The 144,179-nt window shown below is 36.1% G+C and overlaps 3 protein-coding genes across 4 annotated transcripts in view; 1 reads left to right on the top strand and 2 right to left on the bottom strand.

The window, feature by feature from the left end:
• Window positions 1–35,296: 35,296 nt before the first annotated feature.
• LOC132095585 (anosmin-1) lies at window positions 35,297–94,212 on the bottom strand. Of its 2 annotated transcripts, none has more exons than XM_059500716.1 (14): window positions 93,994–94,212; window positions 83,244–83,291; window positions 61,667–61,729; window positions 61,373–61,595; window positions 55,567–55,751; window positions 54,753–54,882; window positions 50,389–50,594; window positions 48,550–48,694; window positions 47,844–47,984; window positions 42,460–42,548; window positions 41,563–41,734; window positions 40,222–40,436; window positions 38,351–38,477; window positions 35,297–36,963 (listed from the first exon to the last, which is right to left on the bottom strand). In XM_059500716.1, the coding sequence occupies exons 1-14, from the start codon at window positions 94,159–94,161 to the stop codon at window positions 36,902–36,904; spliced, it is 1,974 nt and encodes a 657-aa protein (XP_059356699.1). In that variant the 5' UTR covers window positions 94,162–94,212; the 3' UTR covers window positions 35,297–36,901. The 2 variants fall into 2 exon arrangements, with proteins under 2 accessions (XP_059356699.1, XP_059356698.1); XM_059500715.1 differs by having other exon boundaries at window positions 35,297–36,966; window positions 93,994–94,210.
• A 19,450-nt stretch (window positions 94,213–113,662) lies between these two features.
• tbl1x (transducin beta like 1 X-linked) lies at window positions 113,663–131,909 on the top strand. Its single transcript, XM_059500713.1, has 15 exons — window positions 113,663–113,975; window positions 121,782–121,888; window positions 121,970–122,115; window positions 123,578–123,791; window positions 123,900–124,023; window positions 126,249–126,390; window positions 126,745–126,808; window positions 126,900–126,997; window positions 127,903–127,963; window positions 128,404–128,525; window positions 128,605–128,679; window positions 128,819–128,946; window positions 129,671–129,836; window positions 129,915–130,016; window positions 131,301–131,909. The coding sequence occupies exons 2-15, from the start codon at window positions 121,831–121,833 to the stop codon at window positions 131,325–131,327; spliced, it is 1,527 nt and encodes a 508-aa protein (XP_059356696.1). The 5' UTR covers window positions 113,663–113,975; window positions 121,782–121,830; the 3' UTR covers window positions 131,328–131,909.
• Window positions 131,910–134,289: 2,380 nt separating this feature from the next.
• The window catches only part of gpr143 (G protein-coupled receptor 143), a 12,779-nt gene continuing 2,889 nt past the window's right edge, over window positions 134,290–144,179 (bottom strand). The window contains exons 5-9 of the mRNA XM_059499443.1: window positions 143,607–143,716; window positions 142,750–142,858; window positions 142,506–142,623; window positions 136,980–137,232; window positions 134,290–134,677 (exon numbers count right to left, since the gene is read on the bottom strand). Coding sequence (XP_059355426.1) covers window positions 134,577–134,677; window positions 136,980–137,232; window positions 142,506–142,623; window positions 142,750–142,858; window positions 143,607–143,716 — 691 coding nt within the window. The 3' untranslated portion in view covers window positions 134,290–134,576. The remainder of the gene's footprint in view (window positions 134,678–136,979; window positions 137,233–142,505; window positions 142,624–142,749; window positions 142,859–143,606; window positions 143,717–144,179) is intronic.

Raw genomic sequence — 144,179 nt, 5'->3', positions numbered from 1 at the left:
GCACAAAATAAAAAAACACAATTACTAAAACTTAAATGAAAATGTAAACTATTAATTAGAACTTTTTGTAAAAGCATGAAAAATACATAGAAATAAAAAAATTATGTAAAACACAATACAATTATTAAAACTGTACCCCTAAAATTATTCCAAATTTGATAAAAATTAACTAAATTTATAGCAAAAATAAAAACGAATTTAAACTATTAATTAAAATGTTAATAAAAATCATGAAATATATAGAGAAATAGAAAAAATATAGAAAATATAGAAATAAAAATGGCAAAAAACACAACAAAATCACTAATAGTTGACCTAAAGTTAAAATGAATATTGTAAAGAATAAAACCTAATTCAAACTGTTATTAAAAACTCAAATGAAAATTCATAAGATCTGTATAGAAAATATAAGAACAAATGCCCACCCCTCAAAAAAAAAAACATTACCTAAAATTAAAATACAAAATGATCAATTAGTTCAAAATATTAATAAAAACTTAAATAAAGAATTAAATATGAAATAGCAAAAATAAAAAATGAAAAAAATGATGAAAAAATATATGAAAATTTTCAAATAATTAAAACTATTAATAGAAAAAAATATGACACTATATTTAGAAATTATAAAAGTAATGGCAAAAAAAACTGAGAAATTGCTTCAAATTTACTTATAATTATGAACATTATAAAAATGAATTCAAACTAATAAAAAAGTAAATTACAAAGTCATTAGAAACACTGAATTTAGAAATTGTGAATAAAATGTAAAAAAAAAAAAAAAAAAAAACACAATTTCACGATAAAATCACATGTAACTAGACTCCATCCTGTGAAAGCCTGTTTCCTCCAGAGGATAAAAAATATACTCTGCGTGTCTCAGAGTGCAAGGTGAGTCATGAATATTTGCTGCATATTTGTGAAAGTGATTTAAAGGGTAGAGATGCGAAACTTTGCTCTCATTTCATGGCATCTTTAACTCATAACTGACCTGCACCAGTCACGCTTTCTCTGATTTAATCCTGAATTAATATATTTCCTCCATATAAACCAGAAACCGAAGCACTGAACTCTCATATAAACATTTCCCATGAGGCCTTGCGGCTGGCAGACCGCTCCACGGGACCTGTTCGGTGTTTTGTGAAGTTCAGTGGATCTTACAGATGTTAAAATCATTACAGCGTCCACAGCTGTTGTAAATGTCAAAGCGTGACGTGTGATCGGGACAGAAATCCACATAAACATGAGCGTCTAGTCCCTGAGCTTCATCTGAGTCAACACTTGAGGGTGATTTAATCACTCCTGATTGGGACGTTTCATTGTGCTCTCAGTAATTAGTGAGTGATTATCTGTCTCACTAGTGCTCATGATGGTGATTCGAACAGACCCAAATCCTAAGAGTTATGATTCATACATCAATGATTCTTCAATGGAGTAAAACTCCAGAAGAACCAGGTTAGGATTATTACAATTAACTAAAACCATAAGTAAAATAATAATTAAAAAAAGAATAATTAATAAAAATAATATTGTTACTGTGGCAGGGGGTGCGTGGTCTAGCGAAGTCTGCAGCGGGAGAGAGAATCAGGAGACGAGCGGTGAATGGTTTGGGCAAAAATTATCATCACCTGTTTCTTGTTCTAGTAATTTGCGTGGAGAGAGTATAAAACGCCAGGAGAGTCGGAAGCAAGCGAGAGAGAGACGGACTGCTGACTCAAGCCGGAAGCCGAAACCGGAAGGAGTGAAACGAAACTAAATGAAACGAAACTAGTGTTGATGTGTCAGAATAAGAGTCACCGTTTGGGTGTTTGTAACTTTTTAGTTCTTTTTGTTTATATTAAACCTGTCAGCAGTCCAGCCGACCCCTTTGTCCTCTTCCTTCCATCCCACGAACTTTGCTTCACCGGTGCCGAAACCCAGGAGGATGTAGGACCGTCGCCGCCGCCATGCAAAGTCCGGCCGCCACGCCGCTTGCGGAAATCATCGCCTCCCTCGCAGTCCTTCACCGCGAACAACACCAGGCCCTGCTGGACCTAAGGACGGATCAGGAGAGGCGTTTCCAGGCCATTGTCCAGGCCCAGCAGGAGGACCGCGAGAGGTTCCGGAGCTGGATCGATCGGGAGGTTCGTGCCGAGGCCACCGGGCCGCCCGCCGCACCCATGCACCTACCGCTGCACAAGATGGGGCCCCAGGACGATCCGGAGGCCTACCTGGAGCTTTTTGAAAAGTCAGCGGAGGCCTGCGGGTGGCCCCGAGAGCAGTGGCCGGTGTGCCTCATTCCCCTGCTCTCTGGAGAGGCCCAGGTGGCCGCCCAACAACTTCCGGTGGCGAACTTCCTGGTCTTCGACGACCTAAAGAGGGCCGTCATCCAGCGGGTCGGCCGGTCGCCCGAACAACACCGCCAGCGGTTCCGGTCCCTGGACTTGGGCGAAGCCGGTCGACCCTTAGGGATGGCCCAACAGCTCCGGGACTCCTGCCGCAAGTGGCTACTAGCCGAGGGAAGCGACGTGGAGCATGTCGTCGACCTGGTGGTGCTTGAGCAGTTCATCGCTCGGCTTCCCAAAAAAACGGCTGAGTGGGTCCAGTGTCACCGCCCCACGTTGCTGGACTCGGCCATCCACCTGGCGGAGGACCACATCGTGGCGTGCCCAGGGGTCGGCGCACCCCCACCTACTAACTCTCTCTCTTCTTCTCTCTCTCCCCCCTCTGTCTCTCGCCCTGTCCCTCTCCCTAGGTCCCGTCCACCCGGCCCTCCTCGTGTCCCGCCCCAGGCTTGTGGCTGCCGGAGGGGACAGTGCTTCCGTTTCTCCGCTCTCTCTGCGCCAATTCTCCAATCCACTCCCTGCCACTGGGGCGGCGGGTAGGTCTGGGCTGGCCTGTTGGCGTTGCGGGGACCCGGAGCATTTCGTGGACAGGTGTCCAGTGATGGAGGTGGGGGCGATGATCCGGGTCCCGGACGTCCCACAGGTCACCCCCGGTCAGGCTGGTGAGTACCAAATACCAGTGAGTATCAAGGGGGGTACATATCCGGCCTTGGTGGATTCAGGATGTAACCAAACCTCAATACATCAAAGCCTGATTCAACCGGGGGCATTGGATACAAGCCGCGTGGTTAAGGTGCGGTGCGTACACGGTGATGTGGTGGATTATCCGGTTGTCCCAATTATAATTCAATTCAGGGGACAAAAACATAGTGTGGAGGTGGCAGTTAGTCCCCACCTCCGGCATCCGATAATCTTGGGAACGAATTGGCCCGCGTTTATGGTTTTATTGGGGTCGTTATGTGCGGATGCCTCTTGGGGAAATAAGGCGCGGAAGGAGACCGCGCGGGTACAGGTGGGGGAAACTGAGCCAGGACCGCTGGGTTCTGCTTCAGGGGAACCGAACGAAATCGGGAGACTGATTCTCTCGGAGTGTGATGACTTTCCTCTGGAGCAGTCTCAGGATGAGACCCTAAAACATGCGTTTCAACAGGTCCGCGCCATCGATGGCCAGTCTCTCCAACCTGCCCTCCCGCTGTCCTATCCGTATTTTGCCATTTTAAAAGACCGGTTGTATCGAGTGACCCAAGACGCTCGGACAAAATTGAATACAACCCAATTGTTAATTCCAAAGGGCTGCAGGGAAATGCTTTTCCATGCGGCTCATTCTAATCCTATGGCGGGCCATTTGGGACAGGCAGCAACACTAAATCGCCTCATGGCCCGTTTCTTTTGGCCGGGCATTCATGACAACGTGCGCAGGTGGTGCGCGTCTTGTCCGGAATGTCAGTTGGTAAACCCACCGGCCGCCCCAAAAGCGCCTTTGCGCCCCCTTCCCTTAATGCAGGTCCCCTTCGAGAGAATTGGTATGGACCTCATCGGGCCATTAGAGCGATCGGCACGAGGACATCGCTTTGCATTAGTCATAGTTGATTATGCAACACGATATCCTGAAGCGGTGGCCCTCCGCAACATTTCCGCTAAAAGTGTTGCGGATGCCCTGTTTCGTCTTATCTCCCGGGTGGGGGTTCCAAAAGAAATCCTCACCAATCAGGGCACGGCGTTTATGTTTTATGTACGGATTGTTGGGCATTAAGTCGATTCGAACTAGCGTCTATCACCCACAAACCGACGGCCTGGTCGAACGATTTAATCGCACACTTAAATCCATGATCCGTAAGTTCGTTCACGAAGACGCCAAAAATTGGGATAGGTGGCTAGAGCCCTTGTTATTCACTGTGCGAGAGGTCCCGCAAGCCTCCACGGGGTTTTCCCCCTTCAGGCTTCTCTATGGATGCCAGCCCCGGGGGGTGCTCGACGTACTGAGAGAAACTTGGGAGGAGGGACCTTCTCAGGGCAAAAACGAAATTCAGTATGTGCTGGACTTGAGAACAAAACTCCACACATTGGGGCGGCTATCAAGGGAAAATTTGTTACAAGCCCAGGACCGCCAGAGCCAGCTGTATAACAGGGGAACTAGGTTACGCAAATTTTCACTGGGAGAGAAAGTACTTGTATTACTCCCAATGTCGAGCTCCAAATTAATGTCTAAGTGGCAGGGACCGTTTGAGGTCGCACGACAGGTCGGAGATCTCGATTATGAGGTAATACGGTCCGATAGGAACGGGTCCCGTCAGATCTACCACCTCAATCTCCTTAAAAAAAGGAATGAGGCAGAATCAGTGATGTTGGCAACGGTGATTGGCGGAGAGGATGATCTCGGGCCAGAGGCGAATATCAAACCACAATCCCTCGCCCTGGCTCCAGGTGGAGATCACCTCTTGCCGTCCCAACTCACTGATTTAACGAAATTGCAGGCAGAGTTTGCCGACTTCTTCTCGCCCCTACCGAGCCGTACTAACCTGATTCAGCACCATATCGAGACTGAGCCGGGCGTGGTAGTTCGCAGCCGGCCGTATCGTTTACCTGAGCACAAGAAAAAAGTAGTTCAGGCTGAATTAGGTGCTATGCTTGACATGGGGGTAATAGAAGAATCTAATAGTAACTGGGCGAGCCCGATAGTTTTAGTTCCGAAAACGGACGGCTCAGTCCGGTTCTGTGTAGATTACCGCAAGGTGAATGCTGTGTCGAAATTCGACGCGTATCCAATGCCGCGGGTTGACGAGTTGCTTGATCGGCTAGGCGCGGCTCGCTTTTATTCAACATTGGACTTAACAAAGGGCTATTGGCAGATCCCCTTGTCTCCATTGTCCAGAGAAAAGACAGCTTTCACAATGCCGTTTGGATTACACCAATTTGCTACCCTTCCGTTTGGCCTGTTCGGGGCCCCAGCTACCTTTCAGCGCCTCATGGATAGGATTCTGCGGCCCCATGCTGCGTATGTGGCTGCCTACCTGGATGATATCATTATATTTAGTAATGATTGGCAGCGGCATATGCAGCATCTGAGGGCTGTCCTGAGGTCGCTGAGGGGAGCGGGGCTCACGGCCAACCCAAAGAAGTGTGCAATTGGGCGTGTGGAAGTAAGGTATCTGGGCTTCCACTTGAGGCATGGGCAGGTGCGTCCCCAAATTGATAAGACAGCCGCTATTGCGACCTGCCCACATCCCAAGACCAAAAAGGAGGTACGGCAGTTCTTGGGGCTGGCGGGATATTATAGAAGGTTTATTCCTAATTATTCTGACCTCACCAGCCCTTTGACTGACCTTACTAAAAAGGAGGTGCCATATACGGTCCAGTGGACGGAGCCGTGTCAGCAGGCCTTTACTCAGGTCAAGGCTGCTCTGTGTGGCGGGCCGTTGTTACACTCTCCTGATTTTTCTCTCCCTTTTCTGTTGCAGACAGACGCGTCGGACAGGGGGCTGGGGGCAGTCCTGTCCCAGGAGATAGAGGGGGAGGAACGGCCGGTGCTGTACATTAGCCGGAAGCTCTCGAAGAGAGAGGCTAAGTACAGCACCATCGAGAAAGAGTGCCTTGCCATCAGATGGGCCGTCCTCACCCTCCGCTATTATCTCCTGGGACGGGAGTTCACCCTCTGTTCGGACCACGCTCCGCTGCAGTGGCTCCACCGCATGAAGGATACCAATGCGCGGATCACTCGTTGGTATCTAGCTCTTCAGCCTTTTTTCCTCAGCCGACCCCTTTGTCCTCTTCCTTCCATCCCACGAACTTTGCTACAGTTACATTTCCATTTAGTTTAACTTGATAAGTTAAGCTAATGTGTATAAAATTAAAAGTATATGTATAAAAAAGATAATTATTAAATTAAAAATAATAAAAAATTTAGATAAAAACAAAATAACTTTATACAGTATATAAAAATAGCAATACAAACACAAAAAATACTAAATTTCAATGAAAATTTAATTCTAAAAATAAATGCAAACTAGTAATAAAAAAAACTGGAAATAAAAATCCTAAGCACAGAAAAAAAGTATTGAAAATAAAAAATGGCAAAATTACTAATTCTTTATCGAAATTTAAACTAAAAAATTTTGCAAGTAAAAAGAAAATCAAACTATTAATAAAAACTCATATGAAGTACACATAAAAATAATAATGTTAAAAAAAACAACAACAAAAGAAGACAAACTAATTCAAACTACTAATAAAAACTAAAATAAAAATATTTAAAACTCCATATATATATATATATATAAATATACAATCAAAATAACTATATATAAATAATACAAATAGCAATAAATACAATTACTAAATTACTAAAACTTCACCTAAAATTAAAATTAATTCAAACTACTAATAAAGATAATGTTTTTTTATCAATATATTAAACTATATAAAAAATAATAATAAACCTACTTTTTATATATGAAATGAAAGTCATAAGAACTACATCTGAAGAACAATATATAAAAAAAGTTTGTATTAATAGTTTGATTTTTTTTTACCTGCATAATTTTTTAGTTTAAATTTCGATAATGAATTAGTAATTTTTTTCTGTGCTTAGGATTTTTATTTCAAGTTTTTTTTTTATTAATAGTTTGCATTTATTTGTAGAATTATTATTTTTTTTACTTTTCATTGAAATTTAGTATTTTTTTGTGTTTTACAAATAATTCATTAATAAAGAAACTATAATAATACCTCAATGATATAAAAAGAGCACTGAACTAGACTCAGCTGTTCTTCCACATTAACAATAAATGTGTTAGAAAGACAATATAAAAGAAGTAAAATCATGAATTTAGTTGTAAAGCTGATTAACTTGAGTTGATTAAAGTCTATCATAAGCAGCAGGAGCTGTGGAGCAACAGCTTGTTTTTAATCATAAAGTTCCCATAAATGAAGAAAATAACAATGTGTTAAGAAAATGGCCAAATCTCTAAATGTTCACAAAAATAATTTCGTTTTACGAGCACTTCCGAGTCTGGTTCCAGGAAAACTTTTTATTAGATTTTTCCCCCAGTCAGTTTTCCTCCTGAAACTCATTTAATATTTCATAAAGCGTAGTGATATCAGCAGTCACTGGCAGCAGCAGAAACCCGTTTGTCTCTTAAAGCTCTTGGAGCAGATCATCTGGACTGAGGGATCCGTTCCAGGACTCTTTACAAGTTCAGCGGGAAACATAAAAACCTACGCTTTACTGCACAATCTCCATCAGCGAGATTATGATTAACATTCGGACGATAATAACCAACCTCCTTCTGTCCAGATAAGACAATAATCGATCACCTGGAGCACAAATCTGTCCAGAAAACACAGAAAAGCAGAGCAAAGCTGGAAAGAGTTGCTGTGACTCAGTTCCCTGTGGATCTGCTTTGAATGACAACATTAAATACTCTCTAAAGTTCAGATCCTGGACATCTGACTGCGTCTCACACTTATAATTAAACAAATCAATCCGGTTTATCAAATTACAGTCTTTATTTTTCACTCTTTGACTTGTAAACCACTTATGATTGCATGCAGTCATTCATTTGACTGATTTGATCGTTTGAAGTGTTTCATAATGTGATGCTGTTGTTACACTGGCTTCATTTATTTAATATTAGTTTTCTTCAAATTGCCATTTGACATTTTATTTATTTACTTTAATATTTTTTTTTAGCATTTAATAATCAATTTGTAATTTAAATGCAAATGAAAAATAATTTCACAATAATTAATAAAATAATTTTGCTTAATATGACACTTGATACGAAAGTTACACAATGAAATGGCATTATAACATAATTATACAAATAAATTACAATATAAAAAGATTACATAAAATATGGAGTCAATAATTTGACCATTTTAAGTCTTTTTAAACTTATGTGAAGCTGTATTTATACTAATTTCATTCAATGTTAGAATTCATTCAGTGTTAGAATGTTTTATACATTTATATCCATATAAAATGTAAATAATATTTCTTTTAATGTTTAAATATTTATTTAATATTAAATTTTTAGCATTTAATATTTCATTTATATTTAAAAGCACATACATTAATAATGTCCCTTTTTTCATTCAATAAGAAAATGACATAAAAAATGGCATTATAAAATTACTTTTATATAATAAAAATAAAATTAGTCCAAAGCATATAATCATTAGTTTGACTGTATTGAGTCTTTAAAGTTATATATATATATATATATACAGTATCTTAAATTATGAAACCTTATGTAAGAAAAAAAAAGGTGTCCTGCATTTTTCATGTCACTACCAAAACAGTTGGCTGAGAGACTGATTTGAACTAAACCCATAATGTATAATGTATGTTTTAATAGTGACAAATCTAGGGAGAGGACAAATATTCCAAAACCTTCTGAAAATACAATATGAGAATTTACTATAAATGTGAGCCTTAGATATAATACAATTTGCATACATACAGATCTTTTGGAAAAACGCTTTTTTTTCCAAGACTTTTCCATCTCTTCTGTAGAATGACCCATATACACTCAAACCCTATATAGAAAACTCTAAGTGTAAAACTAATGATGAATGAAAGCCCATGTTAGCTCTTTTGAGCTCTGCGTTGTGTTTAGATATGAGACTGAGCGTCTGTCATGAATGCTGCGGTGAGGGACTGATTACAGAGGTGAGTGTGAGTGTTTCCATCCATTCCTCTGCTTTATGTGTGTCTCTATTACACTAGGAAGGGCATTTATCATGTTTAGAGGAGCTGTGTATCAGATCTCAGACAAACGTGCAGTGCTCAATACATCATACAGCAAACGGCCACAGCAGCTCTGGACAATATCAGCATCATTCACACAATCCTGCAGAGCAAGAGAGAGGAACACTAGAGGAGAACATCAGTGCACTGACCGTCTCTGAGCAGAAACCCATCCTGCTTTAAACCCTCAGAATCAGTGCTGACCTCTTCTGATTGGTTCACACGCTCCTGTCAATCAAACCAGCAGCCAGTGATTGAAGCTTCTGAATCCAAGACACGCCCACAGCGGTCAACTGTCCTGTGGGACATTCATTAAAATCATGAATAATTTAAATGATTTAAGTAGTTTTATTAACTTTAAGTATTTTATTCTTTCTTTTTAAATTTTAAATAAAATTAATGATAAAAATACTAAGTTCTATATAATTAAATGTATTTTTGCTGTGCAAAATGTTTACTGAAAATAAGAGAACTAAATATTTTATTAATTACTTTTCTGATGTTTACAATTACATTAATAATTAAAATAAAACTAAATTATTTTTTAGTTTTTAGTATTTTTTCTACACAAAACATTTACAGAAAATGACATTAAAATATTGTTTTACTCCCTTTTTCAACATTTTAAATGATTAGAATTAATAAATAAATGTTTTTTAACATTTACAGAAAATAAGAGAATATTTCATAAAATATTATCATATTTCTTGTTTAATTTTCTCATATTGGAGTTAAAGGTTTTTCCAGAAGGAATTTTGATTTCTCTTTTTATCACTTTAAATTACAAAACACTGTCACCACACATGTATGCATTTAGCAGACACTTTTATCCAAAGTGACTTACAGTGCATTTAGGCTATACATTTTTTATTAACCTAACATGTGTTTCTTGGGAATCGAACCCACAATCTTTTGCACTGCTAACACAATGTCCTACAGGAACTGGATCTGGGGTGAGGACCACACAGAGAACAAACACATTTTCAACATGTGTTTAGGAGTTAAATATTCCTCAAGTGAATGATATATGAACAAATCTTAAAGGGGTCCTATTATGCTCTTTATCAAAGTCTTGGTTTTGTTTTGGGGGTGTACTAGGACAGGCTCTCATAGTAGTATGTATAATTAAAAAAAAAAAAGTGTGTTCAGGCACATTGTTGGTGAGTTGTTATTTTGAGGAACTGAAATAGACTGGGCCTTTCCCGTCGTTAAACTAGCGAAAGTGGATTTGGACACACCCTGAGTTCACCTGGACTGTGCGCTTTAGACTATGAACTTATATCGTTAAAATATGCCCTCAGTGTAAAATCAAATCAGTTTGAGCACAGACATTAAGTTTGTCTCAGTTCATCTGCCTTGGGAAGTGTCTCTGACATAGTGATAACAGTTCTCTAGTGCAGCTCAACCAGGTCTCGTCCCATTCGTTGGGATTTGTGATATCACAAATCCCAGAAAATATTTTTTGTAGTCCAAATGAGACATTCGTTGTAGTTCTTGAAAAGAGATTTCAGTTAAATAAAATACCTCCTTTTGAATTGGATTTTGAGCTTTGTAACTTGTATCTTTTTATGCTCAAACAACAACATTACAGACTTACTAAAGTTGAAAAAGTGAAAAAGCATAATAGAACCCCTTTAAAAACCTTCAGAATATAGATATAAATAAAACTGTAAGGTTTAGTGTATGTAAGAGAAAACCCTCTTTAAAGATATGGATTTTATTCATGTACAGATGCAAATAGATCAAATAAACTCTTAAATGCATGTTTTGCATGCTTTTTTTCACCATTTTGTCATTACATTCACATAAGATAAGTTATGGGAGCAAAACAATTCAAAATTGTTCAGTGCACAAAAAAAACGTAGAACTCAAAACTCACATGAACTCTGAGCAGCAGCTATTTGTGGATCTGGATATGAACACTTCGTATTCTTCCTGACTGTAATGACAACAGTAATGTGAGCAGTGACTTCAGTGGTTTCTGATGCTGAACAGAGTTTCTCTCTTACATAAGACGTGTTTACATGAGTCTGAAATTACTCTGCAGTACAGCAATGAATCAGCATGAAATATTAAACCTCAGCATCAGTCAGTGAGGGGAACATGGTTAAAATGACACGCCATTTGTAAAACAGGCCATTCATTTTCTATTTATACCTACAAATGTTTGGAGTAATTGCAGTTTTTGAGAAAGATGGCTCTTCTGCTAAGCAAGGCTGCTTTTACTTTTTTAAAAATTGTGAAACATTATTACAGTTTATAATACCTTTTCTATGTGAATCTCTGTTAAAGTGTCATTTATTTCTGTGATGTGCAGCTGTATTTTCAGCATCATTCCTCCAGTCTTCAGTGTCACATGATCTTCAGAAATCATGATAATATACTGATTTACTGCTCAAGAAACATTTCTGATTATTATCAATGTTGAACACAGTCGTGCTGCACAATATTTTTGTGGAAACTGTGATGTATTTTATTTTTCAGGATTCACAGATAAATTAATCATCACGTCTATCACCTGTTTGACGTACCTTATCGCCTTGTTTCTATGTTTGAAACACATTGGCATGTTATTTTCTCAGACTGCCTGAAATTACGTTACAATCCCAAATCACTTCATTCACAAATGTCATAGGATTATGAATTTTACTCGTTATGTACATAAATATCTTAAGCAGCTGGTGATTTTTTTGGCTCGCTGATAGAAATAATTTTTCTTTTCTAACCATATGTAAACATACTAACAGTCATATTATTTTCTCTAATAACCCTTGCAAAGGCAGTGTTTACAGCAGTGTTTGAAAATAAAAAGGTTTCACGCATTGCATTGACACAACATCTCCCACAAAACCACTGATTCTCATTTCGCTGACGTTTCATTTGGTTAAATAAATCATGCAACCTAAAACAATATACATAAATAAATAAAATAATGAATAAATAAATAAAAGTATGAGTGGATGAATCATGTAGAAGTAAAGTGAGTGAGTGAGTGAGTGAGTGAGTGAGTGAGTGAGTGAGTGAGTGAGTGAGAGTGAGTGAGTGAGTGAGTGAGTGAGAGTGAGTGAGTGAGTGAGTGAGAGTGAGAGTGAGTGAGTGAGTGAGTGAGTGAGTGAGTGAGTGAGAGTGTGAGTGAGTGAGTGAGTGTGAGAGTGAGAGTGAGTGAGTGAGTGAGTGAGTGAGTGAGTGAGTGAGTGAGTGAGTGAGAGTGAGTGAGTGAGTGAGTGAGTGAGTGAGTGAGTGAGTGAGTGAGTGTGAGTGAGTGAGTGAGTGAGTGAGTGAGAGAGTGAGTGAGTGAGTGAGAGAGTGAGTGAGTGAGTGAGAGTGAGTGAGTGAGTGAGTGAGTGAGTGAGTGAGTGAGAGTGAGTGAGTGAGTGAGTGAGTGAGTGAGTGAGAGTGTGAGTGAGTGAGTGAGTGAGTGAGTGAGAGTGAGAGTGAGTGAGTGAGTGAGTGAGTGAGTGAGTGTGAGTGAGTGTGAGTGTGAGTGAGTGAGTGAGTGAGTGAGTGAGAGTGAGAGTGAGTGAGTGAGTGAGTGAGTGAGTGAGTGAGAGAGTGAGTGAGTGAGTGAGTGAGTGAGTGAGTGAGAGTGAGTGAGTGAGTGAGTGAGTGAGAGTGAGTGAGTGAGTGAGTGAGAGTGAGAGTGAGTGAGTGAGTGAGGGAGTGAGTGAGAATGAGAGTGAGTGAGTGAGTGAGTGAGTGAGTGAGAGTGAGTGAGTGAGTGAGTGAGTGAGTGAGTGAGTGTGAGTGAGTGAGTGAGTGAGTGAGTGAGTGAGAGTGAGTGAGTGAGAGAGTGAGTGAGTGAGTGAGTGAGAGTGAGAGTGAGAGTGAGTGAGTGAGTGAGTGAGTGAGTGAGTGAGTGAGAGTGAGTGTGAGTGAGTGAGTGAGTGAGAGTGAGTGAGTGAGTGAGTGAGTGAGTGAGTGAGTGAGTGTGAGTGAGTGAGTGAGTGAGTGAGTGAGTGAGAGTGAGTGAGTGAGAGAGTGAGTGAGTGAGTGAGTGAGTGAGTGAGTGAGTGAGTGAGTGAGAGTGAGAGTGAGAGTGAGTGAGTGAGTGAGTGAGTGAGTGTGAGTGAGTGAGTGAGTGTGTGAGTGAGTGAGTGAGTGAGTGAGTGAGTGAGTGAGAGTGAGTGAGTGAGAGAGTGAGTGAGTGAGTGAGTGAGTGAGTGAGAGTGAGTGAGTGAGAGAGTGAGTGAGTGAGTGAGTGAGTGAGTGAGTGAGTGAGAGTGAGAGTGAGAGTGAGAGTGAGTGAGTGAGTGAGAGTGAGTGAGTGAGTGAGTGAGTGAGTGAGTGAGTGAGAGTGAGAGTGAGAGTGAGAGTGAGTGTGAGTGAGTGAGTGAGTGAGTGAGTGAGTTAATAAATGAGTTTATGAACGAGTGAGTGAATGATTGATTGAATAATATATAAATTAAAGAATTAATAAATAAAATGAATAAATGAACAGAAAGAAAAAGAGAGCTCTTTCTAAAATAACCATGCAAATCCAGTGTTTGTATCAGTGTTTGGAAATAAAGTTGTGAATCATGAGTGTTTCTGGGAGGATTGTGATTGGCTGCAGTTTCTCCAGCTACAATAACTGATGTGAGTTTCTGAAAGAGCTTAAAACAACAAACTCCATCCGTTCTCAAAGTCTCTGAGAACAAACGCTGTCTGTTTTATTTGAGTTTGTTTCTCTGTCACATGTTAAGACTCTCGCAGGTGATAAATTATCATCCTTTTATTTTATAATCTGTGTTATTTTATAATCAGTAGAGTTTCTAAATTGCACAACACCAGATCTTTTGTGCTTTTCCACTAAAAACAGAGAAGGAGTGATGAGGGTCTGGAGCGAAGAGCAAAGCTGACATATGTGTGGATTCTAAGAGCTGCCAAACATCTAACGCTGGCAATGAAGAAACATCAGAAACAACAGATCTTCCTTTCCAACACAAGATGAGGAGAAGGGAGAAACAGACCGAGATACCTGAACATGACAATATGTTGTTCTGACAAAAAGACTTTCACTGTTGTGTCAAGTCAAAAAGCTCACTTAAAAACCACACAAATCCCAGAGGCAGAGAGTTTAGTCTCAGCTAAACACACCTGATTCTGAGCAAGTCCAGGTCTTTAGGATCACCAGAATCCAGATCAGACCCACTGAAATCAGCTTGAGACGCTGCTGAGTCCATCAGATCTCTGACAGCAACAGAAAAATAAATACAGGAATAAATAAAACTGGAAAACATTCATGGATAAAGGAATAATAAATAATGTAATTAATAAATGTATAAATGAAGACATAAATACAGAAATATATAGAAAGGAGAGAAAGCAAATCATATAAAGTAATACTGTCACGATCGCATAAAGGACAGGAAGCAAGTTGCAAGTAAACAATCCTTTATTTGAGAAGTATGGTCAGGCTGGGTTGATGGTGGGTGATGCAGGGACCTTGATGGCAGCACAGACTTGTGAGAAGGTGATTGAGTGCGCAGGTGGGTGATGATGAGGGATCCGTGAGATGAATGGTATATCCACAACGACCGAACATGAACAAGACACAAGGAGTAGCTGAGCAGATGGGACACAGACAAAAATCACGGAGGACCTCAAACAACGATCTGACAAACGAGAGACGAAAGACAGGGCATTAAATAGGCTGATTAATTGAAGAATGAAATACAGGCTTTATTTTAGATACATGAAAGGCGGGATGAATTCTTCTGTACGCTGGAGGAAGTTTGAGGCGGACTGCCACCGGACTAATGATCTTGGTGACAGTGAACGGACCAATAAATTTGGGAGCAAGCTTATTAGAGACGGAACGGAGAGGAATGTTCTTGGTAGAAAGCCACACTTTTTGACCCACGACGTATACGGGAGGCCTAGACTGGTGGCGGTCAGCTTTAGCCCCCACTTGGAGTAGAGTCTCGCGGGCTCTAGTCCAAGTGTGGTGACACCTCTGGACAAAAGCGTGAATGGAGGGGACCATGACTTCGGATTCCAGACTGGGAAAAATGGGTGGCTGATATCCTACACTACACTCAAACGGAGATAGGCCCGTAGCTTATATAGGTAATGTATTGTGGGCGTACTCCACCATCGACAATTGTTGGCTCCAGGAGGAACAATTCTTGGAGACCAAACATCGCAACACCCTTTCCAAATCTTTTTTGGCTCTCTCGGTTTGACCATTGCTCTGGGGATGAAACCCTGAGGACAGACTTACAGTCGCTCCCAGTAATCTACAGAATTCAAGCCAAGATTTTGACACAAATTGGGGTCCCCTGTCGGAAACCACATCTGTCGAGAGGCCATGTAAACGAAAGACGTGATCTACGACGGTCAACGTTGTCTCCTTGGCTGAGGGTAATTTGGGCAAGGGAATAAAGTGGGCCGCCTTCGAGAACCGGTCCACCACGGTCAAAACTACCGTGTTGCCCAGGGAGGGCGGTAATAAAATCAAGTGCGATATGGGACCAGGGTCTCGAAGGGACCGGCAGCGGTTGAAGTAACCCATCAGGGGGTCGATTGGAAGTCTTACCAGTGGCACAAACCGAGCAAGCCAAAACAAAACTGTGAATGTCGCGAGCCATAAGTGGCCACCAGAATCGTTGCTTGACCAAAAATTTAGTACGGTTAACTCTGTTAAAATTTAAAATTTAGTACGGATGACAAGCCACATTAGAACAATGCCCCCACTGAATGACGTTGGACCGTAAACCCTCCGGCACAAATAATCGATTCGGTGGGCACCCGGGCGGAGGCGATACCCCTTCTAAGACCGTCTTGACCTTCGATTTGACCTCCCATGTGAGTGTGGAGACCACTAATGTCTCAGGTAAAATACACTCAGGAGTAGACGGGCATTCGGAACGGTCGAAAATGCACAACAAAGAATCGGGTTTGATGTTCTTGGAACCCGGGCGGTACGAGAGAGTAAAATCAAAACGCCCACCGAGCCTGCCTGGAGTTCAACCTTTTGGCAGTACTAATGTATTCTAAATTCTTGTGGTCGGTCCATACTGTAAAAGGAACCCCCGAGCCTTCTAACCAGTGGCGCCATTCTTCCAATGCCATCTTGACTGCCAACCATTCTCGGTTACCAATATCATAATTACGTTCGGCAGGGGATAATCGATATGAAGAAAACGCGCACAGGTGCATCTTGTCGTCTGAGGGAGAATGTTGGGATAACACAGCACCTGCCCCCACCTCCGACGCATCGACCTCCACCACAAACTGACGTGATGGATCAGGGGTGATTAAGATAGGGGCCGAAACGAAGCAGCCCTTCAGTTTGGCAAACACAGCCTCGGCTGTGTCTGACCACCTGAACGTATTTCTGGGGGAGGTCAAGGCAGTCAGAGGTGCGGCTAGTTGACTGAAGTTGCGAATAAAACGCCGGTAGAAGTTGGCGAACCCCAGAAACCTCTGTAGGGCCTTACGGGAATCTGGACTTGGCCACTCTACCACAGCCATAACTTTCTCGGGATCCATGCGTATTCCCTCAGTCGACAGGAATTATCCAAGAAACGGAACAGACTGTGCATGAAAAGCGCATTTCTCCGCCTTGACAAAAAGCCCATTCTCTAGCAACCTCTGAAGCACTCATCGAATGTGCTGCACGTGTTCCTGGAGAGAAGAGGAAAAAATCAATATGTCGTCCAGGTAGACATATATATGTATTAATCAATCATATCTCGCAGCACATCGTTGACGAATGCCTGGAAGAACGCTGGGGAGTTGGACAGCCCGAAGGGCATGACCAAGTATTCAAAGTGCCCCCTGGGGGTGTTAAAAGCAGTCTTCCATTCATCCCCCTCCCTTATACGGACCAAATGATAAGCATTACGTAAGTCCAATTTCGTGAAGATCGACGCTCCCTGCAACCTCTCGAAGGCTGAAGACATCAACGGCAAAGGCTATGTATTCTTTATCGTGATGTTGTTCAGTCCCTGGTAATTAATACAAGGTCGCAGCGACCCGTCTTTCTTCCCCACAGAAAAACCCCGCTCCCGCTGGAGAAGAGGAAGGGCGAATGAACCCCGAAGCTAGAGAATCAGAAATATATTTCTCCATAGCCTCCCTTTCTGGGACAGAAAGTGAATATAATTTGCCTTTAGGCAGAGACTTACCTGACAGTAAATCTATGGCACAGTCATAAGGACGATGCAGAGGGAGAGAAGCAGCACAAGACTTACTGAACACTTCCTTCAGGTGGAGGTACTCCGCGGGCATGTTAGACAAATCCACTGCTTCCTCCTGAAACATAGACATAGAAACAGACGGACAAGCAGACACTAGACATGACTCATGACATTTGTTACCTCAGGCCAGGCTGGAATGCAGTTGCCAGTCCACTTTGGGGTTGTGACGGAGGAGCCAGGGGTGACCAAGAACTATGGGTGCAAGGGGAGAGTCTAGTATGTAGAATGAGATGATTTCCGAGTGGTTGCCTGATGTGATGAGGGTAATGTTTTCAGTGGTGAGTGAGATGACCGGCAGTCTTTGTCCATTGAGGGCGTGGACCGTGATCTGGTGAGTGAGGGGTCTGAGGGGAATTTGAAGTCTGCGTGCAAGTGCATGGTCAATGAAATTACCTTCAGCCCCAGAGTCCAGAAGTGCTTGACAGTCGTGAAATCGTGCTGACCATCTTAGTCTTACCGGGAGGAGCGTAGATGATGATGAGGTCTTCTCGGCAGAGATCCCACCTGATAGTAGCAGTAGAGGCACAGGCCCAGGGATCTCTGCCTCTCCTTCTCCACCCAGGAAAGCCGATCTCGCCCTACCTGCATGGGCTTGTGATCGTAGGAGGGGCTGGCCGCGTCCCTGCCGCTGACCCGGGCATCGGTAGGAGCTCTCGGTATGGGATTGGGTAGGTTACGTCGTTCCACTCGTGCATCTACCCTTAGTGCCAGCTCAATGAGTCCATTGAGTGAGGTCTGAAGGTCCAGGGCGTAGATCTCTCACTGGACGTGTGTCTGGAACAAGGCGCAGCATGGATCTTGATTCTCCCACACCGCCGTTCCCCATAATGCCGCCCTCCCAGTGAGCAGCGTCAACACGAACGCCACCTAGCTTGTTTGTTGGAGAAGGTCCTGGGTTGAAGAGAGAAGTGCATAGAGCATCGTGTTAGGAAAGCTCTACAGATATTTGGCTCACCAGAGTAGGTTTCCGGAACTGGAAGGCGTGGTTCCGGCTGGGAGGGGGTCTCCGAGGGTGTGGGAGGAACGGACGGTGTGAGTGGCACAGTGGGAGCTAGCAGAAGCTGTAATTGCTGGGTGAGCTCGGACACCTGCGCCACCAAAGCCTGGACAGCGCGACCAGTGTCGTACCAATGCCGAAGATGGGTTACTCGCTGCTTCCATGAGTGGTCAGATCGTTCTGTCACGATCGCATACATTTTATGCATTTAGCAGACGCTTTTATCCAAAGCAACTTACAGTGCATTCAGGCTATCAAATTTTACCTATCATGTGTTCCCGGGGAATCGAACCCCCAACCTTGCGCTTGATAGCGCAACACTCTACCAGTTGAGCTACAGGAACATAAAGGACAGGAAGCAAGTTGCAAGTAAATAATCCTTTATTTGAGAAGTATGGTCAGGCTGGGTTGATGGTGGGTGACGCAGGGACCTCGATGGCAGCACAGACTGGTGAGAAGGTGATTGAGTGCGCAGGTGGGTGATGATGAGGGATCCGTGAGATGAATGGTATATCCACAACGACCGAACAGGAACAAGACACAAGGAGTAGCTGAGCAGATGGGACACAGACAAGAATCACGGAGGACCTCAAACAACGATCTGACAAACGAGAGACAAAAGACAGGGCATTAAATAGGCTGGTGGAATGAGCTGTAGCAATCAGCGGTAACACCCACATGAAACAATCAACATGACGTAACATGAGGCGAGCAGGAAACAGTGCATTCATGAACCGTGACAAATACAAATTAAGCAATAAAAAAAATTTGTATTTAAATACAAGAAAATATAAAAATAAATAAAGGATTAAGCGAATATATAAATAAATGGATAAATGCATAAGTACATAAAAAGGTATTTATTAATATATAAAGGAATAAAAGCAAACCAATAGAAAAAGTAAAGAAATAAACTAATACACACAAAAAAGAAATAAGTACTTAATAATTAAATATACAATTAATAGAATACATGAGTAAATAAATAAAAACAATATACACATGCACATATTGTAAACATGTATATAAACAAATAAGCAAATTAATAATTTAATAAATTAATTAATATATTAATAAATCAGGAAGGAAGGAATGAATACACAAATATTTAAATGAACAAATATATAAAAATTCATTCAAATAATTAAATAAATATATAAATAAAGGAGTAAATGAATGGATGGATAGGCAAATTAATGAATGAACGAATGTAACATTTATTAATAAACGAATGGATGGATGGATGGATGAATAAATATTATAAAAATAAATGAATGAATGAATGAATGGATAAAACCAAATAAATAAATATATTAATAATGGAATATACATATATATAGCTACATTAAAAATAAATGAATATAAATACAGAAAAAACAAAATCACTAAAATTATTAAAAGAATAGAATATATACATAAATTAATAAAAGAATGAATGAATGATGAAATAAATATATAAATACAGAAAATATTTTAATGAATAAATTAAATATATAAATAGAGGGATAAATAAAAGAATGGATAAGAAATAAACAGGCCTTGTATTTTCTGCTGACTAGTGGTGAACTGTAAGAGATTGATTTCTCTGCCGTGTCTCGTTTTATTAAGCTTTACTCAGTTCAGTTAGTTTTACACGGCTCAGCAGATTTGTGTTTATATGGTCGATTCATGTCAAGAAAACTCATTTCTAACCTGTGAAACCGTCCACATCTTAATGAAGATCTATTAAATGAGTTCAGATCCGGATGCTTTTGACCATGATTCATCTAGAGCCGGATCAAACTCTGGAAATAATGGATGTGAAGAAAATGAACTCATGAACAGTCCTAATAGAGAACATGGACATGTTATTAATATGAAATCATCCTCAGAAAGAAAGACTGAATCTGTGTGTGTCTGACAGGACTTGGCTCTTATGGGATTCTACTGCAGGCACTTACATGCATGAATATTTCAGATAGGAAGAGGAACTTCCTTTAAACATCAATTAAGCTGCCGTCTCCTCAATTACCGGATTCAGATCCGAGATGTCTGATGTACAGCCATGTTTCGCCCTGGGCATGTGAAATTAATATTCCAGCCATGTGCACTCATGAGGGAAACGTTGTTAATAACATTAGACACGGATATGAAACTCAGTAGCATGAGAGTAAAGGTCATGCACCGCGGCTCGCACATTTACAGACATAAACTACTGCAAACTCACCCATATTCACATTAGAGCAACAGGAAACAGTAATCAGAGAAACTGAAACTAAAAGAAATTGCTAGTCAAATTCATTAAAAAACAATTACAAATAAACAGCAAGTAACATTTAATTAAACTATTTTTGAAGGAGAGAGACTGAAATAATTTTAAAACAAAATCTTTAGGTTTTAATTTTGAATCATTTTTTATAGTGTACTACTATCTTGATTGTTTTATTCTTTCAAAGTAATTGTAATTCAGTGTTTTTTGTGTGTGTGTGTTTTTTGCATTAATTAATTATTTTGTATTTTCTAGTGTAGTAACTTCATTTGAAATTATTTTTTTTAAAGTGTACTAACTCAGTTTTATTTTTATTTTAGTTTACTAACTTAATTTTCATTTAATTGTTTATTTTAACTTAATTTTGTTTCTACAGTCTAGTAACCTAATTTTAATATAATGTTTTTTTTTGTTTGTTTTTTTACAGTGCTCTGTAAAAGTGTGTATAGTGTGTTTTGTTTTATTTTCATTTTTACAGTGTACTAACTTAATTTTGAATGTACGAACTTAATTTAACTAGTGTATTAACCAATCTACATTTGTCTGTTGGAAAAATACTTTTGTTTTTCTAGTAACAAACAACAAATAATGGTATAATTTGACAGAAACTCTCTTTCTCAAAAAGCCATCTTAGATTTATCACTGTTATCTTTAGCAGCATATTGATCGACTGTTTAATTGCACTTCATAAATTAAAAAAAGAGGAGAGAAATTGTGAAAAGTCATTTTAGGAAATAAGTGGTTCAAAAAACCTCAAACTCCCCGAGCAGCTTTTCATTAATAAATGTATCTTTTTATTTATTTTATTTTATACATATATATATTTTTTTTTTTGCAGCAAAATGAATGTACTTCAGACATGTTTGTATAATTGACTGGTATAGGCTGTTGTTAACACAACACACTGGTGACCAGCTGCTGGTTTCTGCTGAATCTGATGGAAAGCGTGTGTTTTTTCTCTGCTTCTGACCCTGATGGATGTCGTTTGTTAAAGCATGTGTCACATTATCCTGCAGTTACAGTTAAACTCAGCGGAGGCTGATAAATGACGCTAACGATCACTTCAGTCACTTTCAAAACACAAGCTGCCTCCGCTGAGGACTAGTAATCACATGGAATAAAATTATAAGAAAGAATGGAGTCGTGCTTTCATTTGCACCCGTGACCTTTCACATTACACACCCTGAGCTGTCTATACTGACAGGATTTTCAGGCCTTATATAAATAAATAAAATAAATTTATGCATTTAGCAGACGCTTTTATTCAAAGTGACTTACAGTGCATTCAGGCTAACAGTTTTTACCTAACATGTGTTCCCTGGGAATCGAACCAACAACCTTGTGCTGCTCATGCAATGCTCTAAACTTGAGCCGCAGGAACATATAATGGATACTATGCAATGCATTTTTCATGTGTTTTCATGTGCTAGATAAATAATCCTAAATGAATGAATAAATACATTTAAACAGTAGTGATAATACTGATAAATGAATAATAAAATATATATAAACAAATAAAATAATACTTAAATGAATATTGAAATAAAATAATGAAAAAAATAATAGAATAAATGCATAAATATATCAAACAAACAAATTAATCAATAATAGAATGGAATTAAAATAAATATATGAATCCAAAAAAGTATAAAAAAAATTATCAAATTAATAAATAAGTTTAAAAATCAGACACAAAGATGAGAACTTTACAGTAGTTGTAAAATTAATTTCTGTTCACATTTAACATGTGCACATCCCCCTAAAAGAAAGAAATAATTTCACACACACTCACTCACACAAAGATTATTCTGTCATCATTCACTCAAGCTCAGGTCGTTCCAAATGTATTTCTTTGGTAAATAAAAACACAAAGTTAGGCATGTTAGGCAGGCTTCTTCTGTTTTCATCATTGTATAAATCAACATCTGTTTTCACTGAATGGAAAAGAACACAAAGCATAATCATGTTAATTATCATAAGTACACTGCAGTTTTGTAATCTGCTGCTTTAAATGTGTGAGCTCTTTAAACAAATGCTTTCTGATTGACTGCTAGTGTTTTCATCATTCATTCATCAACTGGAAAAAAAATTATAATTTTAGTTGCAGGATAAAATCTGGTATTCTGAGAAATGAAATTGATCTGGAATATGTTCAGAGGAAAACAACTCTGAATTGCAATACACTGTATGAATTCAGAATTGTGTTATATTAACCTAGATTTACAAAATGTTAACTCAGAATTTCGCAATGTGAACTAATTTGTGAGAAAAAAAGTCAGAGCTGCCAGATATAAACTCGGAATTACAAGAGAAAAACTCAAAATTGATAAAAATTAAGAATTAAGAACTGAGAATTTAAAAGAAAAGAACTTAGACTTGCGAGAAAGAAGTCGGAATTGAGAGATAAAAACAGAATTGCATGGGGAAAAAACTCTGAGCTGAGAGTTGTGAGAGAAACATCAGATTTCTGAAATGTAAATTGCATTTTCAATTGCAAGATATAAAATTTCAATTATGAGGAAAACTGGCAGAAATGTTAAAAAAAAGTGACAATTACCTTTTATTTTTTATTTCATGGCAGAAACAGACATCTAGTAAATGATGAAGAATGTTACTTTTTGGGTGTACTGTCCCTTTAAGACGAGTATGTTGCTGTGGCTAAGACTCACTGAAGGATCTGACATGTTCTCCAGCTCTGGTGCTGTTTCTCTCTCAGTGCGGGGGGTCCTCCACCAGTCTGAGACCATCCAGCATCTGTGAGGCGTTAGCACAGAGTCATTCAGAAATGACATTATCATGTTCAGCTGTGAAAGAAAGCATCCCGTCTCATCATATCTGTGTGAACGCAGCACATCTGAAATCTTATCTTCAGAGTGAAGAGCGACTGGAGGTCAAACCACACGATCACTTCAGCATCAGGTCCCCAACACAAACAGAGCACAGCGAGAACATCAGCAGCGTTCATGACAGAGTCTTATGGTTAGTAAAACTTCACCTGGTTGGAATATGACTCGTTTGATCAGGATTCGAACCTAGACTGTCATGGTCCAATTTTCATTTTGTTCAGCGTTTTCAATGTCATGCATTAAATGCATTGTAAAAAACATGATGCTTAATTCTATATTCTCAGCGATAGTTTCCATCTCATAAATCAACTCATTATCAAACTTGTCAAACCCTAAAATAAAATAGATAAAATAAGTGTGAAAATAATAAAATAAGAGTAGAATAATAAAATGAAAATAATACAAAATAACTACACACACACACACACACACAAAGAGTTTGGAACGGCGTGAGGATGAGGAAATGATGACAGAACATAGTTTTCTGGGTGACCTGTCTCTTCCTCAGCCTCTCTGAGTCTCTTCACACTGACTTCTGGATCAACGAGCCGCTGCGTTATTTGACGTTTAATTGTTTGTGCATCACAGAGCAGAGAGAGAGCTGGAGAACTTCACCATTCTTCAGTCATTCCTGTAAGAACCTTAACATCTGAACTCAGAAACATCCAGCTGTGTGTGTTCTATAATAAAGAATATTACTATAAAAGACTTCAACAGACATTTAGAAGTACACAGACATTTCAACTTTAGGTTTTAAGCATCTTTTTGTAATATCACTGATATATTACCAAACATTTGAATGGTTTTAAAAGACTTAGACCAAGCACCTAACAGCACAAAACATTCATAAAGTCATCAAATCCACTGATACTTACTGATGTGTGAGCTCCAATCATGATGTCACTTCCTGTGTTATCATGTTAGTGTTCCTGTGGCTCAGTGGTAGAGCATTGTGTTAGCAGCGCAAGGTTGTGGGTTTGATTCCCAGGAACACATGTTAGGTAAAAACTGTTAGCCTGAATGCACTGTAAGTCACTTTGGATAAAAGCGTCTGCTAAATGCATCATGTTTATGTTCTTTTTAAGATAAAAAATATAAAAATGAAAATTGCTAAAAATTTATAAAATGAAACCGAATAATAAAAAAAGTAAAAAAATAATTGTAGTCAAAAATAAAATAAATGAATCAAAGGGAAATAAGAAAAACAAATAAAAAAATAGAAAAGCACCCATTCATTTTTAGTTGTTGTTGATGTAGTAACCCTGGGAAACAAAACTTTTGACCTCAAATTGTATATATTATATAAATATATATATAAATATTGTTTCCGCTTATTTTGCTATAGATTAGATTAGATTAGATTAGATTGTCATTGCACATGTAAGGTACATGTAAGGTGTCAGAGGTCAGAGTTCAGCAAGGAGACAGCTGTAGGGAAAAAGCTGTTCCTAGATCTGCTGGTCCTTCTCCAGAGGCTCCTGAAGTGCCTCCCGGAGGGCAGGAGGTTAAACAGTCCATGGTCAGGGTGATATATACTACGATATTTCCCATTTGAATGTAGTTAAAAGAAGAAAATTCACTCAACTCGTTAAAATAAAGATAAAAGCAGTGTTATTTTAAAGGGGTCTTATGATGCTTCTTTAAAGATCATTCTTTTGTGTATTTGGTGTAATAGAATATGTTGACATGCTTTAATGTTCAAAAAACACATTATTTTTCAAATACTGTACATTTTTGTAGGTCCTCTATGCCCCGCCTCTCAAGCCCGTCATTTTCTACAAAGTCCCTCCTTCCGACAAGCACAGTCTACTCTGATTGGTCAGCTGACCCAGTGCACTGTGATTGGTCCAACACCGCAAGCACTAGTCGGAATTGTAACACCCCTTTCCATAATCTCGAGCTTCATCTTTCAAAATAAATGTAAAGACAGTTATAAATAATGTCCTTAGTTTTACCACTAAATATGGACGGTTAAGACAGCTGACTCCACTGTGTGGATTTATTTATTTTGTATCTCTCTCTCTCTCTTGCTCTGACACACACACACACACACACACACAGGCACACATACACACGCGACGCACAAATCTCCACATTTGAACATTCAATAGCAAATACTTAAACTAATAACAAAACATACTTACAGAAGCTAATTCAGAAGCACCAGATTGTCGTAACAAAGTCAGAATGATCTCCTCTCCAAGGTTCACGAAACAGTCGTCCATAAAATGCGTTGCTGTTCTGTTGTAAGTAATCTTAAAGATTCCTAAATGCATCTACATTCAGAAGGCCAAATAATGTGCTTTTTCTTTCTGCTCGATACAGACACATCTCACTGACATGACTGCTTCAACACTAACTGAGGTTACTGAAGCCATGCCTTCTGTCTTTGTGTGAACATTTGGGTGGCATTTCACAAATATATTTCCACATTGTGACGTAGAGATGTGGCGGGGGTGTTTAAACAAGGTGTTAGTTAGTCTTAAATTTGATAAAGAACATCTCTTTGGGTTTGAGACTTTAGTCTTTGCATCTTTACAGATCTTCTTTATTCACCAAGCGCTTGTAACACTCCAAAGAGAAAGAAAAGAAAAATTTCATATCGCATCATATGACTTCTTTAATATTGTTGAGATGCTATTATTTTTTACTAATTTTTACTAATATTTTGAATTAGATTTAATCTGTATATTTTCTTTCATGTTAATTTAGTTAAAGTTTTGTGTTTGACATTTTTATTAGTAACGTCTGTGTAGTTTTTATTATTTTAATTTCAGTTTTCTTTTTACTTATTTTGATACATAAAGTAAAAGTAAAGTAAAATGATTAATAAAATAAAAAAACATTACATTTTACTTCAAGTTAGGAAAATGCTTTTACATGGTTTCAGTATTAGTTAACTATAACAACCCTGGATAAAAGGACTCTTAACAAATATGATTTCCGTGTATTTAAGACTCATGATGGAGGTGATCATGTAGAGTATAACAGGAACATCTCAGCTCATGTGAACAGTGAAGACTCTGCTCTCGTACATTATAACACATGCTGATAAACACACTGTTGTTTTCTCTTCTGCAGTCCGCTGTAAACCAGCTTTGACAAATGCTGTCAATTATGGTCTGCACATGTCCAAACATTCAGCAGGCCATGAGCCATGCACTCGTCTGCTAATCATTAAACTATGACTGGCATTTTTATATGAGAGAGCGGCTGGGATCTGCGGTTCATCTTGGCCTGAATATGACGGAGCGGAGCGAATGGGAAAACAGAGCTGCTCTTGATGTTGCGTCATCTTTGTTCTGAGATGTCAAGCGTTTCACTGAAACATTCACAGGGAAGTATTAGTTCATAAACCAACATGCACTGCCTGGAAATAATCTGACCTGCTAATTAAAACATCTGAAACCCACATCTCCAGCCCTACATTCTTCTGATTAAATAGTTCACAGTTGATGTGAAACACGCACCTGTGATTAGACTTACCAGACAAACTCTCGACTCAAACTCAGAAATTATTATAAAATGGCAAAACTAATTATTTCCAAATGGATCCAAGCACTTCAAACGGTTCCAGATTCTCAGATCTTGATGCAAAATTAATAACTGCTACTTAAATTAACCTCTATATTATATTGCAAAATAAATAATAATTACTATTTTCCATATCAAACACTAGCTAAAATAACAATTATATATCTAAATTATTAATATAATTACATATCAAAATCTAATCACACATACAAATATATATATATATATATATATATATAGTTTAAATTACACTACATTATATTATTATGTATATACATATACATGTTTTATTATATATAAAATGTTAGCCTAAATGCACTGTAAGTCACTTTGGATAAAAGCGTCTGCTAAATGCATAAATGTAATAGAAATTAATTTAAAATTGATATTATTATTTTTTTTTATTAATTTATATACACAATTATTGTGGCCAAAAAAAATCACGATAATGATATAGCACGATATATATAAAAATCTTGAAAAAAGAGAAAATAAATAATCAGTCATAACCAAAATCGTGTGATTTCAGTAAACTAGGCTTTGTTAAATCACAACTAAATATCTGTGGATTTTACCTAATCCTGGATCAGTTTTATAAAGTTGTAGACATGTTTAATTAGACATTTGTGTAACCTAATCCTAAAAGGAAGAGTAATAATTAATATTCTTTCATTTGTTTCTTATAACAGAATGAGGCAGAAATTAATTGACAGTATTCTATACAGTGATTCAGGCAACATTGATTAGAGTTGCATTAAAACATACATTATCCTCATGAAAAATACCTGAGATGGCTTAAAATAGACAGATACCATACACCAATAAATTCAGTTTAGACTAAAAGAGCAGCGTTTTCTTTCACAACAGGTGTGTAGAGAGTAGTTAGCTGGCAGATATTTATACTTCAGCACTGTAGAACATTATAAAACAGTATGCAATTACATATTATAGATGTTATAACGTGCAGTTCATTCAGAAGACTTCACATGCTGAAACATTCAGAGATTTCAAAGAGGCGCAGGTCAGGAGCATTTCTCCAGCTTGTCTTATTTAAGCAGTTCTCCGTCTAATTCAAGGAACGGATGGAGAAAAGCCTCCATGACAGAGTTGATTAGATCTGAGCGGCTCCTGGTAGCAGAAGCAGGACTCGGGCTCCCCTCGGAGGGAAGACGACCTTTGACCCGCGCTGAAGAGCGTCCAGATCCGTGATTGCAACTCGATACGCACCATTGTTCCTAACATCTCTACTTCCATTCGGACGTAACGCACCTGAAGATCATAACACAGAAATCACGCAATACGCTGCAAGACAATCATGTTCTTCCGCAGCGTTTTTATCTTGTTTTCCAGAACAAATATTTCAACATTGTTAAATTAAGATACGTTCATTAAAATCACATGAGTTATTAAGTCTTATTAAGTTAAGTTATCTTAAAAAAAGAATCCAAATGAGGTCTATTTTTGCAAGAAACAATATACAGTATGCCAAAACTTTTATTATATGCCAAAAACATTTTTTTTTTTTTGACACCATTTGTCTGGTTTTAAGCAAATCTCACTTACTCTTGATATGAACAAATAAGTGATAAATGGATCTGGATTTAAATAATTTTTAGATATTTGTACTGGAAAACAATACAAAAATTCAGTTTAATGTATATATATATATATAATTTTATTTATTAATTTATTTTGCAGTGTTCATTAGATGTTTTTTTTTTAAGAATTTACATGGTTTGTTATGGAATTACAATTACTTAACCACAAATTTGACCCTGGAGCACAAAACCAGTCTTAAGTGTAAATTTTTTCAAAATTGAGAAATATACTGTACATTATCTGAAATTTGAATAACTGATGTGTGGTTTGTTCGGAGGACAATATTTGTCTGAGATACAACTATTTGAAAATCAGGAATCTGAGGGAGCACAAAAAATCGAAATATTGAGAAAATCATCTTTAAAGTTGTTCAGATGAATTCTTAGCAATGCATATTACTAATCAAAAATTAAGTTTTGATATATGTACAGTAGTAAATTTACTAAATTTGTAAAATGATCTTTGCTTAATATCCTAATGAGTTTCGGCAAAGAAATATAAGAATTACTGCTGAGGGGAATATTATAAGTGAATCATGCCTTTAATCAAGATTAATTTCCTTGAGAAGCTAAATAAGTTAAGATAATGTCTCATTTGTAAGTCACTTTGGATAAAAGCGTCTGCTAAATGATTAAATGTCTTGTTTTCTGAAAAACGTATCAAAATAAAGTGTTTACTCCAGGTACATAGGCTAAAATAATGTAGCCCCCTGTAGCGTCTTGCCTTAAAACAAGAAAAATATTACATTTGCAGAAAACAAGACATTTCAAAACATTTCAAGTAAATGCATCTTAATTAAAGGATCTTTCAATATTTCTACTGGAAAACAAGACAAAAACACTGAGGAAGAACATCATTTTTGCAGTCTGTTTCTCACACAAATATGACTTCAGAAGACTTCAAAACAGTGCATTATGATACGTTATTATGTTTTGTTTTGTTTTTTTTTGCAGTAAGTGGAGCCTTAGCCCTTACTTTTATTGTATGGACAACAGAAACGTGGATATTCTGCCAAAGACAATAATACAAAAAAATAATTCTTGATACAACATGAAAGTAAATAAATCGTGAATAATTTGTAACTTTTCTTTAAAATACAACCCTTATTAACATTTTAAATTTCCCCAAAATACCTCTAATAAGCGTGTAAAGTTTACATACCCGCACAATTTCTAAATAAATACGGGAGGATGTTTTTCCTCGGCAGTAGAGATTCAGATACTGGAGTCTCAGGGGACGCTCTTCAAACACTAGCAGGCCTTCTTGACCTCTGACCTTTGCCCTGGAGGGTTCATCAAATATAAGCTGTTTTGATTTGCCACAAATGACCCCAAGAAGCCGAAGTCACCATCTACAAGAGCCTTTCTAGGAATGTGTAGAATGACAGAGTAAAAAAACACATCACGCAGAAAGAACAAAGTGCTTATTAAAGCAATAAACCACTCGAGGCTGTGATTTATCCACGTTATGAGTGTGAAACTATCTTAACCGCGGTAAAATCACTGTAACCGGAGGCCTCGAGGTGCACATTGTTTTAAAACCGTATAGAACACCAATGTTCAATACAATTACATTAGGTTATGGAAGATTGTTTCTGTCATAGAATAAAAAAGATAAAAAGATAATTGATAATAACTTTTTATCTCACAATTCAGGCTATTTTTCCCCATCACAACTGTGAGTACATATTTCAATTGTTTGTTTGTTTTTCTGCCGCAGAATAAAAAAATGAAAACAGTAATTGTGACATTTTAACTCACAATTCTGACCTTTTTTATCACAATTGTTTTGTTTCTCTCACAGGTTACATCTCACAATTTTGCCTTTTTATCTTTTTCTCAGAAGTTTAAATATTGAAATATTTTTGTTTGTTTGTTTGTTTTGTTGCTGTTTCTGCCACATTTAAAAAAAAATAACTGCAACTTTTTATCTCACAATTTTTTTTTTTTTTTTTTCTCATCAAAATTCTGAAATTGCATATAATGTTTGATATAAACTAAGTTGAGTTGTGAAGAAAATTTGTAAGAATTTTTTATATTACGTGGTGGAAATAAGCCAGATATTCACTTAAAATTGAAAGATATAAACTAACATTTCCAAGAATAAAAGTCAGAATTGTGAAATAGATTTAATTACCTTTTTTATTGAAAAGAAAGAAAGAAAAAGGTCAGTGTAAACATAATTATGAGGAAAATAAGTGAGAATTGTGGGATAATTATTATTTTAGTTTATTTTTTTAATTATGTGGCAGAAATAAGCTTCCATATTTAGTAATATTAATAATAATAATAAAGTTTCTGGACACTGGATACTTCACAGCTACAGGTCACTACATTAAATCCCAGAATATGATGAAATATGTCAGTGAGCAGATTACAAAATAAAATAAAAAATGAACGCCTTTAAATGCATTTCTGAAATATGTGTGGTTTTCTGCGGAGAGTCCTGGTTAATCTCTGAGCGACTCTCACTGTCAGCGAGGCTGATTTGTTTCACAAACCCTTCATGCTCTGACTAACAGCTCAGTGGAGTCTGTCTCCGGCTTGTGTGCTGCCAGGAAGGTATTTTTCAGGAGTAAATAATTAGGGATCATTCATAACTTGATGGGGACGCATCAGGGAGAAGTGTCAGTGACAGATGTGTGGATGACATTATGAGTGATGCTGCTAAAGTCATTAGGAGACTTTCAGCACTGACTCAGAGACTGTATATCTTTCATAGTTCTCAAACCATACTTCAGGGAATATGGCCTTTCTGGACGAGGCCTTAAACACACACACACAGTGCTGAGAGGTACTCAGTGTATGTGTGTGTGTGTGTGTGTGTGTGTGGCTTTACTCCAACACCTGCAGTCCCACAGCAGTTCAAGATGAATGCACAACATGTCACTGACAAAATGAACAAGAAAAACTGAGTCATTCATGTTGGGATGATCTTTCTTGTCATATGTTTTCATAGAGTCAGTTGCTGATATTCTTATTTATTTTCACACTGCTGATTTTGTTTTAAGGCAAAATATATATTTCTTTCTTTCTTTATGTTGCACCATGCACTGGTTAAGTTTGAGGGTTTGGCCTGTTTGGCTTTTCGTAGCATGTTGTTTCAGACTAGCGGATAGAAAATATCTAAAAAGCATTAAGTGTTCATTTACACGTTTGTAGATTTTAATTACACTTCTTAATTGAAATATATTTAAAGGCTGTTTTTTTTTTCCTCCACTTTGGTAAAACTCGCACAACCCAAATGTTAGTTTTATTCCTCTCTATATCGTGAAGATATTTACTGTGGGGTTTGTTCATATAACATTCACCTGGTTTTATACAACATTTCATTCCTTAAAAAAACATATATAGAAAATATATATTTTTTCTCCAATTCAGCAGCATTTACATGTAAGAAAATGTACAGATTTGTTCTCGTCCACCTCCTGAAGTTTTTTACTGATGGGTTTGTTCATATTTAATTTGCCTGGTTTTATTGTTGCACTTTATTTGCGTCTGTAGATTTCACTTGCAATGCATTTTTTAAGGCTGTTTTCTCAAAATCAGTTTGTTTGTCCACTTCAGCAGAACTTAGATACAATAGATTTTACAGTTTTATACTTATCATTATTCTGAAGGTTTTTTACTGAGGGTTTTATTCATATATCATTCACACTTATTTATATAAGATATTACACTCTTAAACAAATGGTGCAAATGTATTAATTTCTGGCAATATTTTCTGATTTATGCAGTGATAAAAAGAGTAATACAATATCCCCTCAGTAAAACCTTTAACTCTAATAAATTATGCATCACCAAACACTAATTTGCATATTTAAACAGAAAACTTATACCGAAAAAAAATACTGCAATTTTAAATGTAATCAGCTGGGAAAGTCTGATGATATCTATGACATGTTTTACTCGAATCACTTGTCTTGTCTTGTGTTAATTGGTGTTTCCACATGAGTGCTGGAGCTCAGAAACGCAGTGGGTTTCTTGCATGGCACATGTGTTCTCTGTTCTTCATTACACAGAGACGAAACATCCTAGCGGCTTGGCAGAATCAGTCTTTCATGTGCGTTAGTCGAGTTTCCCTCTGTAGAGTCTAACCAGAAACACCCCAGAGCCCTGAGCAAGGTCACGGGGTCTCCTGCCAGAACGAGATATCTAATAAAAGAGAAAAGGGACAAGATGGAAAACGGTCCGATTTGGCAACAGACTTCTACACATGCCACAGAAGAGTCATTCTTGGTTTCCAAAAGAACCTTTCGGTGAACAGTTAAAAAAAAGAGAAAACGTTTTAGTTAGTGTGACGAACATTTTAATAGTCAGAAGAAACCTTTTTTCCAATATAAAGAACCTTTTGTTCAATGAGGAGTTTTGATGGATGATAAGATCATTGTTCCGCCTGACGAACGTCAACCGATCATTTACTATTTGACTTTTGAAGAAGTTCCAATATAGAAAATGAAAACATTTAAAGTTGGTTTAGATGGTTTAAAATTATTAAAAAGCGATGCAGAAGTACTGGAATGATTGGTTCATAGACCAAAGAAAACTAAATTCAAAACACTAAATATTTAAATATTCCCAAATAAATAAAGCAGAACAAAACATGCAACAAAACCTTTAATTTTAAGATTGTAGGCACATCACCAGTCATTTAACTGATTGATTTTAAAGCTTAAACTTGATTTAGATGGTTTAAAATGATTAAAAAGGAGCATTGTAGAATCCAGAAGTTTTGAGACGATGGGATCAAAAACAAGAGACAAAAATTCAAATTAGCCAATTTAAAGTGCACGTGTGAAAATTCAAATTGTAAATATTGGTTTGAAAATATCAGAAAGTGACACTGTGGGATGCAGAAGTATTGGAAGGATAGAATCAAAAACACAACAACATGAAAGCACAAACAAAACAAAACAAAAACTCAGAAATAAATCAAATAGAACAAAATATCAAAACAAAAACTCAGAAATAAATCAAATAGAACAAAATATCAAAACAAAAACTCAGAAATAAATCAAATAGAACAAAATATCAAAACAAAAACTCAGAAATAAATCAAATAGAACAAAATATCAAAACAAAAACTCAGAAATAAATCAAACAGAACAAAATATCAAAACAAAACCACCATCAAAGTGCAAAACACTACAAATGTAAATAAACAAACTAAAACCAAACTGAAACACAAATTAATAATCTTTATGTAAGCAAGAATTAACCAGCACAGCAAAGAATATAAATAAACATGTGTCGAGATGAAAAGAGCAGTGAAGGTCGCATGAGAGCAGCTGAGTACTGCGTTAATCTCCAGAACCGCTTCGGAGGAGAAAACGAGACACGTGAGACGCTGTCAGTCCTCAAAACCTCCAAGATCAAAAAACACAAGGGGAATCTCAACCAGTGCATCACAACATGCTTGCATCTCTTTAGAGCATTTAAATTAGAATCCACAAAACACTGTTGATTGTCACTGTCCTTTGTTGCTTTTTAGACATTTCGAAGGTTTCAGACGAGCAGCATGGCATTTGTTGGAAAGCAGCACTGAATAGAAGGTTCTGGTTTAGACCCTGAGAGAAAGAAACCAGAGCTGAGCTCAAGAGGATTAACACACATAGACAGTCAGGAACTAATCAATTGTGACATAATAGACCTGTACATAAACATAGTGAAAGAACATCACTGATGGATGAAGAGAGCAGGGACAGAGGGTCACTGGATAATGGACTGAAATAACTGGACTTCAGGCTTGTTTCTAATGTAAAAAGAGCTGCCAACATTTACAGAAAGGAAAAACACAACACTGGTGTTCAAGACTCCCACAGCCTTCAGACTATCACACTGAAAACACTGCCTTGGAAAGCTTTGAAACCTTTGTGAATCATTTATTTTCAAACTAGTGATGGGGCTTTAGAAGCACTGCTTCGTGTAGCATTTAATATATTATACTTAAGTTTGTAAAAGCAGTTTTTATGCACGCTTTGGCCTGAGTCTTAGTTTGCATTTACACAGTGTCCGACAAGCAATGGAGCTCTCACGTAGTGAAAAATACATCTGAACTGATCATCTCTTCCTCTACTAGTTATAGCATGAAATAAAAATAAATGAACACCAGAAGTATGTTGTTTCAACTATGGAAATAAGTCAATACAAACCATTTTTCAAGTTTAAGTCCACCCTCCAGTCTGGTTTCAGTGGTTTGTCGACAAAATGTCAGATTCAGCAATGATTGGTCAGATCGCCTGTCAATCAAACCCTGTGAAAGATCAATTGATTCAAAGCTTTGAAAACGTTAGTTGCTCATGTCACTTTTCCGAACTAGTAATATGGAGTACATCAGACAAGATTTCATGTTTATTTTTATGTTATGTTATGTCATAACAGTTTTGAAATTTCTGTTTTGAACATTTGTAAACATATTTATTGTCATTTGTATAATAAGGTTTGGGCTTATTATTACCAGTTATCACCAGCGGACACTTATCAACAATGAATCATTATGTCAAGCATTTGGTTCAAATGATTCAAAGCTTCGAGAAGATTTGTTTCTCTAATCACTACTTGAATCTTGACAAGCAAGTTAAATCAAACTTACCTGAATAATAACATCCAATGTAGTGTCTCACTCAGAGAAGTTAATATTTCAATAATTTCACATGTTCGTGTTTTATAATGGGTTAACAGTCAAACTACATGCAAGTATTTCATATACTTTTGAAATGATGTTGATTGCTTTTATACTGTTCAACAGAACAATTTTCTTTCTTTCTCACAGATGTGAGGTTCATCACTGCAGATGTTTTCCATAAACACAGGACTACAGATGAAGGAGTAGAGGGATTACTTTATTATTTAAAAGTATGTACAGGTTCTATCCAGGAAATAATGGAACATATGACTATATGTACAATTCACTTTTTTACATTATGTCTTTACAAGAAGTTGTCTTTAAAAAAACAATGCCTTTCTAAAACATGGGGAAACACGCACACACACACACACACATACAAATGAAGCGTTGCAATACACACATAAATAAATATCAACATCAACATTCACTGACTGCCACAAACAAATATCTCTACAGCCAAGAACATAAACAGTTTACAGTTCACTTCATCATAAAACACGCGTATGTAGTCATTAATAAACAAAACACTCTGTTAATCTTTAATGTAATATTGCTAACATATTAATAAGATGCAACAATTGGATGGATCGTTTATGACCAATCAAAGGAAGAGTTCAACCAAAAATGAAATTATTTAATCATGTTGTTTTGAGTTCTTTTCCATTTAGCATTTCCCAAAAGCATCATAAGACTTAGTAGATCGTCAAAAAACATTGGCACAAATGATCTCTGCAATCTCGTTTGGCTTATGATGCTTTTGGGAAATGCTAAATGGAAAAGAGCCGCATTAAGATTCTTCACAAATAAACAGCACATGATTTTGCAATGACATGAAAGCGAGCAAATAATGACTGAATAAGTGAAGGTTTGACATGCATCATCGGATCACCTTTGCTCTGTTAATGCTGAATGTTCTTTGATTTCAAACTGATCCACTGTAGTTTCTCCACAATCTCCCATTCTTCCATTAAAATGTAACTAGATTTCATATACGGTTGAGGTCAACAGTTTACACCCCCTTTCAGAATCTGCAAAATGTTAGATATTTTACCAAAATAAGAGGGATCATACAAAATGCATGTTATTGTTTATTTAGTACTGCCTTGAATACGATAGCTCACATAAAAGATGTTTACATATAGTCCACTAAAGAGAAAAAAAAGACCCGTTCAAAAGTTTTCATCCCCTTAATACTGTGTTGTTAGCTGAATGATCCACAGCTGTGTGTTTGTGGTTTAGTGATAGTTGTTCATGAGTCCCTTGTTTAATCTGAACCGTTAAACTGCCTGCTGTTCTTTAGAAAAATCCTATGAACCCTTTCCATCAATGACTGTATAATTTTAAGAGGAAAAACCATGCATTAAGAGCTGGGGGGGTGAAAACTTTTTGAATTTAAAGGTCGAGTTCAACTATTATTTTCTCTGGAGGACTACATGTAAACATCTTTTATGTGAAATATCTTATTCAGGGCAGTAATAAAAAAACAATAACATGCATTTTGTATGATCCCTCTTATTTTGGTAAAGCAATTAACATTTTGCAGATTCTGAAAGTGGGGTGTAAACTTTTGACTGTAGTATGACTAAATTGCCAAGATTTACCTCAGCCGTAGACATTAACTTTCTGAAATGGTGTAAATTCACACATAAAACACTGCTGTTGCTCGAGAGTTCCAGGTTGTTGCAATGAAACTCGGAGAGTGTGAGTAGAGAACGAGGGTGAGGCGTTGAATATCTGTGGTTTCGTGTCTGACGAAAGCTGCGATTAGCTGCACGCTGTGTTGTGTCTTCTGATCATTTCAGTGTTTCTCAGCTGAAGACTTCTGATGCTGCTGCTGATGATGATGAGGATGAAGATGAGCTTCTGTTAAGAGCAAAAACTAATGTAAACATCACTGTGGAGAATCCATACGAAACGTGTTATTTTATTGAGAAATAAAGCAGCATAGAGCGCCCTCTCTCGGCTGTAGACGGTAATGTTTTCTCTTGGTTCATTTCTCTTGGTTCATGTCAAATTAATTTTGATAAATAAGTCGCAACTGACTATAAGTCACAGGACCAGCCAAACTATGAAAAAAAGTGTGACTTATAGTCTGGAAAATACAGTAATTAAAATAGGTGGTTTGGTTTAAAATGTTGAAAATTTTATAAAGACACAATTATAAAAAAAAATTATAACAATGGAACAGAAAAAACATTTTGCCAAAGCAATTTTTTTAATTATTTTCTTAGTGTGAAGGAAATTGTAATGGTTAGAATGGGTTTTAAAGGTTCTTCATAGAACCAAACACCAATAAAGAAGCTTTATTTTTAAGAGCATAAGACGATAAAACGATAAAACGACTGGTCTTTTCTGATTTTCTGGTCAAAAATAACCAGTTCAACAGGAGAAAAACTATGTTCCACTCATGGTTTCACGTCATCACTTTAAAGGGATACTCGACCCCAAAATGCCAATGTTGTCATTAATCACTTACCCCCATGTGGTTTCAAACCCATAAAAACTTTGTTCGTCTTCGGAACACAATTTGAGATATTTTGGATGAAAACCGGGAGGCTTGTGACTGTCCCATTAACTGCCAAGTAAAATACAGTGTCAAAGTCCAGAAAAGTATGAAAAGCATCATCAGAATAGTCCATCTGTCATCAGTGGTTCAACCGTAACGTTATGAAGAGACAACAATACTTTTTGTACACGGATAAAACAAAAATAATGACTTTATTCAACAATTAATCTCCTCTTTGTCTCTCCACATCACTGTAGCACCAATTTGGAGAATATCCACTGAACGCAAACTGCGTACGCTATACTGTTTCAGCTGCGACACAATACATGTGTTAACGCTTTGATTTAAATGAAAACAGCGTATCCTTGTGGCACGGCTAACACAGAAGAGACAAAATGGCACTACGGTGATGCAGAGAGATGCAGAGGAGACAAATGGTTGAATAAAGTCTTTATTTTTGTTTTCTTCGTGTACAAAAAGTATTGTCATCGCTTCATAATGTTATGGGTGAATCACTGATGGCAGATGGATATTCTGACAATGCTTTCCTGGACCTTGACAGTGTTAATTACTATGGGACAGTCTCAAGCCTCCTGGCTTTCATCCAAAATATCTTTAATAATGTTCAGAAGACGAACAAAGCTTTCACGCGTTTGGAAGACATGGGGGTAAATGATTAATGACAACATTTTCATTTTGGGATGGAGTATCCCTTTAATCTCCAGAATCGTGTTTGCTTACTTTGCTGGAGCGGCGTCTGGAAGATCTTCTTTGTCACAGGTCCTTCTCCCGCCGAGGTTATCACCTGAACCTCTAATCTGTAGAAAGTGGCCGGCCGGAGGTTGTGCACCACCAGAAGGTTACGATCCTGGAAAACAAAGCACAATACACACAGCTTTTAGACCGAATCGTCATCAGATCCTTCATAATACAGCCACTTTTCATGCAACTGAAATGATTTATATATGAAATGACTATGTTGTAATTTCTGTATAATCCACTGGATTTTCTCCTTTGAGATCATTCAGATCAGATTATTCCTGATTATGCTTTTCCAAGATGTTTTGGCATGAAGCATCGTCCAGCGCCTTGGTGTTTGTCATGAGCTCATTGGAAATCCTTCAGATTTACTCGTTATGAAGAATGAAATCATCCATAAACATCACATATTCCACATCATTCACACACGAGTCCAATCTGATAATGATGGCGTGCCTCGAACCGGCCTTCAGAAAAGATCTGAGGAATCATGCGGATGAGAACTGGATGCGATTGGATTTGATGTATTTCAATCTGATTGAGTCGATTAAAGCTGAACTGTTTGTTCTTGCAGGAGAGCAGCCAGTGTTATTGATGGAGACGGCGCTGATGTCAGATGAAGAACGAGCTCAAAACGCCTCTCAATCACTCAGAACATACTAATAACTACCATATGAACACTAATAAATCATTTACTTCAACATAAACCTTCCCATTAGGATCGGCTGATGTAGCTGGAAATGATATCTCAATATTTTTCAGCTATATATCTACTGTAATATTTAAAGCTTAAATATGAAATGCTTTTAAATTATATTAACTGTATTATATATTAAATGTTATGTTCTTATTGTTTCATATATAATATAATTTATATACATATTCATTCCATTTAAATATTAATAATTGTAACAATATAAATAATTATTATTACATATTAACGTCAATTATATTAGAAATTAATGTATAATATAATATATTAATTAATAAATATATAAATAATATGAATTATATAAAATTATATATGTATTAAGTGATAATAAAATGTATTGTTTTTAATTTATTTAATATACTATATATATTCAGATTATCGAGAAATTCCATTTAAATATTGTATTGATATCACTGTAATACCATGTAAATTACTGTATATATATAAATAAACAAATATTATACTATATTAATGAATACATATTTATAAATAATTCTATATAAATTATATGTTTCTATGTCGTATTTTAATTTATGTAGTATATAGATTTTTATTGTAATTTTATATATGAATTAATATAAATAATTACATATAATATTTATATGTATACTTATTTATTATATAGTAGTTACATATATATATATACATAAATAAAATATTATTTTATATTTCTGTATATATATATATATATATATATATATATATATATTTATATATATATATATATATATATATATACAGAAATAAAAAAAATATATTTTATTTATGCATTTTATCATAACTTAATATCATATTAAGTTATATTTTTATTGGCAACCAAACCATACTAATACATTGTGAAGATTTGATATCTCACTCAGCATGACTTCATCCAGAAAGCATGCAGATGCAGTCTGAGGTCTGCTCAGCACAAGTGACTGAAGGAGCAGCCTCTGTGCCTCATGCAGCGCTCCATTCATCAGCCAGCGCTGGCGTTATGCACACAAGATGATTGTGTATCATATTTTACACTCTTGGACTCGAATATGAAACCGATTTTCCATGAGAGGTGCTCCGGTGAGAAAGCGTGGCCAAGAGCACGTAATGTAAGTGTAATTTATGCAGCTTTCATGAGAGAACAGCGTGTGTGGAGACGACTCACAGGTGGCAGGATCTGAGACTGGGAGATGATGCTGTTGGGAAGGCTGTTGGGGCGGCTCGCGCTGGAAACCTCCGCCCATGTGACCTGGAAGCCCGTGACGGGGCGAAGCGGCTGCGCTCGCGACACGCTCCAGAGGAAACGAGCCGTCACGTTACCGTCACCGAAGCTGAAGGACGCCGTCAGATTCTCAGGCTTCACTAAAACCTTCGGCGGCGCTGAGAGAAAAACATCAGATATATATCAGCAGAGCACACAAACCACACACTAAACACTTCAGGATCCCATCAGACTGAAGGAATGAGGTGTCAGACTCACAATGTAGTAATTTTAATAAATATACTGCATAATGACAAAAATATATAAATATTATGAAAAATACGGGAACTAATCACTGAATTCAATTTACTGAGGCTTTCATTTTAAGCGCTTAGTACCAGGATTGTTACTGTTAACTGAGACTAAACACATTTTGAAAACTTTTGCAGTGCTTGAAATAAAATATAAAGAGCTTATTTTGTTTCAGTCAGCTGCCATAGCAACATTTCTCAATTTCATTTGATTTAAGTCGATTGTACTTAAAACAACTAGATTAAAGTTTAAATAAAAATGAATAAAATAGGTATATTAACAAACAAACAAACAAAAACCAAACAAAGGTGAAAACATGCAACAAAATTAATTAAAAAAAAAAAATTAAAAGGGAAATTCAACCGAATAATACGTTTTTTTAAAAAAGGAGAAAAATAAATAAATAATAAGATTTTGAAAAGTAAAAACAAAAACTATAAACTAATGGAAATTATCAAATTAATTTACATTTTTATATAATATATAATAGCAAAAAATTATTATTATTATAAATTATAAATGTTATCTAAAAATAAATGTTAACAGAAATAAAATAATTTTAAAAAACTTCAGTTATAGTTTCAGTATATATTTCAGTTAGAAGCTGAGGCAACTTTTTTAAGTTTAGTTGAAATACTAAAACTACTAAATCTAAAACTGAGATAAAAATAAATACAAAACATTAAAAAAAAACTAAAAATGACAAAAACACCACACAATTAATAATAACACAATGCAATAAACTATTAGACATTTAAAAAAATATATTAAATCACTAATTAAAATAAAATGAAATAATTTATAAAATACAAAACATAATTTTGGATGTACAGCAATAAAGTGCATTATAATACAGTAACAAACAAACAAAAAAAAAAGTATTTATGATCCAGATTTTCCATCACTTGAATCCCTCAAATGTCATATTCCAAGCTAAATGTATGAGCTGTATGAAGCCAGATCCTAATGAGTGACGAGTGTGTCTGTGCTCACGTGTGTCTCCGGGACAGGCGATGGGTTTGGTGCTCTTGCTCTGGAGAGTCGCACAGGATGGGGTCAGGAAGCTGACGCTCTGGTCTTTAGAGCGTCGTTTAGCGCTGAGCGTGTGAACGGTGACCCTGTACTTACAGGAGAACAGCAGACCGGGGAGATTGATGAAGTTCTCCTGCAAAAGAAAAAACACGTTCATCAGAGTGACCTGTGGAAGAAGACTACTACAACTGTCCATCTTATGAAGAAAACAGTGTTTGTTCATGCAAACATCTCATGTATGATACTAACGTGTTCCAGTTAGCAACCACCGCAAAACACAGAAACGTCTAATAATATGGAAGGTGGATAGGGCCAAAAGTCTTTATATAAAATGTGTGAAATTTGACTGTATTTGTGTACATTAATGTGAAAACATACACAGCAGCCAATCAAAACTCTGGATTTTAGACCATGATTGCATAAGTGACATGATGTGCACACTGGTATGATCGTATGCAAACATCAGATCTTATATGAAGGATGATGCATCGGTACATTGTGTGTGATGTCAGTCTTGTGTCATCATTTGTCATGTTCTTTTTAGAGGTTTAGCTTAAACACTCAACACTCATCCCTGACATTTAACAAGCAAACAATGACCCCACTATCTCTGGAGAAGGTAAAAATGTAGTTTTTCAGTCATGGATCAGAAAGCGGATGCGTGTTTCCTAGCAGCTAGCAGCTAGCGCTCCGCTGGGGCCGCTCTGGGGGCTTGATGAATTCACTCCCGCTTCCTGGAAATGTGATTTTAATGCCTGTGTTTTCTTAGGCACTGGAGCACATTCTGAGCACATCATCTGAAACAACACACGCTAATCAGCTGCAGTAATGAAGAGAAATGAACACTAGCACACAAACCTGAGTCAGAGATTTCTGCGGCGCTCCGCTTCGGTTGTGACTGCAGTACTCCGGCATCCACTGAACGTGATAGCGGTTCACAGCAGCATCTGCACAACAAACAGCAACACTACTTTAACATCTTCTACTGTACAACAACTATTTTACAGTAGATTACTTTCAACTTGTAAACATTACTGATCCCAAATTACAAGACATTGTAGTCAGTAGTAACATAATCAGACTACTTTTTGATTACCTTTAGATTACTTTTGATGTAACTAATTTTTCACATTGTTTTAAATTTTGTATCATATTGATATATATGTATATATATATGAGAATTAGTGTTATTTTTCTAAATTAGACTAGAAATTATAATAAACTAAATTATAAATAATAATAATAAATTATCTATAAATAATAAATAAAATGTAGTTTTTAGATATTGTTATCATCCTGCACCTCGTTTTATCAATGAGTCATTTCCTAAATTAGACTAAATAGAAAAAAAATATAAAAAAATTTCATTAAATTATTTTAAATTAATTGCTTGTACTACAAAAAGTTCAAGATGCTTGTCTATTTGTCATCCTGCATCTTACTTTTTTGTCAACTAGTCATTTTTCTAAATTAGAATATATGGAAATGTGCATGAATAAAGTGCATTCAAATCATTTCAAGATTCGAGCTGCATGAAGAGCAATTTTAATTTCTGTCTGAATTATTCCTCTCGCTCTATCCAGTGTTTATTATCATGAAGTACCTGTGCGTCTCCTGGAAAAAGGCATTAAAGTGAAGAGTTTCCTCCTGCGCTGAGATTACAGAACAGTAGAGGCTCTCTGCGCTAATCAGCAGTGTTTATGCAACGCCTCCCGTTTATTATTCATCAAACTGAGCCGTTTGGATGTCAAACGATACATTTCAGATTAATAATAGAGTATGTTCCGGCCCTTCAGAGGGACTCGACTGCGGTCGGCCAGATAAAAGAGCCTTTGGAGGAGAAGACCTGAAACATTTCTGGAAGCAGAAACAAGGAATCGCTGCTGGAGATGAAGAAAAACTACAGAGTAAAATAAACAAGAAAGCTGAAAAATGCTCCTGCGCATGCTGTGTTCAGAGGAAACATCCACTGAATTACTGAACATTTTCTAGTTGTGATACAAAACTAAAGACTATTTTGTTAACCTGCATCTTAACATTTTATCTAGTAATTTTCTAGACTAAATTAAAAGTTTCATTATACCTACAAAATAAGCATATTGTAGTTGTGTTTTAAAAAGTCTTTATATATACATATTTTTTGTATTTATTTATTTTTTTTTGTAAAAAAATACATAAAAATATTATAATAAATAATGTCTTGTGAGTGCTATAAAAATCTCAAGATATTCTGTCATCATGCATCTCACTATTTTATCCATTATTATTATTTTCTCTAAGTAACACCACTTCATAAATGAGAAAATTAATGAAATATTAAATAAAATCATTCCAAAATTTTTGGAATGTTCAAAATTTTTTTCATCCTGCATCTCACTTCTTTATCAACTAAACTAAATTAAACTAAATTAATAAAAATAAAAAATTAAATGAATTTATAATACATTAGGTTATTCTAAATTTTGTGCTTCAAATATTTCAAGATTTTTTTTCTAGTCAAGATAGTTTGCACTATGAAATGTTCAAGATATTAGTCATTGTGCATCTTGCGGTTTTAAAAGCTAGTCATTTTTTCAAAATTAGGCTAAATTACATTTTAAAAATAAATTTAATAAAGCAATTAAATTACATATTTTTTTAATTTGTTCAATAAAATTTATTTTTTTGTCATCCTGCATCTTGCTGATCATAAAGTTTTTTTTTTTAAACCCAATTACAAATTTTGAAATAAATACAATTATTGTAGTTCAATTATTCTAAAAATGTTGTCATCCTGCCTGTCACTGATTAATCAACCAGTTTTCAAAAAAATAAATAAATCCACCAACTAGCTGATTTATATCTCTAGCTGGAATATCTTGAGTGTGAGTGTGTGATTTCTGGCTGAAGCAGAAGTGAGATTAGTTGAGCTTGAGCAGAATAAAAGTGCTGAGCAGGATCTGAATCACATTAACAGCTCAGACTGTGACAGAGAATCACTATCAGCAGCTCCAGACTAATTTAAAGGCTCAATTTTCTTTTTGTTTTCTCTAAGAATGAGTGAAATTACAGAATCTTAAGAAAAACACAAGCAACAATTGGGTGTTTTTTTACTGTGTTCTCAAACAGAAACTCCTAAAGTTTGGATATTTTTCTTTTGAAAGTTGTATCTGGGTGTTATACACTTCCAAATAAAATATTGTTTACATATACCATTCCCCAAGCAAGTTATAGCCATTTATTACAATACTGTTATCAACGCTTTTAAGTGAAAAACATTTTTGTTTATTAAGAATAAAGAAACGTTTAAGGAGTAAAGAAAATGAAAAGAGTGTTATATAAAAACAAAACAAAACAAAAAATGTTTTTTTTTCTTCAGAGAAATAGATTTTTAATCAGAGTATGAACAATAAACAAACTGTGCAGCATGTAGTTAAAACAATTGCACAAACTGTCTTCTACAACAACACAAACAGTGCAAATGATTCACAAACTACACACAAAATGAGTGAGAAATATTCAGAGTGCAACAGAAAAAAATAGTGCTAATTATCTTTATGAACTATATAAGAAATATAGCTGCAAGCAGCAATTACGGGGCCAAGCACTCCAACGGCAAATTTAGGAGCTAAGCATGGAGCATCATACGAAGTGCAACAATCAGCAATTAAACCAATTTTAGGATGATTGTAATTGAAATGGCTGAAAAATCATAAATACAACCACTAGTAATAAGATTAAATGGCCTATCACTTTTGACCAACAGGTAGTGCTGTAATCAAATAATGTTGGTGTGTTCTGTGTGAGATGACAATAACACACAAAAAGTTTAGTGTCAATATGATAAAGCATTGCAGAGATACAGCCTGAAGTGTCATTCTGACATGATGCCTCAATTTCGTTGCAGCGGTATGCAAAAACCGTTTTGTGTATCGATACAAAATCCATAACATTTTGTCAGGACAGTCTAAAGATCATCTGATTCAATTTTGGTGAAAATCGGACTAAAGGTTGATGAGAAGTTTGAAAAAGTAGGTTTTCAACATAAATCAAAATGGCGGACAGGAAGTTCGGCTTACTCTGGCATATTTGGAATCTATGTTGTCGGCATAAGCCTGGGAATATTTTGAGACAAGTTTCATTTAAATAGGCTAATGCAATAAAAAGTTATTAGCATTTTTAAAAGTGTAATTATTCATGGTTAATGAATGGTTTATTACTCTTGACCAATAGGTGTTACCAAATTTATGTGGCATGGTCAGTGTGAGGTGGCGATGAAACGTCCAAAGTTTGGTGCAAATATGTCAAAGCATTGCAGAGATACAGCCTCAAATGCATTTTGGCACCCTTCCAGCAAATTCGTTGATGCGCTAAATGAGAACCGTTTCGTATATAGACACGAAATCCATAACTTTTTGCCAGCATGGTCTGAAGATGATCCACGTCAAATTTGGTGAAAATCGGACTAACGGTCTAGGAGGAGTTCGAAAAAGTAGGTTTTCAACATTAATCAAAATGGCGGACAGGAAGTATGGCCAATTATCACATATTTAGTATCAATGCTCTCGGCATGACCCACAGAACATTTCAATAGTCTAATTTATTCAAAAGTTATTAGCATTTTTGTGATATTTAATTATAACTCTTGACCACAAGGTGGCGCCGCCACCAAACTTTTTGAGTACCTTCAGGGCATGGGGCCGAAGATTTTTATAATTGTTTTCGTAACGATACGATAATGCTCTAAAAAAATACAGCATTTTGAAACATAATTCAAAATGGCCGACGCCTAAAATGGCCGACACGGGAAAATTTGACATCATTTGACTCAACATGACTCACTGAATCTAAAGAGGCCAGTTGTGTGATTTTTGGCCAAACTATTCAGAAGTTATAAGCCAAAATATGCGATTTTCATATCTCCTGACCACTAGGTGGCGCTGCGTCGAAACACTGCAGGTAGTCTCAGGTCATGCTTGTTATAACACACACCAAGTTTGGTCTCAATATGCCGAACTGTTGCCGAGATGTAGCCTCACATGCATTTTTGCGTGCTTTTCGTCAAATTTGTTTACGTGTCATTCGACAACGGTTGGACGAATCAACTTGAATTCCATAACTTTTTGCCAGCATGGTCTGAAGAGGATATGAGCCAATTTTCGTGAAGATCGAACTAACCGTCTAGGACGAGTTCGAGAAAGTAGGTTTTTCAAAAAACTGAAAATAGCGAAAAAACTAAACCTTGCGATTTTTGAATTTTGGGGTTCATTCGACTTGGCATGAGCCAAGGATTCAGAGGAAAAAAGACATTTCATTTTCTGGCTTACGGTTCAAAAGTTATTAGCATACAAACATTGAAAGTTTGGACAAGTGGTGGCGCTAGAGAGTAGGAGTTAGAGACTTCAAATTTGCTATAGTTAATGTTGGGACTGTCCTCTATCAGTGTGCCAAATTATACAACTTTCCCGCAATCGGTTCTATGGTCTGCCATAGACTTGCGGCGGAAGAAGAAGAATAATAACGCCAACGAAAACAATAGGTGCCTACGCACCTTCGGTGCTTGGCCCCTAATTATTTACTTAATATACATAATATAAATCGATTTTACCGGGACATCACCCAGCGACGCGAAGAAATAAATCCCAGTGCTTTATCAGACATGTACCACTGTTTCATCCTTGTTTTTTATCTGTTTTATGTCAAAGTAAAGGGCTTTTTCAGAGAGTTTTCTCATGCAAATGTGTTATTTTGTGTTTGTTTTCAAGCACTCGCGACAGACTTTACTTTAACTTTGTGATCATTCATAATTCCAGAGAAATATGTTGAATAGTGGTTCAAAAGACCAAAACCTATGTTTATTGGTTGAATATGGGACAGTTTGAACCAATCTGTGCAAGGGGGTGGGACTACGCATCAACAATCGTTTCTGTTTGGCTCAGCGGAACAAAATGCATTGGTTTCTTCTGACGAATCAATGTTGTCAAAAGGTGATGACGTAATCACGTACACTACGGTGCCTGTGAATATCCAAATGAGAGAATATGGGATATCTTCGAAACGAGGAGAATCTCATTTTAACATTTTAAATCATGATAAGCTGTTCAAAAGTTATTAAACATTTAAGAACAACAGTTATTTTAGCTGCAGGAAGCTGTCTCAGTCTTTGAGGGTTAAAGGCTGTTAATTAATAAAGGTATTGAACTTAAACTGATATACATCTAGTATGCATTCATAGTGTGTGTGTGTGTGTGTGTGTGTGGTACCTCCTCTCTTCTTCCAGTAGATGCGGACCTGTAGCTGTGTGTCCTGATAATACGGTGTGCCGACCTCCAGAGCTCCAGCGGCTCTCTTCATCGACACCAAACCCAGATCAGTGTCCAGTCTCCTCAGCTTAGATACAGCCTCTGAACAACACACACACACACACACACACACACATCAAGAGACGACCAGAGACACAACGCTGGGTCACACTCCTAGTGTTTAGTCTTTTTAAAAAAATGTCTCTTCCACTCACCAAGGCTGCATTTATTTGATCAGAAATACTGTAAAATCGTGAAATATTATTCTAACTTTAAATAGCTGTTTTCTATGTGAATAAATGTAATTTCTGATGTAATAATCAGAAATGTTTCTTGAGCAGTAAATCATCATATTTTCATGATTTCTGAAGATCATGTGACACTGAAGACTGGAGGAATGATGCTGAAAATACAGCGGAGCATCACAGAAATACATTACACTTTTACACAGATTCACACAGAAAAGAGTTATTTTACATTATAATAATATTCAATTTTTTATCAAATAAATGCCTTTACGAGCAGAATAAAAAGATTTAAAAATCATGTTTCCAAACAAGTACTGTACATTGAAACACTATTCACAGTGATTTCCTCAATAATTAGAAAGGCGAGTAACAGTGGATGGAGTCAGCACAGATGCTGCTGTGAGAGAGGCGGGCCGCACTTGTCTGCTTGTGGAGGTGTGTGCTGAACTGGACGGAGGCTTTGCTGCTCTTCAGCCGGATCTGACCCCAGTAAGAGACGGCCTGGACCTGCACACTGTAGCTGCTGTTGACCTGAAGACCGTCCAGATCCACCCAGCTTCTGGCCTGAAACCACAGACGAATCCAGACACTAAACCTTCACACACTCTCAGTTCATCACTACAGTTCATCACTACATCACTATATCACAGTGTTATCTCAGTGTTCCCGTAGCTCAATTGGCAGAGCATACGTAGAGAAACGTATAGCAGGAAATGTCCAAATATGATTTTATGAATAATCTAGAGAAAACTGTGAATTTCTTGTGATCTCATTAGATTCCTTTGGTTTTATTGGTCTGAGTCTGCTGTGAAAGGGTCGTGATGTGCTGCTGGTTCTGGACTCAGATTGACCGCTGGACTCAAACAAACACGGGCTATATATCAGGAACACATGTGGACACGACGAGTGTTTCTCAGCTGATCATTCCTCCCGCAGCGTGAGCTCGGTTAGTTTGGGCATTCCTGCAGCAGCGGGTCACTAACCAAACCCTGAGGAGCTGCGTGTCAACAGAGCGATCGAGTGTCGGCGTTATGAACACAGTCACTGCGGGGTTTGCAGCGGTCTACAGGAGCTTCAGGAGCAGCAGCACTTCAGCATGTCATCAGATCTGGAGCCCACCGCTGGCCTTCTGACACATCACACCCAAACATGCTGCTTTTCATTTCTTTACATTTTATACTTTACTGCAATGGTGTGAAACTTGGTGACTTTCTTGACACTTGCTATATGAACTTGCAAAATTGTGGACATGATTAGAAAAGGTCTTAAAAACACTTGTGGTCTCTGCGGTTACAATAACCACCATTAATAAGAAATATGAAAATACACAGCCATTTTTGGAGTCCATTCAGCAAATCAGCCATAATAAAGTAGTGTTTGATAAGTGCTAAATATATGTGCAAATGCAAAACTTAATACAGTACAGTATGTCTGAAAATGCTCTTATAAATGTGACGCTGGACGTCTTAAGTCGCTGGGGTATATTTGTAGAAATAGATAACAATACATTGTATTGGTCAAAATTATACATTTTTCTTTTATGCCAAAAATCATTAGTATATTAAGTAAAGATCATGTTCCATGAAGATATTTTGCACATTTTCAACCGTAAATATATCAAAACTTAATTTTTGATTAGTAATATGCATTACTAAGAACATCATTTGAACAACTTTAAAGATGATTTTCTCAAAATTCAGATTTTGTTTTATATATATATATATATATATATATATATATATATATATATATATATATATATTATGTATAATATATGCATGCATTTAATGTAAAGTAGCCCCTAGATATAAATAACATATACAAACATTTACAAATATATATTTAAAAAATATTTATATTGCACACTACTGTGATACTTGGTGGCTATACATGTAATTAATTGTAAATAACATTTTTTTAAAAAATATATATATTAATAATAATACTAAAATATTGTTATATTATTTCAATGAATGCAGTATGAGATGTAACTATTATATACACAGTGGCAAAAAAAATTAAGTAATTAATAACAACATGTGGTATTTTTTTGTGTATCTTTTGCAGCATTTGCCATGTAGCAACTAGATATAAATATTAGATCTTGGTTCCAGGAACAGTAAAGGGTTAATCGATGACGTCTGAGTGCTCGTGTGAATGCATGATCTTGTAAATAAACTCTAATGAAAGAACCTATTGAAAGGAAGGCCTGCTGTGTGATGATGTTTCTCTCAGTGTTTGGGGAAAGCGGCTCTCACCCCGTCGCTGGTCTTCCTCCTCTTCCTCCGGGACGGGGCGAGAGATTTCCCCGGGATCGTCCAGCTCCAGTAGATCTTGTAGTGATGGACGGGGAGGTCAGGCTCTGTGAGGAGAGTCCAGCTGATGCGGACCGTCAGCAGACCGTCAGGTCCCTCTGTGATGTTAGACACACTCAGTCCAGACGGAGCTGGAGGAGGAGACGGGTCTGAACACAGAGACAACACACCAGTCTGACACAGCTCATCTCTATATTCACATTCATTAAACAGAAAACAGTGATCAGATATTCATTCAAATGTACAGAAATGTAAAGTAACACAGGTTTACAACAAACTTTGAATACAACAATAATAATGACAGTCAAACCCAGAAGTGCACTTTTACAATATTTATAAAGATCACTTGATTATATAATATTAAATAACATAGAGTATTATTTATATTCTGCAGTATTAGCTTTCATATTATATTTATATTTACATGTATATATTCAGTTATATTTTTTATTAATAATTTTCTATTATTTTAGTAATTTTCAAAGCTATTGTTGTTAACTTAAACTACAAGCATAAATAATATTTTTGTTGCACGGAAGTAAAATAAAATAAACCTTTATAATTTATTTCATTTCAGCTAGTTGCCGAAGCAACATTTCTTATTTTCATTTAGTTTAAAGATGCACTAAAATAACTCAAACTAAAATAAAAATTAAAGGAAAAATAGAAACTATATAAACATACAGACATTTATTAAAAAAAATTGTAAAACAATTTACTAAAACTCTAAAATATATCAAATCAAATACATAAAATATACAGAAATTCTAAAAATGAAAATATAATAAAAACTATAATATCTCAATGACACTAAGTGCTTTAGTTATTTTATTAGCTTTTGTTTTAATTAAATGATTTAATTAAACGATTTGTTTCAAATTAATTTGCTTTATTTTTTATTTCAGTTTTTGTTTGGGTAATATTTATAATTAAATTTTTTTAAGTTTAAGTTTTTTTATCTAATAATTCTATTTTATTTATCTATTTCAGCTTAATTTCAATTAACAATAATGTTTTGTACTTATTTTAATGAACAAAAACAACAACAACAACAACAACACTACACAAGAATTGAAACAATTTAACAGTGATTAAATTGTTAAATTGTATAATTAAAAATAATTTAAAATTAGTAAAAAAAGTTTTTTAATTATTTATTTATTTATTTTTTAAATAATCTATTTTTCTCTTTGTGATAATGGAATTTTTTTACTGTTTTATATTTTATTTTATTTTCATTTTACAGGGGTTTTTTTCAGTACATTTGAGGCAGTCACCTGCTGGATCAGTCTCAGTATAAACGGAAGTTAAAAATAAATAAAAACACATGATGTAGTGAGTTTTCTTGCGATCCCTGAGCACATGTGAATGTCCACATCTAAGGGAAATGATGTCATCTGTGTAGAGGAAGTGGAGTTAAGAAAATGGGACTTTAATGGGAAAATGGGCCAATCTAGAGGCAGTCGGTTCCTGTTATTGAGGCCCGTCTGAAGACCAGATGCTCACGCAGGACATAAATAATCAAAGAAATTCTCTGCAAATCAGGTGATCTGACCAAATGTGATATGAATAACTGCACTGACATGCTCATTAATTCTATAGAGCTTGCTGACTGAATAAAAACAAGCAAATACATCATAAAAGATCACTAACTATAGACATTATACAGCTGCTCATATGAGTTTAAGTCATAATTACGCTCCTGAAGTGATTTTGGTTGGAATAAACAAGAGTGGATTGTGATCCTGTGAATAAGCAGCCTCTCATGACAGTCCAAATAACAAGAAATTACACTGACATATGAGAAATAAAGCCACAATTAGTGGACGGAAAGTCACAAAGCTGCAATTTACAAACAAAACATTTACAAGAATCAACTTATGATGTATTATACACTGTACAGGAGAGGAGAGAACTTATCTTGAGTTCATCTTTAATGCTTTTAAGTGTTTCAATACAAATAGCTTTTAATATGTTTTACACCAAACTGATGACTGAATATATTGCATATTACCTTCTAAATTATAATAGAATAATACAGCCCTACAAACCAATAAATGTGACTGTAAATAAACCAAATACTCTTTTCTTATTAATTTAGTGCAGCTGATTATAAAAATAGTGCCTGTTTTTTTCGTTCATGTCACACTTTCTCACTAAATATGTGCATTTCATAATGTTTTTTCCACTTTTCCATTACTTTGTAGACTGTGTTATAGATTATGAAACAAACAAAAAAAACTATTGACATTTAACTGCTTTTTTATGCATGCATTAAAGCTGTTACATTTCTATACATTTCTATATTTTGCAGCGCCACTTCAAAGCCAACATGACCATGGCCAATGGTTCAACGCACCAAATGGTGCACCCAATTCGTTCCAAACGTGGATTAAGAAATGAAATGCCCCTGTGGGTTGCTCAGAGATGAACAGTTCTGCTTTGTCGTTATATTTTGTTGGCAAATTTGAGCAAAACAGTCAACATTGTCTAAAATATCAAAATATTAACTTCTTACTAAACTGTTGTATACGAGGAGTATCACATTTGCACTCATGTGATATTGCACATGTATATATAGTAGTATTTTATATGAGATAGATTGTCTGGTCTCTGATATTTAGCAGCTGGTGCTGAGACTCATTTCATGACACATATAAAGCTGACGTAAACATATTTTCCTGGAACAGCACAGATAACAGATATCAGAGAAACGAGTGTGATGAGAAAGCACATCTGTTTCTGTAACACAACTAAACTCCCAGCGTGTGGGAGAACTTTGCAGAAAATATTCTACAGCACATTTAACAAGTTAGCATGAGATATAAAAGGAAAACAATGTGAGTCAGTTTAGATATAGACTTTTCTTTGACCCAAATGAAGGTTTCATTTGTCTTAGGCATGTCTAGTTTTAGTTAAAGGCGTAGTTCACCCCAGAACAGAAATTCTTTCATTATTTACTCAACCTCATGTCATTCCAACCCTTTTTTTTCTTCTGTTAAACACAAAACAAGATATTTTTATGAATGTGGATATCCAAACTATGGCAGTCAATGGCTACCAGCTGTCTGATTACCAATATTCCTTCAAATTAGGACTACAACAAACAATTATTTTGCCAATCGATTAATCTAATGATTATTAGAATGATTAATTGACTAATCATCCATAGACTTTGATTATTCAGCTTTTGCAATTAGTTAAAAAATATTAAGTTATACATGTTCTAACAAAAGAATAAAAGCTTTTGAAAATCTTTTTAAGTAATTAAAATACATTTATACAAATAAATATAATGAGTTGCATGTTGCTAGCATGATTTTAACATGAATAGCATGTTGCTAGCAAGTTTTAGCATGAATAATATGTTGCTAGCATGATTAGCATGTTGTTGGGATGTTTTAGCATTATTAGCACATTGCTAACATGTTGTCCTACGATAGTCATTAAGCTTTGCCAGTTTAAACCATCTGTAAGTCTTACAGTGCAAGAGTTTTGATACCCTCAATGAAAGTCTATGGGACTTTTCGTAAATTTGTGCATCCATTTAACGAAAACCGTAAGTCTGATCAGTCAGAATATACATAGCAACCCGAGTCAGACCAGTCTGAAGGTCTGTGCCATATTTGGTGTTTGTAGCTTGAAAACTCTGGGAGGAGGTACAGTTCAAAATTAGTCTCAGAAGAAGAAGCAGCTTAAATGGCAGGGATGCACGATATTATCATACCTAATGGTCTGGTAAGGCTTTTTATTTGCATAGGGGGCGCTGTTGGCCCACGTGTATCACTTTGAAACTTGTGTTCTGAATAAATAAAGCCGTATCAATGACATAAAATCATGAGTATGTTTCGATGTAAAGATCAGAAGCTATAGATTACATGAATAAAAAAAATCACGAACATGACACACACACACACACACACATTTATATTATATATATATATATATATATATATATATATATATATATATATATATATATATATATATATATATATTAAGTCCTGTGTAATATGTTTTTTTAAATAATTATTCTAAAAGATTTAGAATTATTCTAAAAGAGTTCTAAAAGATTTTCAGAATTTTTTAGATTTTTATGATGCGTTTATAATTTCCACACAGGAGAGACTTGGTGTTGTTTTCAAACAAAAGAAAATATATCGGTATCGGCAGGAATGAGTTGAAAAATATCGGCATATCGGATATCGGCAACAACTCAGTATCGTGCATCCCTATTAGATAGTAGACCAAAGTGATAGAGGGAGTAAATCAGGTGAAGCTCTGGAGAGTAAATCTGTCAGACTCACCTCTGGAAGAGCGGAAGTGTTTGCTGGGAGACGTGAAGCCACGCGTGCCGTGAACGTTCACCGCTGCCACACGGAACTGATACCACCTGCTCGGCCGCACATCGCTCAGCAGCGCACGCTCTACAGCAACCTGGGGGGCAGAGGGGTCAGAGGTCACAGGGTCATGTACAGGGGGCTCTGAATAAGAGCCTGGAATTTAGTCTATTTTAAAACATGAAGGACTGGAGAGACATCTGAGCATCTGTTTATTTTAACTTGCTTCAACAGCAAAAAATTATTTTCTAACTCAGTATTTGTGACTCGGAGTCCTAAGTAGCACAGGTATATTTGTAGCAATAGCCAACAATACAATTTAAAAAAGTATCAATTTTTCTTTAAAATTGATTTTAATTAAAATTGAATTGAATTATTTATTATTAATTATTGGAATTATTTAAAATATACAAATTGATGCATATGAACTTAATTATGAACTCAAATGAGTCTGAATATCTTAAGTCATTTTGCCAAAACTAAATTTGCAGTAAAGTTTTCAAAAAAATACGTTTTCTGCCTTAACTATTGTAATGTGATTAACTTTTGAGGGAAAAACAGCAACTGAATAAAAAACAAAGATTGACAGGACTTGATTTTATTTGTGTATTTTATTTATTTATTTTTCTTTCTGAATGTTAATTGTCTTTTAACTAACAGCTGGATTACTAAATCGCTAATTAATATGATCTTAAATTAACCAAAATATTAGTTTCTAGTGTTTTCCTCAGCAAGAGTGTCATGATTTCAGAAAGGAACCAGTTGCAGGTGGAGGGCTGACCTGTGCGATGTCCTGCCACGGCGTAGCGTCGTCTTCGCTGGGATGGATGCCCAGGTTCCAGCGGCGCTGCAGCACGTAAAGCACCGGCTCCACCGAGACGTTAAAGCGGGACGACCAGCGAACCTCCAGCAGTCCTGACGCATGCTCCACAAACAGCAGCTCCTTCCGTGGCTTCAGAGGAGATCCTGAGACGACAGAGGGGCTTTAATTACACGAAACATCACCTCAAAACACCCCGACACTAGCGCTGAAATCTGCACAATAAATAGACTTTAGATGTGTTTCTTGTTCTTTAAAAATTTACTCCAATTTCAATAAAAACAACTATTTTTTATTTGTATTTTAGTTCTTATTTTGTATTTGTGTTTTGTAGGAATAGCTAATATAGGATTATTATCGTTAACTAAAACTAAAATCATAAGAAACATTTTCAATACTTGAAATCAAAGAAACATTAACTGAAATAAAAATACAGTAACACTAAAAAAAAGTTAAAGATAATAAAAATGAAATATAAAAACAGAAAACAAAAATATTAAAACGTTTAACTAAATTTAAAATGGAACATAAAACTAATAATAAAATGGAAAAGTGAAAACACAAAATTACCAAAACTTTATTATAATAAAATAATAAATAATAATAAAATACAAATAAAAATATAAAATAACAGTAAAATAAAATTAAATAATTCAAAATATTAATAAAAACTATATTAATGATACTAAAATAACACTGATCTAAAAAATAAATTTTGTGAAAATAAAATACAAAATGATAAAAATGTTACCTTTAAAAAAATGAGAATCCAATCTTTAATTTGTATGTTTTTTTAATTTGCTGGATTAGACTAAAAAAGACATTTTCACATTGTTTGAATGCATGTGCAATAGTTAAAAATAGCTATGTTGAGTAACTCCTGATAATAGCGATGTTAAACGATGTTAATGTGATGCTCTCACTGCAGATACAGCAAACCTCCATCTGCTCCACATGGCAGTGACTTCCATTTAACCCTCAAAGACATCTCAAATTCTTCCATATGCAATAAATTAAAGATTTATTAAGTACAACGCTTCGGGGGGGAAAGAAGGGAGAAAATGTTCTGCTCCGTGACTTTCCTCGATTCGTTACAGCTGTGATGGAGCACCGCTGATTGAGGAGCGACGTGAAGGACCCAAAGATGTCCAATGCTTTCCACACAATGGTCTCCAGAAATCAGAGCGACTTCACTGATCACTGCTGACCGATGCGCTTCCATCGGAGAACAGCGCTCAAGATGTGGGGCTTTTATTTATATCATATTATTTCATATGTCATTTTTGTCTGTTTTTGCTCATTTTCACAAACAAAAAGAGTTGAAAACAAATAATCCGACAGTTGTTGTATGATAAAAACACAAAAAGACAAGTCACCTGCCTCATTCTTGAACAAATCAGCCATTTGAATGAATCAAGTGAGTAACTGATTCAGTGGCTTGTTCATAAGACAGTCAGTTGATTAATTTCAGAATAAATCAGCCATTTGAACACATTAAGTGAGCCAATGATTCAGAGACTCGTTCATAAAGAATGCAACTTGCTTTGTTTCTGAACAATCCAGCTGTTTGAACGAATCAAGTGAGCCAATGATTCAGAGACTCATTCATAAAGACAATCACTTGCTTTGTTTCTGAACAATCCAGCTGTTTGAACGAATCAAGTGAGCCAATGATTCAGAGACTCGTTCATAAAGACAATCACTTGCTTTGTTTCTGAACAATCCAGCTGTTTGAACGAATCAAGTGAGCCAATGATTCAGAGACTCTTTCATAAAGACAATCACTTGCTTTGTTTCTGAACAATCCAGCTGTTTGAACGAATCAAGTGAGCCAACAATTCAGATACTCGTTCATAAAGACAATCACTTGCTTTGTTTCTGAACAATCCAGCTGTTTGAACGAATCAAGTGAGCCAATGATTCAGAGACTCGTTCATAAAGACAATCACTTGCTTTGTTTCTGAACAAATCAGCTGTTTGAACGAATCAAGTGAGCCAATGATTCAGTGATTCATTCATAAAGACAATCACTTGCTTTGTTTCTGAACAATCCAGCTGTTTGAACGAATCAAGTGAGCCAATGATTCAGTGATTCATTCATAAAAAGATAATCACTTGCTTTGTTTCTGAACAATCCAGCTGTTTGAACGAATCAAGTGAGCCAACAATTCAGAGACTCGTTCATAAAGACAATCACTTGCTTTGTTTCTGAACAAATCAGCTGTTTGAACGAATCATGTGAGCCAATGATTCAGTGATTCGTTCATAAAGACAATCACTTGCTTTGTTTCTGAACAATCCAGCTGTTTGAACGAATCAAGTGAGCCAACAATTCAGAGACTCGTTCATAAAGACAATCACTTGCTTTGTTTCTGAACAAATCAGCTGTTTGAACGAATCAAGTGAGCCAATGATTCAGTGATTCATTCATAAAGACAATCACTTGCTTTGTTTCTGAACAATCCAGCTGTTTGAACGAATCAAGTGAGCCAATGATTCAGAGACTCGTTCATAAAGACAATCACTTGCTTTGTTTCTGAACAATCCAGCTGTTTGACCGAATCAAGTGAGCCAACAATTCAGAGACTCGTTCATAAAGACAATCACTTGCTTTGTTTCTGAACAAATCAGCTGTTTGAACGAATCAAGTGAGCCAATGATTCAGAGACTCGTTCATAAAGACAATCACTTGCTTTGTTTCTGAACAATCCAGCTGTTTGAACGAATCAAGTGAGCCAGTGATTCAGTGATTCATTCATAAAGATAATCACTTGCTTTGTTTCTGAACAATCCAGCTGTTTGAACGAATCAAGTGAGCCAACAATTCAGAGACTCGTTCATAAAGACAATCACTTGCTTTGTTTCTGAACAAATCAGCTGTTTGAACGAATCAAGTGAGCCAATGATTCAGTGATTCATTCATAAAGACAGTCACTTGCTTTATCTCTGAACAAATCAGCCGTTTGAATGAATTGTTTAAATTAATGATTTAATTCATTAAAACATGATCTGTGTGATTTGCTGAATCAAAATGTTTCTTTCTAAAGCTCCTTTTTGTAATGTCTATTCAAAGTTTTTCTCATTTAACACAATAATGATTTTAGATGATATTTCGGGGTTCATTTCTCAACCCAAATTGATGTGCGATCAGTTACTTGACACATCATATAATTGATTAAACATTTCAATCACTTGACATAATAAACTGAAAAGCATCAGTGATTCCCAGCATGGAGAAAGGCAGCAGGAGTGGGATGTGGATGCAGACGCTGGAGGACTGAGATGGGCTCGTGTTAAACGATCAGTGACGGTGGGATCTGACGACAGAAGCACAGCTGTGGTGGATTGTGCTGCGGTTTCACAGCTCCAGCACGTGTGTGTCGTCTGTTCCAGTAAAATCCCACAGCGTTCCTGAACTCACACACTCGCTCCAGAGCAGGAGCTGGAGCTCCAGAAACCACACAAAGCTCCACGCAGCTCCAGAGTCCTCCAAAACACAGCGCCTTTACTGCAGGACAGTATCTCTGGAGCTCAGGTCATGGGTTCGATTCCCACTGAATGCACTGACATATGAAATCTATAGATTTAATGCAATGTAGGTTGCTTTGGATAAAAGAATCTGCCAAATGCATGAATGCAAATGTAAATGCAATGTGAAGATCAAGATATTTAAGTGAGTTTGTGGTGCAGTAACACAATAAAATAAATTAAACCTAATTAGTAATATTACAAATGTAACTAAACATGTAAATAAAAATATGATATTTTGAAGTAGATTTTATTTTTATAGTTTCAGATTTCATTCAAATTTTTGGTAATTCTTTCATAATTATTTTATGGTGTTAGAGTCATTTTTAAAATATCACTAATTCGATTTAATTTGTTTTTATTTCAGTTTTTAGTTTAGGTTTTTTTTTCTTCAGAAAAACTAGCAGAAAAGCAGAACAGAAATCCTGTGCTTCACAAACGTCCCACTCTCGCTGCTGAATTTCAATGAGTTCAAGAATGAAATCAAACTCAGAAACACTGCTCTGGCTTCATACTTTAAACAGCATTATTACTGAGACAAAAAAAAATGCATTGCACATGTGGGTTGTTTTGACAGTACAGTAACACTTTACTCAAAGCCTTCATACATAATGCATTCCAAAAGTATTTTAATGCATTGAATAAACATGATTAAAACCTCAGTTATAATACATAATAATCCTCATCTATTCATTGTTACACCATATAATGCATCTTAACTTTGGTAACAGTTAGTTGTGACAACATATAATGCATTACAATGTACATGATGAATACTTCATAATGCATTATAAATAAAGGCTTTAAGAGTTGAATCGGGCTTGGTCTCTGGGTCAAGGAGAGAAACGAGGAGGTTGCAGGAACATCTGAGAGCCATCGACAGAGCAGTGCTAATGGTTTCCAGCATCGCTGATCATCATCTTCTAACAGAGAGAAACAATTACGCTCCTGACACCAGCGACGCTCTCTGATTGCCTTTGGATTTCAATAAAAGGCTTTACGGCTCTCTGCAAGCCAGGGGGAAGCAGTAAATCAGTACAGACGAACCGTGAACCCCACGCTTTCAGACGCCACGCTTCTGTGTTACTGTAGCATTCCTCACATACTCCAACAGACTTACTTTCATTTATTACTCTTACTTTCATTTATTACTCTTACTTTCATTTATTGATTTCCTGTTTCACTTTAACTTAATCACATTTATAGAACTTGTGTTGTGTTTTTGTCATTTATATTTTTTATATTTATTGATTTAAAAATGCTCTTATATAGTTGTTTTTAGTAGTTTTAGTTATTTTAGTACTTAGATTTTGTTCAAAATTTGGATTTGATTATATTTATTTATTTTTATTTTTAGTTTAGCTTAAGTCTTAGTTGTGTTTTTTGTCAGGTATATTTAGATTTTTAGATTTTTATATATATATATATATATATATATATTTGTATTGATTTTGTATTTATTCCTTTTAGTTATTTTAGTAGTTCACATTAAAAAACTACCTTTTTTAAAATGTTATTTTAGTCATTCATACAAAAAAAGTTATTGTTTATGTTTTGAATTACATTAAATTTCTACAGTTGTCAGATGCTTTTATACAAAGTGACTCTTCCGTATTTAAGTATCATTTATATATTATTATAATTTTTATTAATATTGAATAAGCAGTTATTTTTCATTTTCAGTTTTAAGTTCAATGTATTGCATTTTTTTATTATTATTATTATTATTATTATTTCAATTTAGTACACAAATTTTTTTTTGTTATTATTATTATTATTATTATTAATTATTTTGTTTAATGTTTTGAATTTTTTATGTATTTTTCAAATTTATTTTTATGATAATACTTTTTATTTTTATTTAGGTTTAATTAATTAATTATTCTTTCTTTTCTTTTTCTTTTTATTTCAAGTTAGTAGTTTTATTATTTTCAAAGAACAGTTGTCTTTAATAGTTTTAGTTCATTTTATGATAAACATAAAAACATAAAACTTGAATGAGAAAAAAGTTTTGTAAGTTTATAACTTAGAATATGAACCCAGCCATGACTTTTCTCTCTTTCTGACGATGTACAGATCTGCATGACTTTCAGTTTTTGTCCAATCAATGAAAGTCAATGGGGTCCAAAACAACAACATGAGACTGTGATTGTGTGGACACAGAAAGCAGAATCTTCTCGTGGAATAGACCCAGGTCTGAAGGACAGGAGGCTCAGTAAATGCTGGTAACTGTGTGTACCTTTATAAGGGTTCTTGGGGATCTGGCAGGTGTGTCCGCATCCGTTCGGACAGCACTTCTTCAGAGCCGTGCACTCGGCGTCTGCTTCACAGCTCTCCACACACGCAGCGGCGAATCCACTCGCTCGCTCCGGAGCGGGACAGTCCCCCGGCTTCAGCGTCTGGACGGAGCGCAGGAACTCACAGCTCGTCAAACACTCGTAGTGCTTCTTCGGGAACTGAGTCTGAAATCACGAGACGCTGATCTCAGATCTGACAGCTCACATGTGCTGTTTGTGTCTCAGAGTTAACTTACCTCACACAAGTCCTGACACTGGTTCTCCTTCAGGTCCCATGATGCCCTGCATGGCTCCAGACACTGAACGGAAAAAACAGAGAAGAGAGAAGGACGTCAGCTCGTCCAAAATCACAGAGATGACAGCCTGAGCTCCACAAACGCTCCTCTAGAGCATGAAAAAGGTCTTCGGGTTTTACAAACTTGGATAAATGCTAAAAACTAAATAGACCACTTACTAATGATGAATTAAATCATAAAAAATGTCAAATTAAACAAAAATAAAAGGTCTTCAGGGTTTTCCAAACTTGGAACTGCAGGAGGTTTATAACAACGGATTAAATAATAATAAAAAAAACAATAATAATAAAAAATTTAAGTAAACAACTTACTAATGATTAATTAAAACATAAAAAAAAGAAAATTAAACAAATCATTCAAAAAATAAAAGCAATCAAAATAAAAAAAAAACTCAGTAATAATTACTTATAAAAATTTAAAATAAATAATTGTTAAAATTAAAATTGTTAAAGTTAAAAAACACTATCAATTTAGTGATAAAAACATTTACATTAAACAAATAATTTTTAAACAATAAAAACCCTTGCTATGAATGAAATCACAAAAATATTTAAAAATTAAACAAATAATCTTAAAGGCACAATATGTAATTTTTCTGCTTTAACAATAGCAGATATCACTATATCTATGTTATATATATTTTTTTGTTGTGTACTTACATTATCCCGACAGTTTCCATGAACTTTAAAATCCAGAGAAAATTATAGTTTAATTAGAAGACACGGCACGTTTCTTTATTTCCGTTTTGTCGCCCGTCTATGGCGTCATATAAACTTTGACCCCTCTAGTTTATCTAACTTCCTGCGGAACCGCCAAATACAAAGGTGAACAGAAGCAAAGACGAGACGAAGAAGAAAAAGTAGTAGCTAGTCTTGATCGAGACTACTATATTTTATATTTATATTGTTTATATTCGTATTTATACCTCAATCAATAACTTAGTTATGGATCATGATTATGCTTTGCCTGCACGTTCTGTGAAGCGCAAACGTACGGGTGAAATAAATGACCTGAGAAGGTTTTGGGACGAAGATGAAACGAGACACGGGTAAATATTGGAGTTGCATTTCCAAGATAGAGAGAGCTTCGTGACAAGCTGAAACTACAGAGAGATGCTTGCATTCTAATAAACAGGTATGCATCCATTCAGCTAACTATATCTATCCGTGTATTTTGTGAAACGACGATGTCTTGTGTAAAACGCAGATGGACTAGCTCTCATGTAGAGTATAATGTAAATCTACATGTGTTCTATATCTAGCTGGATAAAGTAGCTTCAAATGCAGTTCACTATCTTGTTCGATATCATAGTATAAACGTAGCCTAATTATAATTATTAACGAAAGGCAACCGTGTTTTTTTAAACATATATTACTACTAGCTAGATGGAATATTGATTTGATAGGGGTCTGATAATTCATATATCTCTCCGTTCGAAAAGACGTGATTGTCAAAATACTAAGACCGGCGTCTCTGCTGCGTGCCAGAAGCGTGGCGTCTCTGCTGCTGCTGTAGGTGACATAGAGGGAGACCGCCGACAGACCAGGCTCTTGTCTTCATGACAACAATATCTATACTTCATGTTGAACATAAATATAAAGCCTACTGATAAAAGACACCGTCAACAGTATTGACGGCAAAATAGACGATGTTTGACAGGTGCAATATTTGAAAATCGATAATTATTTATTTATTTTTTAAATTACATTTATATCTGAATTTATGTCAACCTATAGACTTCAAACATCAAAATGTCATGAATTAATATGTATTTGTGTACAAAAAAACATATAAACATATTTTCCTATTATATTTTGCCTGGAAACGCTTCCAACACGCTTGCGTGTCGCGTGAAAAATAGGCGTCGGTTCTATTTCTAGCAAGCACGCGTTTTCCGCACGGCTTGAGCCGCGCCTGAGACACGCGTCTCACGCAGGCAGTCTGCAAGCTCTAACCTATTAACATGGGAGCCGAATTAAAAACTGACACGCCACGCAGCTGAGACGCTTGCGCTACGCATCCAGTGTGTCGCCGGCCTCAGTTAAAATGAGTGAGTAATGTGGGGAGCGACAGAGCACGTGTTCCAATGAACAACAACTCCCATGAGCCTACGCTCTTTCCCGACGTCATCAAAGTACGTCTCATGTTATTATTTTGATTGAGTGACCCCTGGTGGCCAAAAATTCCATACTGTGCGTTAAAGATAAAAGCAATCAAAATAAAAAAAACTCATCATAAAAATGTAAAATAAATAATTGTTAAAAAAGATACAAATTCAAATTAGCAATTAATAAAAATAACCAATAAAAGTTTAATTAAATAATAATTTTCAAAACACTCGATTTTTCATTACATTATAAAAACGTAAAATAAAATAATTAAATAAATTTAAAATAAAAGCAATCAAAATTGCTAAAGATGAAATATTTTATTTGTTTACCCACATGTCATAAGACCATCATGTGAATGTGCTGTTCAATTATTGAGTAAATATTGCGCAGATATATCTATTGCAGATCAAAGGGGTTCAGGTGACAAATAATAAATAAATAAAACTGACGGATGAAGCATGAACGTCTGAGGATCTTTCTCCACATGATTTAGTCTCATTATCATCTGGTTATTAAACACGAGGTACACCCAGATCAAGAGCTGATGTGAAGCTCCTCATTATCCACTCTTCAGGAATATAATGCATGATCATAAAGGCTATTGTGATGCTGCTTTTTATGATGTTTGACAGCAGAAATAACTCTCTTTGTGTCTAAACCACAGAAGTGTGTGTGAATGATCCTGAAACCCAATATATTCATCAGTACAGAGGAGAGACCGTGTGTAAGAGAGAAATCACTCCTCGAGAAACTGTGAGAGAGACGTCCATCAGTGAACCGCTGATCTCCACCCAAACCACACCAGCAGAGCCAAACCAGAGACACCCAGAGCACTTTAGCTCCAATCCACTCATGCATCAGTCACACACACGCAGGAGCAAATACATTCATTATATCATACACATCTCAAAACAAACAAAGAATTCAATCATACAAATGTATCAAATAAAACCAATCAATAAATAATACAATGCACCATTTTCAAATAAAACCATTAAAAACAGTTACTATCAATTAAATGGTTAAAAACTTAAAATTAAAATAATGTTAAAATAAAACAAATTAAAATAACACACTTACTGATAATTAATTAATAAAGTTTAATTGAAAAAATCATTTAAAATAAAAGCAATCAAAATAAAACCCTAACTAAAAATGAATTAAATAAAATATGTAAAATAAAATAAATAATTGTAAAATAAAAGCAATAAAAATAAAAGATTACCTAATAATCAATTAACTAAAAAATGTCAAATAAAATAATTTTCAAATAAAAAATAACACTTACTATTAATTAAATGAATAAAAGTAAAATATATATTACTATATTTACAATACAACAATTAAATAAAAAACTATTCATATTTATGAAATATAAAATTGAAAAAAAATGTAACAAATGATTTGAAAATAAACTAAAATTACTAAAATTAATTGAAAAAAAGAATTAAGTAAACATAAAATATTAGTAATTTCAAAAATATCAAAAATAAAACAATAAAAACACTTAGTATTACTTAAAACTTAACAAATAAGTTTAAGATAAAAGCAATCAAAATAAAACACTAGCTGTTATAATAATAATAATAATAATAATAATAATAATAATAATAATAATACTTCACGGCTGTGTGTTTCCTGGCAGCTAACGGTTGTGTTCCAGAAGTTAAAACTCCATTCATTTTCTCCATAGGGACAGTGTTTATTAACAATGACTGATAAACCTTTAAAGACAGACCTGTAGTGAGCTCTAAGGTTCTTAATTGATTGTATCCTGTTTTGTTGAAGGCATCAGTTCACATAAATTCAACTTGCTTTTAAAAAAAAATCACATTTACTATAGAATACGAGAAGAAAAACTACATTACCCATGATGCTGTACAGAAAATTCCACCAATCAGAGAGTCATGGTGTTCTTTAGCTCCGCCGGCTCCGCAATCGAGTCTCCCTACACTCTTTCTATAGATTAAAACCTACTTTAAAAATCAATAGTTTTATATTTCTCCATCATTTTTGTTTTGATTCACGTAATTCACAATGCTGTTCATAGTCTGGTATCTTTTTTTTTTGCTTTCAAATCAAAGTTTATACTGTTGTGATTCTGCTCCGAGCTGTTTACTTTGGTACATGGCTAATAATGCTTTAATGAATACTTTATTACAATCCATATGGGAAAAATACTTTAACACACCCCTTTGGAAAAGTGGGTGGGGCTAATTCACTTAGAATGTTCGTCAACCAATCAGAATCAAGCATTCAACAGCCAACCCAATATTCTGAGTGTCTCAGATCCACCATAAAGGCATCACAGATGCAGTGATCTAGTGAGAAGAGCTGAGTAAGCGAACAGAGCTGTTTATGGGCTTTTAATGAGCTCGTTAGCAGCGCTGTCATTATTCTGAAGGTTTATGTGCTGTTTAATGGAGTGTGAGGACCAGACACAAACACACATCTGTATGTAGAATTTTACATAAAAATATTAAATATTATATCAGTGTGATAAATCCTGTTCCACTAATCTCTATGTTAAACTTCAACAAGTCTTTTATTGGCTGATTTCTGTTTGCGGTTCCTCGTGTGAATTACTGTAAAGTGTTGGCGTAAATCACTAGGTTTTATCGCTCTTAAGAGCGATAGTCAAGAAGTGTAATGACCAAATTAAGCCTGTGTTTCTTCATTACACACTGGCAGAAACATAAATATCATGTGAATATTGGGCTGGGCTCCACTGGGCCGGAGTTGTGTGAGGAATGAAGTGGTTTGTGTATGTGTGTGTGTGTGTGTGTTAGAGAGAGAGAGAGAGAGAGTATGTGTGTGTGAGAGATAAAGTGTGTGTGTGTGTGTGTGTGTGTGTGTGTGTGTGTGTGTGTGTGTGTGTGTGTGTGTGTGTGTGTGTGTGTGTGAGAGATAAAGTGTGTGTGTGTGTGTGTGTGTGTGTGTGTGTGTGTGTGTGTGTGTGTGTGTGTGTGTGTGTGTGTGTGTGTGTCTCTGTTGCTATGTGTCTTCTGTTGGACTTCTTCTGCTCGGCTAAACAGAAACAGACTGAAGGCATTTCATTTACCTTCATTAAATGAAAAAAAGTGTCTGAGCAACAACACGTTTTCACAAAAACACAGAGACTGAAGCTGCTCGCACTGAACGACAAGATGGCACAAGAGCAGCATGGAAAAATAAACACGACACAGATGACAGATGAAGAAATAAACTACAGAGAAGAGCGGCTGGAAAATATTGCTGTTTTAATGGAGCGTGAAACACACACTACAGCAGAGAGACGAGACGAGACGAGACGAGACGAGAAGAGAAGAGAAGAGAAGAGAAGAGAAGAGAAGAGAAGAGAAGAGAAGAGAAGAGAAAAAGGTGAAAAAGTGAGTGAAAAAAACTCTACATTCAAAAGCTGTAATTTCATTCATCACACTACTGTAAGAACAACACCAGACGGCTTCGAGAAATGAGTTATTCTGACAGACTTCAGAAGAACAGTTGTGCTGCTCAATATTTTTGTGGAAACCATGATACATTTAATTTTTCAGAATTCACAGATGAATAGAAAGTTCAAAAGAACCGCATTTATTTGTAATAGAAACCTTTGAAACATAAATATCTCTTCTGTCACTTTTCATCAATTTAATGCATCCTTGATGAATAAATGTTTTAATTTCTTTCAAAAATTATTTCATGTATATATACATCAAAGTCTTTACCAATTAAAAAAATACTTTTTCTTTCTTTCTTTCCCTTACATTTATTAATTTAGCAGACGCTTTTATCCAAAGTGACTTTCAAATGAGGACAATGGAAGCAATCAAAATCAACAAAAGAGCAATGATATATAAGTGCTATAACAAGTTCAGTTAGCTTAAACACAGTACACGTAGCAAGGGCTTTTAAATATAATAAATGAAGAAAAAAAACAGATAGAATAGAAAAAGAATAGAGCAACCTAGTGTTAGAGGCCTTTTTTTTGCTTTTGTTAATTGTATAATAAATGAAAAGAAAACAGATAGAATACAAAAAGATTAGAAACTAGTTAGATTTTTTAAGAATAGAATCAGAATAGAGAGCGTTAAAGTTAGAGGGTCAAATAAAGATGGAAGAGATGTGTTTTTAGGCAATTATTGGAGATGGCTAAGGACTCAGCTGCTCAGATTGAGTTAGGGAGGTCATTCCACCAGGAGGGAACATTTAATGTAGAAGTCTGTGAAAGTGATTTTGTGCTTCTTTGTGATGAACAATAAAGCAACGTTCACCTGCAGAACACAAGCTTCTAGAGGGCACACAAGCCTGAAGTAATGAATTTAAGTAAAAGGGAGCAGAGCCAGTGGTGGTTTTGAATTTTATGCGAGCAGCTATTGGTAGCCAGAGCAAATTGATAAACAGAGGTGTGACGTGTATTCTTTTCTGCAATAAAAATTAATCTTTTTGCTGCATTCTGGATTAATTGTAAAGGTTTGATAGAACTGTCTGGAAGACCTGCCAAGAGAGCATTGTAATAGTCCAGCCTGGCAGAACAAGAGTGTGGCGAGTGGGGCGGGGCCGAGAGCTGTGGGAACGGAGCGAGGCCGGTGGAGTGATTGGAAATGAGCGACACTCACCAGTCTCGAGTCCCACAGAGGAGATCAGAAATATAAAACAGTGAAGGATGAGAGAGGACCAGGCCTGGATTTATTTTGTGTTTTGATTTTGTTTGTGCCCGGCAGTCGTCCACGAGGGGCTGCCACACTGTTTTGTGTTTATTTTGATTATTAAAGTCATTTTGATTGTCTGCTGGTTCGCGCCCCCTTCTTCCCGATGATTATGAAGTTTGTACTGTGTTACAAAGAGCTTAAACAAGGAGTTGTGCTGCATGTTCCCAAAGAAAGGGCTTGATCTTCTTAAAGTTGAATAAAGCAAATCTGCAGGACTGGACAGTTTTAGCAATGTGGTCTGAGAAAGTCAGCTGATCCTCAATCATAACTCCAAGGTTTCTGGCTGTTTTTGAAGGAGTTATGGTTGATGTGTCTAACTTGATGGTGAAATTGTGATGAAATGATGGGTTTGCTGGAATCACCAGCAGTTCTGTCTTGGCAAGGTTGAGTTGAAGGTGATGGTCCTTCATCCAGCAAGAAATGTCTGTTAGACAAGCTGAGATGCGAATAGCTACCGTCGGATCATCAGGTGTTGAGTGTCATCAGCATAGCAGTGGCATGAAAAGCCATGTTTCTGAATGACAGAACCTAATGATGCCATATAGACAGAGAAGAGAAGTGGTCCAAGAACTGAGCCCTGAGGCACCCCAGTAGCTAGATGTAGCGATTTGGACACCTTACCTCTCCAAGATACTTTGAAGGACCTATCTGATAGGTAAGACTCAAACCACTGAAGTGTGGTTCCTGAGATGCCCTTTGCCAGTAGGGTTGATAGGAGGATCTGGTGGTTAACCTTGTCAAAAGCAGCGGACAGATCAAGCAGGATAAGTACTGAAGATTTTTGTTGTTGTGTGTGAAAAATGTAGAGACTTGGTTGAACACAGCTCATTCAAGTGTATTTGCAATGAAAGAAAGAAGGGAAACTGGTCTGTAGTTCTATAAAAGAGATGGGCTGAGGATGAGTTTCTTAAGTAATGGAGTTATACGATATATATATAAGTATATATTTTTTATATATATATATATTAGGGGTGTAACGGTACGCAAAAATCACGGTTCGGTATGTACCTCGGTTTTAAAATCACGGTTCGGTTCATTTTCAGTACAGTAATGTCACGATCGGGATACAGGAAAACACAGGGAGAGATCCAAATGCAGATATGTCTTTTATTAGGGGTAATCCAAATCGTAAACAGTCCAGGCAGGGGTCAAAACCAAAGTAGCAATCCAACAACATAAACAGACATAAACACAAGGGCAAGAACAAGACTTCGAAAATGTCGTGATAACTATAAGGACTCCGTGACACATACTAAGACAGACAGGGTATAAATACACAGGGAAATGACAAACGCTAATGGGGAAAGTGCAATGATTAATGATTAGTGACAGCTGAGTGCAATGAGAGGACAGAGATCGTGGGGAATGTGGACATCTAGTGGTTACCCAGGGAACACAAACCAGACACTGTGACAGTACCCCCTCACTACGGAGCGGCTACCAGATGCTCCAAGACATGACTGACAAAACAAGACCAGTAGGGAGGTGGACAGGTGGAGGCTCAGGGGGAGGGACGGAGGGCCAGGGAAAAAAAAAATTGGGGAAACCAGAGACCAGAGGAACATGTAAAGCGGGGAACAGAGACCAGAAGTGCAACACCAAACAGGGAGACCAGGAGGGAGGTGGACCGGCGGAGGATCAGGGGGAGGGACGGAGGGCCAGGCTCACAGAGGAGAACAGGGACAGGAAGTGAAAAACAACAACAACAACACAACAAGAGATCAGGGTGGGTCAGGGCGTTCAGGGACCCAGGATCGTGCCGACCGGGCAGGATTCCAGGGTGGAGCCGAAGACCACCATATCCGTGTGGTCGAGACAGAGGCCCACCCGGGAGGCGCAGAGGACCACCACGTCCGTGTGGTCAAGACCGAAGCCCCCCAGGGCGGAGCAGAAGACCACCACAACCATGTGGTCGGGACTGAAGCCCCCCAGGGTGGAGCAGAAGACCACCACATTCGTGTGGTCGAGACCGAAGTCCACCAGGGCAGCGCCGAAGACCACCACAGTGGGATCGGACTGACAGGAGAGTTGAGAACATGAACAAGTTAAGGGTAGCCTCCGTGGCCATGACAGGATCAGTCGGGCACTCAGAGAGTTCGACTGAGACGTGACGAGTCTCTGGAAGTTCTGCAGAGGAGAGGAAAGATTCTGGTAGATCAGCCGAGACGTGGGGATGCTCTGGTAGTTCCACAGAGATGTGGAGAGACTCTGGTAATCCCATGGTGTTTAGACTGGATTCCAGAAGATCAATGCTGACTTGACTCTGCTCATGAAGATCATTGGTGGCCTGACTCTGCTCATTAAGAACATTGGTGACTTGCATTTGTTCATGAAGATCATTGGTGACTTGCATTTGTTCATGAAGATCAATGGTGACTTGTCCTTGTTCATGAAGATCATTGGTGACTTGCATTTGTTCATGAAGATAATTGGTGATTTGCATTTGTTCATGAATATCATTGGTGACTTGCATTTGTTCATGAAGATAGTCGGTGACTTGACCTTGCCCATGAAGAACACTAGTGACTTGACCTTGCCCATGGAGATCAATGGTGACTTGACCTTGTTCATGAATTTCACCTGTGATTGGCTTGACTCCGGAGGGTCATCGGTGACTAGCCCTGACTCCGGAGGGTCATCGGTGACTAGCCCTGACTCCGGAGGGTCATCGGTGACTAGCTCTGACTCTGGAGGGTCATCGGTGACTAGCCCTGACTCTGGAGGGTCAGCGATGACTAACCCTGACTCTAAAGGGTCCATGAGCAACTGACTCGTCTCTGGAGAGTCCACGGGAACCTGACTCGACTCTGGAGGGTCCACGGGAACCTGACTCGACTCTGGAGGGTCCACGGGAACCTGACTCGACTCTGGAGGGTCCACGGGAACCTGACTCGACTCATGAGGGTCCACGGGAACCAGACTCGACTCTGGAGGGTCCACGGGAACCTGACTCGACTCTGGAGGGTCCACGGGAACCTGACCCTGATTGTGCAGTGGCAATGGGCTGGCGGCCCTCTTGTACTGTGGCGCTGGCTCAGCAGACATGACGTGAACAGTCTCTGGATCAGCAGACGTGACGTGAACACTCCTGGGAATCTCTAGGATCTTGTTCAGCATGGAAAAATAATCCAAGAATGTCTCAACGGCCATCTTGGGCAGTGGCGCTGGGCTGGCGGCTGTCTTGCATCATGGCGCGGGGCTGGCGACCACTTTGTGCTGTGGTGCTGGGCTGGCGTCCATCCTGCCTCGTGGCGCTGGGCTGGTGGCCATCTTGGGCAGTGTCGCTGGACCGGCAGCCATTCTGCGCAGTGGCTCTGGGCTGGCGGCCATCTTGTGCTGTGGCGCTGGGCTGGCTTCCATCTTGCCTCGTGGCGCTGGGCTGGCGGCCATCTTGTGCAGTGGGTGACGTGCGCTTCCTCTCCCTTCTATAAGATAACTATAAGGACTCCGTGACACATACTAGGACAGACAGGGTATAAATACACAGGGAAATGACAAACGCTAATGGGGAACGGGCTGAATGCAATGATTAATGATTAGTGACAGCTGAGTGCAATGAGAGAACAGAGATGGTGGGGAATGTGGACATCTAGTGGTTACCCAGGGAACACAAACCAGACACTGTGACAAGTAAGGGAAAGAAATGCAAACATTAAACTGCAGGTTGTTTATTACTATAAACTTTTTTTAACAATTTGTTTACATTTTTTTAAATACTTTTTACAACCCGAATTCCGGAAAAGTTGGGACGTTTTTTAAATTTTAATAAAATGAAAACGAAAGGAATTTCAAATCACATGAGCCAATATTTTATTCACAATAGAACATAGATAACGTAGCAAATGTTTAAACTGAGAAATTTTACACTTTTATCCACTTAATTAGCTCATTTAAAATTTAATGCCTGCTACAGGTCTCAAAAAAGTTGGCACGGGGGCAACAAATGGCTAAAAAAGCAAGCAGTTTTGAAAAGATTCAGCTGGGAGAACATCTAGTGATTAATTAAGTTAATTGATATCAGGTCTGTAACATGATTAGCTATAAAAGCTTTGTCTTAGAGAAGCAGAGTCTCTCAGAAGTAAAGATGGGCAGAGGCTCTCCAATCTGTGAAAGACTGCGTAAAAGAATTGTGGAAAACTTTAAAAACAATGTTCCTCAACGTCAAATTGCAAAGGCTTTGCAAATCTCATCATCTACAGTGCATAACATCATCAAAAGATTCAGAGAAACTGGAGAAATCTCTGTGCGTAAGGGACAAGGCCGGAGACCTTTATTGGATGCCCGTGGTCTTCGGGCTCTCAGACGACACTGCATCACTCATCGGCATGATTGTGTCAATGACATTACTAAATGGGCCCAGGAATACTTTCAGAAACCACTGTCGGTAAACACAATCCGCCGTGCCATCAGCAGATGCCAACTAAAGCTCTATCATGCAAAAAGGAAGCCATATGTGAACATGGTCCAGAAGCGCCGTCGTGTCCTGTGGGCCAAGGCTCATTTAAAATGGACTATTTCAAAGTGGAATAGTGTTTTATGGTCAGACGAGTCCAAATTTGACATTCTTGTTGGAAATCACGGACGCCGTGTCCTCCGGGCTAAAGAGGAGGGAGACCTACCAGCATGTTATCAGCGTTCAGTTCAAAAGCCAGCATCTCTGATGGTATGGGGGTGCATAAGTGCATACGGTATGGGCAGCTTGCATGTTTTGGAAGGTTCTGTGAATGCTGAAAGGTATATAAAGGTTTTAGAGCAACATATGCTTCCCTCCAAACAACGTCTATTTCAGGGAAGGCCTTGTTTATTTCAGCAGGACAATGCAAAACCACATACTGCAGCTCTAACAACAGCATGGCTTCATCGTAGAAGAGTCCGGGTGCTAACCTGGCCTGCCTGCAGTCCAGATCTTTCACCTATAGAGAACATTTGGCGCATCATTAAACGAAAAATACGTCAAAGACGACCACGAACTCTTCAGCAGCTGGAAATCTATATAAGGCAAGAATGGGACCAAATTCCAACAGCAAAACTCCAGCAACTCATAGCCTCAATGCCCAGACGTCTTCAAACTGTTTTGAAAAGAAAAGGAGATGCTACACCATGGTAAACATGCCCCGTCCCAACTATTTTGAGACCTGTAGCAGAAATCAAAATTGAAATGAGCTCATTTTGTGCATAAAATTGTAAACTTTCTCAGTTTAAACATTTGCTATGTTATCTATGTTCTATTGTGAATAAAATATTGGCTCATGTGATTTGAAAGTCTTTTAGTTTTCATTTTATTAAAATTTAAAAAATGTCCCAACTTTTCCGGAATTCGGGTTGTAATAAAACAAATAATAAAATATAATTTATAATAAAATAAAAAAGAATAAGAAATAAAATACTGCTGCAAAGTTCTCCACTAAATAAAATACTCTCAGTCTCAAACCAATATCATATAATAAAATATAATGAAAAATATAAATAAATAACTAAGATTACTGTGCAGCATTACCAATCCCAGCTTGTAGGCCTACTCATATTTTAAAAAAAATATATAACTTTTCCAAAGTGTAAAGTGCAGCATGCATCAGTTTCAGTTTTGAGACCTGCTCAGATTTCGTTATTGCATTGGACCGATCGGAATTAAGAGCAAAGGTCTGTTTAAATGCAGACGGGAGCTGCGTTTGAATTACAATCATTTTTTTACTAGTTGTAGTGATGTTCACACTCGCGTGATGCCTTTTGAAAACCTTAGGCCGGTGACACACTGGCATATTGCACCTGTCAAACATCGTCTATTTTGCCGTCAATACTGTTGACGGTGTCCTTTATCAGTAGGCTTTATATTTATGCTCAACATGAAGTATAGATATTGTTGTCGTGAAGACAAGATCCTGGTCTGTCGGCGCATCGGCGGCCTCCCACTATGTCACCTACAGCAGCAGCAGCGCGCCAGCGCCGCGTCAGTCACGATTCTGGTGTGTAAAGACACAGAAAACGCGAAGCAACTGACACGCAGCAGAAACGCCATGCTCACGCCACGCAGCCAGTGTGTCACCGGCCTTAGAATCAGCTGCAGGGCAGGATTTGCGCTGAACGCGGAGACTTCCACCACTTAATATGTTCGTTTGGAAACACTAAAATGTATATGTTCCGCAAACAAAATATTGCATTCGGTCATTCGTACCGAAAGCCCTGTACTGAAACGGTCCGGTATGAATACACATAGGTTACACCCCTAATATATATATATATATATTCTACATTACCTATAAGTAATACTTATATAAAAATATTTCTATGTTCTAGAAAAACTAGCTAGAAAATAATCCCAAAACCCCAACAGCATAAACTCCTCAGTGTTTTACAGCATTTACAGCAAGTTAATCTGATAAACATTACAAAACAAAGCATAACATTGACACTCCACAACCACACGACACAACACCTGTATCAAACACACACTCTGTGAAATATCATTTCAAGCGACAACAGAAGAGTGGAGAGTGAACGTGAATTATACATGTGTCTGTGTTATTAATGAGCGCTTTGTCTGCACTGGAACTTAAGAGCACTGTGCTTTAATACTGCATGAACCTAAACTGATCCTCTTCAACATCACATGCGTCTGGAAGAACTAGCCAAACAACACTGGCTTCATCAGAAAACAAACATATTTAGTGAGCAGAAGAGACTACGTAAAAAAATGGTACTGTTCGAAAACTTTTGATTAGTGTATATAGGTTTACACATATAAACTATTAAATGCAGAGACTTTTTAAAATAACTTAATAGCGTCTGATTCATTTCAGTGTAGTTTGTTCATCAGGAGACTTGATCAGATGTCTTTATCAGTAATGATGAATACTCTTCAGAGTCTCTACTCCAGAGTGAACAGAGGCTCGTCTGATGTGTGAGGAACACACAACACTTCAAGGCCAAATAAATGAGGACAGAGTCAAGGAGACACTGAGCGTTATTAATGACGGCTGATAAGAGAACAGACCCTGCGCTGTTTATCACCACCAGAGGATTGAGAAAATCCCTCAAGACTGAGAGGAAATTAAAAACGCAAGCTGCTATCATGACAGCTGTGAAGAACAACATCAGTGCCAAACCGCTGTTTATCTGCACCGACGCCGACGAAGAAACACACACACAGAGAGAGAGAGAGAGAGAGAGAGAGAGAGAGTTTGGATCATGGCACAATAAGACGAAGAACGAGCACAGATCAAATGAAAATGCAAAAAAAAAAAAATGAAGTTAAAATTGTGAAACATGCCTATAATTTGAAATGTATGTTGTCCATGTGAATATCTGTTAAAGTGTAATTTATTTCTGTGATGCTCCGCTGTATTTTCAGCATCATTCCTCCAGTCTTCAGTGTCACATGATCTTCAGAAATCATGAAAATATGATGATTTTCTGCTCAAGAAACATTTCTGATTATTATCAATGTTGAAAACAGTTGTGCTGCACAATATTTTTGTGGAAACTGTGATGCATTTTATTTTTTTAGAATTCACAGATGAACAAACTTCAGAAGAACAGCATTTATTTGAAACAGAAACCTTTTGTAACAACTTTTGTCTTCACTCTCATTTTTGATTAGTTTAACACAGCCTTGATGATTAAAAGTATTAAATAAAATGAACTGTGTACATTATTAATAATAAAATATTGCATTATTGCATTATATTTTCATTTTTGCACCACTATCGCAATCAAATAGAATTGCAACATGCCATTCTCCAGTAAATGTATCTTGATTTAATGATGTTGTTGTTTTTTTGCAGTATATTCAACATTTAATCCCATGACTTTATGATGTTCAGACTTTCTACACTGATTTCTGCCTGAATCTGTGGAAGGGCAAGGTAAGACTTTTCAAAATCCTAAAGCATCTCAGTTTTAAAAGAAGAGAATCCCAGCAGCGCTCTCACTGAACGTACACATCTAAAGAAGTTATTAAACTGATAAAACCACAGCTGTCCTCTCAGTGATGTGTAAGCGTGTGAACGTCTGGTTCCGTGTGTGTGTGTGTTCGTGTGTGTCTGCCACAGACTCTCTCCTCCTCTCTGCCACCCACCATGAAGAGTAACGAGCAGAGAGCAGACACACAGCCATCAAACTTAACAGCCGCGTCCCATCAGAGAGACCCCCGCAGAGTCTGACCGGACCGGCCCCGCGCCACACACACACTTACACACACTCTCACACACACACACACACACACACACACACACACACACTCACACACACACACTAACACACACATGCACACTAACTTTCTACATTTTTACAATCTCAAAACAAAATGTAATAATTCTGTATGATATTATAAGCTTGTTTCCCCATGAGAACCTCAATTGAGGTCCCCATAGTGACACACACACATACACACACACACACACACACACACTCACAGCGGGGCACTGCTATCATCAGGAAGCTAATAAAGCCACTCATTTGGCCGTTTATGTACACTGAGGCAGCAGAAGAATATTTGTGTGGTTTACAGAGAGAAACAGAAAAAAAGAGTGATGTATTCACACAGACTTCACTGCTGAAGTCAAATTAAACGGCTGCTTTGAAGTCCAAAATCTCAGAGTCAGACCAACAGCTTGTGCTTCTGCTAGGTGAGAATCACTTCACAAGACCGAGATCATGTGAACTGCCAGGTTTAATAATGCTAAGAGCAACTCAAGCACACTTATTATTCATATAGGGACAGAAATCATAACAAATTAATCTGGTTCTGGTTAATTAATGATTCTGTAAACTATTCCTTTAAGCTTCACTGCCAATGATTGGTCATACATCTTATAAACAAATAAATAATGTGAAGAAATACAAATAAACAACAAAAAAAAACTAAGAAATATAAGAAGTGATTCTCTGAATGATTCAGTGATTCAGTCATTAGACTGATTCAAACCAATACAGTTCAGGATCATTACTGATTCATGATTCTTTTGAGCTGATTCATTAAAAGAATCAACTCATGAGAGTAATTAATTTGGAATTTGGAATACACAGGTTTCGCTTTTTTGTTTTTTTAGGACAACGCAATATATATATATATATTATTTCTGTTACATTTAATCCATAGAGCAAAGATACTTTACTATAGTATTCCATCTAGGATTATTATTGTTTGTTAAACTAAAACCAGAAAAAAAGTTAATCACTTGAAATAAACATTAACTGAAATAAAATAAAATATAAAAAAACTCTGCCTTTAAAAAAACTAAAATTAGAAATGTTATTTTGCTAACTAGCTGACATAAAATAAATGTAATAATAAAATAACTAAAATATAATAAAAGCTATAGACAAAAACACAACAAAAAAACTTTAAAATTTAAAATGAAAACTGTATACAATATAAGAAAATATAAATAAAATATAAAAATAAAATCTGATTCAAAATATTTACATAAACTATTAACTGCTCTGAATCTTCTCGATTCCCAAGCTTGGATGTGAAAATGCAGATCATTTGAAAACACAATCAAAACTGAACTGCTAGTGAAGCAACTGACCTGGAAAAGCACTTCATTGAAAAGCTACAAAAGTCAGACTAATTTCTACCCTGTGAAAAGAAGCTGTTGGTGACGGAGGGGGGCTCAGAAATGCCTCGTCTTTTGCCCTTGATTCTTGAGAGACACAAAAACTTAATCTCAGATCTTTAGAAGAAAACACAGACATGCAAATCAAACAAACCAACACACACACACACACAAACGTCAGTCATCGCAACAGCAAAACAGCTTTTCTTGAAAAGCAATGCCACTAAAAGTAAACCTGTTTTTAGAGATCTTCAAAAGGAATAGTTGGCCCAAAAAATGAACATTTGCTGAAAATGTGTTCACCCTCAGGTCATTTGAGATCAGGATGAGTTTGTTTCTTCATCAGGTTTATAGAAATGTAGTATTGCATCAGTGTCTCATCAACGGATGCTCTGCAGTGAATGGGTGCCGTCAGAATGAGAGTCCAAACAGCTGAAAAAAACATCACAATAATCCAAAAAATACTCCATAATCCATAACACTTCCTCCAGTGAAAAAGAGCATCTGCTGTTGTCTCTCACATCAAAATCAAGCCAAATATTATTTTAGAGCCGTTTAAACGCTGCTTGATCTGTGCAGATTTCTCTCCTGATTCAAACACTTTTTCACTGGAGGAAGTGTTATTATGGATTATAAACTTTATGTATTTTAGTTAAAACCATCTTAATGCTGGGTTTGTCTCATCTTTTGTCTTCTCCAGATGTTAACTGATGGACTGGACTGATGTGGATTATTGTGGTGTTTTTATCAGCTGTTTGGACTCTCATTCTGACGGCACCCATTTACTGCAAGCAATGTTCAATTTCTAAATTTCTGATGAAGAAAAACTCATATACAGAGTAAATTTGCAGCCAACATAAATTTTAGCACGAACTATTCCAGCAAAGACCAGCCGAATTATAAACTGTGGCAAGTCTATTTCTGAGAGTGACTCTTATTTGCAAAGCAAATCAATTCAAGCGTTGGGGGTCTTTGGAAGCCCGACCCTTACAAGCAACTCAAACTGCTTTTCAGCTCCTTGTTTTTTCCCCTTTCGCTTGAACAAGCATCCAGAAGTTGTCAAACTCTCCGAGCTTTCCCTCACTCCAGAAGAAGTGCTCACACGAAAGATAAAGAAAGGGGACACAAAAGGCGGAGGCGGGAGTGAATGGAGGGTGATGGTGGTGCTGTGGCATGCTAATGAAGCTCTAATACTCACAAATGCCCTCTCCCTCCGCTCCAGCAACAGGGCAGCGGGGTTAATTATCATAACAACGGGGCGCTGGACATTTCGCAGGAGACGCCAACACTGTCCTTCTCCGAAGCGCTGACGGATCTCAGAGGTCACTTTATCTTTGTTTAAATAATTAACCCACCTTTGCTTCACTGTTGTTGGAAGAGCGACACCACGATGAGCCTTTCTCGTGGACAGAAACCGTGACGGGTGGCTGTCGGAGACTTCTTTGCTTTTGTTTGTCGTCTACGGTGGCTCAGGCTAAACAGAGCTTTTCACTAGCATAAAACACACACACACTGTACGGGACAATATAGCAGGATACCCCATATAAGCAGCCCAGCGTGGGTCTGGCTTTGTGTTGTGAGGACTTTACAAACAGATCACTTCATTAAGAGGTGTGTGAGCACACAAACTCCACAAACCTGCAGCAACAATCCACCTCATTAACATCTCTGAGTGGAAAAGCCTCGCCACATACTGGGAGGACTCTGGTTTCACAGCATTGCTCAAATATGTTCAAGAAAATCTGGCCAAACAACGGCTAAATGAAAAGGACCTGTGTCTCTTTAGTTGGACGTGGTTAAATATTTCAGCTTGTGTTGATGTAGAATCAATGTTGACAATGAAACATTTGCTCAACGTTCACTTTGAGCTTTACATTGGCAGAAGAGATATCACAAGAAAGCTCTTGTGCAACAGTCAAGGGTTTAACCCTTTATTTATCTATCCATCCATCCAACTATTTATCCATCAATGCATCCATCCAACCAACTATCTATACATCTATCTTTTCAACAATCCATCCATCTATCCATCCATTCATCCATCCATCCATATGTTTATCCATACAACCATCTATGCATCAATCTATCTATTTATCAGTCCATCCATTTATCCATTTATCCCACTATTCATGTATCGACCCGTTCATCCATCCAACCATCTATGCATGCATCATCCAACCATTTATCCATCCATTTATCCATCTATCAAACCTATCTATCTATCTATCCATCCATTTTTTCATCTAACCAACTATCCATCCATCCATTTATCCATCATCCATCCATATGTTCATCCATCAAACCATCAATTTATCCATCCACCCGTTCATCCATCCAACCATCTATGCATGCATCATCCAACCATTTATCCATCTATCAAACCTATCTATCTATCTATCCATCCATTTTTCCATTTAACCGACTATCCATCCATCCATTATCCATTATCCATCCATCCATACGTTCATCCATCAAACCATCTACCCGTTCATCCATCAATTCATTTCTCCATCTATCCAACCAATCTATCCATCCATCCATCAATGACCATTATGTTCGTTGAATTTCAATTAATTCTATTTATTTTCTTACACTGCCCAAATTGGAACTACAATTCTGCATCCCTACATCAGTTCAAATTCAGGAACTGAACTGGAATTTAAGACGTTCTCAATTTAATTCCAAAAGGCGAGCAACCTCATTTCTTGCATTCAGAAACATCTAGATGATTGATTATAATGGCACAGAACACAGTTAAAAAAAAAAGTCAACTATACTTCTGAAGACATGAAACATGACGCAACAGGCAAAGCCGTTCATCTGACGCATGTGTACACATAAAATTAGCACAGACTGAACTCGTTCCACAGGCCCTGTCCCACCCAGAGTACGACAACATATGCATTACTAATTACCATTACAAAAAACATGATTCTGAAGCAGACCTGACAGATCACTAGCAACAGAAACACAGCGAGTCCAAGCATGGCATGATCTCCTCACAGGCGTCAAGAGTTCTCAGACTCTCAGAGATGAAGAGGGCCAGTTGTAATGGGAACGCCCAATACTGAGACACACAAACAGCCAAATCCTTCTTTAACACAGCAGCTCTTGATGAATGACTGGGGACAACACGGTTGCCAGGATCCAATACTGGCCAAGTCCATGGAAAGGGAAAGAGCAGGTCTTTTGTTGCATTCAAGCACAAAAACAAAGTGGCTTTGCTTTTAAAGCACAGTGTATCTCCTCTGTGAAGCCCTCTGACATCCTCATTAACTCAGGGAAAAAACTTGTGAAGCAAAATGAATTTTTGTTTTGCCCTGTTAATGTTGTTCTTCTTGGCTGAACTTCACTCGCCTCATTCTAAAACACCAGCGTGACGCGTTTTCACAACAATGTCATAGAAAACCTCAAATACATGGCAACTGGTGAGAAATTAGACATTGGCTATTAATAAAATAACTGTTGAAATTCAGCAAAAATGTCTAATGCGTGAGAGACTCAAAATGAACTTCAATGGAGTTCGCTATAGGTACACTATCAATGCAACACAAAAATATGATCAAACTCAGATTTGTATCAAGCAATTAAAGTAAATAAATTATCACTTTTTTTCTTGCATTGGAGAAATGAGATGTATAAATACTTCAATTATACTTCTATAAACTTGTAAACTTTACAAATATTGGATTTTTTTTTTTTTTTTTTTGCAATATGAATAGTTCACTTTTTAAAACTTGTACTTTAAAAATATTAAAATAGTAAAAAAATCACTATTCTTTCTTGCATTGCAGTTATGAGATGCATAAATACGTTACCTTACTTGTAAACTTAACACATTTTTAAATAAAATACCATTACTTTTCATGCTTTGAAGTAATGATTTATAAACATTTTACTTTTTAAAATTTGTAAACATTACCAATATTGAAATAAAAATAGCCTACTATGTGTTCTTGCATTGCAGTAATGATATGCATAAACACTTTACTTTTTAAAACTTGTAAACTTTAGAAATATATTTAAATTAAATACCACTATTTTCTTGAATAGGAACAATCACATTTATAAATACTTTACTTTTTAAACTTGCAATCTTTGCGAATATTAAATAAAATCCCATTGTTTTTCTTGCATTAAAATAATGAGATGTATAAAAACTTAAATTAATATTCATATTAATAAAATACCTGTGTCAATTCTGCGATCATGTAAAATGCACAAGAGACTCAAAATTAACTTTGATAGAGTTTGTTGTTGCTAAACTATCAATGCAACACACAAATATTACCAAACTTGGATTCGTAACAAGCAATCAAACCCTTAAAACTGAGCCCTTTCTTTCTCTCTTTTCAACTGTTGCTCATTGTTTGCTCTGCCTTCATCATTTCATACCTTTAAAATGAATCCGTCTGTCAGAGTCTCAGTTAAACACTGTTGTGTGAATGTGCGTCATGCATCAGCTCATCCTGTGAGTGTGCAATGATTCAACACAGGACATGTCTATACCATCAGACCCCCACAGAGACTCAATATTACTGTTACCATAGAAAACTGGAGAGTATGCATCACATTTACACATGATACTGCTGCAACCGCATACATCAAAAATTAACAACATGTTGAGTGAGGCATTGGGTTTAACAAAACATGTCCAGCTCTTATTTCACTTCTAAATGTTGAGTCCTGTTCCTGCAATACAGTGTTTTTAGTGAGCATAATTTACACACAAATCTGAAATAATGCTGGTCCAAATACTACCATGATGCATAAATACTATAACCTTATCTTTCAAAAATTGTAAACTTTACGAAGGTTAAAACACAAATTCAATTGCATTGTAGCAATGAGATGTACAAACACTTAAACCAATTAGTTTTTTTACTTGTAAACTTTATGAATATTTAAATAAAATAGCACTTTTTTATTGCAGTAGTGACATGAACAGTATACATACTTTAACCTTACTTTTTAAAACTTGTAAACTTTGCAAATATAAAAAAAAATCCTTAAGTAGGACTCATTTCTTATTATATTGTTTGCGTCTCTTGTATCTCATATCTCTCGTATTACTCCGCTTCTGTTCTCTCTTTCTTTTTCTTCTGGTGATTTAAAGTGAACTATGACCTGGACATGTTTTTGACAAGTTTCACAGTCTTACCTTTGAACACTGCTTGTGATTCTGACACCAAACCAATGATCCATTGCTCTGAAAAGAGAGAAAACACATCATAAAACACTGGGAATCACATCAGATATGAAACATTCACTCAAACAGGTAAATGATTAGAAAAGTGAAAGCAGTAAAAACAAAGAAGTTTGAATGATTTATTAAAATCAAATCACTGATTCAAAGATTCATTTGCACCATCATTTAAAAAATGGTGCTCGACTAAAAATGTTCCAGTAAACTATTTGTTTCAGTGAATCAATTCAAAACTTTGATTCAAAAGAATCAATCAAGAACAAATGATGCCTAACTAAAAATCTTCCATTAAACTGTTTGTTTCAGTGAATTGGTTTAAAACACTGATTCAAAGATTGTTTTGAATCATCACTCAGATGGTGCCAGACTAAAAATATTGTGACCGGACACCTTTTTTTTTTTCTTCAGTAAAATCAAATCCAATATATTTTTGTTCAATAATATTTTTTCTTTTGTATTTTGAGAGAATTGCACTACTACTACTTTAATTAACATTTATGCAATAATTATGATATTACTTTCCCATTGAAAATAGTTTTTTTTTTTTTTTTTTTTTCAATTAATGCAGTATTTCAGATTAAAATAGAGACTAGGCCTTTAAAATCACATTTCTGAAGGCAGAATAGCACCTCCTAGTGAGATCAAAAAAATAAAATCCTGTAATTTCATGGTGGAGCCACAAGATTCCTGTATAGGGCTCTATAGAGAGGCTGGTCAATTCCCTAGTCGTTTTTTTTAGACATAATTGTTTACTTTTATTAGGTTGTGGATTTAAATGTATATTAAGGCATTCTCAATAGGGGTGTAAGGATTCACTCGTTTTCTCGATGCATCGATTACAAACCCTGTCGATTCATATGCATCGATCTTGAAACATGATTTTTGAATCGTGAATCGCCGATCTTGGACAGTAATCGATTCAAAATGCTAAGAATCGAATGAATCGCGATTTCTATAGCGATTCAGTGCTTTCAAAATGTATACACATTAAATTACTACACGCATGAATTAATGGAGACCTTGAAGAGTGTTCGTGAATCGTGCCTCTTATCTGTCCTTCACGCGCTCCACTGTTTAGCGCCTGAGACTGTCACAGGATTGCGCTCGCGCGCCGTTCGTCTCTGACGCAGCTGACGTGTGATCTATAGGACTCGTGGCCAGTAATGCTAACGTGAAGTAGTTTTACTTTTCTGTAGTTTGTCAATGGCTCTCTGCATCTTACCGACGGAGTTACCGGAGCCGTCGACAGCTGTATTTATTGCATGGACGGAGCAGAAATGTAAGTGTCTAAATCATACGCACAGATCCAATGAATGATAAATGTGTTTAAACAATGCGGATGAACCGAATATACGAAGGAAACTTTTAAAATTAACCACAGCATTAACAACAACCTTGAAATAAGAGTGCGAGATTTATCTGATATGCATGAAAGTAGCGTTTGTTTCATTAGCAAACAGACATCTGCCGCGTTTTCCCTCAGGATCATTCGCTGATGGAGAGGAAAAGTTAAATAGAGATGAAGACGTTTTCACACTGAAAGAGAAGCGATCTCGCTCTCATAGACGTGCCAGGCTATATCTGCAGCGAAACTGAATAAAAGCAGAATGAACTGATGAAACAAAAAAAAACCCACAAACAATTTATGAATGATGCAGTGCTAATTGACATTTATTACAGTACAGAAACTATAAAGTATATTTTCTACCTTATTCTGTGCAGAAAATTTAAATAATTGCTAATTAAATGTAGCCTAGTATATAAAACATCATAAAATTGCCATTAGGAAAAAAATATATATTACAAATGATTGATTATTGTCCAGCAGTGTATTTGATTTATTATATAAAGCTAATTAAAAGTAATTAAAAAAGAAGATAATTCCTTGTAAAAAAATAATAATAATAATAATTATTATTATTATTATATAGGCTACATACATAAAATGATTGTATTTGACATTTCTGTCACTTCTGAAATTATGGCTATGCCCCTGGTGTGACAAAATGTTAGCTTATACATAATACTCTTTAAGCTCTTTTTTAAAAACTTGGCTTACATACATTTTTACGTATGCCATGTCGCATCATTAAACTAGCATTTAACAATGGACAAAAGTTTTTTTTTTTTTTTTTCTAACCTATGGTTCTCTAACCATAAATGCTACTGTAATTCGCCCCTGACTAAGCATTTAAAGAATTTAGTAAAAGCATTTAAAAAATCCTGTGAATGCACTTAAAGAACGCAGAATCGAATCGTTATAGTCGAATCGAATCGAATTTAATTGTGAATCGAATCGAATTGAATCGTTCTAAATTTGCAAAAATCGTTCTTGAATCGAATCGAAAACCTATGAATCGTAATCGAATCGAATCGCTGCCTTGCCAAAGATTCACAGCCCTAATTCTCAAAGATTATTTTTTGTCAAGGTTTATATCTTGTTGTTTTAAATGTTGATTTGAAGTGTAGGTTTTTGCATTATTATTATTACATTCAAACCTAAACACAGAAAGCAGATTGTTACAAAAAACATTAAAATTCTATAAAAATGTAACAAACATTGGGTCTGAACAGACTGTAATAGACTGGGTCTGATCTGATCTTAACCTCTTATTTCAGTCTTCTGACTGATTTTGGCTATATGGTTATAGCCATCCCAATTCATTTGAGTATGTTTAATTCTGTATGTGTGTGTGTCTTTGAGTGTGTGTGTGTGTGTGTGTGTGTGTAAGTAAGTGTGTGTGAGTGGATGTATACGTTTTACACTCAAGCAGTTTTAGAGTGTAACCCCTTCCTTGCGGTCCAATTTTGTAGATTCAGAACACAGATTCCAAAATTTGTTTACACAGAACACGAACTAAAAATGTACCATTAACTACAGTTTCAAATGAACCGTGGCTTTCTTCCTTTCTCCACAAGCCTCTGCACAGGCAAACTTCACGGGTCTGTAAACCAAAAGTCTGCTTAAGTTCAATGTCAAGTTCAAAGGAATCTAGAACAATGTAATCCAGTGGAAATTCCCCGTGAAACCTTGGAAAAGAACTTATCATTAAAGGAGTTAATTTGCCCTCCAGTCCCGCAGGGTGTTGTGCACTCGATGTCAAGGATAACGGTCAGCGGCTTCAAAGCCAGGAAGAGCCTTGAATGCAGAACATGTGCGTTGTTCAAGATGTTTGGGATGCTTTAATGGAACTAAATGTGTGTCTTCAATCAGAGATATAAAACCAGTTTCAGCTGCTCTACCAGATCAGATATCATAATTGGATCATCTTTATGTGAGTGTAAATCAAACATTATTAGCTGCACCTCAAAACATAATGAGCTGCCTAATGCCTACATGATAGAGCAATTCATCGAAATAAAACCAAAATTGTGATAAGGTTGTGATTTAATGAAATAAATATGTGCACTTTGTGTTTCAGAGTGAACTCAACATGCGGCAAACATTTTCCCGTTCTTGTAATGAGAAGCATTTATCAACAAGAGAGCGGCTTTTAAGAGACTCACTGTGGATTTCTGTCAAAATAAAGGTTTGATGCTTTATCACATTAAGAGCATAATAATAAATATTAGTATTGCAATTTACAATTGTAATGTAAAATTAAACAATTATTAAGCATTACTATTATTATTATTATTATTATTATTATTTCTTAAATACTCATTATTACAATAGTAATAATTCTTATTTTGTTTTTATTTTATATTTTTTTATTTGTATTTAGTAGTAGTAGTAGTAGTAGTAGTAGTATTAATAATAATAATAATAATAATAATTATTATTATTATTATTATTATTATTATTATTATTATCATTATTATCATTATTATATAGCCATATCATATATTAATCACAAAATGTTGGTCAAATTGTGCAGCCCTACAAACAAACACCGCAAACCTGTATTTTATTTTTATATTATTATTTTATCATTATTATTATTATTATTATTATTATTATTTTATTTAATTTTTTTTTTTTTTAGCACAATCACAATTCAATTTTTTCCCCAGTCTGTGCAGCTCTACTACATTCTTCTAAGGCAATGAAAAAAAGTGCACAGACAAACTTTTTGAAGAATGGATTTAGGAATGTATTAAATTCAATGAAACATACTGATTGATGAAGGCATAACCAATATGATATATAAATAATCAGTAAGTGTTAGGTAGCACTGTTGAATTTCTGCCAAAATCTATGGAGATTTATTTTTATAAAAGGTTCTTTTCTAACCTGACCTCCCTCCTGGACTCTGACACCTCTCCAGACCCATCAGAGGTGGACTGTGAGGCGTGACAGCAGTCCTTGGACACTCGGTGGGATGTTGACCCAGCTGTCGCTGACCTCGCGCTGATAATTATAGGTCAGCATTGTGACCCGGCTCTTAGGAGAGTCAAGGGTATTCCTGGAGCATTTAAAGCTCACAGATTTACAATCAGTCACTGAGGGATTTGTGTGTCAGATCAACTCTAATCCATCGAGGAACTAAACACAACATCATCCTGAGAGATAAACTGTGCCTTTACATGTGTGTGTTCAGCAGACGCTCTTATCTGAAGAGACTAACAATAGAGGAATAGAAACAGTTCTTCACAGAGCCAACAGTGTTCACAGTGTACACGCGGGTTAAAGGTGGAAGAGGAACATCTGAGAAAAACTGGAGAAAATGGATGGATGGATGGATGGATGGATGGATATGATGAAAAGATTGATAGATGTCAATTTAATGGATGGATGGATGGATGGAGCAACAGATGGATGGATGGATAGGTGATAAATGGATGGATGGATATGATGATAAGATTGATAGATGTCAATTTAATGTATATATAGATGGATGGATGGATGGATGGATGGATGGATGGATGGATGGATGGATGGATGGAGCAACAGATGGATGGATAGGTGATAATGGATGGATGGATATGATGATAAGATTGATAGATGTCAATTTAATGTATATATGGATGGATGGATGGATGGATGGATGGATGGATGGAGCAACAGATGGATGGATAGGTGATAATGGATGGATGGATGGATGGATATGATGATAAGATTGATAAATATCAATTTAATGGATATATGGATGGATGGATGGATGGATGGGTGGATGGGTGGATGGGTGGATGGAGCAACAGGTGGATGGATAGGTGATAATGGATGGATGGATGGATATGATGATAAGATTGATAAATATCAATTTAATGGATATATGGATGGATGGGTGGGTGGATGGATGGATGGGTGGATGGATGGGTGGATGGGTGGATGGATAGATGGATGGGTGGATGGAGCAACAGGTGGATGGATAGGTGATAATGGATGGATGGATGGATATGATGATAAGATTGATAAATATCAATTTAATGGATATATGGATGGATGGGTGGGTGGATGGATGGATGGATGGATGGATGGGTGGATGGATGGGTGGATGGGTGGATGGATAGATGGATGGGTGGATGGAGCAACAGGTGGATGGATAGGTGATAATGGATGGATGGATGGATATGATGATAAGATTGATAAATATCAATTTAATGGATATATGGATGGATGGATGGATGGATAGATGGATGGATGATAGATGGAAGATAAATAGATAGATAGATATTGCATAAAATTGATTAAACATAATAGTGATGTAAATCTCTACACAGTGACGTTATTAAAGCTGATGTACATACAGTAGGTGAATTACTCTTGATCCTATATCATTTTCTTGTACAAATCTTGTTTATGTGTCAGAACATCTGTTCATGAAATAATGCATGTAGACACATTTTATCGTTTGTACACGCTATGTGTAAAGACATGTGATATAATGGCACGTGTCACATGTTAAGTGCTCTAGTTAGTGTGTGTAACAGTCAGCGGCAGGTGCTTTGAGCTCGTCTCGCTCACATTGTTCTGAGTTGAGCGGTTTTTCTGGCTTTTATTGACATTGTTGAGATGCTTTAATCAGAGCGCTGCTTTAGGCGAGTGTTTAACACGACACAGCTCACAGCCTTCTGCTTAAATCAATCCATACGGCTCTCATTTCACTCAGCAGACGTCTCTGAGTAAAACAAGCCAGTGTCATCCATCATTTTGTCATACCTTTACAGTCCAAAGCTGTTGTCCTAAAGGGATTTTCAATGTTTTAGACCAGATTATTCTGTGAAGATTAGTATTATAAATACATCTAAATATAATAAAAAAACTGTGTTTAGTTTAAGTTAATTTTATTTTTCTGCTCATTATAGCACTGCACTGTTAGATGTATTATTTAATTACAAATTTCTTTACGCATTTTTTATTTTACTATAATATTTCTAATTTTAATCCAAAAGTTGCTGTTTTTTTTAGACTCAATTTATTCTAGGAAATATTATTATCATAAATATATCAAAATTTTTCCCCCTGAATTTTAGCTTCTTAAAATGTATTGGCATATAACATAATATTAAGAGTATCCGTATTATTAAAATTGCAAAAGATAACCGAAACCACGAGAGACTAGACATTTTTGGATTGGGCAACATGCTGGTAAACCAGCAAACTGACGTTCTTATCAGCATTTCATAAGGTGCAAAACATCTACAAGATCACAAGATCATCTACAAGTCACATTCCCGAGATAAACCGGCTGTAAAGTGGAAATAATGCACTCTTGGGCTGTTTAAAGAGCCATTATTACTTAGATAAGTTCAGCCGTAACACACCCCACACTCAGACTGGCCAAAGAGCAGATCTCATCAACACCAGTTATATTCAGAGCCAATCAAGCGCTGAATCTGAAGGTTCGTGGATGTTTCTGAGCACATGAATCGGCACAACACTCCATTCATGTCTCTGCTAATGAAACCCTCACACATAGGAGTTGCTGTGGTTTGATTCCCTTCCAAAGTTGTTTCATATCAAAGGCCCTTGAAAAGCGACACGGCACAACTTCTTTCCAATGTTTTCCTTTCCTTTGGATCAGAACGTGCGTCCCTCGAGATGAACGGAGGGAACTAATGGCTTAATTTAAAACGCAATAATTTTTACGACGCCAGGCGCACTCGCAGGACTCTCTGACACACCTTTGGCTTCATACGTCCACACATAAATAATTCCACACACAGCAGATGCTTTCCCGAACAGAGCCAGCCTTTCAGCTCGCAGACGCTGGATTTACAGCTGGGTGTTTCCCTCTGTCCATTACACAATCACCGATACATAAATACTCTCCAATAAGACAATAAAAACTCCAGAAAGCTTCATTTCACTGTTTTGATGACCTGCACTGACACACTTATTTGGGACATAAACTTTCCAAGTTTTAAAAAGTGGCTTGGATAAATAAAAGAGACCAATATTCTTTAGTAATCTAACAAACTGATTCTTACAAATTATTTGAGCGGCAAACCTGATGATGAACACTTTCTCCAGCACGAGATGTGATGAGAGCTTCTTGTTTGGATGGATGGATGGATGGATGGATGGATGGATGGATGGATGGACAGACGGATGATAGATGGACGGACGGATGGATGGATGGATGGATAAAACAATAGATGGATGGATGGATGGATGGATGGACAGACGGATGATAGATGGACGGATGGATGGATGGATGGATGGATGGATGGATGGATAAAACAATAGATGGATGGATGGATGGATGGACAGACGGATGATAGATGGACGGACGGATGGATGGATAAAACAATAGATGGATGGATGGATGGATGGATGGATGCATAAAACAATATAAGGATGATGGATGGATGGATGGATGGATGGATGGATGGATAGTTGGACGGACGGACAGATGATGGATGGATGGATGGATGGATGATAAAACGATAGATGGATGGATGATAAAACAACAGATGGATGGATGGATGGATGGATGGATAAAACAATAGATGGATGGATGGATGGATGGATGGATAGTTGGACGGACAGACAGATGATGGATGGATGGATGGATGGATGGATGGATGGATGGATGGATGGATAAAACAACAGATGGATGGATGGATGGATGGATGGATGGATGGATTGATGGATGGAAGGAAGGATGGACGTATGATGGATAAATGGATGGATAAAACGATGGATGGATGGATGGATGGATGGATGGATAAAACAATAGATGGATGAATAGATAAAACGAAAGATGGATGGATGGATGGATGGATGGATGGATGGATGGATAAAACAATAGATGGATGATGGATGGATGGATGGATAAAATGATGGATGGATGGAATGATGGATGAGAGAGAGAGAGAGAGAGATAGATAGATTATATATATATATATATATATATATATATATACAGAACAACAGATGGATAGACAGATGGATGATAGAAAGAATGAAGGATGGATGGATGAATGGATGGATGGACAGAGATAGATGGACGGATGGACAGATAGATGGATGGATGATAGAACGAATGAAGAATGGATGAGAGAGATGGATAGATGGATGGACAGATGATGGATATATAGAACAACAGATTTTAGAAAGATATCACTAATCAACTAAAAATAATACTTTTTTTTCTTTTCTATTTTATTATAATTTCTAAAAAAGCGTTTATTCCCAAGTTTTTGTTTCTGAGTGTTCCAGTGTTTCCAGCCTGTGGTTCCTGCTGTAGCTTCAGTCAGTCTCTCAGGCTCTCAGTGAAGCTTGATCTGAGTGATGCAGAGGAACTGAGGGCAGCAGCTCGGCGTGTGACGCTGGCATTTGGTCATCAGGAGAGTTCAGAGGGGGGTGCATGTTTTTGCAGCTGACCAGACCTCCCATTTTCACATGAAAGACCTGCGAACACACACACACACACACACACACGGCCTCCGGACACTCTTTATGGAGCACCAACAACAATCGCTTTCTATTCCTGGAGCTCCCAGCCTGTTCAACCAGCCCTTTATCAAGCTCAGCCTGTCACAGCACTTCCTGCGCAGACAAAAGACTTCGCCTGCTTTCTCCATACGTCCCTTTTGATGTTAAGAAAGATGTTCCCCTCAAATCATTAACGGCTAGCTGCCAAATGGCAACATCATAAACCGTCACGACTGCATTTATCCTCAGATGCATGTCAGCTTGTTTGGGTAGCATGGTAAGTTTCACGCTTTAGATGCATGCATTAACCTTGAACACACTTGTGTGCATTCAGATGCAAGCAGAGAGGAAACATTAGAAGAAGAAGAGCCTTTCGCTGAGCTCTGAGGAAACTAATACAGTGTAGACGCAGGACTTCTGACAAAACAAGAGCGTAAGAGCAACACAAACCCTCACTTTCTAACAAGGAATCATGTGTTTCACTGCATGCTCTCATACGCTGGAGATTACAAGGATCAGCCAAAATGCAATAAAGTCCCAAAAAATGCCTTTTAAACACACATTAAACCGGTTTCAATATCTTACGAGGTACAACCAACAAACAAGAATGAAGCTTGTTTGCTACTATGTAAGTAGACTATGTTACGAAATAAGTTGATAAACAAATTACTTGATCAAGAGACTACGTTATGTATTTTTGCTTTTTCATTACAATCAAGCACTCTATACTAAATACATTTTAAAAATATGTAAAAAATGATATATATATATATATATATATAATCAATGTTTCACGTTGAAGGGATGTAATCTTTCTCCTCTGATTAGAACCATTCAGTGTTGTTTTAGTTGTAAAGAACTAAAACATCTAGAACCCAGAGTCACTTTACACATCAATCAAGTATGCAATCTGTTTTCTGTGAATATGAATCGCTTCTTTAAACCGGATTAACCAGAACAGAACAGATGGACGTCCAGAGCTGAAAACTGATTTCAACACCTCATCAATAAAGCACAGTATCAGCACCGGGTAACCGGGTGACCACGGAAAACAATTCATTAATGAAACTCTAAACGTGAAACCTAAATAACCATAATAACAATTAAATGGACTAAATAATGCATCATTGTTGACGGATTGAAAACTGATGATATTCTATGGGCCTGTTCCAAAATGAACTCAATATTTAAATTAATATTCTGTTAAATAAGTGTTCCTTTCATATTCTGTCATGAAATAGTTTTATTTCTAGGCCACTGTAATAATCATCATCAATGTGTCAGGTTCAAACAGTTTTGCCAACAGATAATGTGCACGAAGTTTTTAAATATTAAAATGAATTTAAATAGTGTAAAATAACAATAGGCTAATGTTCATATATTATATAAATAAATGATTAATCTGATTTCATAATTTCTGTACAATCCATTTGAACATGCACTCTTTAAAATAAAGGTTCTTCATTGGCATCAATGGTTCCACAAAGATCCTTTGCATCCATGGAACCTTTTCATTCTACTAAAAGGTTAGGTTCTTTACAGTGGAAAAAAAAGTTTCTTTAGATGATAAAACACTAAGAAAAATAAATACTGTTTTAAGAACTGTTCACTGAAAGTTTAATCAAAACATGTTCTTCTGTGCATCAGTGTGAAAACCGCTTTTGAACCTTTATTTTTATGAGAGCGTGCTATATATATCGGTCATTCAAAAGCACTTATCGGTTGACCATTCTGGCAATAATCCTAATAATAGCCTATTAATAACCAATCATATGGATCTAAATGTCGAGACTGTGTATTCAAAGTCAAAGTTTTAGAATGTTGCATTGAAGCTGATGTTGATGAAGCGCGAGTCTGTGATAATGTCACATTCTGACATACCTGGAAATGTTTGAAAGCGGCAGAAATGCGCGTGATGTGCAGGCTGAGGCATCGCGACGCGCACCTCGCGCGGAACACGCTCGCGCTGAAGAACTCGTCGGCGGGTTTCCTCGCGTCAGCGCTCGCGGCGCTCCACAGCAGCCCTGTAATCCACATGAACGCGAGCATCGCGGAGCTGATGTCTGCAGCTGCAGAAAGAGAGAATGTGTCTGAAGAAGACTGAAGAGAGACTGAAGAAAGTTTCGCGCTGCGGAGGGGCGGAGTCAACGCGCGTCACTGCACGAGCTCTGCGCGTAGCCCCGCCCCTCCAGACGCAGGTAGAGACACTTCAGATGATGGACAAAGTTCTGCTTCTTCATGCCATGATCAGTTTTGTGGCATTTTGTTTACATAATATGTCTTTTTTAAGATTCGAAGGAAACAACTAAAATTCACATCAAATTGTTTATTTCATTGCACTTTATCTATTATCCTCCACTTCAGCAGCTTTTGCACTTTCTTACAGCTTTTTTGTCTTATTCTCTGTAATTTATAAATGTGAGCAAGGAGCACAAAAGCAGTCATAAGCAGCACAAATATATTTGTAGACATAGACAACAATACATTGTATGGGTCACAATTATATTTTTTTATTTTATGCCAAAATGTTCCATGAAGATATTTTGTCAATTCCATGCCGTAAATATATCAAAACTTATTTTTTGATTAGTAATATGCATGGCTAAGAACCTCATTTGGACAATTTTAAAGGTGATTTTTCTTTTTTCTATTTTGTTCCCTCATATTCCAGATTTTCAAATAGTTGTATCTCAGTCAAGTATTGTCCTCATAACAAACCATACATCAATGGAGAGATTATTTATTCAGCTTTCAGGTGAAGTTTTGACCCTTAATTGACCCTTAATTGACCCTTATGACTGAGGTCCAGGGTCACACACACACACACACAAATATATATATATATATATATATATATATATATGACAAAATCAAAGAAGAATTGTGATCCTGGCTTTATACAATGATCAGATTTATGTTCTGTAAATATATGCAAATTAGTGCATATTTAATTAGATAAACTAAAGTTTGGCGTGTGTTAGAGCTGCTGAAGTGGAGAAAGCCGGATTGAAGATATGTATTGCAATAGAAATAGACCAAGTGCAATATGATAAACACTTAAATATGTATTTAGCATGTCTTCTTTCCAGTGCATTCAAACACAATGGCTTGTAGTGATTCCAGTGGAAACTTCCCATGTGAGCTTCACACCGTTTTACAAGCATTGCAGACATGTCTAGCATTATTTCTGCTCGCCAGCCACGAGTAGAGTAGCGTGGAAAGAATGACTCCAGCGCTTATTAAAACAACACAAATGCTCCCGAATCCCGCCGGATAGAAATCGCCACGTTAAAAAGCCGCTGAAAAACTTCCCAGAAGGCTTCATAAAACATCATGACTTCACTCTCTCGAAGAAGCAGCAGCGTTTGGTTTGCATCTAATGAGTTTTTATGGGTATTCCTCCTGAACAGAGCAGGACAGAAACTGGGGCTCGTAATCGGTAGGTTTGGCCTGCGACTGCTGCGCCGCGGGCCAGCCGGAGCCCAGCCAAATACTGCAGCGTACTTCTCTAATGAAAGCAGTCAGGACTGTGTTCTCAAGATGCATTGGCCACACGCATCTGCTCAGGCTCCGGTCGCTTAACGTGGCTGAATGCATTCAAACACTGTTTTTAAAAGACCACACTCAATAAACACATTATTAATTAAGCATATATGTACAGCCAAGCAGATGAATGCAATGCGTTTAATTATGCATTAAGCGTTTTCCTCCCACGCTTAAGGTAGCTTAATGCATTATAACTTTTTAAATGTCCAAACTCAATAAACGTAATTAATAAATCCTACTATGTACAGACAAGTAGATATAAGGCATAATACAAGCGCAACGCGTTAAGAATTTTCCTCCCATAGAAAACCATTATAAGAAAAACGCTTAATTTGCCTTAATGCATTACAATAGCGTTTTTAAACGTCCAAACTCAATAAACATTAATAATAAATCATACTTTGTAAAGACAATCAGATGAGACATAATAAGAAGGCAACACATTTACTTACAGTTTAAGTGGTCATATGATGTGATTTCAACTTTGGAGTGTTACAAGATCTTTGTGCATGAAGAAGATCTGTAAAATTGCCAAGACTAAAGTGTTAAATCCAAAGAGATATTCTTTATCAAAGTTAAGACTCTGCCACACCCCCTTAAGCACCTCGTTTAAACACGCCCCCACATCTCTACGTCACAATGTGGAAATATTTGCATTACACTACCCAGATGTTCATGCAAAGAAAGAAGGTGCCATATGCAATGTTGTAAGAAGACAGTACAAGTCGTTATAATCAGTAATTATGTCCCCACTAGATGCAACCAATGTCTTGTTTGTAATGGGTTTCATTGGTTTTGTCTCGTTGTTCCAGGAGACACCATCACAGTGTTAAGGGGCGTAACATTTCCGTCACATGCTTGAGGCATTCAGCCAATCACAGTGCACTGGATAGCTGGCCAATCAGAGCACACCTCACTTTCAGCATGATGAGCTTTGTAAAAATCGTAAAAAAATTAAAAACATTATTAGGAAAATGCTTAAGTCCAGAAGAATTCTTATTCTGGACTCATCTGCTTGTCTGTACATTATGCTTTATTAATAATGTGTTTACTGAGCTTGGTCCTCTTAAAACATTGTCTTAACACATTAAACCACATGAAGTGTTTCTGAATGTCCCCTGGTCGTGGGTGTTTTTCTCCGTCAGCGGTGGATTGGTTGAGTCCAGGGGATCCTCGTCCACTCCTGAACCCTTCAAAGGCGGATGTCTGCGCACCTTGAACGCTCCTGTAATGGTTTAATTTGTTGCTCATTGCAGCCATGTGTTCGCTCAGGTTATGGTGTGTGTTGCGAGCGCATGTGGACGTTGTGCGGTCTCAGGCCTCAACTCAAGATCTTCTGAGATTTAACACAAACAAATAGTAAAGTTAATGTGGTATATATCTGCGAGTCGTGAATAAACGTAACAGATTTCTGTAATAGTGCTAATAAACTAAATGTGTTTTAAATACACAGTAACCAGCTTTATATATTTATCATCAATAAATACAGTGTTTCAATCGCATACATTTATATGATCGATTAAAGCTTGTTCAACAGCCATTCACAACAGTATTTTAAGTGTTTCATACATTTTAAATTACATTTATCATTTAGATGGTTGATTGTATCCCGAAAATTATTATGTATTCATGAAATTAAATTATATTCCAGTTTTAAATGTGTTTCTGATTACAGATAGTCTGTGATTACACAATATTTGTTTGTTTTTTTACAGAAAACCAGTTCGAAGGGAGCATTGTTTGCTTTTTGGGTTGAAAGAATTTCTTAAAGGGGTCATATGATGCTGCTAAAAGAAACATTATTTGGTGTATTTGGTGTAATGAAATGTGTTTATGCGGTTTAAGGTTAAAAAAAACACATTATTTTACACATAAAATACATTATTGTTTCTCCTCTATGCCCCGCCTCCTGAAATGCGTTGATTTTTTACAAAGCTCATTGTTCTGAAGCGAGGTGTGCTCTGATTGGTCAGTTATCAGGAGCGTTGTGATTGGTCGAATACCTCAAGTGTGTGACGCAAATGTTACGCCCCTCACCATACTGTGATGCCGTCTGCCAGCACGAAGAGACAAAAACAATAAAATCCATTACAAACAAGGCATTTGTAGCATCCAGAGTGGAAATAATTACTGATTATAATGACTGTCTTTTTATGCATTGCGTTGTTGTATCCCGCTGCGTAAACATAAAATTATGTCTGGAGGAACGACAAACAACAAGTGCTACTCTACACTATTATTTCAGAAGCTTTCGATACAATGCACATTAGCAACATCTGGTGGTCTGACTTGTTTTCTCCACCGTATCTGACAAATCATCATGAAGCAGAGGATGGTTTGAAGGAGCTTCATTAGTTTATGTTAAAATAATGTAATCCAAATGCATGGAAATTTTTAAATGCATGAGCCTTTAATTTAGGCCTAAAGAGTCACGCATCTCTGGCATCTGGTGACGTGAGCCAGCGGTGCACAGCTGAAGTCAAAGGTGGGGACTCTGGCTCTCCACATCAACACTGACCCTGAGTCTCGTCTGGAAACAGCTGTTTACATCTGGGTCAATATGAAACACTCTTTCCCTTCAACAACTGACGCTTACGAGCCGGTCAGAAACACTGACACATCTGAGACGCCAAGTGTCTGGCCTTGAAAACAGACGAGAGAAAACAGCGTCATGTTAGACGATCCGTGAGAGAAAATGAACACGTTTATTTTCTAATCTATTATTAGTTCCTATTAAAGAGATTAAAATTCTGTTTAGAAATCAGAGAGTTAGGAATAATTACTTTTTTTAATGTTTTTGAAAGAACGCTTCTTCTGCTCAGCAAAGCTGCATTTATTTGATCAGAAATATGGTCAAATAATCTGAAATATTATTATAATCTAAACAGCTGTTTTCTAAGTGAATCTCTGTTAAAGTGTAATTTATTTCTGTGATGCTCCGCTGTATTTTCAGCATCATTCCTCCAGTCTTCAGTGTCACATGATCTTCAGAAATCATGAAAATATGATGATTTACTGCTCGAGAAACATTTCTGATTATTATCAGTGTTGAACACAGTTGTGCTGCACAATATTTTTGTGGAAACCGTGATACAAAAGTTTGGGGTCTGTGAGATTTACAAAAAAAAAAATAATTAATATTAACTTTATATTTATCAAGGACACATTAAATGAATCAAATGTGACAGTAAAAACATTGATACACATTTATTTACAGAAAAGATTTCTGTTTTTAATAAATGCTGTTCTTTTGAACTTTCTGTTCATCTGTAAATCCTGAAAAATAAAATGTATCACACTTTCCACAAAAATGTTTTCAACATTGATAATAATAAAATTAACTTAATATAATATATAATAAAATAACATAACAACATGAAACAAGAATGATTATTTATGCAATATAATTATTCATTTAAATATTTTATATATAAATTATGAAAACATTAGGGAATAAGAATCATATTTATCCAATGCAATATATATATATATATATATATATATAATAACTGCAAATTATTAGCCCAAAGCTAAATGAATGTCTATTTTGTTTCAGTGAGGTATAGGTGTTTTTTTAACTGTTCATTTGAGTATTTTGTTTAGTATTTAAGTCTAATTATTGAGGAGGGACTAGAATAATCATTAATAAAATTGCAGAGAACTGGAATTCAAATTGGAGACATAATTCCCCGCAATTTCCATTCCATCGTTTCATGCTTAACTAAAGGAAGTCGAGGTAATCAAACACAATAACTTTCAACAATAACCTGCAAATGGTCAGTGGGAAAATAATAGCCATCTGCAGATCAAGTGAAGAAGCAGAAAGACTGAGAGCCCAGATCTGAAGAAATGAGTCCCTGATGTCCAGTGTTTATGTGTCCCTCTCCCTCACACTCCTGGAGGACGCTTAACCTCTCGCCCCGATCAGACGTCTGCAGCATCTGGAAGGACTTTTCATTCATAACTCCAGCATGATGTGAGTGTTCCTGTGCAAACGCTGCTACCATTAAAGAAGCCAAACGTCACGGATTGAAAGCATTTGAAAGCATCTCAGCACACCCAACCTGAGCAAACACAGCACACAATGAAGAGCCGAGCAAGTCGCTTCACGTCCAGCCAAAGAGAGGGTTTTCATTCTCCTCCATGAGCTCATGTCAGCTCAGATCAAACAGCACATCAGTGATCTTCAGCTAATGCATTGATTTTTAACTATGCAACTGATGCATCATGAGCAAAGCTGCTTTTATCTGATCAGAAATACAGTAAAGATTTTGAAATATTATTTATAGTAATACAGTAAAATAATCTTAAATATTACTTGTAAATGCAACATTAACACTAACTTTGCTGTTTATTAATGCAAAGCTGCTTCGAATGGAAGCCTGTTTCTGCCACAGGATACAAAAATTACAAAATGTGACTTTTTATCTTAAAATTCACACTATTTTTATTTCTTTTTTATAAACACTGAATTTCAAGGGGAGAAAAAATATCAAAATTGTAAAATACAAACTCTGAATTATGAGAAAAGTCATAATTACTCTTAGGCTTCCATATATATATTTAACGATTAATATGACCAACCAATGGTGTGAGATTGGGGGCGGGGCTACCTGTTTGTTCGACCAATGGCAGATGGAGGGATTGTTTGAAACTTGCTTGGAAACAAACAATAATTTAGCAATCTTAGAATGATTTCTGACTGAAGTAATGATGGTGAAAATACAGCTTTGATCACAGGAATATATTATATTTTAACATATACTCATATAGAAAACAGCTGTTTGAAACTGTAATAATATTTCAAAATTGTTCTATTTTTTTCATAATTTTACTCAGCAATACTAATAAACAAACACTATAGTGGGACTTCAGGAAGTGAATGAATGATGTCACATCAATGAAGGCCTGAGGATGTTGGACAGAAATAACAGTCGGTTTATTCTATTTTGAACAGCTAAGAAAGAGCATAAAGAAGGCTGTTTGAATGACGCTCCCAGATGAATCGTTCCCAAACAGACAGGAACATGAATCACAGACACACAATGACACTCGCCCGTATTTGCTCAGCGGGCGTCTGGCCCTTATTTACTGTGTTCAGGTGACGGTGTGCAGGTGTGCTCATTGTTCGGTCACCTGTGCTGGATCTCAGAAACAACAAAGCTCTGCGTGTGAAGGAAGTGAAGTCAAGCCCGGGCACAGAAACCCTCTCAATATACTCCATCCCATCCATAAAACTAGATGAAACACTTCAGCAGAGAAGCAGGTCAGCAGCCAAACAGTCGTACCAGCAACTACTGCCAAAAGAGCTTTTTATGGCCCAGTTTTATTAAGAACACATACACTACCAATCAATTATATATATATATATATATATGTAAAACAAGTCTCTGCTGCTCCCCAAAGCTGCATTTATTTGATCAAAAATACAATAGAAATCTGAGATAGTATTACAATTTAAAACAGCTGATTTCTATTTGAACAGATTTAAAAATTATAATTTATTTACAGCATATTAGTTATATTAAATATGACTTATTTTATCTATTTAAATCTAATTTGTATTCATTTATGTACTTACTCATTTATTTACTTATTTTAATATATAATATAATATAAAATGTGTTCAATTAGATCTAAAAATTTAATTTATTTACAGAATATTAGTTAGATTAAATATTACTTATTTTATCTATTTTTATTTAAATCTAATTTGTATTCATTTATGTACTTACTCATTTATTTACTTATTTTAATATATAATATAAAATGTGTTTAATTAGATCTAAAAATTTAATTTATTTACAGAATATTACTTATTTTATCTATTTTTATTTATTTAAATCTAATTTGTATTAATTTATGTACTTATTTATTTACTTATTTATTTACTTATTTTATAATATAATATAATATAATATAATATAATATAATATAAAATTAAATGTTTAATAAGATTTAAAAATGTAATTTATTTCAGCATATTAGTTAGAATAAATATTACTGATTTTATCTATTTCTATTTATTTTAATTTAATTTGTATTAATTTATGTACTTATGTATTACTTGTTTATTTACTTATTTTAGTATATAATATAATATAATGTGTTTAATTATTATTTAAATGCATCTTTATTTTATTTACATTTATTTATTTACTTATTTATTTACATATTTTATTATATTTTTATTTATTTTAATCTGATTAGTTATGTATTTGTTTGCTTTGATATTTATTTACTTATTTTAATATATAATATAATATAATATAATATAATATAATATAATATAATATAATATAATATAATATAATATAATATAATATAATATAATATAATATAATATAATACAATAATATAAAATGTGTTTAATTATTATTTAAATTCATTTTTATTTTATTTACATTTATTTGTTTATGTATCTATTTATTCACATATTTTATTATATTTGTATTTATTTGAATCTGTTTGCTTGAATATTTACTTAGCCTACTCATTTTATCTATTTGCAATTACATTTTAAGTATATACAGCTTTTTTTAAACTGTAATAATATTTCACAATTCTTACTGTTTTTTTGAGCAAATAAATACAGCCTTGGTGAGTAAAAAAAAATGAAAATGAAAATAAAAACTGATTTGAAATATGAATCAACCCTCTAACAGTATCTCAGAATAACTCTGTAAATGTCATGAATATCTGAGCGGTCTTTGTTTCTGAAACTGATTTATTCTCGATCAGTATTTGTGCACTTTTACAGGATCCTCTCTGTAAATATTTCCTCTCTATAAAACAGTGGAGAAAGTCCTTCTATCAGAGTCTGTGTCTGAATGCAGCTCTGTGACGGAGCGAGAGCAAATATAAACTCAACTATTTCTGCTCATGAAGCGTCACATAAAGCATTTCAATACACAATATCTCTTCAGACGGTGGAAAATCCCCACAGAATTCCCAGCATTCCCTGTTCGGAGCTCCACAGAAATATCCCAGCCGTCAAAACCGGACACTGAATTTATGATTCAGATCCTGTTGATCTAAAGGCTTACACGCTTAACATGATTTTTGTAGACTATAGCGTCTAAAATTGTTCCTACATTGAAAACATTGAATGAAATGGAGAAAGGAGTTGACACGCATCATGTGTCTCCCTCAATAGTGCTGAAGAGAAGTCTGCTTTATTTGTTATTATTGTGTGAAAGAGTCATGATGAGGAACGAGTTTATGTATTCAAACACTTAATCATTTTAATTCTATTTTAGTATGAGAGAGCAATAAGTTAAAAACATTAGTTTAAATATTAACCATTTATTTATTCATTTTAAATCTATTTTAATTCAATTAAAATAGTTATTACTTATTTAATTCTATTTTTATTTATTTTAATCAAATATGAATTGACTTATGTACTTACTCATCTTTATGTGTTTATCTAACTTTGTTTTTATTTTAATGTATTCTTATTGTATTTTAATGTGTTTACTTACTTATTTTATTATTCATTTATTAAATTAATTTCTTCTTTTTCGATTTTAATATAATTTATTTATTTACTTATTTTATTCTATTTTTTATTTTAATCTATTTTTAAATTGCAAATATTTACATATTTTTCTATTTATTTTAATCTAATTTATAACTCATCTTTGAATCTATTTATTTATTTATTTAACTCTATTTTGAATTTATTTTAATCAATTTTTTATTTCATTTGAATGCGTTTACTTAATTATTTATTTGCTTATTCATTTATTTACGTCATTTATTTACATAACTTTTCGATTTTAATTGTATTTATTTATTTTACTGTTATTTATTTTCAACTAGTTTTATTAATTTATTATTCATCCATTATTTACTTATTTGAATCTATTTCTATCTATCTTAATCTCATTTGTATTTATTTTCTTGCTTACTTGTTTATTATTATCTATTACTTGAGAAATGTTTTAAACACAAATCTAATGGTGTGTTATGCTGTGATCAGTAGGTGGCGCTGTGTCCCATCATTTACAGCTTCATGTCCTCATAGACACACACACACACACACACACACACACACACAAACCTCAGACTGAGATGACATGTATTACATTTCCAGCAGAATCTGAGCATTAAGTTATTAACTATACAACTACACACTACTGGGCTAAGCTTTGGAATAATTAAAGGTTTTTTTAAATGTTTTTAGAAATAAGTCTCTTCTGCTCAGGAAGGCTGCAGTTATTTATTTAAAAATACAGTAAAATTTTAAAATATTATTATAATGTAAAACAGCTGTTTTCTATGTGAATCTGTGTTAAAGTGTAATTTATTTCTGTGATGCTCCGCTGTATTTTCAGCATCATTCCTCCAGTCTTCAGTGTCACATGATCTTCAGAAATCATGAAAATATGATGATTTACTGCTCAAGAAACATTTCTGATTATTATCAGTGTTGAACAATATTAGTGGAAACTGTGATTAATTTTATTTTTCATGATTCACAGATGAACAGAAAGCTCAAAAGAACAGCATTTATTTGAAATATATATTTTGCCACATTACTCATGTCTTTACGATCAATTATGATCAGTTTAATGCAATATTTGTTTTTATTATAAAATCGACATCTATTTTAATCTAATTTGTATTTATTAATTCATTTCTTTACTTTTGCTTATTTTAATCTATTTATTTATTTGCTTATTCATAAAATAATGTAATATATATATATTTATGTTGTACTTAATATCGTTTAATAGTTTAATACTTTAATAATAAATATTTATTAATATAATTTACTTGTTTTAATCTATTTTTAGTTAAATACAACACCCATTTATATAAACAACAATTTTATTCATTTTTATTCTATTTAAATTTGTTAACATATTTATTTACTTTATTTAATTTTTATTTATTTTAATCTAGCATTTATTTTTTTTATTCATGTAATCGCTTTATTTTTATTTGAAATCTATATTTTATTTTAATTTGTTCATTTGTTATTTACTGGTTTTAATCTATTTTTATTTAGCATTTTTTTATGTATTTCACCTTTAACTATAACTATACACGAAGGTCAGAAATATTTCTAAACACAAACTGGATCTGTGCTAACAATCAAGCTGCTCTGAAGGGCAAAGTTCATGCAGCTCGTGACCTTTGAACCCTCACAACCATAGACATATAAATACCTAGACGCCTCATTCTCTCTTTCTTGTGTCTCAGGTCAGAACACAGCTCATTCCCTTTCATATACTGGGATAAAACCTAAATAATACATCTTTAAACACTAATAATTTACTATCGTTGAGAAAATGTAATAAAACAAGTAAATACAAATCAAAAAGTGACACACTTGTAGTCTGTAGTCTATAGCCTACAGATGAACTCCACAACAAATAATAACACATGTAAGTGATGAGGCTATGGATCCAGTGAAGATGAAAATATGCACTGATACAGTGCACAGTACAAATATAGTAAAAGTGATATGTTATATTAAAAAGTAGATGTAGTACAACTTAAAGTAAAGTGAATAATATGAAAAGCGAGTACAACGGTACAATAACATACCGGTATGTGATATAATAGATTTATAATAGCATAAAATTATATGTATAATATGAATAATACCATAATAAATAACTGAACAACAATAGGTTAATAAAAGCAAGAAGAAGAATATCAAGGGTGTAATAATACAGAATAGACAAAAATGAAGAATAAATTAATAGTAAATTAAAGAGTAAAATAAAAAAATTGAAATGTAATTTTAAAATACTATTTGTGTAATAATTAGTAATCAAATTAAGACACAACTAATGACACAACACAAAAAAATTGTGGACATGAGTGACAAATTGTGTTTAATTAATGACAATGCTTGACATTTTGTTCTATAATGCACATTACACACACTCATGCAGAAAACACACACATTTTGAAACAGTGGTTTATTTTTCCATGTATGTTAACCAGTGTTGGGCAGTAACGCGTTATTAGTAACGCAGGTCCATTTGACAGTAACTAATACTAATATTAATAATATATATATATATATATATATGTATATGTATATGTATGTATTTATGTATGTTTCTCGAAATTGATTCTGAATAATTCAGATTGCTTTCATTTATTTATTTCAAAATGTTCTGTTATGTTGTCCATTGTTGATAGTTTTCATACTAAAGCTGTATAAGGAACATTTTTAAGAGCTCAACACACAGTGTTGACCGTAGACCATAACGCATAAAAGCGCATTAATGGGAACATTAAAGAAAGTTCTTTAAAAAATTAACTAAAAAGTTACTTTTAACAGTAATGCATTACTTTTTGGTGTAAGTAATCAACAAAGTAATTGAGTTACTTTTTGAATTAAGTAACTAGTAACTGTAACTAGTTACTATTTCTTAGTAACTAGCACAACACTGATGTTAACACATATGAATGTTTGAGTGTGAGTATGTGAGGTTTACCTTGCACAACAAAATCTCAAAGTATAGTTATGTTTATCACAGACCAGAATATGAGATGGTCCCCTCAAAAAACGTTATATTAATCAAAATTAATAATCATTATAACAACATCACAATGAGTTCATCATGATATTGCAGCTGGACTCAATATGGCGGTGGCGGTGACGTGCGGTCGAGCGGCCAATGAGGCGTCTAGGTATTTATATGTCTATGCTCACAACTGTCTAAAGCTTCCCGCCTATTTTTACAGCCCATCGTCATGGAAACTAATATGTACTACAGTGTCAAAGTTCAACTCCAGCCCTAGCAATAATATTGATCAAACAATCACATATATCACAGACTAATACAAGCAGATACAACCATCATCTCTCAAATATCTATTACATACTAATAAACTGAACATCACTTCAATGATTCAAACATTTACAATCATTGTGTCAGATTCAGTGTAATTACAAGCGATTTATTCTTGTAAAGAATATCCTTTTTATTCCATAAATAATATCTGTGTGGAGAAAAGTTGTGTTTGTATATTAAAGATCAGGCCAAGAGCATCTACTTATGGAAATAAGAAGGTTTGATAGGGATTTTTAAAACATTATAATTACAAAGTAAAAGGAAATTTAGGCCACCAACTTTAGAGAAAATATAATAAGAGATAATATTCCAAAGTGAGGAGAAATTCTTCAGCCAATTCATTTTAAAAGTATTATTTAAGGTAGTAAAATCGACAAAATCCTCTTATTCCCTTACGAAAATTAACCATGGTTTTACTACATTTGAAACCAAAAAAACATGGTTACTATAGTTAAACCATGGTAACCACAAATTAACCATGGTTTTGCTATATTAACCATGGTTTAACCATGGTATTTGTAGTAAATCTGTGGTTATACAAATGGTAGTCAACACGCCAAAAAACCGTGGTTTACTACAGTTTTACTATAATAAAACCATGGTTATTTTTCGTAAGGGTTGATAAATCTCTCTGCAGCCATGAGTTGAGTTTTCTTTGGTTATTAAAGTCAAATGTATTTTAAATCTTGTTTTTTGGTCTAATAAAGGAAATCTTCCAAATAAAGGAAGATCACAGCGTTTGATTGACATTAACTCACACTTGTTGATATTTAAGCAGAGACCTGAAGCTCTGGAAAAGGACTCGTTCAATCTCAAAGCTAAAGGGATCTGAGAGGCGTCTTTCAGAAACAAAGTAGTGTCATCAGCCAGCTGGCTAATAATAATTACAGACGTGATCTCCAAACCCAGATTTGTCAAGAGCTTGAAATATGAACTTGTGCTCAAGCGAATTTGTAGAAGTCTAAGAAAAGCATGAAACTGTTGTTAGGAAGGAGATTCTTGTAATCTAGAAGATCTAAGATTCATCTTATGTTATTTGTTATATGACGTTTCTCCATAAAACCTGATTGTGATTCATCAATAATAGAGTTAAGGACTTTAAAGGTCTCAAAAGAGCCTTGATTCACACCAGGACTTCAGAGTAGAGGTGTATAAGTGCTTTTATAAAGCAGATAGTTCATTACATTTACATTTAATCATTTAGCAGACGCTTTTATCCAAAGCGACTTACAAATGAAACAACAGAAGCAGTCAGGTCAACAAGAGAACAACAACAGTACACAAGTGCCATGACAAGTCTCAGTTAGTCTAGTACAGAACGCATAGGTAGGGTTTTTTTTTTTTTTATTAAAAGACAAGAAAAGGAAAAGTGCTAGTATTAGTTGGTTAAGTGCTGGTGAAAAAGATGAGTCTTTAGATGTTTCTTGAAGAGGAGTAAAGACTCAGCTGTATGAATTGAGATTGGGAGGTGATTCCAGCAGCTGGACACAGTCCAGGAAAAGGTCCGTGAGAGTGATTTTGAACCTCTTTGGGATGGCACCACAAGGCGTCGATCACTTGCAGAGCGCAAACTTCTGGAGGGCACATAAGATTTAACCAATGAGTTTAGGTAAGTTGGTGCCGTGCCAGTGGTCGTCTTGTAGGCTAGCATCAGTACCTTGAATTTGATGCGAGCAGCTACTGGTAGCCAGTGTAACCTGATGAGGAGAGGAGTAACGTGAGGTTTTTTTGGCTCATTGAAGACAACCATCGCTGCTGCATTCTGGATCAGTTACAGAGGCTTGACAGTACATGCAGGAAGAGCCAGGAGAGCATTACAATAGTCCAGTCTGGAGAGAACAAGAGCTTGGACAAGAAGTTGTGTGGCTTGCTCTGACAGGAAGGGTCTAATCTTCCTAATCATTAGATAGTTCCTTTGATTCTGATTGACATGCACCTCTTTGTTTACTTCTGTGTTTTGCTCGGCAAGCACAACCATTTCTGAAGAACTACATTATTTGGTGGAAGAATAATGTTTTTATTAATATCATTATTATTATCATTATATTATTAATATCATTTGTTTAATTTTGTGCAGTCTTGCTCAGATATTAAATAACCGCTCTGTGTCGTGCCTAATAACATCAATTAGTTGTTATAAATTCACTGTAAATAATTACAAATTAATAATAAATCAAAACAATTGATAAGAATGTAACTAAATAAGTAAAGCTTCAAAATGTACAAGCAAATATAAAAAAGTAACAAAGGGGGAAAAGACCATTACAAGTGATAAACAAAAAGTACTTTATGTGTATGAGAGTACTTTGGGGTCCGAAAGTTTTTATTATTATTATTATTATTATTCAGTATTGTGATGATGTCATAAGTTGTCTTTAATCTTTGTGCTATGCCCTGTGTTTTGTTTGGTTCATAATAGTTTGGTTTACATTACTGATATGAGTGTTTGTTTTCTATTGTTTGTTTAAATACAATTTGGGGTTTATTTTTCTGGGTCAAGGAAAAGAGACACCAAAAAGGTTCATTTTGTATTTATTTATTCAAAGTCTATCAGTTTTATTTCCTTATATCTTTTCCTCGCGGCTCATGACTGCAGCATGGTTCCAAGAGGAAGTGTGGCCTTCCTGTTTCCTGTTTTATACCATCATATGGAATTCTGGGTAGTGTAGTCTACTTGATAGTCAGAGCAAGGGGTCATCACTTATTGTTTATTTGGAGTGTGTATATATGTAAATGTATAGTTCAGTTTTTGAATGTATTTTGTAATGTTGATCTTATTTTGTTTTGAACTTCATCTTCAATTGAGTTTATGTAGATGTTAATGTGTGTATATGATTTTTTGGGGGGATGGTTTGACCCTTGAATGTAAAAGGGACATACTTGGCCTCTCAGGAGTTAGTTCTGGTAGGGTCAACTTTAATGTCTTCAATGTTATTCGTGAGTTAATAAACTCTCTTTTTGACTGCAAGTGTCTCTCCGTCTTTGTTCTGGCCATGTCCCCACAAGTATACATTAAAAATAAAACTATCGGTTGATTAATTGTATCGGCCAGTGTGGTCCAACTTAGTTATCGGTAAAATCCAATATCGGTTGGCCTACATTACTTTATGTACTATTTTTTATTAATTTATTCACTCAAGTATTCTAATATAGGCCTATGTTTATTTATTTAAACTTTTCTCAATAATATTAATCTTTTTATTATTGATTTACTTATTTAATCTATATTTATTTTAAAAATTTTATTTAAATCTTTTTTTTTTTTTTTTGCTCCAAACATTTTCACAGACCCCTCCAGCATTTTAGTTTTCATTCAATATCCAATTTAAACACTATTGGTTGATTAATCTATATCGGCCAGTTATCGGTATCGGTTAAATACAATATCGGTCAACCTCTATTTATTTATTTATTTATCCACTTTTTTCTTTACTTACTTATTTTAAAATATTTTTACTTATGCACTCAATTATTTACTTATTCTAATATATGCCTATGTTTATTTATTTTATCTATTTTTAATTATATTAATCTATTTATTTGTTTATTTACTTATTGATTTACTTATTTAATCTATATTTATTAAATTTTTTATTTAAATCTTTTTTTTCTCTCTTTTTTACATTTTTTTTATTTTTATTTTCACAGACCCCTCCAGCCCTCACTGGAAACCCCTGCTGTACTGATGTAAGATGATCATACAGTGTGTGTGTGTGTGTGTGTGTGTGTGTGTGTGTGTGTGTGTGTGAGTGCACTGTAGTGGGGGAGGGGAAGTGTCACAGTATCACAGACAACACAAACACAAGTCTGTCAGATTCTGTGTCTATAGGACACTTTTCTCGTCCAGCTCTCGCAGATGAACACACACACCAGACAGAGAGACGGATGTGTCTGACTGACTGCAGACGCCCTTCCCTCCTCGCCGGGGGTCACATGACACTGTGGGGAGGCAGACTGAACCTGTTCTTTGTTAGGAGGTCAGTGCACTCCTGCCGTATGCCTGCTAAAGGACACACACCCGCTAAACAATCAACAGTTCAGCCTAGCGTTTACATCATTATCAGATGGAACCTTACTTCTTCCTGCATGGAATAAAACCATAAAAAGTTACTGTGTCTTTTTATTTGAAAACTCTGAGTTATAGAGATGTATACTCACTCAAATATTCTGAAAAAAAGTATAAATTGCGAGGAGCAAACTCTGAATTCCAAGTTATGACATATAGAAAAACGTGGGATCATTTCTTGTCCTGAGAGTGTATCATAAAATAAAAGAAAGAAAGAACATGCAGAATGAAGATTATTAGCGAGTAATGATGTAAATTTCACATAAAGCATCATAGGACGTCAGGATACAAGTAGAGCATGTGTGCAATTTTTTCTCTTTTGGGATTTTTGCAGATATATAAAACGAACAACCACATATGAATCAGGAACACGGCTTTCTAGATCTATTTCTGAATGAACGGTCCTTTTAACAGTGATTAGTGTTTGTCTGCGCACTGAATCTGAGACAGATAGCCAGACTTAAACTCAGAAGTAGAGATCATAATACACAGGTTTGTGCTCCGTGATGCAAGATATTGCAATCTTTGCACACTAGATAGAAAACAACAGCACAAACAACTATGAAATATATATTTAACAGTGCATGAGAACTGACACAAATACTAAATACAGGTCAATCCAGCACAACTGGCTTTGCTTTTGTACATTAAACAGCAACACATTATAACACATTAACATTTGTTAATATTTTTTAATGTTGTTTAAAAAAGAATGTTTCTTCCGCTCAGCAAGGATGCATTTATTTGATTAAAAATACTGTAATAATTCTGAAATATTATTATAATCGAAAAGAGGCAGTTTCCTATGTGAATATCTGTTCAACTGTAATTTATTTCTGTGATCAAAGCTGAATTTTCAGCATTATTACTCCAGTCTTCCCATTTCAATTTATGTTATGCATATTTTAATCTATTTATTTATTAACTTTAAGGTTTCTGTAAGTAGTTGCGTGGATACGGCAGTCTTTACGGCTCTAGGAGGAATGTGTCACACTAATAAAGGCCTGTAATGATGTTAACTCCTTATTTACTTTCCAAATGTGAATGACTGTGCAGAGCCAAAGGAGAATTAATCAGACGCTGTGTGACCTTCCATGCACAAAAAACAGCAGTGGGGGAGGGAGACCAGTCTGCGGTAACATTGCGTCATAACCACCAGACAAGTGTTTTCTGCTGAGGATAACCATATTCAGCCTTAGAAAATTAATTTTGAAAACTTTATGAAAACACATTATTATATTCATTTAGGATTGATTTGGTTCGAAACTGACATTTTCTTTGTGTTGTTTGAAGAGGTCACATTAGTTTGCTCCTGGAATGTTCTAGGAACAGTAGTTTATGAAGGTATTGTATTATAAAATAATAAACCCTTAAAAAAAATCATTACACCATGTCCCAACAAGATAAAGCAACAAGCGATAAATCACGTATATATCGGGGCTTTATGACTGCATTTATTGGTCACATGGTTTCGATGTCTAAGATGTTGCCTTTATAAGCTCCGCCCACCATGAAATCACGTGACTCAAAAATGTAGCTAAATTATATAACCGTGTATTAAATATCAAATGTGATCTGATTGGTTGTGCATGTGTCACTGAATAGAATATAATGTTGCGTAACGGTGTGCATGCTTTGCAGCTGGCTGTCACGCAAAAAAACTTGGCAGTGTTCTGGTTACAAAATATTTAATGCAAAAAGGATACTCTTGGAATAACAGTAACTGACTCCTAAACAAACAAGCGAATCATTAACTTACAGTGCAAAAAAACTGTCCCTCAAATGGCATAAGAAGGTTAGTTTAAGGTTGCTAACAATAACCAAACATGAAAAGAACCTACTATGAACTGCTTTCCAAAAACCTGAGCATGCTTCTGTTACTGTACACATATCTGCTAGAAAGTATTAATAAGTCAGTGGCACAAAATGGCGATGACTGTGTTATTTCACAGTGGATGTGTTCCGATTTCGTGCTATTGAATAAGCAGGTTTAAGGTCAGCTGCTCATTTTTCCATTGTGGGTCACAAAGTGCAAAACTCTCCCCTCCCCCCATTCTCCACGGCAGTGTTCCAATACCTAGAGAACGCCCTTCACAGACAGCATGGAGGAGTCTTTATTCAAAAGATGAAACAGTGAGGAAAAACTTCATTTTGATTTAGTTCAAAATTGCTAAATCATTTTATAGTCATAAAACTGTATATTTTTTGACTTCTTTTAATTATTTTTTTAATTTGTGCATGGATTATACATGTATAAACAAGTGTGATGGTAGTTTACTAAATTATCAGATGCACTATTTTCACCAGCTGGGAAATAAAACAGGTGAAAAAAACTGCTTTACTTTGTGGAGTAATATATATATGTATATATATGTGTGTGTGTGTGTGTGTGTGTGTGTGTGTGTGTGTGTGTATATATATATATATATATATATATATATATATACACACACACACATATATCGCCATATATATATATATATATATATATATATATATATATATATATATATATATATATATATATATATATACATACATATATATATATATATATACATACATACATATATATATATATATATATATATATATGTATAGAATTTTAATGACATTTTATATAAAAATGTCTAACAAAAGGTTTACTATTTAACATTTAAAATATTATTAAGAATTTTAATTCACTTTTTTTACAAAAAGACATACTATTTAAAATTTACAGTATGCTTTTCAATTTTAATTTAATAGTGCTTAAAAATACTTATGCGTATAAAATAAAAATATGTAATTTTTAAATATGCAATATAAAAAAGTAATAATCACATTTTTTATTAAATTTTTGAAAAATCTTACTATTTAAACATTTAAAATAAATGTAATTGGCATTTTTAATTAGGTTTTGTATATATGAAAAATTCTTAGTCTATATATATATATATATATATATATATAACATAATTGTGTTTAAAATCTCTCTTGTTTAAAATTAAAATGTATACATTAAATTAAATTTTCACTAAAATGTTTTGCTATTTAATGTGTGTAGAAACATTCTGCAGGAGTAGTAAGAGTAGTATGCTTGTAGTGTAGTAGCCTAGTTAGGGCGCGCACTAGTTTTGAGAACACGCCAGTCTCTCTGCTATAGTAAGTGCGTGCCCGCTGCTGCTGTCTTCCGACGCTCCATTTCTGTGAGAAACACAGGAAACTTGACTAAAAACACACAGGTCTCGCACTTAAACGTTAACTTTGGCAGATGAAACCTCGCTTGTTGTTTCTCGTCGATCTTTTCCCGGACTACCGCCGATAACGAGCCGAGTGCTGAGGGGAAATCCGACCGAGGATGGGCGCAGAGTCGCGGTTCGCACACTGAAGTTGGAGGATAATTTCCCGGTGCAAGTGAAAGAGAAGCGGCCGTTTGATTCTTGACGGTAAGAAGAAGCGATATCTCGCTCTTGTAAACTTTTCCCGTGTGGATTATTCTCCTGAAGTGTTTGGAAATCTTTGTGTGGAGAAACTCGTGTTTGAATGAACTTTTTAACGCCGCTAAAGTCTTATTTCCGCGGTGTTTTGTGTTAGTTGAGCCCCTCAGAGAGTGTTATTCACTGATCTACCCTCGATAGTGCTCTTTTCTGCCTGTTTTAGTGATAAAACACGCTTAAAGAAGCCGTTAGCTCGAGCGGCGCGTGCTGAGGTGGGGGAGGGGCGACCCGCCCTCACTAGTGTACACTAAATAGTTCACTTCTCACACAACTTCTGTCACTTTACTAAGAAACACACATTCACTAAAACAGACGCCTAGTCACCTTTTGAGTCGTATTCTCAAATATAGAAAGTACACAAAAATGTTAAAAGTTGATTAACTGTAGTATAGTTATAATCTCTATACTGTATATGAACTCTCTATATGAACTGAATAATATTCATGCACACTTATAAATAACACATATACATACATACATACTTTTTTCTACTTGAGTACATTTTAAAGTTTAAAGTACTTTTTAACTTAAGTATTTTTTGGCGAGATACTTTGACTTGTAATTGATCATTTTCACTGAGTGTCTGTACTTTTACTTGAGTATAATTTTTGAGTCCTTTTTACACCTCTGCTTAAAACCAAAACAAAACCCTGTTCTTTTCTTATGACAACTTTGATGAACTTCTGATCCACTTCAAATGTTGACTACTGTGGACAAACTAACTCTAAACAACTAATAGTCTACTATCAGGAAATTAAAATGTTTTTTAGTGGGTGGAAATTGTGCTCAGAATTTATGTCATGAAACTAATGACAAAATGAAAATAAAAACCGAAACACTGGAAATATTTACCTGAGCATTTAGAGTCCTTTTTTTCTGTAAAAATGGCTTAGTTTGTATTTTTAGGCAAAGTATTGTTTCTCTTTTTGCTTCGTCTTTTTAAATTTTTTTTTTTGAGGGGTGAAATATGTTCTTGAATTGCTCTGAACTTAAAGTGTTAGTTTACTCAAAATATACGTTTTTTTTATCATTTACTCATTTTATTTGATGCCGCACCTACTTCTGTTTTCCAGACGATGAATTACAATAGAAATTTATTATAATAATTATTCTTTCGCAGAGTTAACAATCAGTCCGTCTTGACTAGTTTTGACGAATGATGATATCTGGATAGTTGAGTGGCTGATAAAATACTTCTCCATATTCATCCATCATTTTATTCCACTGAGCTCATCGCAGTGCATTATGGGATTGCATTGTCTGCAAAAGACGCATGCAGTTCTTCCCTATGTAGAGCCGTATGATTTCTGCAGTGCACAAACCGTGGACGCAATCGAATAACGCAACATTTTGTTTCCCAAAAAATAAAAGAAATTGTTATTTTTTTTAAAAATATATATTAAAGATTAAGTGAATTGTTAATGATTTATGCCATTTAATTACCTCTGTTTTTAAAATAAAAAAGTTTATTTTTTGTAATCCATAAATCTAGAAAAATTAAAACTAATGACTTGTTAAAAAGGTGTTTAAATTGTACAAGTTTCATGTATTTAATTGATTAGACATGGTTTTTGATTATTCATATTAAACTAAATCATTAAAATGAAATCCAGGGAAAAAAATATTTTGGAAAAAAATTAAACAGAATTTAGAAAAATTATTATTATTAAATATTTATTATATTATTTTATGAAATTTTATATGACCCTAAACATTTAGTTTGTCAAAATTGTATTAAATAGTTTCTAAATTGTATGATTTCAATTAATTAGACATGCTTTTTTTATTACTATAATTTAATTTAACCCTTAAAAAATGGTAAATAATAAAAATAAATAAAAAAACAAACTGGAAAAATCATAGCAGAAAAGCAGATTTTGTGAAAATAAAAATATAAACCCAAAATGTGCTGAGAGAGTAAGACTTCCAATGTTGTTATAAGTATATAGCTAAGCTAAGAGTGTCCACCTCAGGGATCAATAATGAAGGAATCGTTCTGATCCTAATGTCTGATCTCCATTCATCCTCATACAGGGAGCACATCCACTCCCACGCTACAGCTTCTCTCACTCTTATAAATAGCTTCAGATCTGCAGAGTTGTAAATCATTACGAGTCGTCTGAGTTAATGGGTAATAGGATTGAAGAGAGAGAGTTTTCTCCAGGATTCGAGCAAAGCCTTCGCTGTTCACTGCTAATCCAGATCTGTCTGAAAGCGAGAGATGACCTACTTCTGAGACGGAGAGCTCCTCGTGTCTCATTTCTGATCAAACTCATGAAGATGCAATGATTGTGCTGTTCTGTGTCTGTGTGATCTGTTGATGTGATCGCTGTGCTGGCGATATACAGTCAAAACCTAAATGCATTCTTCATTTTGACTTTTTTTTTGATCCACTTCAAATGTTGACTGCTGTAAACAGCTGCACTGATGATTTTTTTTAAATAAATAAGCAATAACGCCTTAAATTGCTCATAAGTTGCAGTGAAGACATTTATAATGTTACAAAAGATATCTATATTTAAATAAATGCTGTTCTTTTGATCTTTCAATGCATCTGTGAATCCTGAAAAATAAAATGCATTACAGTTTCCACAGAAATATTGTGCAGCACAACTGTGTTCAACACTGATAATACTCAGAAATGTTTCTCGAGCAGTAAATCATCATATTTTCATGATTTCTGAAGATCATGTGACTCTGAAGACTGGAGGAATGATGCTGAAAATACAGCTTTACCATCACAGGAATAAATTACACTTTAACACAGATTCACACAGAAAACAGCTGTTTAAAATTACAAAATATTAATTTTTTTTACATTATTTTTGATCAAATTAATGCAGCCCTGGTGAGCAGAAGAGACTTACTTTTGCTCGTACTGTAATATAAGTGTGTGTTTGGCTGTATTTTGTGGCTCTCGGGCAGCATTGTTGTTTTTTCAGACATCGTTAAGGTTTATATCCTCGTTAATCTCACTGCAGATGAATGCAGCTCGTCTTTGCTCAGATCAGATGCTGTTTGTTGAGTTTAATCAATTCAATATTGACGTTAAATGGTTTTGTGTGAAAAGATCTGCCTTTGGGCGCAGTTGTGTAATTGTCTGTAATTTACAAGTGTTACAATAATTAGGTCTGTCACGATTACTAATAAATGATCTGATTGCAGTTATTCGATTGCATCTATTCAAGAGAACCGCAATAATTGTGCATCTTAAATATCGCAGTCTGGTGACCCAAAATAAGGGAAATTTAAGCACTTAAATGTGCACTAGTGAAGTATGCATAAAAAAAAACAAGAATCACTAATTATAAATTGTTCAAAAAAGTAATTTTTTATTTAATAGGTAAATTTATTATAAATATATTTAGGGTATAACAGTAAGTCATGTGTTTTTTTTTTATCATATGCAATTCCAAGTTTAAAATTAATTAATTGCAATTATTTGTATGGCATTCAGTCATGAATGCAAAGTTTGTGATTGTGACCGCTCTAACAAAAATAGATTGCATGCTTATCTTTCAATGAAAATGATCATTTTACTTCAAAATTGTATTTTTATTTTATTTATTTATTTTACTTGACAACCATACATGACATTTATGAGCTATATTAGTTGTATATTACACTTATGAACTAAAGAATTGTTATTATGCATTGATGCATTATCATATTTTTTTGGCCAACATTTTATTAAAGCAAAACATTTTGAGAGGCTCCTGCAATGGTTTCCTGCAGTTAAAAGGGATTTAATTCAAGTTACATTGATTTATTTAGTGCTTTATACAATCTACATTTGATTCAGAGCAGCTTTAAACAAGAAAATAGTGATTCAGTGATGCAAACCAATTCAGTTTTGCTGTGAAGCAGCTCTGGAAGGACAATAACAAACAGTCATTATTTTATTTAATGCAATATTTCTGCTCTATTAGACTTTGTCCAGTTTTAAAAGCAGTGATCTGGTGAATCTTCAGCAGAAGTAGATCATCACACATAGATGGCATCGTCTCAGTTTTGCGTGTTTATTAGTCTCATGCGACCGCAGGAAATGACTGCGACCGGCGTGTTTTTACGCCGCGCAGGAGAAAATGGCTGCTGTTTGCAGATCCTGAGGAGACCAGCCAGGAGAAAATGAGGCTGTGCAGCCTGGCGTGCATCTCTCGTCTCACTCTTCCTGCTTCACACATTAATCACTCCTGCGGTTACTTCTGGCTACACGCTTGTGACAATTCAATCCTTCCTTTACATATTAACCCAGTTTGTGTTCATTCAACAGGATTGTTGTTAATATCCTTTTTAAGACCGGCTGACGTTACCGGTTTCACTACTTCTGTAGTCTACATCAATTATTTTTTAATCTCTTGGTTTGGTAGCAGGGTTATTATAGATTACTGAGAAAAAAACCATAAAAAAAAAAAAGTTACTTGAAAAAGTAATAATAAAAAAAACATTAAAACTGATTTTATTTCAGGTAGTTGCTAAGGCAACATTTCTCATGTAATAAAATAACCTGAAAAAAAAATAAAAAAACTTTGTATAGACAAATAAATAAATAAAAATAGAAAAGAAAAATGACATACACTCAACGAAATGACATTCATAAAATTAAATTGAAATTTAAAATATAAAAATAGAAAGTAATTATATTAGTAAAAGCAATAATAATATTGTGGCCCCAGGTAAAAAAAAGGAATATTCATATTTATTCACATGCTAATTAAGATGTATTATTATTAAAGATAAAAGGTAGGGCTGGACGTTTATGGTCTAAAATCAAAACCTCCATAAATTGAACATTTTGCCTCGATTACGATTATTGAACGATTATTTTGTTTTTGGTTTTGTTTTTTTGCCCTCATAGTTCACTGACAAGGTTTGCACTGTAAATATGATTGACTATCAGCAGTTATTTTATCTATGTTCGTAACATTTCTTACTAGGGTTGGGTATCGTTTGAATTTTATCGATTCCGATTCTTATCGATTCCTAGTTTCGATTCCAATAAGATAAAAAAAAATTTGTCAAACATTTAGATGTCAAACATTTTTACAAAGCATTCTGTTGCAGCTGAATAACATGAGCAAAAATCAGCAGCCTACAAAACACTGCAAGAGGAATTTTGCCTGTGATTAAAAAAAAAATACCATAGCAAAAACAACTAGATTAATATAAATGTCAAATATTAAAGTGTCAATTAGCAATATCGTAAATAAATACAACTAAACTAAATTTCAGGTACAGAAACTGTAATTAAAAGTTTGTGCTTCATGTGCGCTGCACACAAACATGCTATAATAAGTTTTGAGATTCTAAGCTACTTTAGTAATAAATCACAGGACAGCGCTGACAACTAGTTTGTGTTCCTCTGTACGCGCGATCTTCACATCTACTGTTTATATGAGTGTTCGTACCACAATGCAGCTGCGCGAACATGGCAGCTCGATATAATAATACAAATCCGACCGTCTAATCGCTTGAATGTCCAAACCATAAAACAAATACAACTGACAAAGTTTAGTGAAGATGCGAGGCTCACCGCGCGATCACTATGTGTTGAACCGTGTTCACCTCCGTGTTTTGCTTTGATGCCACTGACTGGACGGGGCAGAGTCATGTGGCTACACACGCGCTAGTATGCTTTTAAGGGGGAAGTGTTAACAGGATTAAAAAAACAAAATAACCGACATGGGGAAATTACGTCGGTTAGAGGTTATGAATTTCGGTTTTGATTATTTTTCGATTAATCGTCCAGTCCTACGTGTGACAACACCTATAATACCGATATCACACGGCATAAACAATAATGTAAAATAATAAAGAAGAAAAAAACGGTTTAAATAAAATAAAAATCAGCAATTACTGTGGAACCAAATAAATGTTCAATGTCACTTAGATTAATGGCAGAAGAATTTTTTTTTACACAGATTCAGAAAGTGAAAAAGAACTATAAAGACCCATAGCTATCACTTAACAATAAGATCTCATTAGTTAACCATTAAATGAGAAAAAGCTACATTTGCTACAGAAGTTATTAATCTTTTGTTAAAATAAAAAATACAAGTCTTAATTCATGTTAAGCTCATTAAATATTACATTCGATTTTAACAATGTGTTATTAAATGATCATTGAATGTTCAGAAGAATGTTTCATTAGTAGTTTAACTAACGAATTCACTAATGTGAATGAACAATAAAGAATCAAAACACTTTCAAACTAAATCTAGGGCATGTTGTAGTCCACAAATCTGAATGGCTATTTAAATCTACTTAAATATGTTTTATAAAGTAGTGCGGCTGCTGTATTTATGGGGTTTCCAGAGCAAAGGCTGCATTGTCTGGAGTTTAGCGCCATCTGCTGTCAGAGAGTGAATGTGCTTTCATTCAGCGCTTCTCTCTCGTGTTCTTCATGTGCTTCTCATGCGTGATTGTTTACATCAGAGCGTACACGCTTTCGCTAGACACGAAAACATGTCTAGTCCATAGGTTTATTTACTGTAGTGTATCATGGAGCTGTGGGTTATTCCCTGTAATCTGAATCTGCTTTGTTCACAATTTTGATTTATTTTTCATAAAATGTGGATTTTTTTATTATTGTATTTTATTCTTGATGGTTAGCCATGATGGGGTGTCTGATCTGATGAGTGCATTAGCTGTAGTTCAGCAGGGCCCTGAGAAGTGTGCTCTTGTGTTATATACAGAGACTGTATGAGTGTTAACACTCATGTCTTACCTGCTGATTTCTGTCAGTTAATGAACTCCGTCTCTGCTGAGTCCAGCTGAAGAATTTCATATTGCCTTTAAATGAGACCAGTTTGTTTAGTGATGCGTGTCAGACAGTGATATTTTAGGAGCACTCATTATGACGCATCAGTTTTTTTTTTACATTTAGTTTTTAAGTTTATTAAATAGGGTTTTATTAATTTTGTTGTCAATTTTATTAGTTTTTGTATTTTATAATAGTTTTATTTCTAGTTATTTTAGTCCAAGTTATACTCCAAATTCATGAAATGAGCTATGTATTTCAAAAACATAAAGCATAAATCTAAATCGCTTAAAATAATTTAATAAAGTTAATGTTGTTAAATAAACAGATGAAATTAATAACATTTTAAAGTCAAGAAAACTTGTTATGAGGAGTAAGAATGCTGAAAATGCTTGTATTTAGTTTTGAAATGACCACAAAGTGGAAAAAATATTTAATATATAAAATATTTTTTTTATTAGTATCCAATTTCATTTTCCTTTTTGTTAAGGTTTTATTTATATATATTTTTTTTTTTGGTAAATTGTATTCATTTGATTCATTTGTAGTATTATTCAGCACTAGTTATTTGAATTTTTATACAAATCTATTTATTACAAATTATAAAAAATATATATTTTATAATATAGCCTAGTTAAAATGACCACAAACAAGTGGAAAAAGTTGTTGTTTTTTCTTCCCAGTTTAATTTTCCTTTTAGTTAAGATTTAAACATTTGTTTTTTTGTAAATTGCATTATTTGATTCATTTTTAGTATTTTTTTAGTAGTATCTTTTAGTAAAAAAAAATATTTTTATATAATATAGCTTTAGTTTTTACTCATTTCTGTTTTTATTTTAGTAGGCCTACTTGAAGAAAAAAGTTTTTTTATTTTTATAAATTTATGAATGTATTTAATATTTAATGCCACGGTGCCAGACCTCTACAGTCTCCTAATAATATCAGCATGTGATCTCCAGAAGTCAGATATTAAATGAGTGTTGTGTGTCCCTCAGGGGCCGATCGTGAGCTCCAGCGTCGCTCATCCTCCGAGGACGAGAGAAGATGAGCATTACCAGCGATGAAGTCAACTTTCTGGTCTACAGATACCTGCAGGAGTCAGGTAAACCTGGAGCTGATGTAAACCGGCTCTGAGACGAGCTCACATCACGAGTGTGTGTTGATGAAAGCCTCTGCTCTGCAGGTTTCTCTCACTCTGCGTTCACGTTCGGCATGGAGAGCCACATCAGTCAGTCGAACATCAACGGGGCTCTGGTGCCTCCTGCTGCCCTCATCTCCATCCTGCAGAAGGGCCTTCAGTACGTGGAGGCCGAGATCAGCATCAACGAGGTCAACTTCTTCTGCATCATCACGTCCTTCTGCGTCTGTGCACAAATAACTTAACCTTGCTGGAAATAATAATAAATTAGTGCTGTCAAACCATTCAAAACAGTAGTTTTTGAACAGTAATATTTAATCGCAAATGATTAATCGCATCCAAAATACGTTTCTGTTTACATTGTGTGTGCGCTGTGTATATTTATTATGTATATAAATGCACACACACACACCTGTATATTTAAAAGAAATGTATGTTTTGTAAATGTATGACACACTGTGTGTGTGTATTTATAAATATACACTACACATGCGTATATTATGTAAACAAAAACTGATTTTGGAAGCGATTAATTGTTCGACAGGACTAAATTAAATATATTCACAAGTAAACTAAGGATTTTATTGCTGACTCGGTCTAGCCACTTTTTCAGATATAATTACTTTTTCTCGAACAAGAATTTCTCTATTCATGAAGAAAAAATAAACAATTTAGCTGTTATGGCAATATTAGAAAGTGTGTATAAACAAGTGTTTGTTTGTTGTTTTTAATATTATCATTGCGATGTTATAATAGTTGTATTAATATAAAAAAAAATCTGTTCACTTTAGATTTTGTTAATTGTTTTTTTTTTTTAAATACTTAAGTATTATAAAAGTTATTAGATTAAATCATGAATTATTATATTATTATTAGCATCATTATTATTCATTCTGTTATTCTATTATTCATAATGTTAAAAATATATATTTTTGGTTTTGATTGTTTCAGTATCAAGTTAAACTAAATGTAAATGAGAGATGTTTCCTTGGCAGCTAGCTGAAATAATACAAGCTATTCAACTTTTATTATTTTATTTATATTTTAGTTTAGTTTAACCTTTTATTTATTTAAAGTAACTTTTTTATGGTTTTAGTTTAATATAGTAACCCTGGTCTGAAATTTTGAATTTACATTGATATAAAAATAAATAAATAAATAAACGTTTGATCCAAAGGCTTAAATGCATTGAAACGATCATTTCATTTTTAAAACATGTCAAAACATAAACTTTTAATAAATTATAATTAATAAAATAATTTAATACAGTTAATAAAATGGTGATACATTAATAACAATTTAATTTTAATTTAATATAAGTTTAATTCAACTTTATTTCAAGAAAAAAAAAAACTCCAAAAACTTTAAAACATAAAAACAATTAATAAAATAATTTAATGCAGTTAATAAAATGTTGATAAACATAAAAATAATAACATTTTCAAGTCATGGAAATTTTTATAATGAAAATATATTTTTCTAGTTCTGCCGAGTGCCAAGTATAAATGCTGAGAAATTGGCATTTGTATGTTTTATTTGATCTTGAAATGACCAGAAAGGAATGTAATGTGGTAAATCCATGGTCTGGTTGACATGTTGGTCTTGTGTCAGTGTGGTGTGTGTCTGATGGTGGTGTTGTGTGTGATGTTTCAGGATGGCACTGTGTTTGACGGCCGGCCGATAGAGTCTCTGTCTCTCGTCGATGCCGTGATGCCAGACGTGGTTCACACCAGACAGCAGGCCTTCAGAGACAAACTGGCCGAGCAACAGAAAGCCATCAGCTCCAGCGCCGCTCAGTCCCACACCAACAACAACAACAATGGAGAAACAGCGCTCAACGGAGAGGAGAACGGCACACATGCGCTCCGTGAGTCATTATCTGACTCGGAGACATCTCTCCTAATAAAGGCATTGTCCAGAGTCAGAAGTGTGTGTAACAGTGCAGTCACGTGATATTGAGCTGCTTCTCTCTCAGATAATCATGTGGAGGTGATGGAGGTGGACGGCGAGGTCCAGATTCCCGCCACAGTGTTGAGGGGTCACGAGTCCGAGGTCTTCATCTGCGCCTGGAACCCCGTCACTGACCTCTTAGCCTCGGGGTGAGTCCCTCTGACCTCTGACCTCAAGGGGCGGAGCTGAAGGGTTTCTAATGCTGGGATGAGTTCGAACGACTCTCAACTGCAGCATTGCTTCAAATGCTTTTATAAAACTACAGGACAGATAATTAATTATTTAAATTAATAATATAGTAGTTTTATTAATGATGTTATATTTTTTTCAAAACCAGACATAAGGGTCGATTTTATTTTTTCCGACATTTTAATTTAATTTAATCTGAAAGCTGAATAAATAATCTTTCATTGATGTATGGTTTGTTAGGATCAGACAATGTTTGTCAGAGATACAACTATTTGATCATCTGGAATCTGAGGGAGCAAAAAAATCTAAATACTTAGAAAATCATCTTTAAAGTTGTTAGCAATGTGTATTACTAATCAAAAAATACATTTTGAGATATTTACAGTAGGAAATTTACAAAATATCTTCATGGAACATGATATTTAGTTAATATTCTTAAAGGGAACCCCGATTATTAAGACACATAGGCCTAAATATGCTACAATTGCTCTCTCCTACAAAATACATAGTTATAAATACATAAAATATTTTCGTTATTTAAAAAATCCTCAAAGTGGTTTACAGAATTTGAGCTACGAAGGCAGCCATTATTTTTGCGCGCGCAGTGCATTCTGGGTCGATGACGTGTATTGGTTGCGTTCAGAGCGGTTCAGAGCAGAGAGAGGTGAGCTAATGGCGCTGTAAACTGTAGCTACATCCTAAACGTTAATATAATGCCACATTGTGCAGCGTTTGGTTGCAATTTCCAATCCAAAGGAAATAAGGGGAGTGATGTAAGCCTCCACTGCTTTCCAAATGAGAAAAAAATATGAAAAGAGTGGGAAGTTGCTTGTGGACGAGTACAACTCCCTAAAGACCCACGGCTGTGTTCCCGCCACTTCAGCCCTGATGCATTTGAGGCATTTAGTCGGCTAAAAGAGTTCACAGGTGCAGCTGGTTACAAGCGTAGGCTGAAACCAAATGCCGTGCCTTCAATTTTCCCCCACAAGGAGCCTAAACGTCCGCGCTTAGCGAGTGAAAGCCGCGCTAACAAGCGTCAAAGGCAAGAGACTCTGGACACTCTCCTGCTAAGATGTAAACAACCCGCTCCTTTCGTCGCGGAAGACGAATCATCGGACACTACGCCGATCATGGAGGTAACCGACAATCCACCAGATGCTGTTAATAAATTTGTAACTGTAGGCCTACAGTGTTCTCCAATTATGACCGATGCAGCAACGCAGACGGATGTTTACAATTCGGATGCAGCGGTACAGTGGTCAGCTGATGTGGACTACTCGGTAAAAAAGGACCATACTTACACAGGTAAATATGAAATTGAGTTGGGCAAACTCTCTGATAATCTTCAGGCCTATCGTCTTCTGCGCTATTCTCCTGATTTAAGCCTACGGTGAGCTCGGGTTCAAACTGAAAAGGCTGAACGGCAGACGTGTTCATCTCGCTAGTCGCTACTGTCGAAACTCAGCTAGCTAGCCGCTACTGCTGCAATCCTGACAGTAAGCAACCTTTACACGTCACTACCCAGAATGCATTGAGACGTAAATAACTATGGCGGCCTACGAGTGAACGGATTTTCGTCTTTTTTTAATAAAAATAAAACCATTTGAAGTGTTTTTGTGTCACCTTTTTATAGCTGACGCCTACGTTAATCTTATAAGGCCAACATGCCGCACAAGTCGGGGTTCCTTTTAAATCAAGAAGGATTTTCTAGACAAGTAAAAAATATAGTCTTGTTTTCAGGAAAAAAAACTAAATTAAATGAAGTAGAAGGTAAGCAAAATAATCTTAAGAAAAGCATTTTTTTGTAGTATTAGTGCTCCTGGGTCACATATACTATTTTTGATTTAATATTTTATATATTTGTATGTATTTTTAATATTGTACTATTTTATTTAAAAGCAGCATTTAAAGTGCATTCTTTAAAAGTATCAATACAAATGAATTCAATGGCAAAAATACAAATGTGTTTATTTTATTGTACTGTATATTTGTGTGTGTGTTTATGCAAAAATGAATGCATATTTAATGAGATCTGAAAATGAACGTTAAACTAAAATAACTTGTGATACAGAAAAGTAATCAATCAGCCGGGGAAGTATTGTGAAGTCTGGGAGTTATATTTACACATCCTCGTGTGTCTTGCTTGAGAAAGAGTATTGTATTCTCTGTGTTGCTCCTGTGGCAGCTCTGGAGACTCGACGGCACGCATATGGAACCTGATTGAGAACAGCAGCGGCGGCTCGACTCAGCTGGTCCTGCGGCACTGCATCCGAGAGGGAGGTCAGGACGTGCCCAGCAACAAGGACGTGACCTCGCTCGACTGGAACGTGAGTCAGCGCTAATCATTTAGCCGCAAGACGCTAAACATGATTTAAAACCAGGAGGGCTTTCAAAAATGTTTTCAAAAAAATCGAATTTCAAATATGCGTTAAATTTAAAATTAAAATCCACGTTTGAATGCAAAAACTTTTTTTCTACACATTTTCTCACAAGAGAGTTGCATGTTAAGAAAGCCAAAAAAAACACGTCTCAAATTTTAAGACGGTTTTTCCCGTTTTTTTTTTTTTTTGTGATGCTGTTTTGTTTCTGTTCATTTTACTCTCCTCTGGATATAATTCTAATGAAAGACATGCTTTCACATCACAGTTCATAATGTTCCTCCAAATGGTTTTTGTTTTTAGAGTGATGGCACTCTATTAGCAACCGGATCTTATGATGGGTTTGCAAGAATTTGGACGAAAGATGGTAAGTCGAGTGATTTCTTGACACTGAGCGCTAATCGGACTCTGTGAGTACGTGTCTTATTTAAACCAGCTTGTTTTAACCTGTTAACCAGGTAATCTCAGCAGCACACTCGGACAGCATAAAGGACCCATATTTGCACTCAAGTGGAACAAGAAAGGCAACAGCATCCTGAGCGCTGGAGTCGATAAGGTCAGTATCTACAGCTGAGGTCAGAGTTTACACCCCCTGTCAGAGTCCGCTAAATCTTCATTATTGTACCAAAATAAGAAGAATAAGAAGAATCATACACAATGCATGTTATTGTTTATTTAGTACTGATCGGAGTAGGATATTTCACATAAAAGATGTTTATAAAGTCCACTAAAGAGAAAACATACCTGTTCTGATTGTTAATACTGTGTTAGCTGAATGTTTTTTGTTTTTGTTGTTTAGTGATAGTCTTTTTCTGAACAGTTAAACTTCCTGCTGTTCTTCAGAAAAATCCTTCAGCTCAGACTAATTCTTTGGTTTTCCAGCATTTCTGTGTTTTTGAACCCTTTCCAACAATAACTGTATGATTCTGAGAAGCTTCTTTTCACACTGAAGACAACTGAGGACTCAAACACAACTATTACAGAAGGTTGAAACTTTCACTGATGCACTAAAACATAAAACCATGCATTAAGAGCCGGGGCGTGAAAACTTTTGACCAAATTATGGTGTATGCTTTTTTCTTATTTTGCCTAAATATCATATTTTTTTTAATTTAGTACTGCCCTTCAGAGGCTACTGAAGTTGGTTACATGTTTCCCAGAAGACCACATAAGTTAAATTTACCCTGATCTTCAAATTTCAAAAGTTTTCACCCCCTGGCTCTTAATGCATGGTATTTTCTTCCGGAGCATCAGTTTTGAAATCAATAAAAACTTGCATTGTATTCATGTTGTACATTTGATCAGTTCATGCAGTCGCAGGGAATCCAACCTGTGATCTGTGCATTACAAGATCCATGTTTGAACTATTTGAGCTGTGTAATGCATTCAGAGGAAGAGAATTATTACTTGACTTTTTCTGTAATCATTCATTTATTTCTTTGGTTTCTCATCCTGTTTTAGACGACAATCATTTGGGACGCTCAAACAGGTGAAGCCAAGCAGCAGTTTCCATTTCATTCAGGTGAGTTTACACCCTACAGCAGTTCATAAAAGAAAGTATTCATGAAAATACACCAATGTCAGATCTGATATTTGTTTTCAGATTTATAAAGCCGTGTTGCACATTTGAAATTTACTTTATTTTTTCCCAGATAAAATTTTTCCCTCCAAATTCAGTTTTTTTTTCCATTGTAATTTTTATTTTTATTATGATTTAATGGTTAAATTTAATTTTAATAATTAAAAGCATGTTTAATTAATTGAAATGGTGAAACAAAGGGATTTATGATTTAATACAAAATAAACAATGGTAATTAAATGAAGGCATGCAACAATAACAATATAATTACTCTTTAACACTTCCTTTAACTCTGTAGCAAACAAAGAGCAAACACTGAAGGAAATGCGACGCTAGTTGAATCCAATGAAAGGTTGATGTGTGTTGATTATTAACCCTCGCAGCTCCGGCGCTGGACGTGGACTGGCAGAACAACAGCACCTTCGCCTCCTGCAGCACTGACATGTGCATTCATGTGTGCCGCCTGGGAAGTGAGCGTCCGCTCAAGACCTTTCAAGGGCACACGGTGAGCAGCGCACAATAGCTCACGGCTTTCAGGGTTTACTGTTCTCCAGCAGCAGATAAACATGTTTGTTTGCCTGCAGAATGAAGTGAACGCCATTAAATGGGATCCGTCTGGGATGCTGCTGGCGTCCTGCTCGGACGACATGACGCTGAAGGTGGGAATCACGTCCCAATGTTCTTTTAAAGATTTATTTTCAGTTGCAATGGTTCCTCTGATGGGTTAAATGGTTTCATAGCAAATGCATGATGAAGTGTACATTTAAATATGATCAGTTTGTGTTTCTCTCACGGCAGATCTGGAGTATGAAGCAGGATTCATGCGTTCACAATCTTGAAGCACACAATAAAGAGATCTACACCATCAAGTGGAGCCCAACCGGCACCGGGAGCAGCAATCCCAATGCTAACATGCTGCTAGCCAGGTAACATCCCGCCCCCCCGCTGACCTGGAGCAAGACTGATAACGGTCCAATAAACAAACAAACTCATTCAAAAATTATGAATGGAAAAAAATAAGTAAGTGACATTAACTTGGATATACATTTAAAAGTGATTACAATTAATTGCATTAAAATTAAATTAATAAAAATAAAAAAAACTAGAAATTAAATAATAAATTTTAAAGCAAGATTTAAATGAAGTAAATACATGAATAAAACTGAAAAAATAAATAACATAAAATAAAAAAATAAATGTATTCAATTAGATTAAATTTTTTTTTGACTAAAATAAATTTGATTCAAACAAATAAATTAATAAATAACATTGGATTAAAATGCATTAAATCATTTAAATAAAAAAATGGAGTTTATTATAATAAAAAAAAATAAAAAATACATTGACTATACGGCACATTAGTGTGTAGAAAAAAAAATTATTATACATTTAAAATTAGTATTCTCCAAATAATAACCTAGGTATATTTCTAATAATGTTTCAGACAAGAAACTTCATTGATCCCTTTTTATATTTTAGGACAGCATGAGAATGTGATCATATTTGGGGGTCCATTGGATTTGAAAAATTAAGAAAACCCCAAAACATCAAAAGGGATAAAAGTCTGGAGTGTTTAATAGATTTAAAGCATCTCTGTGATCTCGTCACATGCACGATAAGCCAACGATGCACCGCTGCTTTGTTCCTCAGTGCCTCCTTCGACTCGACGGTGAGATTATGGGATGTGGATCGAGGCGTTTGCATCCACACGCTCACCAAACACCAGGAGCCCGTTTACAGCGTGGCCTTCAGTCCGGACGGGAAGTTCCTGGCCAGCGGCTCCTTCGACAAATGTGTTCACATCTGGGACACGCTGGTCAGTGCAGCAGCAGCAGTGATGATGATGAAGAAGATGATGATGATGATGACGATGTGTGTGTGTGTGTGTGTTCAGAGCGGCGCGCTGGTGAACAGCTACAGAGGAACAGGAGGAATCTTCGAGGTCTGCTGGAACAGTGTGGGAGATAAAGTGGGAGCGAGTGCGTCTGACGGATCGGTGCGTTCATCTTCCTGTCTGAACACTTTGACCCAAATCTCACAAATAGATCAGAGGAAGATCAAGTTATATTTGTCTGAAACCAGATTCAAGGTTTTTAGGATTGTGATTGTCTAATCCCTGTCTTAGGGCTTTAGTTTCAAGGTTATAAAAGGTTCAATTAATTAAAATTAAGATAGTATCATGTGAAATTAGATTAGATTAGATAGAGTTTAGTGTTATTTTATAGACTACAGTAGTTTTTATTATTATTTTTTTTATTTTTATATTTCAGTGTTTATTTTAATTTAAGCTACATTTTTTGTAATTGTTATGTGCTGTTGTAATTTTATTAGTATTAGGTTATGTTGTTTAATTTTTATTTCACGTTTTGTTTTTAGTTTTCAGCTTTATTGTCAATTCATTCATACATGTAGTGCTTCAACTTAATATTCAAGTTTATTTTAGTTTTTTACTTTTAGTTTTTATTTCCATTCAGTAATTTGTGCTTCAACGTATTAATTTCAGTTTTTAATTTGAATTTTCATTTAATTATAATTTTTCATCTTAATATTTAAGATATTTTAGGTTATTTAATTTAATTTATTTTTATTTCACATTTAGTTTGAGTTCAGTTTTAGTTTTTATTTATTTCCAGGTAGTAATTTTAGAGCTTTAACTTGAACTAAATAAAATGTTACATGTTGCCTTGGCTAACTAACTGAAATAATACGTTTTTCATCTAATATTAGGGTTTATTTAAGGTTATTATTTTTTTTATTCAGTTTTATTCATTTATTGCAGGTTCCCTTTCACAGTTCTCCCTCACATATGAATATATTATGGTCATATATAAACATGTTTATTTACATACCTCACTGTATAATGCAACTTCTGTTTATACTTCCTTTGCACCTTATATTATATTAACAGTCATTTACATTTAGCTCGTCTCTGTGGCTTTCTGCTTCATAACTTGCACTATATGTCATAAACCTTAATGTATATACATTTAATTTTTATTTATATACTTTATTTGCACTTTTGGTTCTATGCTAACTGCATTCCATTGGCTCTGTACTTGTACTCTGCACAACAACAAAGTTAAATCTAATTTATTTTTCTGTTAGAAAAAAACTAATTCAGTTAGTTGCATTTTTATTTAGTTTACATCTTTTCATCTAATATTGCATCTAATATAACTGCTAACTGTTAATTTCCAGCTTTATTTCAATGCACAAAAATCTCTTGAACAGTTTTAGTTGGTGATAACAGCTCTGTTTGAACATCGTCTTGTTTCTCCAGGTCTGTGTTCTTGATTTACGGAAGTAGCTGTCGGTGAACCGGATGCAGGATCGTGCAGCTAAAGCCTTCAGCGCGTCTCAGCGGCTGCTGGTGGTGACTGAACGCCTCTCTTCTGTTTCTTCTGGACCCGCAGCTTCACCGGGAACAGACTCCAAATGTTGAAAACCAAATTAGAGGAAGTGTCCACTAGATGGTGATGAGCAGCGCAGTGACTCGGCCGATGAAGTGGACACCAAAGAGCTAGAGACGCTTCATTTGAATGGTTTTATTGGGTGTTTTGGACGCCACTGACATTGATTGGGCCATGTGACCCTTCATAAGTGAAGTCTGACCATAAGAAAACATTTTTAATAGAGAACAAACTTTAAATCAAGACGAGTTTTTCCTTGTAGGAGAACCATAAATAGTTCTGATTGTTTCTTTAAAGAGGAATGAAGACGTCCGCTGCCGAGTACTTGGGAAATATCGTATGATTCTCAGATGTTAAATATACAGGTGTAAAACCTCCCCACTGGATGTACATTTAATGAATGTAAAGATGTAATTGAGCTCGTAACACGCAGATTTTATAAACTGTTTATATGTTTATAAACTAATCTTTTTCCCAAAGTCTTTCATACCTCTTGTGGTGTTGTTTTTTTTTTTCTTCTAATTTTGTGCACATCGCGATAATTACTGAAACTTGAATATATGGAGCCATAAATGTGAAATGCGGACAAAAAATATATTAATCGTGGCCAGATTTGTTTCCTCATTTTAGTTTTCACTCATCGTTTCCATGATTTATTGTACGTTCCCTTATTTTTACTGAATTTAAGCAAAATCGTTTGCATGAATTAGTCGTTTGTTCCCTTGTTTTAATAAATCCTGGTCATGTTGTACGAATGCGTTCCTAAATTTAGATTTTATTATTTTGAGGGAAAAAAGTAGTATGACTATCGGAAACAAATTTGTATGTCATCGCCATAATTTACTAAAAGATGCAACAAATCTTTGAGTTGTGGCCTCAAATTTATTAAAATGACAAAACCATTTTTTTGTATTTGTGGTCACGATTTACTAAAATTAGAGGAAAATGTCTTAATTTGTGACCCGGTCATAGTTACGAGAAAATAAATTAGTACGACAATTCTTGGCCACGATTTCTTAAAACAAGGGAACATACTCTAAATTCAAGGCCTTGATTTAATTAAAATGAGGAAAGGAATTTGTACGAATGAAGATTTCGTTCCCTCGTTTTAGTAAACGACTACTATGCCGTAGTCAGAGTTTACTATTAAAAGGAATTCTTAATTTATAGTAGCAATTTAATTAAAACGAGGGAACGAATTAGTACGTTTCGTGGATGCGATTTATTAAAATGAGGGAATAAATTATAACGATATAATTTTTTAATTCATGGCCACAGTTTATTTAAAAGGATGGACGAATTTTTAACCACAGTTAACTAAAACTACATTAGAATTATAAATCCATGATTTACTTCAAACGAGGGAAATAATTTGTGCGAATTAAGAATTGGTTTCCTCGCTTTAGTAAATCGTTGCCACAAATTTGTTAAAATGATGGAACGATTAGTGCGATGTAGCTACCATTTAATAGAACGATGGAACGGATTCTAAATTCATGGCTGAATTGAAACTTGAGAAGGAAATCGGCCACAAATGAATTGAAATGAAAGCATGTATTATCGTGAGAAGCATCATTCTATCTTTACAAAGTTTTTTTTATTTTGTCCTTCCACACTGAATGTGAAACCCGCCAATCAAATATTTGGACCAATGAGGTTTCAGCATGGGCGGAGCTTCTCAACAACACTGTAAAAATAGAAACCAAGCAACCATCAAAATCTCTTGGCAGATTTAAATGGATGAGATGGTGAATTTTCATTAATCGGAGACATTTTTTGTTATCGGATGAACCGTAGTTCATCACTTTATCGCATCTTGTCAGAATTAGAATCAATTTCAGTGGACACGTAGTGAATGTAACAGGTTTTTCTAACATGTTTATCCTATATCAGTCTACTGATCCTTGTGTTTGATGACCAGGTTTGATCAGGAACTGATTGGTTAGTCCTGGGGTAAACCTTAAGCTCTTTTAATCATCTTGATGCCATCACTATTAAACCACGACTGGTGCAATGTTAATTTCGTACAGAACGTACTGGACCATCGTTCGCGTTTGACAATGGACGTTTCTTTTTTTATCAATAAAACCAATTCTAGTGGGTTTTAATGGAATTTTTTCTTTAATGCATGGAAATCGTTGCATTTCTGCGTGCTGTGGGTTTCCTGAAGCCTTTATCGTCTGTGTCAGACTGAGAATTGCGTCGTGATCTTGGCACATCTAGAGATGCATGTTCTGGCCTGATGCCACATATAAGCGTATAAAGCTTAAATCTGTTTAGTGGACAAAACCGAATCTCAATGCCTCTCATTCAGAGACTCACAAAAATCACTCTATATTTTGATTATTATAATCAGTCGTGTTTGATTCATTCGTTGTGCATGTGAAACTCCATGACAGAATTTTTGGAATAATTAAGATGTTTTAATATTTTTGAAAGAGACTTATGTTCACCAAGACTGCATTTTTATCAAAAATACAGCAAAAATTGTAAAATATTATTAAAATTGTCAAAACAGCATTAATTTGAAATCTATAGAAATATTTTGTTGCATTATACATGCATTTAATGTTACTTTTGATTAGTTTTATCAATTCTTGATCAATAAAGGTATTGAGTTTCCAGAGATGCTGAATATTCAGCTTTGCATCACACAAATAAATTACATGTAAAAATGCTAGCATGGAAAACTCATTATTTCAAATTATAATAATATTTCACAGTTGTTACTGTTTTTGATCAAATAACTGCAGTCTTTGTAAGCTGTAAAGACTTACGATTTAAAAACACACCAAAATTAAACCAAAAAAGACACTTAAAATGTGTATGTTTAATAAGTATAATTTAATGAAGTAATTTAATGAAGTATAAAATGAGTAAAGCAAGCAGCAACAGCTATGTCTACACAATCTCTATGTGCTCTATAATCATGCATTTTTACAGTGTGTACCTTTGGTAAATGACAAAAATTGTTATATTTGATTCAAATCAAAGTTTCGTACTGAATTATGTGATGTTTCAGAGAAACCTTCAACAGCACAAACAGGCAAGGAGACAGGATTGATTGATTGATTGTACAAATGCATGAAGACTGGTTTTGTCTTTGTGAATCAGAAGAGAGAGCGTGTTTGAGGCCGGCGGGACGTTCAGCCCGTAGAAATCCCCAGTGATGCTCCGTTTGGCTTTACATCCTCAAACTCTCGCTGCTCACTGGATATGTGGATTTCTACTGTACTAGACTCTGAATCTATGAGATGAGACAGAGAAGACTAGTTAATTTCATCCCTGAAGTGGTATTTTTAATGCTGTTTATATTGTGTGTGTGTGTGTTTAGAAATCTAGATTTATACACCACCTAAATGCAGAATAAATAAGCCTTTTATGTATGGTTTATTAAGAGGACAATATTTTGCCAAATCCACTATTTAAATTTATGGAATCTGAGGAAGCAAAAAATCTAAATATTGAGAAAATCATCTTTAAAGTTGTTCAGATGATTTCTAAGCAATGCATATTACTAATCAAAAATTTAGTTTTGATATATTTACCGTAGGAAATTTACAGAATATCTTCACTGAACATGATCTTAATATCCTTATGATTTTTGGCATACATTTTTTGGGTTTTAATAATTTTGACCCATACAAGGTATTGTTGGCTATTGCTATTTTTGAGTATATATATATATATATATCTTATTTTCTATTTAAAAATCTCCAAATTACATTTACTTGAGCAGCATCACTCTATTAGATATCAAGACTTTTTATAATTTTCTCTTGAATATGGAGTGTATTTTGGCAGATCATTTTACATGTTGTAAGTATAAACACATTTATAAATACACTTCTATACAAGATACGGTCCATAATATCATATAAAGTGTTACCTTTGAATGAATTTAGTTGTTTTAAATTGGAAATTAATAATAAGAACAAGAGTTGATGTATTTCTCCTCCAGTGGTAAGTTGATTTATTTTGCTATCGTAACTGTGCATGTGTATATGGTTAGTAGAGTTTATTATTTGTATTTAACTTTGTTTCTTCCTGTAGATTGAAACCCAAACAGAACAGATCCCAGATTCAGTCGCTGAAAACCACTGACATATGAAATAGATTATCAGAGCAGCATATATTACACATAATATATATATTTAGTATTTAGTATTTACACTAGTTGTCGAAGTCTGGAATATTTTTAAGATTAATATGTAATGTATATTTACGATTTTTTAGTGCATTTGAAAGATGTCTCTATTGCTCACCAAGGTTTCATTTATTTCATTTAAAAAAACAGCTGTTTTCCTAAAGTGGCCAAGAGAGCTTAACGTGATTTCTGAAGATCATGTGACACTGAAGACTGGAGTAATGCTAAAAAATTACAGCTGTGCATCACAAAAAATACAAAATAAATAAAATCTAGATGCAAGCAGAAATTTAGGGGCCAAACACTACAGAAGCAAGCAAGGCAGTAAGCACTGGATTAAGTGCAACAATAAGTAATCAAAGACATTCAATTCTGAAGATGATTTTTTCCAAATGTAAAAATCATAACTACAATCACTAGTAATATTAAATAAGGGTTAAAAAAAAAAAGGACGTTCAGTCAGTTATGGCATAATTGGTATTGATATTCTTGGCATAACCATATGTCATTGTGGTTATAAATATGGTATGTTACAACACAATTCTAAATTGCTGACATGAGAAAATTAGACACCATTCGATTTAGCCAAACCGTTCAGAAGTTATAAGCAAAAATAGCAATTTTCATATCTCCTGACAGCTAGGGGGTGCTGTACCAAAACTGTGCAGGTGCCCTCAGGTCAGGGTGGTTATAACACACACCCAGTTTGGTTTGAATATGCTAAAGCGATGTGTAGATATAGCCTCACGTCTATTTTGGCATGCTCTTCGCAGAATTCATTTGCGTGTTACTCGAAAATGGTTTGACTAATCTACTAGAATTCCATAACGTTTGGCCAGCATGTTCTGAAGAGGCTCTGAGCCAATTCTGGTTAAAATCAGACAAACGGTCTAGGATGAGTATGAAATTTCTTTTTTTTCACATAATTGAGAATTGCAAAAAATCTTGACCCATAGAAAGTTACTTTTAATCATGCATTCGCATAAACATGAGCGCAACTCTGAACTGTTGGTGGCGCTAGAGAGTTTGAGTTAGAGACTCCAAATTTGGTGTGTTTAATGTTAATGCTGTCTTCAATCAGTGTGCCAAATTTCATAACTTTTCACAATACGGTTCTTTGGTATGACTCAATATAGGAAGAAGATGAAAACTAATAGACGCAATAAATATACTAAAATAGAAAAACAGTTGTTTGAAACTGCAATAATATTTCACACCAAATAAATGTAGCCTTGGGGATCAGAAGAGATTTTCAAAACTTTGGTTGTTTATAGTATGTTTATTTCTTACAATACAGCTCAGGTCCCATTTGAACATGTATTTAATTTCATAGTTTTCAGATGCAGCATTCAGAAGCCCGTGTAGACGGGTGTGTGTCTGTGTTCCTGCTGCAGTCCGTTACCTTCAGACAGGACACTGATGGCGTCTGAGGGCTGCTGCTGTCCGTTAGCACTCAGGTTCTTCTTGATCTCCTGCACGTGGCTTTGGTAGAGCAGTGTTGATCCGGCGACGGGTGTATATCCACCCGCCAGCGATGTGGAGGCCGAGTCCCAGGGCAGCTCGCGCCGTCTCTGCTGGCTGAAGTCCACGTTCAGCCCCGTCCAGCCGTGAAACGCCAGCGTGTTGAGAAACCCGTGCATGGGGTTCAGGATTCCCTGAGGACAAGAGATATGTTTAACAAGAGAGTTAACTCAAATACAGGATTGGAGAGTTACTGGGCAAGGCAAGGCTGGTGCAAATCTCTTACAGTTAGTGAGAATAACAAAAGTGTAATTAAATTAGTTACTCGTGAAAACGTTAATGATTACAAAGGGAGTTACATCTGAATATTTCCACACACATAGTTAGATTTATTTAGTTGTTTCCCAAATTGCACTGACTGCTCTAAAATATTAGAAGCCAAATGTTTCATGAGTTTAATAATAATAATATGTTTAACTTATACAGGACCTTTCCCGGGCTCTACAATGCTTTGCAATGTACACAGATACAACAAATACTCATTCAAATTTCAAAGAATCAAACTAAGTGGACATTTGTCCAAATCTCTTAACAAAAGTAAGTAAAAGTAACAAAAGAAGAGTATTCTTTGTTTAGAATACAGAAAATGACACATGCTTATGTAATAACTTATATTTTTTAATTTGGTTTCATGTGTATGCTTTATTTTTGAAGATTTCTTTTTTTTTAAGCTGTTGTTAGATGGCAGTTTTTCCTGTCATTGCTTTATTCATAGATTGCATTTCAAAAACAGTATCATAGCTATTAAACTACATCTTGTTTCAGATTTAAATATGTATAGTACAGTCATGAAACTAGATAGCGCAGGCTGATGGGTGTTAGAATAACTATTGATATTCTTAGAGTTACACGACTTGGCACAAGCGGATTGGTTCATGTTCATACACAGCTTGCTCTCCATCCATCCATCCATCTTCTTCCGCTTATCCGGGGCCGGGTCGCGGGGGCAGCAGTCTAAGCAGAGAACCCCAGACTTCCCTCTCCCTAGACACTTCCTCCAGCTCTTCTGGGGGGACACCGAGGCGTTCCCAGGCCAGCCGGGAGACATAGTCTCTCCAGCGGGTCCTAGGTCTTCCCCGGGGTCTCCTCCCAGTGGGACGCGCCCGGAACACCTTCCCGGGAAGGCGTCCAGGAGGCATTCGGAACAGATGCCCGAGCCACCTCAGCTGACCCCTCTCGATGTGGAGGAGCAGCGGCTCTACTCTGAGCTCCTCCCGGGTGACTGAGCTTCTCACCCTATCTCTAAGGGATCGCCCAGCCACCCTGCGGAGAAAGCTCATTTCGGCCGCCTGTATCCGGGATCTTGTCCTTTCGGTCATGACCCAAAGCTCATGACCATAGGTGAGAGTAGGAACGTAGATTGACCGGTAAATCGAGAGCTTCGCCTTGCGGCTCAGCTCTTTCTTCACCACGACAGACCAGTACATCGACCGCATTACTGCAGAAGCTGCACCGATCCGTCTGTCAATCTCCCGTTCCATCCTTCCCTCACTCGTGAACAAGACCCCAAGATACTTAAACTCCTCCACTTGAGGCAGGAACTCTCCACCAACCTGAAGTGGGCAAGCCACCCTTTTCCGACTGAGGACCATGGCCTCGGATTTGGAGGTGCTGATTCTCATCCCAGCCGCTTCACACTCAGCTGCAAACCGTCCCAGTGCATGCTGAAGGTCCTGGCTTGATGAAGCCAACACGACAACATCATCCGCAAAGAGCAGAGACGAAATCGTGTTGTCACCAAACCTGACCCCCTCCGGCCCCTGGCTGCGCCTAGAAATTCTGTCCATAAAAATCATGAACAGAACCGGCGACAAAGCGCAGCCCTGCCGGAGTCCAACACGCACCGGGAACAAGTCTGACTTACTGCTGGCAATACGAACCAAGCTCCTGCTCCGGTCGTACAGGGACCGGATAGCCCTTAGCAAAGGGCCCCGGACCCCATACTCCCGGAGCACCCTCCACAGGCAGCCGCGAGGGACACAGTCGAATGCCTTCTCCAAATCCACAAAGCACATGTGGACTGGTTGGGCAAACTCCCATGAACCCTCCAGCACCCCGTAGAGGGTATAGAGCTGGTCCAGTGTTCCACAGCCTGGACGAAAACCACACTGTTCCTCCTGAATCCGAGGTTCTACTATCGGCCGGATTCTCCTCTCCAGTACCCTGGCATAGACTTTCCCAGGGAGGCTGAGAAGTGTGATCCCCCTGTAGTTGGAACACACCCTCCGGTCCCCCTTCTTAAAAAGAGGGACCACCACCCCGGTCTGCCATCCCAGAGGCACCGTCCCCGACTGCCACGCGATGCTGCAGAGGCGTGTCAGCCAAGACAGCCCCACAACATCCAGAGACTTGAGGTACTCAGGGCGGATCTCATCCACCCCCGGTGCCTTGCCACCGAGGAGTTTCTTGACTACCTCGGTGACTTCAGCTTGGGTGATGGACGAGTCCACATCTGAGCCCTCAGCCTCTGCTTCCTCAATGGAAGACGTGACAGCGGGATTGAGGAGATCCTCGAAGTATTCCTTCCACCGTCCAACGACATCCCCAGTTGAGGTCAACAGCTCCCCACCTCTACTGTAAACAGCATTGGTAGGGCACTGCTTCCCTCTCTTGAGGCGCCGGACGGTTTGCCAGAATCTCTTCGAGGCCGACCGATAGTCCTTCTCCATGGCCTCACCGAACTCCTCCCAGGCCCGAGTTTTTGCCTCCACAACCACCCGGGCTGCAGTCCGCTTGGCCTGCCGGTACCTATCAGCTGCCTCAGGAGTCCCACAAGCCAACCAGGCCCAATAGGACTCCTTCTTCAGCTTGACGGCATCCCTTACTTCCGGTGTCCACCACCGGGTTCGGGGATTGCCGCCTCGACAGGCACCGGAGACCTTACGGCCACAGCTCCGAGCGGCCGCTTCGACAATGGAGGTGGAGAACATGGTCCACTCAGACTCAATATCTCCAGCCTCCCTCGGGATCCGGTCGAAGCTCTGCCGGAGGTGGGAGTTGAAGATCTCTCTGACAGGAGGCTCTGCCAAACGTTCCCAGCAGACTCTCACAGTACGTTTGGGTCTGCCGAGTCTGTCCAGCTTCCTCCCCCGCCATCGGATCCAACTCACCACCAGGTGGTGATCAGTTGACAGCTCCGCCCCTCTCTTCACCCGAGTGTCCAAGACATACGGCCGGAGGTTGGATGAAACGACCACAAAGTCGATCATCGACCTACGGCCTAGGGTGTCATGGTGCCACGTGTACTGATGGACACCCTTATGCTTGAACATGGTGTTCGTTATGGACAAGCTGTAACTAGCACAGAAGTCCAATAACTGAACACCACTCGGGTTCAGATCAGGGGGGCCGTTCCTCCCAATCACGCCCCTCCAGGTGTCACTGTCGTTGCCCACATGGGCGTTGAAATCCCCCAGTAAAACGACGGAGTCCCCAGTCGGAGCACTTTCCAGCACCCCTCCCAGAGACTCCAAGAAGGCCGGGTACTCTGCACTGCCGTTCGGCCCGTAGGCACAAACGACAGTGAGAGACCTATCCCCGACCCGAAGGCGCAGGGAAGCGACCCTCTCGTTCACCGGGGTAAACTCCAACACATGGCAGCTGAGCTGGGGGGCTATAAGCAGACCCACACCAGCCCGCCGCCTCTCACCATGGGCAACTCCAGAGTGGTGAAGAGTCCATCCTCTCTCGAGGAGTGTGGTTCCAGAGCCCAAGCTGTGCGTAGAGGTGATCCCGACTATCGCTAGTCGGAACCTCTCAACCTCACGCACAATCTCGGGCTCCTTTCCCGCCAGTGAGGTGACATTCCACGTCCCTAGAGCTAGTTTCCGTGTCCAGGGATCGGGCTGTCGAGGCCCCCGCCTTCGACTGCTGCCCGATTCTCTAAGCACCGGCCCCTTACAGTCCCTCCTGTAGGTGGTGAGCCCACGGGAAGGCGGCCCCACGTCGCTCCTTCGGGCTGAGCCCGGCCGGACCCCGTGGGGGGAGGCCCGGCCACCAGGCGCTCGCATACGAGCCCCAACCCCGGGCCTGGCTCCAGGGTGGGGCCCCGGCTGCGCCATACCGGGCGACGTCACGGTCCTTTTATGTAATCTTTTCATAAGGGGTTTGTGAACCGCTCTTAGTCTGACCCGTCGCCTAGGACCTGTTTGCCTTGGGAGACCCTACCAGGGGCATATAGCCCCGGACAACATAGCTCCTAGGGTCATTCGGGTACTCAAACCCCTCCACCACGTTAAGGTGGCAGTTCAAGGAGGAGACAGCTTGCTCTTTTACATTTAAATGGCTTGTTAGCGTAACCCTCCTCCTTCCCCAGTTCCACCTTTATGGATCTGCTATGGGTTATTTTATATCCTATTTCATATATATATATATTATATGTTTTATATGCTATTGCAGCAGCAGTACATCTTAAATACTCACAGCACTGTATCACCGTATGCATTGGAAGTAGCAAGTTTCTGTACTTAGCGCAGCAGCAATAATCTACAACTACAGCAATAACCAACAGCAGCAGCAGCGTAGCAGATCTATAACACCTAGACTGCAATGTAAATAAGAGGTTTGCTGACTATAACAGAACCGTGTGAGATGGATCACGATGAACTAAGATGAGTGAAGGCTTTTTAGTGATTATTTAGGGAGCGCTCTTGAGTCTTTACTATCCATTCCAAGGGTGTTTGATTTTGGCATTGATGGGGACATAGAATCTCTAATAAATTCTCCACTGCAAAAAAAAAAAAAAATTCTTTGTATTTTTGTCTTGTTTTCTAGTTTAAATATCTAAACATTCTAGAATCAAGATGCATTTATTTTACAAGTAAAATGAGTTAAGATATTCCACTTGTCTCACAGACAAGACATAAGTCTAGTCTCAGACTAAAATGTAAGTCTGAGCTGTTTCAACTGAAAGAAACTTGCACTGACTGATCTTGAAATATATCAATGTCTTTGTTTTGTCTCCAGATACACACCAGTAATGTTTTTGTTGTTGTTTTTTTATAAGGCATGTTTATAAAAATGACTTAAATATCCTAATTGAACTATGGCCTAATCCTGGCTTAGTCTAAGCCCTGTCTGTGAAACCAGGCTATTATTTCTTGTTTACTTCAAAATTTATCAAAATGTTGATCCATTCGAATTTTGCATTAAACTTGTTTTTGGGAAACATGCATGTTTCAGAAATTACTTACTTACATATTTATGCTGGATTCACTCTCAAATAGCATGTGACAACCATAGCAATGGACGAGACAAAACTAATAGTGACAGTAGATGTGTACTGTATTAAGGCTAGAGCACTAGAGGGATGCATCTCAAATCTCACAGGAGCGGGTGGATGGATCTTTATTGTTGGCGGTCACAAATATATGATTCATGTGATTTGGAGCATAACAGAAATCCTCACCATTATGAACCACGTGATGAGCGCGGCGTTACGGACGTTCTTCAGATCGCCGGCTGAAACATCGTCCTGCATCTCCAGATAAAACAGCAGACCCTCGTTGATGATGTTGGGCAGCCAGCTGACGTGATGAAGAGCACAGAAACAGTTATGTGTTCATTATTGATTGAAGGTGATAAAACCATCACAACTGTTTAAAGAGGAGTTTAAAGACTGTTTAAAGTCTTCGTCTTGAAGAGTTTCTTACCAAACCACGAAGACCAGCATGATCTTAAAGAAGCGTATTTTGATCTCGGATCCAAGTCGTCTCTCGTTCTCGGTGTAGATTCCCTGTTGACCCTTCAGCAGCGACGTCACTGCATCAAAACACAGACAGACGTCAGATTATAATCCTTATAAAACTCAGTGTAGGATTTACTTTAAAAGATTTTCTTTTAGAAATCACTAGTAAAATTAGCTGAAAGATTTGGAGAAATGTAGCACTGCATCAGTGTCTCATCAATGGATGCTCTGCAGTGAATGGGTGCCGTCAGAATGAGAGTCTGATAAAAACATCACAATAATCCACAGCACTCCAGTCCATCAGTTAACATCTGGAGAAGACAAAAGATGAAACAAATCCAGCATTAAGATGTTTTTAACTCAAATACATAAGAGTCTATAATCAATAATAACACTTCCTCCAGTGAAAAAGTGCATCTTCTGTTGTCTCTCACATCAAAATCCAGACACAGATTTGTTTAGAGCGGTTTATCCGTGCAGATCTCTCTCCTGATTCAGACCAGAACACTGTTTCACTGGAGGAAGTGTTATTATAGACTCATATATGAGTTAAAAACATCTTAATGCTGGATGTGTTTCAGCTTGTGTCTTCTCCTGATGTTCACTGATGGACTGGAGTGCTGTGGATTATTGTGATGTATTTATCAGACTCTCATTCTGACGGCACCCATTCACTGCAGAGCATCCATTGATGAGACACTGATGCAATGCTACATTTCTCCAAATCTGATGAAGAAACAAACTAATCTCAGATGATCTGAAGGTGAGCATTTTCAGCTAGTGTTCATTTTTAGCTCAACTGCTCTTCTGTCTTGTACTCACCAGCAGACACGGTGCGTGTGAAGAGCAGAGGGTTGACGAGGAGCACCAGCAGCATGGGAGCGTATGTGGTGATGTAGTGAGGAATGGCGTGCTGAAGGCCGTTCTCACAGCTCACATGACAAACACAATCAGGTCAGATCACAGTCACAGTCATGCGTTTAGCAGCTGCTTTAATCCAAAGTGACTTACATTGCATGTTATTAGTTCATGCATTCACTGGGAATCACACCTGTGACCTTGGAGTAGCTCATTTGCATATTAAGTGTGCAACATATATCTGTATCAGTTTTTACACACTGAAAAACAACTGGTTTAGGATTTTGTTAGACACAGTTTTCACAGAAATTACTTGTAAATTTAAAAAAATAACCAGAAAGAAAGTTACATGATTTTGTGTTTTGTTTTTAAATAAGATTTATAAAAATGTTATTTTCACTGTAATGAATGTGTTATTCAGAAGACTTTTACAGTAACATTGAATTAGACATGAATTTGTGATTAAAAAAAATATATATATATATATATATATATATATATATATATTAGATTTATAACATTTTAAGGTTTTCTTTT

Source organism: Carassius carassius, chromosome 19 (genome assembly GCF_963082965.1).
Source record: "Carassius carassius chromosome 19, fCarCar2.1, whole genome shotgun sequence".
In the NCBI taxonomy this organism is placed as follows: domain Eukaryota; kingdom Metazoa; phylum Chordata; class Actinopteri; order Cypriniformes; family Cyprinidae; genus Carassius; species Carassius carassius.
Note: the sequence above shows the minus strand (reverse complement) of the source record. Positions and strands in the feature narration are given on the sequence as shown.

Coding starts and splice junctions, on each gene's coding strand:
- tbl1x (XM_059500713.1), top strand. CDS start 121,831: ATGAGCATTACCAGCGATGAAGTCAACTTTCTGGTCTACAGATACCTG. Junction 128,680..128,818: donor CGGACGACATGACGCTGAAG/GTGGGAATCACG, acceptor CTCTCACGGCAG/ATCTGGAGTATGAAGCAGGA. Junction 130,017..131,300: donor CGAGTGCGTCTGACGGATCG/GTGCGTTCATCT, acceptor TTGTTTCTCCAG/GTCTGTGTTCTTGATTTACG.
- LOC132095585 (XM_059500715.1), bottom strand. CDS start 94,161: ATGCTCGCGTTCATGTGGATTACAGGGCTGCTGTGGAGCGCCGCGAGC. Junction 42,549..47,843: donor CTACTGGAAGAAGAGAGGAG/GTACCACACACA, acceptor TTTGTTGTGCAG/ATGCTGCTGTGAACCGCTAT. Junction 36,967..38,350: donor CCAGACGCCGCTCCAGCAAA/GTAAGCAAACAC, acceptor TGCTCTTAACAG/AAGCTCATCTTCATCCTCAT.